Source organism: Coenobita brevimanus, chromosome 49 (genome assembly GCF_032717465.1).
Source record: "Coenobita brevimanus isolate Jiangsu-jjx chromosome 49, ASM3271746v2, whole genome shotgun sequence".
Lineage (NCBI taxonomy): Eukaryota > Metazoa > Arthropoda > Malacostraca > Decapoda > Coenobitidae > Coenobita > Coenobita brevimanus.
The window spans coordinates 1636474-1780652 of NC_137002.1; the positions used below are offsets into that span (position 1 = coordinate 1636474).

At 40.6% G+C, this 144179-nt stretch overlaps 3 protein-coding genes and 1 pseudogene across 3 annotated transcripts; all 4 read left to right on the forward strand.

Moving 5' to 3' along the window:
- The first annotated feature begins 23888 nt into the window (after positions 1–23888).
- Positions 23889–67064, forward strand: bur (GMP synthase burgundy). Its single transcript, XM_080272118.1, has 15 exons — positions 23889–23971; positions 37736–37953; positions 38938–39032; positions 43200–43317; positions 45045–45198; positions 45354–45497; positions 48155–48320; positions 49001–49152; positions 51884–52099; positions 52871–53050; positions 56623–56748; positions 57250–57365; positions 59077–59191; positions 60271–60459; positions 66233–67064. The coding sequence occupies exons 1-15, from the start codon at positions 23936–23938 to the stop codon at positions 66332–66334; spliced, it is 2127 nt and encodes a 708-aa protein (XP_080128244.1). The 5' UTR covers positions 23889–23935; the 3' UTR covers positions 66335–67064.
- A 27313-nt stretch (positions 67065–94377) lies between these two features.
- On the forward strand, positions 94378–98294 carry LOC145399449 (uncharacterized). Its single transcript, XM_080272063.1, has 3 exons — positions 94378–94459; positions 97360–97501; positions 98146–98294. Exons 2-3 carry the CDS (start codon positions 97360–97362, stop codon positions 98292–98294), a joined length of 291 nt encoding a protein of 96 aa, XP_080128189.1. The 5' UTR covers positions 94378–94459.
- A 15136-nt stretch (positions 98295–113430) lies between these two features.
- On the forward strand, positions 113431–113547 carry LOC145399589 (5S ribosomal RNA; annotated as a pseudogene).
- Positions 113548–115129: 1582 nt separating this feature from the next.
- LOC145399515 (uncharacterized) lies at positions 115130–133654 on the forward strand. Its single transcript, XM_080272119.1, has 9 exons — positions 115130–115218; positions 120952–121081; positions 121393–121556; positions 122005–122162; positions 126652–126791; positions 128069–128260; positions 130386–130487; positions 132804–133016; positions 133547–133654. Exons 1-9 carry the CDS (start codon positions 115130–115132, stop codon positions 133652–133654), a joined length of 1296 nt encoding a protein of 431 aa, XP_080128245.1.
- The last annotated feature ends 10525 nt before the right edge of the window (positions 133655–144179 follow it).

The window sequence follows — 144179 nt, forward strand, 5'->3', positions numbered from 1 at the left end:
TATCGTAACACATTTTCCATGGCGATTTATTAGCACATTACACCTTAATATTCCCTTGTACGTTGATTTTAGTTTTAATATTGACACTATATATAAATAGCATACAGTGCTTGGGGATGTGGAGGTGTAATCTTCAAAATAAATCGCCAAGGAAAGAGTGCTACGAAAGCGCCAAATCCACTTAGAATATAGCTCTAAGTCAGGAGTAGCCTTGCATTGTTTGTCATTAGAAGGAATGAATCTGTTAAATAATCTGACATCGTTGTGACCTATGCCAAGGTGGTGGCTATTATTATTATTATAATTTTTATTATAATTATTATTATTTTTATTACTACTACTACCACTACTAGTTTTACTACTACTACTACTACTACCACCCATCCCCGCCCCGGAGGGGCTCGGGGACGGGTATTGTGTTCATTAGGTTTGTCCGTTTGTCTGTGTGTCTGTTTGTCTGTTAACAACTTTACGCGAAAACTACTGGTGCGATTTTAACTAAAATTACAGGGATGATGGGCTATAACCTTCTGATCACTTGCTTAAATTTTGAGCCAAGGCCCAGGCTGGAGACCCAACAAATGTAAAGAAAAGAAAATCGTTTTTTTGCCATAACTCATTTCAAATTCGTCATATCGACATGGAACCAAAATCTAAAGGTTCATCTTTCAAATCTGCGTCATATAACATGCCTCATTACATCAGGGGGGTCACCCCCAGTTTGCAGTAAGGTAGTCGGTGTCAGGTGGGTTGGGCCTAAAATTTCAGATGGGCGTAAACTCTTCAGTTTTCGCCCGTTTTACTCCAAATTTGATATGTGACATCTTTGACTAGTTATCCTGTTCGTGTTTATACGACGTCACTAAAATGACTGCCGGGGACGGGTTTGCTGTGCCTTGGCACCGCTTCTTATTATTGTTTGGCAGTTTATTTGTCATTAACATTATGGAACAGTTATTAGATGGACTTGTACCATGTGTGGAATAAATGATTGAGGATCATCAGAGGAACAAGTGGCCAGATCTGAGGTGAAAAGGGTCAGAGGCCAAAGTTGTGAAAACACCAAAGGGAGTGATGGTGCTGCCTTGGTCGAGGTATGCATGCACTCAGTACTTTTGTTTTACCTAATGAAAAACAACTTTCCTTCCTTTTTAAATTTAACTTTTTTTTTAATTTTCATTGCTTTTTAGTATATGGAAATGCCTCTCTTTAATTCGCTGATAAAGTCTGATTTTCTTTAATAATCATCTATGCAGTGGTTCTGATAAATTGTGGACATTTATTTTTATTGAAGCACAAAATAAGGAAGCTTTAGTCTCTTGATCATAATTTATATTGTTAGGATTTTATTTATTCTTTAAGCGTGGAAGAATTATGTTACCTTGTTCGTTAATTTTGCACCAAAGATGAAGGTGTCATGTTTAACTTTCCTGTAATGACGTTGGAGAGGGACGCCTTCAAAGGGTGGCGCTGATATAGCCAGACGGTGGAGCTGCCCGGTCATACAAACTTCCCTCAGTCCCCTCTCTCCATTCCTCTGCAGGGGGGATGGTGGACTGCTGAAGTAGGGCAAATTTAGCCTGCATTCGACGTTCAAATGAGCCCGGGTTCCTACTGTTACTACTATTGATTAAGGATATGAGTTACTTTATTTGAAGGAACTGTCAAAGTTTTATCGTGCTACTAATATTGTTTTTCCAGTTCTGCGAGAATTCCAATACGTTATTTCTCTTTCCTTATACTGATAATGGTTGTACAGTTCAGATAAATTATGAACGTAGGTTATTGCATTTAAAATTAACAAGTTCTTAATTCTTCTAATATTTATACATTACGATTCTCTCAGTAGGTCAGGATTTTAACAGCGTCATTCTGCACTGCACCAAAGATCAAAATTTAAGGTTTATTCTCTTAAAATACGAAATAACAGTCTTTTAATGCTCTTGCAACTAGCTTTGTTTTTTTATTATTATTATTATGAACTTTGAAATAGCTTTTAAAGATTATGAACTTTGTAATAACAACCTTTCTTTGTATTAACTTTGAAATAGCAGCTTTTAAAAATTATGAACGTTGAAATAACATTTTTTTTTTAAATAATGAACTTTGATATAGCAACTTTTTAATTATAAACATTACTTTTTATAAATAAACTTCGAAATGGCAACATTTTATAGTTATGTTTACATTCTGATAAAGAGACATTTTTTGTTTATCACAATTTCACTTATAGTCTGCATCACCTCCCAGGGTTTCGGATACAGTGAGCTCGTAGCACCTCATCCTTAGCTATTTATTTTTTTCATATTTCACCTTTATGTACTCGTGTATTTTATATCCTTTTGATATTGAATTCAGTTACAAACAAGAGGATAATCAGTTGCAACAAAGTAAATCGTTGAGGAAGAGTTGTTAAGGAATAATGAGAGTACGATCCATTATGTCGACGTTTCATCCACCTTTTTTTCTTATTTATGCTGTGATGCTGACAAATACATCATTTAAATATGCACAGAATATCTTAGTTTTATTCTGCTTAACCCTTATGTATATTATAATAAGATCGGCATCATTACTATGCACTAGGATATTAACCCGGTCATGGTCGCGTGTTTAGTATTTCATTCGAGCTTAACACCATGGGATTGTATTGTGGTGAGTCATTGGCGTCTGAAAGTGTTGATGCTTGTGTAATTAACCGTCTCATACCAGCAAACCCTAGACGATTCATTGCAGCTGAGGCACAGGAGTCATTAAACTGCTTAGGTGAAACATGCAAAAATAAATCGCCAAGGGAGAGCTGTTACGAAATCAGGCGACGAGAATATGGGTTATATTTTGTGGCATAGGAGGCCTCGTAGCTTTTCCTGTTTTTCATATTACCCTTGTATTTTACTGGAATCGTTTTAATACCCATACTGTTTGCGCATCAAGAGTACATGTTAGAGGTGCAGTGTGCAAGATAAATCGCAAAATAAGAGGTGTAACGTATCTGAGCTAACGAGGATGCCACATCGCATCATCCTGTAAAAGTCAATGAATATGATAGCGGGGCTTTTTCGTGAACTGTTAGCGTGATGCCGAGGTAAGCGAGATGTGTGCTGGGTCTACAATTTAGTCTCTCTCTCTCTCTCTCTCTCTCTCTCTCTCTCTCTCTCTCTCATTAGCCACTCAAAGCCCCAGAATGTAACTATTCTCTCTCCTCTTTTCGATTCATTTCTTTAATTTTCACTCATATTCTCCATTGTCTGTACAACATCATTTTCTATTTTATTCTCTTCCCAGACGATTTTATTCATCTTATTGTGAAGGGGTTGAGGAAGACTAGATCTAACCCCTCCCCCCGTTCGAAAAATTTATCCCTATCTATTTATCTGTGTCCATACCTATTTATTTATCTATCTATCTATATCTATCTTAAGCCTGCAGTCCACCGGGTTCACGTTTCAGATGAACCTGGAGACAGGGCAAAACACCACGTTATTATACCTCTAGTCAGTTCCCTTTAACTTGCCCCTAAAACTGTCATCTCTCCCTCTTGAATGCTGAGCTGACAAGAGATTAACACTAGAATATGTTGCTAATCACGAAGAAGTGCCATGGAGGAGATGTAGTGCGTTGATATTGTCTTATTCTGCCACTGAGCTGCGGGAAGTTAGCTGCAAAAGGACGGGGGGGAGGGGGGGAATATATAAGCTTAATAAAATCGTCTGATGGCTTAGGGAATAAGAGCTGAAGTACGAAAAAAGAAGGTGCACAGGTGGTGACGAGACTGCCCTTCCCCACAGTAGTTTTATCCTAATTGCTGAAGCCTGTGATGATGCAAACGTCAGACCTCTACCCTGTCGGCGAGTACCTTATGTGATGTGGGATGCAGGCTGATCACATATAACGATTACACGTGTTCCAAGTGCTGACCAGGAGCCTACACGGTATTGTTTTGGACTCTGGGTAAAGCAGCTGCGGCGTCCACCCAGAGCCGAACCTCCTTACAAATCCCTGTACCTCGCCGCGGGAAAGGGCCCTGCACCAACCCTGGTCAGGCGACGTCTACCGCAAGGGAGCGTCGGATCCCTACACTTACTGTACAGTATCTGTAGTACATACCCATAGAAGCTGTTGCTTACCTGTGGTCGACGGGTCTGCTCGACAAGACAGTCCGGGGTTAAGCAACAACAACACGTGTTCCAGGAATGACCATAAAATATTAAGGACATGCCTACTCTTTCGCCTACAGTTTTGATAACTGGATCGTTAGTGCTACAATTACATCATAATCAGGGAGAAGCCAACACCGAACAGTCATTACAGGGAACGATACCCTTATCAAGCCAGCGCATTACGGCCAGTTAGACACGTGTGCAGTAAGACCGATTAGACACGTGTGCAGTAGGACCAATTAGACACGTGTGTAGTAAAACCAATTATACCTTCAGGACCAGCTCCTTCACTCAGCCACCCACACTGCCATGCTACTCTGACATTACCACACTACTTCCAGTGTTGTTAGGTAGCCGCAAACACCATTAACAGACATAATAAACAAATCTACAGCCTGTTATGTAAGCCAACTGCAACCCTGACAAGGCTGCATTAAACCCACTGTTCTACCATGATGTTGCAACTACATATGCCACGTCATGTTGCAGTTGCATTTGTCACATCATACCTAGTTGCAGCAAATATACACTGCCGCACAGTACACCCTAATGACAATCAAATCTGCCACCGAAGTTGTCTGTCGGCAGAAACAGCTGCTGCACAGTAATGCGTGTATAACAAACAAGGCCACCACCAGTGTTTTTTAATGGCTGCCACCTTTGCTGTTGAGTATAAATCCTAATTAATATAGGACTACCAGTTTTCTCCAGAGAGAGAGAGGGTGAGATGGAGTATGTGTCTAGGCTGCAGTATAATAATAGTTATCACCGGTGCACTTGAATGACTAATTGACTTACACAGTGATGCATAAAAATACACTACCCTAGAACTACAGGAACACAGTGATCTCTAGTAGCTGGAAACAGTGTCATCCTGTAATAAACAAATGCATCTTCAGCGATCAAAAATTGTTGCTGCTGCTTAGTGCAGTATAAATATATATCACGAATGTTCTCCAGGAGCTGCAATAACAGCATCATAGTATAGTAACAAACAAATCAAGCATCAATATTCTCCAGAGACCACAATGGCTGCTACACAGTATGAAAACAAGATTCTCTACAGCACAACCACTCGTCTCTTTTAACTGCAGCTGTTGTTATGTCGACAAAACCACTTTTTTTTTTTTTTTTCCATGTAGCTGCAGCTATTAATATAATACTATACAGGTACACAACAAGAATTCTCCGGTTTAGTAACTGCAACAACCACATAATGTAGTAACAAAACAAACCTACCACTAACGTTGAGCAGCAACTGCAACAACTGCTGCATTATAGGCTACAGAAACAAACTTACCACTAATGTCGTGCAATAGCTGCAACAACTGTTGCACAATAAATTAACTTACCACCAGCGTTATGTAGTAACTGCAACCACTGCCCCACAATACAGTAACAAACAAACCTATCGCCAATTTTGTCTATTACCTGCAACACCTGTTGCATAATACAGTAACAAACCAAACCTACCACCAATGTTGACCAGCAACAGCTACTACACAGTATAATGACAAAGAATCCTACCACCAGTGATGTGCAGGACCTGAAACAAATGCTGAACAGAACAATAACAATTAAACCTGCCACAAATATTGAGCAAAAGCTGCTGCAGCTGCAACACAGAATAATAATAATAAAAGAATGCCAGTAACGTTGTGCCGTACCTACAATAACTCTTGCCTAATACAGTAACAAAACAAACTGGCAATGATGAGCAGTAGCTGCAACAGTTGCTGCACAACACAGTAGCAAAACAAACCAATCATCAATGCTGTTTAGAAGCTGCAACAACTGCTGCACACTGCAGTAACAAAACAACCACCAGTGTTGGGCAGAAATATACAAATTTACCACAACTGCTGTCCAGTGGTTGCGGTTGCTGCTCCACAGTGACTTGAAGTTAATCCACCCCTACTGCCAATGTTTTCCAGTATTTGCAACCTCTTCTATACAGTACAGTAACACGAAAATCAACCACCAATTTGTGAAGTGGTTGCAACCACAGTTTTACAGTATATGAAAAAATCTATCAGCAGTGATCTGTCCCTGTGGTCGAGGGGTGTTGAGATCGTGGGTTATTGCAGGACTATGCTTTGCACAGTTCTTCATTTTTGTTTAAATTCCGTTTAATTCTTGTGTTTCATGTTATTTTCCGTATTGCATTGTATGATTCAGACTTTTCAATTTTAAAATGCACGCAGAGTAAAGCCATTCTTATGTTTCATTCTATCTTCCGGTCAGTCAACTGATCAGTTGCTTCTTTTTCATTTATTATAAGCACACTGACTGCATAAGATATGGCCATACAACTCTGTAACGACTGATAAATGGTAGTAATGGCTTGTTTTCATTAGCCTATTGTATCTGCTTACCTTTGCTGGTGCCTTCACGTTGCCCGGCTTTATGAACGTCCCTTTACACTATTCCCCGAAAGGAGGATTGTGGGCTGAAGGAAAGGGGCAGCTTCAGCCTGTAGTCCACTGAGTTCACGCCCAAATCACTCCGAGACAACATCAGCAACTTATTTTGCATATTACACCTTAAAAAGTTGTCGTTTATGAATTTCGTAAAGAAGAAAGTACAATATGCTTGCTTACTCCGTTTATACGTCTTGAAACGGTGGACGAAACGTTTGAAAAAATTCTGCAGTAACTTATATAATTATGTCTGTTTCCATGCTGTTTTTATCTTTTCAAAATTAGTAAGGAATTTTATACAGCGTTTAGAAGTATCCGTAGAAATGAACACAACAGCAACACTCATTATAAAACCAAGATATGTTACTGATCCATGTTGCTTAATGGCTGTTCGTGATTCTGGGCTAATTATAGTTGGGGCAAGAGTTGTACAGGTATTAATGGTGTATCATATGGGTGAATGCATTGGGTACACTTACATGTGGGTGAACTACTACCCAATAATTTATACTTGATTATGATGTAACTGCGATGTGTGTGTGTGTGCGTGTGCGCGCAGCACTATCACCCCCCACATCCCAGACAGCTGTGCATCTATGCCTGTACTCTTTTCACCTAACTTAGCCTAAAATTGCCATCTCTATCCTGAATTCTGAGTTGTAATAGTAGATGGGCACTAGATTATTATGGTGGTTATGAAGAAGTCCTATGGACAGGATATAGAGCCGTAGTAGTGTCTTATTCTGCCACTGAGCTACCTGAAATAAGCTGCAAAAGATCGAAAATCTCTCCAAGTTATGGTAAAAAGAGTATAGGCGGAGATTTGCGTCCTTTCGTAGCTCATTCCCCGTAGTTCAGCACTGCATTCTTTCAGTAGCACTTCATGACTAGGACCATATTCTAGTGTTAATCATGTGTTACAGTTTAGCAGTTAAGATGGAGTAGCCGATTATATAGCTAGTTAAAGTGAATAGCGTATTGAAACAGGTCACTAACACCCACCACCTCCCACGCTAGAACCAGCACACCTGCGAACCTCAGCAATTGAATTTTCCTTATTAACCCACTCATCGTCGGGCAGCTCTAGTAGTCTGTCCTAACTCCAGATAAAGCCATACTGTATCGTTTAATCTTCACACTTACATCATCTGTTTAATTCAACGATTGTTATTAACCGTCCCATGTTCGGGAAAACTCAGGTATTCTAATCCCATATGATTTTTTTTTTTTCTTAAGCTGAGATAGAGCCGTAGGATCCTAAGAGTTAGTTTGCACACATTTTCCTTTCGTTACTACTACTACTATTATTATTATTGTTGTTATCATAATTATTATCAATTTTATTCTAAGAAGTATATCAGTAAGGGACAGATTCTGGACTGCACTGTCTTTTATTTTGCCTTCATGACTATATTAACTTATAATTTTACTCTCGCCGAGAACTCTTTTCCTAAGATTTTTGTTTTAATAGTTTGTTCTTGGTATTTTTACATGACGTTGTTAATCCTATGTCCAAACCTTGTCGCTTACAGTTTTAATTAAATGGCAATATAGTAAGGTTAATACATTCTGAAGATATTGGACGACGATTACGACGACGGCGATGATGATTAAGAAGAAGTTGATGATGATGGCCCAGAAAGAGCAAAAGCTGGTTATGTGAGCCATGTATCTCCCCGAACAATAATCCCAAAGCAATGAAGATTGGTAGAAAACAGCTGTGCATGTAACCTCGACACCCACTTGAAAACCGTGCCACACCTGTGAACCGAGTCTCAGTGGGGAGGACGCACCTGTATCATGTTCACTCCTGCATCACCTCACACTCACATACCATCATTTCATTCGCCATCAACTCTGCTGTCATGACGTCCATTACTTTGTTATTGCAATCTTTACACGATTTTATTCAGGAGTGCGAGAGAAGAGAAACCTGTACTTTATATATACTGTATATTCTGTACCACCCTAGGATACATAGACCACTACCCCAGGATACAGAGCCACTGTGCCACCGTTACCTCCCCAGGGTGTTATATTAAGCAGTCATTTCACCTGCCAGCCCACAAAGAATGGATGGACACCTGAGTCAATTGGTGCCAGGTGGTCGTACTTGGATTTGAACCATAACATTATAACTAGAATAAAATACAAAATATATCATGCAGTAGAAGCAAAAGTTAACAGTACTAATAATGAAAAAGTGAAATGGAGTAAGTGTAAAGGTTATTAAAGTTGTAATAGGTAAAGAAGTAAAATATACATATACTGTATATTACCACCTTGTTCGGCATATGGCTTCCTCGGCCCTTGCTGATCTTATACGTATTCCGACATAGGATATTCCGGCCTGCTATGCATTATCATCATCAAACCACCACACATTACAGCAGTAACAGCATCAGCAGTAGCATCGTCTTCACCACCACCATCATACGTATTATTGTATACTAAATGTATACTGTATTACATTTTCTTGGCGCATTTACATTACCGAAATTGTAACCTTTCGTAGCCGGAGTTGATTCCGTAACCTAATCAACGTAGCGATTTAATATTATCTAACTGGAGCATTTATAATCTTACAGATCGATGTCTAATTAGCCCAACTTCCCAGTTTAAGCTTCTAACTTAATATGTATATTCTGGTTGGTCGACTTATTTTCCTAACGCTTAATACAATTAAGGAGTTCATCTCTCTCTCTCTCTCTCTCTCTCTCTCTCTCTCTCTCTCTCTCTCTCTCTCTCTCTCTCTCTCTCTCATTACCCGTCTATTCCCTAATTATGTCCAAATCTTCAATACAAAAATTAAATGGTACCAAACATGTCCTCACACTCTTTTCCTTATTCCAGGTGGCATATAGGAGGCCTCGTAGCACCTCTTCCTTGGCGACTTATTTTGCGTGTACTCATCATTCTCTTGTATGCAATTTATTTCGTTTCAGTATCGGCTTCGTTGCATCAATAACAGTCAAAAGGATACTGAGATGTGAAGTGATGAATAAATCGCTAATCATGCGGTGCTACGGAATTCCCAAAGCACTTAAAATGCGACCCTCATTTCTTGCTCCCCCACCACCCTCTTTTATTATTATTATTATTATTATTATTATTATTATTATTACTACTACTACTACTACAGGATTGGTACGGTTATAATGTACCCCTATGGTGAAATATATCAAAGTGTCAATGTTGTTTGTGGTATGCTGTGGTGTAACACTGTATTAGGAGTACAGATATCTAAAGAACCTCTGGTGGTAGGTGGTGGCGACCATCATCCACTCACTTGATGTAATGACGCCCACTTCACCTTTTTCATTCTTTTTCTGTATCTGCCTTCCTCTCTTCCTATTTCTCCCATCTTTCCTGTAACTTTTTATTACTCTTCCTTTTCAGGTGGCTTTACATTTAGTGACAAGCCTAATGGTTTCCTGTAAGCCCGGAAGCCATTTACAACGCTGGGTGGTAACCATATAACCAGCACATACGTGTTCCCTACGTGTCAGCAAGTGGGTTGGTGGAGGGTTAGTGACCCTCCCCGTAAAACCACTAACCCAAAGACAAACGGCCTCCCCATAAGGGATTATAGCGTCTGGCTACAGGTGGACAGACCTCTGTGGAGTACAGTTGATTTTCATGGTGTTTATAAGCTCACGGTATCAAGCTGTACTGTAGATGGAAGTTACTATTTTAAATGAGTACAGTATTTGTTATATCATCTCTTTAGACACGGACGAGAGGTGGACGGGTTGTGTGAAAGAAGATTTGAGAGAACTAACGGAGGAGGAGGCCTGGGATCGAACTGTATGGCAAAGATTGATCAGACAAATCGACTCCATATATAGAAAAAGGAAAAAAATGGAAGGTAAAGAAGAAGAGAAAGTTGACATGTTACTGTACAACCTTTGAAAACGCAAATGCTTAGGTCCAAAGGCTTTATGGAAGAATGGAATATTTTTGAAAGTAGAACAATGGTTATAATTGTGAGAAACTTTATAAAAAAGCCTACAGTACCACGAGCAGTAAATGCAATGAAATAGCTTGGATCTGTACAGTATTACGTCCTCTTTTTGTTTATGCTTGTATGTCCAGAAATAAACTTTGTCTTCAAATATGTGTCAGTTGTGTGAGGACAGATGATAGCAACACTCTCCTATTACCTGAAACGATATTTTGGAAAGTGGAAGTTATGGGAAATCGGACGTTCTGGTTTGGAAGGTTCTGCTGTAGGCTACAATCCCAGAGTTTACAATAAGATTATTCCATCGTTACCCAAATGGTTTCGTTTTCTATATTAGTAAGGTAAGAGAAAAGACTCAAATACCAGACTAATATAATCATAGTCATCTCCCTGACAAAACACAACAGGAACCCATCTAAATAATATCCAGTTAAATGGCTACACCACTTGCATATTGACGACCCAAGTTTTCGTCCTCAAACTATACTTTTTTTTTTTTTCCTCTCTGTCTCTAACCTGACCTAAAATTGCCCTCCCTCCATCGTGATTGACGAGTTCTAGCACTAGTCACCACAGTGTAGAGTCTCTACACTGTGGTAGTCACTAAGAAGCGTAATAAAGAGTATGTATAGCCGCAGCAGGGTGCGACGGGATACCGACTTTGCGGTCACTTACCAAACTGACACCGAAGCGGCACATTGTAAGGGAAAAATGTTATAATTTTTATCACCATATAGGTTCATACACACCAAATTATCTGAAATCCGGTCAAAAATTTGTTTAATTTAGCTGTTAACTCACGTACGTCATTTAAACCTAACTGTAATCCCGTAAAATGCAAAGAACATGAAAGCAGAAGACTTGCTATGAAAGCAGTACTGTTAATCGTTTCACGTGAGTCTTCCACACGTGGTCTCGTGATCCCTTGAAGAGAGAGAGATGAGGGAGGACTGAATCTGGCTCAGTTCAGCTGTGGAATCACATAAGTTAAGTCGAAATCTCTCTCTCTCTCTCTCTCTCTCTCTCTCTCTCCTAGGCCTAATTCCTCCCCTTCCCTCCCCCCTCCCCTCTCCTTCATTCTCACTCTTTTTCCTTTGATCTTTCTCCCCTTTCTGTTCCCCTCACTTTCTCTCATTAACAGTTCTCTCTCTCTCTCTCTCTCTCTCTCTCTCTCTCTCTCTCTCTCTCCCTTCGTGTTTTCCATATTCCTTTCCTCTTCCTTTTTCATTGCCTCCCAAATACTTTTCAGTTTACAGTAGTTGTACTCCATTTTTTCGCTAATTCACTTCAAACTTGGTGCAATTTTCCTTGGGTAGGCTAAATGCCTCTCTCTCTCTCTCTCTCTCTCTCTCTCTCGGCCGTAATGGGGTCTAAGGTCAAAATATACATACACACATTATGGGATCCTGTTTTCTTGTACATTCATGGACCGTGATGGCATATAATACTGTATTATAGCTGGGTGGAGACCATCTTGCATTTCCCTGTCATCAATAACTAAGTCTGCATTCACACCAGAGACCTATGTTGGTTCTTCTCACTTTTCTAGTAATTTTGTGAACAAGATATTCATATGATGGTGTGGTATGGGAAGCTTTGTCACACCTCCTCCTTGGCGATTTAACCTGCCAGTATAACTTTACCTTATCTCGTATTTCATATAGTTTTAATATCGGCGTGGTTTACATCAATATCGTATAGAACAATGATGTGTAATGAACAGAATAAGTCGCGAAGAAAGAGGTGCTACGAAATCTCCTCAGGCTTGTATTCTCGGCCAAGGAAGCACACCTCCTTACCGTTTTATTTTTTGGTACGCTGATTAATATCGTTCTGTACGTCATTTGTGCAGAGTATGGTAATATGAGAAGGTTTAAGTAACAGAAAAGAACGGCAACGTGTAATAAGCAACATACATCGCTTAGGAGGAGGTTCTAGAGAGTTTCCTTAACTGAACAAAATACGGGCCTTGGAATACAACCCTGAAACAACAAACTGCAGAACGCAAAATGTGAGATGTTCTTAATAAAGAAGGCAGAAGATTGGCAAGGCAGGTAAAACAAGTCAGGCTAGAACTATTCCATACATCCAAAGGGCAACATCCACCGCAACAACAACTTTGGAAAAACCGGTCTGAGAGAGCGGTGATGATGCGTGGAGTAGTTGTGGTTGAAATTAACCACAACGTCCCCAAGAAACGTTGGCATTTCAACTCGTACCGTGGTGGTCTCATTTAAAGCGTAGAGTTTTAACGGCAGTATTAGGTTAACAGAGTGTACAGTTGAAAAATAAAAGATCCAGTGAAAAAAACAAAGTCATCCGTTATTCATTTACGAAGATCATGTACAAATCCTTGACGATAACATTGATGTTATCACATAAAAAACGCTACTGTTGAAATTGAAAACTGTGATTTTATGATATCATAACACTAATTTGTTGAGAATGTACAGTACAAAATTAACATGAACTAAATGCGCTTCTCGCTTCTCGAATGTACTTTGAAGAGACATCAGAAAAGTCAACGTCTGTTTCACCCTTTCACCTACTTCTTACAAAACTCTTTTTGTCAATGGAAGCCTCACAGATAATGTCTAATTGTTGTGAACACAATATAGATCTTGGCAAGTTTTTTTTATAATTGTAGTTATGAATTTAAATTATTAAATATGTGAGTGAAATCAAGAACACGGGAAGGAGAAACAGACATAGCGTGTCCAGGATTTGTTGTGGCATCGGCTCGGAATGGTTCCAGACCACCTGTCCCAAAGAACCTTTATGTGGAGAGCGTGGGATTTCTGATACTACAAGATCCCACTCTTTCTGGTAAGCATCTGGAATGCAGGGTATTGCCGTGGGGGAAGAAAACGAAAGAGGAAGCAAGAAAACTTAGTGGAGGATGCATTGTAAGGGCGTTGCTTCTCCCCGGGTTGTTGAGTTTCGTGGCCTAGGTTTGGCGGGATACGTGTTGGCTAGTTATTATGCTTCAAACATAATTATAACGCAAATAAAATGTAAAAAGGAAGTATTACTTTGTAGGGGGATGGTGTGGAATGGGGTGGACGGGGTGAAACGAGTGTACTCGAAAAGTTTGTATCGCGACACGCTGGACCAAAACGATAGCGAATTGGATTTTTTTTTTCCTTGCATTTTTATCCATCCTGCATTTAGCCTTCATGGGATGTATAATAAAATCTATCACAAGTCACATGTTTTTGAGAGTTAACTTAGAATGCCATAATGAGTGGCAGATTCATGAACACATGATCATTCGTTGCCAAGGTTGTTTCTCCAGGAAGGATTGGGAAAAATGAGTTTAAACTGTATTTGGAGTAAAAGTAGTAGAGTTCCCATTTGTAGATATTGAGAATGGTTTAATGCAGTTATTCAGAACAACATTGTCCATAAGGGTAGGTTAGGTTTGCTGGAATATGAGAGAGGGTTTGTAAGTTAGATTCGGCTTTGCTGTTTTCTAGACAAAATTTGTTGATATTTAACTCATCCCAACCTAACAAACTCCAGATGATGTTATTCTGGATATTTTTATTATTAGTTTTAGTTAATGACTGTGCATTAATTGGTATGATTAATTCATATGACATCCTTGTGCTGTGGAAATGTATAAATAATATGATACCAAGGTCAGAACTGACAAATGTTGCCTTCATGGTCAAGTTAGGTTCCAATGTACTTGGTTTGCATGTGAAGCTGATAGTTGTATGAACTTGAAAGTTACCGGTATGCATTTCTGCAGCTTTTAAAGCCTATTATTGTATTTCAAACTTGACATTACATTTTTTAAAGAAGGAGTGCAGTATTGTGTCAGATGAGTGAAGAGTCTGTTAGATTCCACCCAGTATTTTAACATTTTTGTTCAACACTATACATAGCTTAATATACCAGTTGACTTTTTCTTTTTCCAGCTGGTTTCGTTTATTTTTCTACTTCTTGATAAGGCGTTTGCATCCAGTTTAATGTTACAGTATTTGCTTTACATAATTAATTTCCTGTTTTATTCTTTTTATCTGTGTTGTGACATCATTATCATAAAAACCAGTTCAGTAACCTGCTAGAAATTAATGTAACCTAGCGTGGGATGAAGTGTGCCCTGGCCAGGTCAAATTATGCTTTGGCTAGATTTGAAGCAGCTTAAGGTCAGGTGAGGTGTAATATCAGCTGTTGCATGCATGGGCAGGAAGGATGCAAACAGGAGTTGGATAAAAATAGGAAAATTGTAATGAAAAAACATTTCATATTGAGAAAAGAAGAAAATTACGGCATATGATTGGGAATGGGGAAAAGTCAGTTGATCAGGTACTGGTATTTTTGTAAGTGGAAATTGTATAAACAGAGGAAAATTGTACTTTAATAAGGAAGCCACGTTATTGAGAATGGACAGGAAAAATATAGCAAACACTTGAGAAGGGAGGGACTCCTTATATGATTTTTGCCACTTAGTGTTAGTTTACCACAGATTTTTCCACAGTCATGTTTTTCCAGCAGATGAGATAGTAGTGGCCATAAGTTTGCAAATCTGGGCTCTGGGTCTGGATTCATTAACATGCCCTAGATAAGGATTCTTATGATTGGCGTGAAGAGCTGCTATTAGGTGACCAAGGCCAATGGATGGAAGCATGTTGGAGCCTTTATGAAGGATATAATACGAAAGTTACAAACAGGTATGGGAACTGTCTATGGTGGAATTTTCTGACCATTTTTAAGCCTTTGTGGCCTGAGGTTAACATTACTGTGCCATCACAGACCTTTGTAGCCATCACTGTATTGGTTTAATCCTAGTCAAGTGGAAGCAACCAATCACCAAATACAGTACTTGGAGGGATGGCTGACTTGTTTTTGTATGAGGCAAAGAAACAAGCTATTTACTTAATGAAAGTAACGTGGGTTCCTTGAGTCTTATCTAGTTTATTGAATACATCTAGCATTGTTAAGTAAAGACAAAGGGGAGCTGCAAGGCTTGGTGGATGAGTTTGGGAGAGTGTATGGGAAACAAAATCTAAAGGTAAATGTAGGGAAAAGTAAAGTTATGGTCTTCAAGAGAAATGAAGCCACTGAAAATACAGTGAGGCTGGATGAGGAGGAAATGGAAAATGTGTGTTTAAGTACTTGGGTAGTGTGATGAGCAGGGATGGAAGTTCAGAGGGTGAAGTGCTTGAAAGGGTATAAGAAGGAAGAAAGGTTGCTGGTTCTTTGAAAGCAGTGATAAGGAACAGGGAAGTGAAGATGGAAGTAAAATTGTTGCTGCATGACAGTATTGTGATAACCCAAAATTATGGAAGTGAAGCTTGGACCATGTTGGAAGGACACAAATGAAGAGGGCATTGAAAATGAGTTATATGAGAGGAGCATGTGGAGTTATGTGGAGAGACAGACTGACGAATGAGGAAGTGAAGGAGCGTTGTGGTGTGGATGTAATGGAAAGCATTAGGAGAAACACATTGAGGTGGTTTGACCGCATAGAGAGGATGGAGAACGAGAGACTGATGAGGAGAGAGTATGTGAGTGAGGTGGAGGGGGGGAGAGGGAGGGGGAGGCCAGGGATGAGGTGAAGGGATGGAGTGGAGAGGTAGATGAGAGAGGGGGTGTGAACTGGGAGCAGGGCAGAGAAATGGCATTTGATAGGGCGACATGGAGGCGATTTGTTTGTGGCCACCCCTCCCGAGATTGAAGTGTCTGGCAATAGATAGACATCAAGTAATACTTTATCAGTTATAAGTTTGGCATTTAAATTAGAGGACCGGTATCTAAAATGTGCCAAAAAATAATAAAGCGGAAGATGGTGAGAGGAGCTGTGATTGATGCACTATTCCTCTTGTTGACGTGCCTGAGACCAGTGTTTCTCTTACCTTAATTGTCTCAATTTACCAGCCATATCCCATCACACAGGGTAAATATTTCCTCACAAAGGTTTGAGTAAAATGTAAATGTATGAAATGCTGTATATTCATGAAGGAATTATGTGGTTATACCTCATAAGAAATTATAGGTAGCCTATTTCATATGTGCTCCAATTTTTTTGTATACAGATGTATACATTTGTCAGTTTTAATGATAGTGGATGGAGATGAAAGATAGTTTTGCTGAGGTACCATAGAATCTCAAAAGATGTTCATCATTGTTTTCACATAGGCATAGAGTACCTTAAAACACAAATTCACAGGCATAGAGTACTTTAAAACACAAATTCACAGGCATAGAGTACTTTAAAACACAAATTCACAGGCATAGAGTACCTTAAAACACAAATTCACAGTACAGAAAGTGGTCTTTGAGGAAAGCGACCAACCCCTCTATATCGTCTGCAGACTTCACAGTATCCGGATACCTCCATAAAACCTTAACCCTGGAATAGTAGCGTTGTCAGCATCACGTGCCTACTAGCGATGTCCGGAATCCCGGACAAACTTTGGGGGTAGAAATATACATATCGGAATGGTACAATGTATTTTTTAAAAAATTCACTTAAATTAGATGCTAATCTTAACTCTAGGAACTAGGAACTAAATGTATTTAACTAAAACAACATTATAAAAAAAAAAATAAAAAAAAAATGTGTAAAAATGACAGACAGTGCTACATCCTTGTAATGTTTTCACCACTGCCAGCCACAGTGTTGCCTGATGGTGATGACTTGTGCCACACATGAAGTCCAGACATCCCCCGATGTGCTCCAGCCTCCCTAGACAAAATTCGACATTTTACAGTATATGTTTCGTAGGTACACTCAGAAGGTCCTATTTTAATAGCGTTGTACGGAATACCAGACAATTGGCTACAGCAGATGAGAAAAAAAAACGGGAACAACACGAACACACCTCACACACACAGAACAGAGTACAAACTGAAATGTCATGGCAGCTGAGCGCCGTAGGCCTTGGAGCATCTCCTCCACAACGCAAAGTAGGCCTAAATTCGGAATCCCGGACAACGCTACTGAACTAGGTTAAAGGATATTATTGACCAAATATTGCAATGTTTTATGCAGGTATATTATTTATAAAGCATTTTTTAATAAATTTTACTCTCTTTAGGGTTACAGTCTCTGGCGATGAACCTCGTACAATAATTTGACATGTTAGGACCTTAGATGTGTTCCTGAAAGTTGCTATGTTAAGTGAAAATTGACTTAAGTGAAGATTTTCAGCAAGAAAAATTATTGCCTAACATGTATGCTGGTACAGGCAGTCTGTATAAAAAATCATATTGAAGACTGCATATGTTTCAAAATGTATCCTGTGGTGTGATGAAGTCTGTGTGAATTACATATAGAAAATCAAAAGTTATTTAAAGAAATAGCAATACGGTATTCATTCACTTGATGTAGTGCTCCTTTCAGGTGTCTCCCCTTTTCTCTCGTCCATCCTTCTTTCCTTCCATCCTCTTCTGTCTTTCTTTCCTTCATTCTTTCCTTGTTCTTCAGCCTGTGGGTGACTTTACATTCCCTCTTCTGTCTTTCTTTCCTTCATTCTTTCCTCTTCGTTCTGCCTGTGGGTGACTCTACACTGAGTGACAAGCCAGATGGTTTCCTGGACACCAGGAAACCATTTACTATGCTGGGTGGTAACCATATAACCAAATTTTGGCACCTGGTGGTTTAGTGGGTAATTATGGCACTCCAGTTGGATTGAGCCAGTGAAGGTTTATATCCACGGGGTGGTTGGGGTTTATTGCTCACATAATGCCACTCAGGGATGAATGAGGCTGGTCACTCTCATCTTAAATGTCAGGATCAACTTGCCTAGCCCTGGGCACCTACACTTCGTGTGGGACAACATAGGAGTGGATGATGGATGGTAATGTGAGGTACAGTACTGTTTATCAATCCTGACACAACTACATACCTGTACTGATTAATAATGAAGTGGTGTGTTACTTGAGAAGTGTTTTTGTTAAGAAACAGATTTATACTGAAAGCATGTTAAATGAAGGAGTGTTTTGAATGTACCCGGTAATTTCTTTCCACAAGTGCCCCCATTCAGAGAATCGGTGCTCCTTACACACTCCGACCTTGATGCAGTTCAGAGTCAGGCAGAAGTGAATTGTGGTTTAGTGCCGTAATAGCCAGGTATTGTATTCAACAAACACTAGGTTTATGTTGTAATATTAGTCAGTTGACAAGAACAAAACTGTACTTTGCCTAACTTCATCCATATGTAGTAACATACTAAACGACTCGTAATACTTTTTATCAAAATTTTCACATGTTTCTTAATTATATTGAACTTGTGTACAAAAATATATAAATTTAGACTGACATGACAGAGAAATTGTATAGCTTCTTGTAATACTAGTACCAGTAGGAAGGCTTTGGCAAAATTACTGTACCATATAGGCTACATATCACATTCAGTAGCTTTAGCGAGAGCAGATATGGATATTTAGGTAATTCATTGAATTAGTATTGGTAAACTTTTTGGTGCTGGAATAAAATGCTCAGTATCAGAGGGAAATTACTGTGCTGCACTCTGACTTAGAGAGAAATCTGTTGTGCCCCTGGTGCTTAAAGAAGCAAGTTTATTGTTTTCCAGCTGACTGTTTTATTACTTCATATAAAATTTTGTGAAGTGTTTGTCTATCATTTTATAGGTCAAGAAGTGCCGTACTTTAGCTAATCACGTTTTGATATTAAAGAAAAAATTTATCCGTGACCAGTTTTAAGGTTAAGTGATGAAAGAGGGTGTACTGAAACATATGTATTTCAGCACTGTATGTATGTTATATATGAGGCATCCCGTGGAGGAAAGGTTTATCAGCCAAGATGGTGAAATTGAGTTTTTTTGTGTGTGTGTGTGTGACCGACTCTGGGCATAGGCTTCACAGCCTGCTTTCAAGGCCCGGTAGTCCTCCTACATCCCGCACACCTCCACATGTCACCACTTCGGCGCTAACACCCACCGTCCATACTGAATACATGCTAGGGCTGTCTCATACGGGACTGGTGTATTGGTATTAGCGGGGTTATTTTTACGACATGTCAGCGGGTCTTTTGGTAGAACAGTAAAGTCTGCTTTTTATGAATTCAAATCCATAAACTGTTCCCTGCTCCAGCGGGATTTGAACCTGGGTCCGTTAGGACTACAAGCCAACTCCACCAATTGAGCCACCGCCTCCCCCAAACTGCGAGCACCAATGTGCTGCCCTGGCTGCCAGACAAATGCATATAGGCTAAGCCCTGGAAGTACAGTCAAAGCTCCTGTGTTCAAACCCCCAGCACTTGACCTTACTGCATGTAAACCAATGGACTGTGGTGGAGAATATTATTGTTATGGGAGTATGATCCCCCTCAGCACAGCAAAACAGCACACAGATTCGACCAAGCCTCTGGCCTCGGTTAATCAGTGTGCAACAACCTCTGGTCCTTCACCGCCTTCTCAGCTGAGATTTCTTGAGGAGTACACATTGTTTACTGGTATCATTCCTTTGGTTTACATTAACTCTATTTTTTATCCTGCTATCATGGGGGAATCTGATACATCCTCCTCCTGTAAGGGCCCTCATGTGCAAGAAAACCCACTCTTGATTCATCTAAATAGAAGAGAAGTGTAATGAAAGGGAAGAGAAATAGGGTTCAAGAGTATGTTAGTGTAATCATGGCCTTTGAGTATGGCATCTCGCCTTTTAAATTAAATTCATTGCTTTAATTCAGTATAATAACAGCTGTATCATGTGATGCATCAGCAATTTCAGTTTGGGGGGGGAAGAAATACTGATATTTACTATGAATGCTGGGTATGTTGGGCTGACAACCACTATTACTGACTATTGTCTGTATTCTCATGTCCAGACATTTATATTTGATTGGGTAATGGCTTCACAACGTAGGATAGGCAACGAGGGTCATAAATTAAACATGATGTATTTTATGTAAACCATTAATTATTAGAAAGTGTATGAAGTTGCTGATTTTTTTGGTGGGTATTTAAATGAAGGTGACGTAGGTATTGCAGAGCTAACATCAAAACCTTTAAATACGTTTATCTCAAATCTGTGCTTTAGTTGATTCCTCATTGCTACGTAGGATTCTACAGTCTATCTATTGCCAGATGCCTTAATCACAGAAGGATTCTGCATATGGGTATTTCACTATACATGTATATACTGTATATATATTTTTTCGTTTTTGTAGGCTCCAATATGCTTCCATGTGTCCGCCTTGGTCACCTAATGGTGGGTCTCCATGCTGCTCGATCTCTGGCAGCTTCCCTATTTAGTCCCTTAACCCTGAGGTCACATTCTGTGGCCTTATCCCAGGTCCTTTTTTGGTCTACCTCTCACTGCCCTACCCCCAGCATTAACAGTTCTCACTTTCTGCACCCAGTTATCATCCCTCATCCCCTCCACATACCCAAACAATCTCAATCTACCTCTCCTCATCACAACAATACACTCCAATCCCATCCTACCTCTCAACTCTTCCATCGTAAACCAAGCCCCCTCCCCCCCAGGTCGTGCACTCAAGGACGCATTGCACATCCACCTAATCATTGCCATTTCTGTTCATTTGAGCCTGCAAATATCATATTCTCATAAGTAAGATCAGCAGCACCTGTATCTAGTCACTAGAGTGCACCCAATAACATCAAATGCCGTGAGTCAAATTGCACTAGGAAGCAGTATTCTGGGGTTCTGGCAAGGAGTGAAATCTGCAATATTGTACTATCTCATAGCTCAGGTAGTGGATGGCTGAGTTAGACTTAAACTCAGTGTTCGCTTGAAGCATCCGTAGAGGAAAGCCAGATGTCACCAGACACAAATTGAGCTAATAGTATTCCTCCATGGGGAATGTAAATGTGTTCTTGAAGTTGTGTTGTTAGGTGAATATAATGCTTCACCAAGATGGATTTTCTGAGATACCTGTATTGCAAAAGTTCAGTCTTAAAATGTACTTATTGTGATCAGGTGTATCAATATAAGCTGAATGTTATAAGGCCATAAGCAGTTTAAAGAAATGTGATATATTGAATTGTGTCAACTCTGACACTTCGATGCACATCCAAACTTCATACAGTAAATTGGGGGAAAAAAAAAAAAATGAATGTCGTGAAAATTATGCATATTAACAGCTTTATAATTGAAGAAGTATGTTAAATGATGGCATGTGTTCCACCCAAGGTTTAGTTGCAAAAGCAAGCTTATTTTGGTATTACATGTGGGTGCTTTGGTGCAGCAAGGTGAGGGAGTGAGGATAGCTGGTGAGATGTATGAGTGCACTAATTAATTTAAGTAGGAGGTAAGGGTAAGGCTGTGAGAGGTGACGGAGAGGGAAAGTATGATTGGGAAGAGTTTGATGATTTTGGGGAGGAGGGATGTTATAAGAGCGGTAAGGGAGGGGGTTGAGAATGCAGGGGAGAAGGGAGGGGAGGGTCTGAGATTGCAATGTAGAGAGATGGGAAGGGCTGAGTTAGGAAGGAGAGAAGAGATGTGAAAATACAGGAGACGAGGGAAAGGGAGGTTGAGAGTGCATGATGTGGAGGGGAGGGGAGAGGATTAAGAGGACATTTGAAGGGGAGAGGGAGGAAGAATGCAGGGAAAATAAGTCAGGGTTTAGGTTGAATACTGCAGAGACGAGAAGATGGACAGACTAGGTGGAGGATAGATTCTTGGGAATGCTGAGAAAGGAGGGAAGAGAAGAGAAAGTAGTGGGGGGGGGGAGAGGGGAGAAGATTGAGAGGACAGGGGAATGGGGGGAGAGGAGGAAGAATGCAATGGAAATGACATATGGTGTGAGGCTGAATACTAAGGAGAAGAGAAGTTGGAGGGGAGAGAAGGGAGGGTAGGAGGACAAGAGGGGAGAGGAGAGTGAAGGTAAGGGGGAGAAGGTGGACAGTCTAGGGATGAGACAGGGGTTTGGGGGGAAATGCTGATGAAGGAGGAGAGTAGAGGTAGATGATATGAGGATACAGGGTAGGAAGGTTGAGTAGGGGAGAGAAGGTAGACAATATAAGGGAAAGGAAGGGTGAGATGTGAGACTACAGGAGGAGAGGGGAAAGGCATGTTATGGCTGTTGGGGAGGGAAATAGGCAATTTAAGGGAGTGGAGATTGTTTAGAATGTAAAGGGAGGGTTATTGGGATTACAGGGAAAATGAAGGTTAGAGGGAAAGGCTAATAATGTAAAGGGAGAGTGAGAAGGGATAAAATAGAAGAGAAAAGAGTAAAATAAAAGGGAGTGTAAAGGATTTAGAGAATAAGGAAAAGGGAAAGATTCAAAGGAGGGAGGAGGAGAGGATGGTAATTGGCTAGAATAAGAGACAAGATGAAAGTGATATTGTTTCACTTTAGATCCTCCATCATAACTTGTCAAGAGTTTTTAATAATTTTTCAGCTCATAGGACAGCACTACTACAGCTCTACATATTTTTCATAACACTCTTTCATGATTTGTGCCATATTCTACTGTAGTGATAATTTCTAGCTGCATGTCAGGGTTGAAGATGGAGAGCAGAGCATAGTTTTGTTTTTAAGGGCTCCAAATTAGGTACAATATCACACCAGTCAGGGGGAGAGAGGTAAAAATGTGAAGGGCACAGAAGGGTAATAAGTAGACAGGGAGAGGGAATGCTAGGCATAGTCTGAATGAAACCCAGGGAAGAAAGGAAGAGAGCAGGAGGGAATATGGTGCCAAAAGGAGAGAGTGAAGGAATGACAAGAGAATGGCATGATACTGATGAGTGAGGTAATATGAGAGAGATGGGGGGTAAGGGAGTGGAGGGGGGGAGTGGGGAATAGAACACAAAGGGAGAGATGGTAAGGAGGTGAGAGGGAAGAAGGGGGCAGGGGGGCAAGAGGGGAAGATGAGGGAGGGAAGGGGTAAGAGGGAGAGAGGGAGGAAGGCAGTGGGAAAAAGAGGGAAGAAGAGAGTGAGGGGAATGGAATGAGGAAGGTAAGGATGCAGTGTGTAGGAGGGGAGGTGTGGCAGGGAAATGGGAAAAGATGGGATGGAGGGAGGGGGAAGGAATTCAGAGGGAGAGAAGCAGTGTGGTGGAGGGGAAGTGTGACAGGGAGAGAGGATAAGGGAGGGAGAGGGAAGGGAATAAGTGGGAGGGAGGGAAGAGTGTAGGAGGGTGGAAGGGAAGGAGGCAGTGTGGAAGAGAAAGGGGGAGGGGGAGGTGAGAGGAAAAAGGGGGGACAAGAGAGGAAAGAGGGAGGGATGCAATGTGGTGGAGGGGAGGTGTGGCAGGGAGAGGGGTAGTTGGAGGGAGGGAGGGGAGAAAGAAGTCTATAATTAGCTAAAGTGTGGTGTTGGGTAGATCACGGAGGCTGGGGGTTGTCCCACTTCTCTCTCTTTCTCTCTCTCTCTCTCTCACTTGCCCACCCACTTGAAGCACCACATACAATTAGGCATGAACCTGTTCCAGCTGTGCAGTCTGTGTTCATGTGGATAAAGCTGAGAAGAGGAAATGTTGACTTAGTAGGTTTCTGTGCTTCTTTTAGTGTGTTCATCCAGTTTGTTGTACTGTGTTGTGGAAACTTGCTTGACATTCTGACGTTCTCTGGGTGGGAACTGATCTTGCGGCATAATTGTGAAGGGTTACATAATGGAAGCAGTGAAATTGTTGGTGTTAAGCCCATTTGAAGTGTTGGGACATATTTTTGAGACATATAGTGAAGAATAGACTCCTAATTCATGAATTGGGTGTGTGTACCAGTAAATGCATTGTAGTGCTCTATTAGTAATGCCATTTGCCGTCATTGTTATTAATTTGTGTTCATAAGGTGAATTCTTGAATCCTGCACTGTGAAACAGAGAATACTGTGGAATGCAGACATATATATATACTGTATAGAGAGAGAGAGAAAAGAAAAAAATTCCATTTTAAATTGATGAATGTGGTACAGCCTGCTGTTCATGTGATGCATCATAAGTTCTGTAACATATTCAGTGACATGTTGTGGTGGTACTAATGAGAGAACATTATACAATGTGACTTGAGGCTATATGTAAATTGTTGTGGACACCAATTGATCTACTGTATATCCTTATGATGAATAATGAGACAGTGAGAGATGCCTTTCATAACTCAGTGATATGATCTTCAGAACCCACAGAACTATTCAGCATATCTTGTAAGAGTTTCTTAATTGTTAGACTATAGAGTGGATCGATATTCCTGGCCGGAGTTGTACAGCCACGAGCAAAAGTCCAGTCTGGCCCTGACAGTGATGTTACATGAACTGTTTTTATGTGATAACAATATGAACCACATATGCAGAAAATATGATGAAATGGAAGGTTACTCTGTTGTTTGGAGAGGAGTGAGACATAGAACATAATGCTGGCAGCAGAAGAATGTTGACGAACTTTGGCACATGAATGTACATCAGAGAAGTGAGGCTGAATGTATTTCAGTGAATTTATTGTGAGAGGGATGGACTCAGTGCAGCTTTGTTCACGTAGCCCAACCAATACACCAGTGTATGTGTGTTCTTGGTACATCTGTGAATGAAGAACTCTTGATCAAATCTTAAAGTTGAGACTGGGAAGGGGACAGCAAGCCTATATGTTTTGATGGATATACGGTTCATTGATTTGATGAGCCAGACATGTTCTCTTGTTGTTGCTTGCTTTAAGAATTAACATTGAAAATTTTGGGTTGCCCTCCTCTTTCAAAAATTTAATTACTGTATGTTTGTTTAAATTAACAGGCGAGTGGAACAACTTGACTGTTAATTTACTTCACCCATAGGTAATGATGCTCTTCCTTCTAGACATATCGTATCACCATCTAAAGGCAGAAAAATGCACTAAAACTCACAGCTGAGAAATATTAACTACAGAGTGAAAAGTGCAAGAGATGAAATATTAGGTGATCTTTTGTCCATGTTTGTCCTTGTTGAAAATTATTTGGCAGTTATTGAGTGTACGTTACAGTTTTTTGTTATCAGATGTTTGTGCTTAGAGAAAATAGTGCTCTGAACAAAGCAAAGAACAAATACTTTAACATGAATAACTGAGAACTAATAAGCCAGATTTTATTTTTGTAATTGTTGAAGTTTCTGGTAAACTGGAGTAATAGTAACAAAGTGAAAAAATGCCAAGGCTGGTTAGCTGGAAATGGCTTATATAGTGGTGAAACTAAGTGTTTGGTGTTTTTTAAGTGCTATCCTTAACATTTGAGTGATTTCAGGTGTTTAAATACTTACCTGCAACTTATTCCTGCATTGCTGAAAAGTGGTAGAACAGTGCCTTTCATTTTTCATACTGTTACTGCCCCCCCCTGCCCCCCCCCTCCCCCAAAAGAAAGGAAAGTATTGCCATCAAGAAACTGTAGTTGTCAGTTCTTAGGTGAAGTGGTTGAAAATTATCCATTGAAAAATACTGTACCTGTCCAGCACTCTTAAGTTCGGCCATCTTGCCAGTGTAATTAAATCGGTAGAAGATGGCAGTACAAGTTTGATATGCTGAAAGGTTATTGTGCTTATACTGTAGTGTTCATAAACTTGAATTATCAGCTTCATTTACAGGCATCTTGCAAGCACTAAAAATTATGTGATCTAAAGAGATGGTTCGGTGTGTTAATTTAAACCAGTCAGTGAAACACGTTGCATAGAAATCTTTACTCAGACTGTCCACTTTTGCTTTAAAACTGAGCCATGTCCCAAACTCAAATGCTGAGCTGTGATTACGGTAGTTGATGTAAGTTGACTCTTACACTAAAGGACAAATACTGTACAGTACAGATGAAGAAAGGAACTGCAGCATTTCTGTGCTTGCAGTAACATTAGCCAGTCAGCTACAAGGAAGGTGGTGTGTCGTCACAAGGAAGCTTTAAATGAACTGTAGTAACTGGTACCTCACATGTCAGACTCATCTTTAAATACTGACACACCTTGCAAGAACAAGGAAAGGTGACACCTTCCACCAAACCACCTGTTGACGCCAGCTCTTGTAGTGGGTGTGGATGTGATGGTACCCCATAGGCAGGCGATCGTAGTGGCATGGGCAAGAGAAGGCTGCAGAGGTGCTTCAAGACACTCTGTGTAGGTACCTCGGTTTGTGTCACACCTCTAGTTGTCGTAGGCCTGCGTGTCTGTCACCATTATCTCCTCTTTTATTTATCATTTTCACTAATTTGTACCGTACTAGTATTTTCAGATTATAGTTGTTGGATTTTACACCTTTTTCACTATAATTTTGTAGTACTTAGGGCTTCTTCACACTTAGTCCAGAGCCATACATATTTTGACAGATTGTCTGATTGTGTAGGTTCTGGTTCATGTAGGTTCAGGTTCAGGTTGGAATCAGAATCCCCCATTTCATTGTCAGTTTTTTGGCACTCTGTTTCTCAGTACTGAAAACAGTGCAGGGCATAGCGAGAACCCGTACCCCCAGAACTTGGCCAAGTGAAGTGGTATATTCATATTCCAACGTTTACCCCATCCTGCATGATCAGACCATTTACAGCACAATGCTGTATGTGTTTCCGACCTCAGTGTGATGCAGCTTTTATATTTTCTACATGTTTACAATATAGCATCACCCAACCACTGCTTCTTGTAATTATAACCACATGTCTAATTGCCATTGTTAGGCATCAGTAATTGTCTGATCAGAGGAATCACAGTAGGCATTCCATGCTTTGCTTTACTTTTTTCTGTAACCTTATTAGTTTTTGAGACATTTAATTAGCAGTGAGGATTAGGTATTGCAAATTGGGTTACAGTCAGAACTCATTTAGAATTGGTGATATATGCAAGCATAATGGTTTATACAAAGAAAAAGAAATCTTTGAAGCATTAATTTGAATTCTGATAAACTTTAAGTGAAGTATAAGGATTAAACAGGAACTTAATGAAGCAATTTAAAGTGAAACAACTGAGTGGTGACTACAGTACCAAGAAATGTTTTGTAATGCAGAAGTGACTTAGGATATGATGGTGAGGAATCACAGGTGGATTGTTTATACCGTACCCTGTGCATTGTGTTCTTTCAGTTCCTTGTGGTTTCTTGTGTAGTGAAACATATTGTATAGTTGAATGAGCTCAGACTTATATTTTTTCCAGTGCCTTCATAACTTGACCCTGGTGTATAACTGTTATCAGATAGGTATAAGTATTGTCTAGTCCTTTGCAGTTTAGTAGCTTTGCATTCAGTGTTGGAGAGTTATCAGTTAGTGATATTAGTTCATTAGGAGACTGAAGATAGATGGGCATACAGTTAACAAGTTATGAGAATTATAATATATATAGTTAGCCATTTATAAGAACTTAATTTGAAGGAAGAGTTCACAATACTGCCAATAGTTCCATACCGTACAGCCAGTGTTTTTTAGGGTGGAGTATAGTGACCCCAGGTTCGATATACAGTATATTAAATCTGGCTTGGTGGATACCTGAAAGAGTTGTACATGCTCACAGTGTTACTAGTTTTGTGTGGACTAATACTGTATACATTGATGCTGTACAGTAATGATAAATACAAAGTATTTTTAATTAGTAGCAATAGAACAGAAAAAAAGAATTACACTTTATTTACCTTACATTCAGTAAGTTAACTATCGGTTCAGTATACTGTACATGTATTTAAAGTTTTTTGATAGATCCTTACAGAGCACCACAGTCGAAGTTCAGATTAATGTGTTCAATATATTGAGGGTTTCCTGAATGGAGATTAAGAACAGTGAAATCTGATTGGGATTGTCTTTCAGTAATGTTGGTGTCAAGTTCAGTGCTGTATATACAGTAATAAGTTGATGGCTGGCTATAGTTTGTTTAGACTTCTTATGGGATTACAGTAGACCTTTGATTTAACATACCTAAATAGACCAGATATTGGATATAATGGACACATGAAGCCACCAGACTTCCATCGACCATAACAAACAGTGTCCATTAAATGGGGTGCAGGACGTGTTTCATGGAGTGCGATGAGAGGGATGTAAAAAAAAATGCAAAAAGATGAAGTTATGGGTGAAGTTAGTGTAAAATGGATATACTGTAGTTTTCATTTTTAGTACTGTACTAGAATATGCTATTGTACTCATTTGTTTTCAAACATGTGCATGAGATCCCACCTCAGGGGGAGACCATCAAATACAGTATAACGGATTTTCAGCTAATCATATCAGGCTTCCCCCAAATAATCCGTTACAGAGAGGGTCTACTGTACTTTTTAGTGATACTGCTGGGAACTGCTATTATTGTTATTTTTATTACTGATATTATTATTATTATTATTATCTCCAGATACTCTTTTAGTACTGTTCATTCTTTTCAGTACAGGAGTTAATGTAGGATACTGGATTGAGATATAACATGACGGTTATTATTTTCAGATGTAGGATGATGATTATCTCAGATTGCCCAGTACTGTACTGGACTTCTGTTCTTGTTATCTAGTTATCATTGGTAATGTTCTAGCCATAGTCATGACAACATTTATGAATATAGACATGTTGTGATCTCATCCAATTATTATGCAATACATGTACTGTACTGTAAGATATTCCTCTGATGTGAGGTTTCTGTTGAATAGTTGTTTATATTGCTCTTCCCTTGTCTGTCTGTTCAAGGAGACTCCTCTGTTAAATACTGTACTGAAATGCCTGTACATTACAAACTCTCAGATCCAAAATGCTTGGTTCCAAAGCCTCTATGGAGAATGGAACCTTTTAGAAAGTGGAATCATAATGGTAACTACCATATAAGAAAATCATGTAAAAAATAGCCTACAGTATCATGCACAGTAAATGCAGTGAAGTACCTTGTATTAGTTATATATCATCCGCTGTTATACTTGTTACCAAATAAACTTTGTCTTCAGATATGCAGTTATTGTGTGAGGGCAGATGATATCAACATATATTACAGGAAAAAGTATTAGAAAGTGGAGGTTTTTGTATTTTGGATGTTTGGATTTGGGAAGTTGTACTGTACCAATATTCTGATAAGTATGAGCTGTACAGTATGATTATCCATTTCATTAAAATACAGGTGGGCCTTGTGACATGGCAGTGATGTTCTAAAATGCTACATTTTTTTTTTTCCCCATATGCATTTGGTGTTGCACATTTGAAGCAATACCAGGTCTGTCTTCTAGGCTTCGGCGTAAATCTTAAGGACAGTGTATTTGCAGTTTACTGAGAAATGAAGAGCAAAAACGCAAAAGGACAAGATATGATGAGGGCTCGCTGTACAGGGGAATAACCTTGCTGACAGCAGTGTCGGTAAAAAAGAAAACGTAGAATAATAATGAATAAGTAAACAAATAAAAAAAAATGAGTAGAAAAAAATATATAGACTTATTATGCACACTTTTAACCTGTACTCCAGACAGTTCTATAAAACTTTAAGAAAGATCTCTCATAGTGAAAAGCTAGTGCAGGCTCTACCTTCCCCCTTCTGTTTGAAAAGTCCCTCCAAAGCCTCGTAGAGTTGTCTGAATGTAGGGACAGTAAAATTCAAAATGCATCATGGGATTCAAGGGGTTGATTTATTGTGCTCCATCCAAATGATTTTCTTTAATATAGAAAGCCCAAGAAGTAAAGGGGTCAGTAAGAGCTGTGTCTAACCACTCTGCGCTAGAGCCTTTCCCAAGCTGAGTAAGATTGTGTGCAGATAGCAGGAATGAAGCTTAAGAGATGTCATTGTAATGAACAAGTTAAGAGACTGATGCAGTATTATTGTTTATACTGGTAGTAGTGCAGTTTAGTTTGGACTGAAGTATACCAGTATATCTCTTGGACTACTTTACTATCGTCACAGTAGTTGGTTTGATTTTGCAGACTAAAACCAAGGGTATATTACCCCCACAGCATGAATACTAAACTGTGTTTGCATGAGATATGATGAGCCTAGGTATGGGGTAGGGATGAGCTTCTTTGGTTAGTAATCAGTGACCCTCCAGTCTGAGTCCAGTTGACCTTTGACTGAACTGGACAGGGTTATGAAGCTTAGTCAGGTAAGAAAAAATACACAGTAGCTTACTTTGGCTTCTTGTGGGTTTGGGGCTTCCCAGAAAGTTGAAAATATTGGTACTGATAATTTTAGTGGAATTGGCATTAATTACATTTACAACAGATAATTATCATGTGAAAATGGTTTTGACTTAGTATCAAGTACTTGGTGAACAGTGCTGTGATCAGTTCAGCTAGATGTATGGGAAATTATCAGTTTCTCAAACAGTGTGAAAAGATGGATGATCATCAGATTTGTTCTTTCTTTAATTTTTGGAATTTATGGCAAAATGGAAGGATAACATTGTTCAGCATGTATGGTATAATGTTAAAGCTATAGTCACACAACATTTTTGTAGTATGTACGTGATTTGTGCTAATACTACGAAAGTTACTTACATTTTCAACTTTGTTGTAGCCCAGAACACACGAGCAGCCAGTTGTTTTCATGAAGCATTCAGTGTTTACTGTGTAATTTTGCTTTTGGGAGTTGAATTTATGGCATACTGCACAGAACACAGTGTGTTAAGCTAAAAGGAATGAATGACTTGGCTACATATTATCTGTGTTCCTTTTGTTGCATTTGGCTGACAGTAATTCAGTCTCTCGAGTTTGGTGACTCTTCCCCCCCTCCTCCCTTTTTTTTAAGTGGTAGGTGGGGGGGCGCTCACCATCCACTCAATTGATGTAGTGCTGCTCTTGGGTGCCTGCCCTTTCCTCTCTTCCGTCATTCCTTCCTCTTCTGTCTTTCTTTCCTTCATTCTTTCCGCATCCTTCTGTCTGTGGGTGTCTCTACACTGAGTGACAAGCTAAATGGTTTCCTGTACACCAGGAAACCATGTGCCATGCTGGGTGGTAACCATATAACCAACTTATGGCACCTGGTGGTTTAGTGGGTAATTAAGGCACTTCAATATGATTGGGCTGGTGCAGGTTTACATCCAAGGTGTGGTTGGGGTTTGTTGCCCACATAATGCCATGAGGCTGGTCACTCTCATCTTATGTCAGGACCAACTCGCCCAGCCCTGGGCACCTGTGTTTCTCATGGGGCAACACTGGTTTAGATGTTTTTTTTTTTCCCCCCCAGACAGTTTTGTGCACCTTAGAGGATACTTGGATAGGCAGGGGATATGTAGAGTATATTTATAGCCTTCAGTAGGTCCTTGAGTATGAGAAGTCTTCCAGTTGTCTGGAAGAAGCAAGGATAAAATGCAAATGTACTGTCCATTATCTTGGTGAAAAAGTTAATTGATGGAAAGGTACAGAGTTTGTCAAGAACTTGTTTAGCAGATGTGGACCCTGCTGTTTCTGTACACCTGTACTGATACTCAAGTTTCTTAAATAGTTTGTCTTCATGTGCTTTTGCTTTGTAAGATATCAGAACTGGGTTGAGCCCCTTCAGCTTGAGGACATCATTTTTAGTTTATGATATCTTCAGTCAGTATGGTAATTAGGGGAGAGCTTTCAAACTGGAGGGGTTAGCTGTAGCCATCATTAACTCCTTTACCATAACAGATTGTAAGAGACTTGAATAAAGGCATGTGCAGAGAGGAGATTAATATCAGAAAATATATTGGATTGAATGAGTCAGCCCCTCAGGGTATCCAGTACAACTACTGTTTGACAGAATTGTAACTGTGTGTGTGTGTGTGTGTGAAAGTGAAAGAAAGAGAGAGAGAGAGACAGTGTAGGCTCTCACAGTCCATTTGCCTAAGCTTTGTAGTATGCCTGCATGCCACACGCTTTCATGTCACCCTTCAGCACTAATACCCGATGTCCATAGTGAATACATGTTAGGACTGTCTCATCAGGACTGGTAAATTGGTATTGGTGGGGAAGAGACAGTTTTTTAAATAATGAAACTAAATTAAATACGTCCTCCTTTCATCGCCAGCCTGGGATCAAACTTGTTATTTCTGACAACAGTAATTTTATTTTTGCCATCTCCTGACAAATTTATCCAGCTTGAATCAGGGTTGACTGAATTGCAGGGTTAGATTATAGCCTCAGTAAGCCCCTACAGATATTTATAAGAGGACTGTCCTAAATTGAACCTAGAAGAGTCTGGCAGCAACAAGAAAAATTAAAAAATATAACTTGCCTTCAGTTGGTTGGGTATTGCATATTTTAGAAACCTCTAACTCAAGACTGCAGAGTGATCTCTTTTGTCAAATTCTGTTTTGCACTTTGTGAGATCAGTAACTAGTAAGTGTTTTATTGTAATGGTGCAATTTTTTTTTTTTTTTTTTTTTTTTTTTTTTTTTAGCCCATTTGCCACATGATGTATTTTGTATTCTTGACACTGCCAGATGATTTTGTTCAGCTTATGGAAGACTTTTTCAAATGAAATAAGCTGTATATGGGTACTTATCTTTCCCTTATAAGGAGAAATCTTACCTGAGTTGAATAAAATGATCTGAAAGTAAGAAGAGGTTAACTAACAAATGCATCTGTGTTTTGAAGAGATCATGGAATAATACTTACTGGTATGAGTACATAGGTATGTGTGTTTGGGCACATTTATTAACACTGATTAGTGAAGGAAAAATTACAGTATGTCAAAGCATATTTGCTGCTGCTGTTGAGAATCAACAGCATTTAGCCCATTGATCACCAGGATTTCTTTGGACAGAACTGTAGAATGCCTTAATGTTGACCTTAATAATGTTCCTAAGTGTACCAGTAACAGAGAAAAGGTTAATTGTTCTGGTTTTCAGAGTATTGAAATGCTAAGATAAATTCAGTTGAATGAAATCATCTGGGGTTCTCAGGAATATTTTACTGAATACAATACATGTGCTGCAGCAAAATGTTAAGTTATTTGTGCCATACTGTATTCATTCATAACTGGAGCCCTTGCCAAGCTGCAGACCTCACATAGGGCACGGTGAATGTCTGCACAGTCCACACTGTAAGCCTTATACGAGGTACAGTTTTCATTGGTTATAAAACAGTGGCTCAGGGGAGGTAAATAGTTATGTAACAATGACTCAGGGGAGGTAAAGGTTATAAAACAATGACTAAGGGGAGGCAAACTACCTTACAAAGAATCAGCCCAGCAGGGATAATGAAATGTATGAAACACTGAAACTCTTAAATATAACAAGATTGAAATGACTGCATCTGTCAGCTTGTTGAAAGTGTGTCTACTCCTTCACCTCATTAGAATTAAGCTTCACAGACTTGGAAAAACATGCAATTTTAGATCTGCGTTTTGTTTGTGTGTGTGTGTCCAGCCTTGTTTTTCTGGCAGTGACTTTCCTTGGTACACAGTCTCTGGCAACAGCTGTTTTGTTCCTTAAGCCTGACGAGGTCAGTTTGTAGGACCTCATCTCGGATCTTCTTTTGCTCTGCCTTTTAAGTACCCTGCTTTCTACTTTGACACTTGTAGATCTTTTGACCAAACTGCTGTTCTCCATAAATGTGCAGTAATTGGATTGGTCTTTGTACAGGTTTTTCAAGGGGATCTTAGGCAGCAAATGGGACAATTTATGTTACTACCTCCTCAAAGAAGCCTTACTTTCTTATATGATTGCGAGTGAATATGAGTGTACATCCTCTTATTATAAAGTCATGGATTATTTTTCTGAATGTTGTCCATATAATGATAAGCCAGCTCAGTGGACAGTGATGCAGTCTGATTGATTGGTAATAAATCCGTCAGGGTTGATAAGTGTACTATAGACTTTGGTATAGTATAATAGTTATTTTGGTTATATGATGTTATTTGATATGTTTTTGTAACCATCGTAGTGTAATACTGTATTATGTATTATGTTATCCTGGTGAATTAAGTTACAATACAGTAAGTCAGTTATGGATTATGGTAGTTTAGTACTATTGATGAATCATAATTTTGTGCACTGTGGTTAATGCTGTGGAAAGTATTAAATTCTCTGCAATATGTGTGTGTATGTGTGTGTGTCATTTTTCCATACCACTCTGATTATTCAGCTTCAGAGGGGCATTTTGATTTATCTATCTATTGCCAGACGCCTCAATCCCGTTCGGGGTGGCCACAAACAGATCGCCTCTTTGTCGCCCTGTCCCCCGCCATTTCACTGCCCCGCTCCCAACTCACACCCCGCTCTCTCATATACCTCTCCACCCCATCCCTCCATCTCATCCTCGGCCTCCCCTCCCTCTTCCCCCCTCCACCTCACTCACATACACTCTCTTCATCAGTCTTTCACCCTCCATCCTCTCCACATGGCCAAACCACCTCAGTGTATTCCTCCTAACATTTCCTATCACATCCACATCCACACCACAACGCTTCTTTATATTCTCATTTGTCAGCCTGTCTCTCCATGTGACTCCACAGGCTCCTCTTAAATAACTCATTTCCACTGCTCTCACTCTTGACTTATGTCCTTCCAACAACGTCCAAGCTTCACTTCCATACGTTAGAGTTGGTATCACAATACTGTCATGTAGTAACTTTTTCACTTCCATGCTCACTTCCCTGCTTCTTATCACTACTTTCAAGGAACCAGCAACCTTTCTTCCCTGCTGTACCCTTTCAAGCACTTCACCCTCCAAACCTCCATCCTTACTCATCACACTACCCAAGTACTTAAACATACTCACATTTTCCAATTCCTCACCATCCAACCTCGCTGTACATTCACTGACTTCACCTCTCTCAAAGACCATCACTTTACTCTTCCCTACATTCACCTTTAGATTCCGTTTCTTACACACTCTCCCAAACTCATCCACCAAGCCTTGCAGCTCTTCTTTGTCTTCACTCAACAACACAGTATCATCTGCAAACAACAGTACAGGGAGTTTCCAAACACTACCCTCTTTCACCAGGGCCACTCCAACATCCACTACCCTACCTTGTACCTCTTTTATTACCCCATTCATGTACAGATTGAACAACCATGGAGACATGACACATCCCTGTTTCAACCCAACCTTCAAAGTGAAAAATTCACTCAGTTCACCATCCACACGCACTGCAGCCTTAGCACCATCGTACATACTCTTCACAGCATTCAACAACTTCCCATCTGCTCCATATATTCTTAATACTTTCCACAATCCATGTTTATCCTCCCTGTCATATGCTTTCTCCAAATCCATGAAAGCCACATACAACTTCTTTCCCTTCTCTAGAAACTTTTCCACTAAAGATCTAAGAATGAATATCTGATCTACACAACCTCTTCCCTTCCTAAAGCCTCCCTGTTCTTCTCCAACTAATTCCTCTGTTCTTTCTCTGACTCTGTCAATAAGTATGCTACCGTACACTTTTCCTGTTATACTAAGAAGACAGATGCCCCTATGATTACCACACACTTCTTTTTCCCTTTTTCCTTTGTACAAGGGAATAATTATACCTGACTTCCAATCCTCCGGGACTCTACCTTCTTCCCAGGCCAATCTGCACATTTTCCACATCCATTCTACTACTATCTTTCCCCAATACTTCAGCATTTCACCACACACTCCGTCAATTCCTGGGGCTTTCCCCAATTTAACTTTCTTCATTGCTTCCACAACTTCTATCCTACTGATTTCTTCCTGTCTTCTCACCTCCCTCCTTCTCCCAGCCATTCCCCAGCCACTTATACTCGCATTACTTCCATCCTGTATGTTCAACAATTCCTTAAAGTGTTCTCTCCATCTGCTCACTTTTTCTCCCTTCTCCACTAGTAATCTACCATTTTTATCTTTCACTCCCCTGCTAACTTCACTTCCACCCTGTCTTTCTCTTTTCACCTCTTTCCAGAACATTTTCTTACAGTCCCTCCACTTTACACTCAAGTTCCTTCCAAATTCCTCATCCGCTCTCTTCTTACTCTCTCTTACTAATCATTTCACCTCTCTTTCTTTCTACATATAACTCTCTCTTCCGCCTCTCAACTTCTTCCACACCCCTATTTCTCATCCATTCATTGTATGCTTTCTTCTTTTGTGCCACTGCCTGTCTTACCTCTTCATTCCACCACACTGTTCCTTGCACACCCCTCCGTCTTCTCTTCCTTCCACACACCACATCACATGCTGCTCATATTTCGTCTGTAAATATCCTGCACACACCTTCCACGTCCCCCATCTGTTCCAATTCATATTTGCCCAATCGTTCCTCCACTTCTCTCTTATACTCTGCCTTTTTCTCATCCTCTTGTAACCTTTCCACTCTCCTTACAAATATTCCTTCTTCCCATCCCTCCCTTCTTCTATTTCTCCATCCTAATTGGACCTTGATTCTGGCCACCACCAAGTAGTGGTCAGAAGGTCCACTCCCTCAACCTCTATAAGCTCTTGCATCCATTACACATTTTCGCATCCTTTCATCCACACACACATAATCAATCATTGCCTTCCTTTCATTCAGTTCACCACCCAGCCTTCTCATCACTCGCCATGTATACCTGTGGATCATCTTGTGCCTGAAGAGGGTATTGGCTATCACCAACCCCCTCCCAGCACAAATGTCCACTAACGCACTGCCATTCTCATCTGTCTCTGCAGGCACACCCCACTCACCAACTATTCCATCCACCTTCACATTCCCTACTTTACCATTCATATCACCGATCAAAAACACTCTCTCATTCCTTCCAAACTTTTTCATGCACACTTTCACATTTGTCCAGAACTCTTCTCTCACTCTGCTTGCACGATCTTGCGTTGGCGCATACACGCACACAATCGCCCACATTTGTATTCCAACTTTTGATTTATATGGGTCATGTAATGTCTTTGTTACCTCATTCACTATAATGGAATCTTTTAATCTGATTAAACTAGTGTGATGTTAGCTAGAACAAAATGGCAAAGTCATGAGATTGAAGACATTAGCATAATGGTAATCTTAAATACCGAGCCATTTGGTGCTATGTGTACTAGTAATGTAGCCTACTGAGGATGTGTGTATAGCACAGGCAGTCCTGATAAGTAAGGAGTATGTTCTAATTAAATAGTGTGTGATCTAATTTATTGCAACTTTTTACACGCTGTAAGTTGGGGGACCTTTTTTTAGGGCTGAAAAAATAAGTTCCCAGATTTTTAGTACAGTATGTGTAAAAAGTTGTAATAAATTGGGGAACCGGTATACCAACTAAATAGGTGGCAGTAAAATTTAGATTCTCTTGGCTGTTTTTCTTTAATGAAAAACTTGATAGCTAGCAAGAACATCAGAGTGGTGATTTAAAGCAAGGATTTTCTATACTGTACAGTGCTTTGTAAACAGTTATTGTACTGGTAATATAGTTTGTACAGTACCATGTGTAAGTTATCAATAATGTAATGTTTTGCATGGCCAGTGCCGTGTGTGGTGGTGCGGGTGTGGTCAAGGCAGCAGCAGCGGCGGCAGCGAAGACGGGTGCGCCATGAACGGGTCGGTGGGGGAGCGGGTGGCCATCCTGGACGCGGGGGCACAGTATGGCAAGGTCATTGATCGCCGCGTCAGGGAGCTCAATGTGGAGAGTGACATCCTCCCCCTCGACACACCCGCATACACACTCAAGGAGAAGGGATATAGGTGAGATATCCTCTCCTTTGACACACCGACATACACATTCAAGGACAAGTGATAAAGTTGAGATACTTCCCCTTGACACATCCACACTCACACTCAAGGAGAAAGGATTAGAAGTGAGACATCCCTGAACTTGACACACCCACCTACTTAACGAGAAGGGATATAGGTGAGACATCCACTCCCTTGACACAGTCACATATACACTCAAGGTGATGAGATATAGGTGAAGTGGGATAGGAGGGTAAGTAAGATAGTAGGTTGTGGATGTGTGGGTAGAGGTAGGTGAGGCAAAGGTATACAATTGATTGGTGACATCCTCTCCTTGGACACAGCTGTAGGTGAGCAGGGGTGGAACTAGGGATATGGATGTGACAGGGTAAGGGAATTACCTCCTTGAATGGGTCAGCTGATTGCTGTATTGGGGAGATCAGCATGGAGAGTGATGTCCTCCTTCATGACAACTTGCATAGACACTCAAGGAGAAGAGATATAGGTGAAGTGAAGATGTGGATGGGGTAGGGGTGATGGGTGAGTTGATGTAGGGGTGGGGACAATCGGTGTGACTGGCGTGAGGGACAGTAGGTGATGTGGGAATGTGGGGATAGGTTTGATAAGTGTTGAATTGGGTTTGAGTGTTGAGTCAGGCAAAGTGGGGGTTGTGGAGGGCAAGGAGCAAGAGTAGATGGGTGTGTGAGACAAAACTGGATGGTCAGGTGTTGTGGGGTGGTGGGATAGGTGAAGTGGGGATAGGAGTTTCACCTTTTTATGTTTGTTATAATCTCAGAGCTATCCACAGTTCAGATAAATGGAACCCTAGAAATGACAGCAGTAGTCTAACCATGAGCCTTTGTCTTTACTTTTAAAAATGTTATTTTATTTTGTTTATTTATTTATTTTACATTCCAGGTGCATAGTTGATGATTGATATTTTTAGAATTTTCATTTGACAGTTTACTTCTTGACTGAACTTTCGCAACCTTCCAGGGCGATTATAATTTCTGGAGGCCCCAGCTCGGTGTACGCTGAGGACGCCCCACGCTATGACTCGGATATCTTCAAAATAAATGTACCTGTTTTAGGTGGGTTTTGTAGGCCAGGATGTTGTGTGAATACTGTATATGTTTGGCCCACTTAACTGACTGGGTACTTCTGTTTGGTTCTGGGTTTTGAATGAATATATGTAAAGTATTTTCAGTGTTAAGTGATTACTAGTGTGGCATCTTTTAGTGATGGGCACCGTTTTGAATGATGAGTGAAAGACTTAGAATACAAGATAATTTGTGGGTTCTGAAGGCTTGGATATTGAGTGAATAGATGTGTGGCCCATCGCTTATTAATTGATAGGGTACTCATGATAATGTGATGGTTTTGATGGCATAGTACAAAGGAAAGTCCTTTCATGAATGATCTGTGAATGGATGTATGACACTATTCTGGTTTGGCATTCTTTGCTTAATGATACTGTTTTAAGTTAATTTTAAAGGCTTGGGTGGTGAGTGAATAGATATGTTACCCTTTTGACTGACTACGCTTAGTAGTGTTTGCATTTCAAATATTGAATGATGTTTGACTACTTGTGTGGCCTTGATATATACACATACGGTGTGTATATATATATATATATATATATATATATATATATATATATATATATATATATACAGCCACCGCAAATTAGCTTAGGACCTCTCCCCCCACAAAGTATTAAAAAATGCAGAAATCATAGTACTGTATATCACAATGTGTGTTCATGAAATGCCATTCATTAATATGAAATCATGTTTCCCTTGTTTTTCAGGACCTGTTTGATGCATTTTGGCTTGGAATCACTTAGATCTCTAAAGTAATCTAAGGACATTTCTTTGCACCAAACATTTGTCAGTTCAGTCTTCAGGTTGTCCTGATTGGGTGTCCTCTTCTCTGCCATGATTTTCTTCATCTTTGCCCAGCAGTTTTCTATTGGATTTAGATCTGGACTGTTGCCAGGCCAATCGAGGACCTCAGTCCGATTATCTTGAAGCCATTTTGTCACCTTTCTTGAGTTGTGACATGGAACTGAATCATGCATGAAAAAGTCCCAGCCATGAACAGCAGAAAAGTTTAACAAATGATCTTTATGAACTTGAATGTACCAGCCACCATACATCATCAAGTTCTTAGGAAGAAAGTAGAGGCCTTCCCTTCTAAGCTGTATATCTAACCCTATCCACTCTTATGCTGATGACTCCATCCTTCACCTTTCCATTCAGTTCCCGCAATGTCCATCTCAGCAGTTACTTCAACAAACAAGGGATGAGGCTATGGCACACCTAATGTCTGACTTGGCTCGTATCTCTGACTGGGGTAGAAATAATCTGGTTGTTTTTAATGCATCAAAGACTCGGTTTTTACACCTATCAACCCGACAAAATCTTCCACAGGTATACCCACTAATGTTTAATAATATTCAGCTTAATCCTGCATTATCCTTGAACATGCTTGGGGTTTCATTCACTCGGGACTTATCTTGGAAAGAACATATTACATCTCTTGTAAAATCTTCTTCCAAGAGATTAGGTGTGCTAAGCCGACTCCGTTCCTTCTTTACCCCTGCACAATTGTTGACTCTATACAGGGATTTTATCCACCCCTGTGTGGAGTACAACTCTCATGTGTGGGGAGGTTCCCCACATACAGGTCTTCTCAATAGGGTGGAGTCAAAGGCTTTTCGTCTCATTAACTCTCGTCCTCATACTGACTCCCTTCAACCTCTTTCTCTTCGTCGCGCTGTTGCATCTTTATCACTTTTCAATCGCTACTTCAATGGTCACCGCTCCTCTGAACTGTCTGCTTGCATTCATCCACCTCTACGACGGGCGCATAGCACCCATCTAGCAGCAAACTCTCATCCCTTTTCTGTCCAACTCTCTAGTGCGAGAGTTAACCGTTACTCCCAGTCCTTCATTTATGCAACTGGTCAACTCTGGAACTGTCTCCCTCTGTCTATATTTCCTTCTTCGTATGATCTGCAGTCTTTCAAACGCAATGTGTCCAGGCATCTCGAAATGATCGGATCTTGAATTTGGCTCTATCTTGTATTTTGTTTTTTTCTTGGAGGGAACTGTTATTGCGGGCTCATGGCCTTTGGTTCCTTCTTCTTCACATAAAAAAAAACACACAACTCACCCGACTCGGTGTGACTAAATACCGAATCGGCACTTTTCACTGGAAAATATATATATATATTTTTTGCCACAGTTGTTCATACACACCTAATTATCTTAAATCTACTTCAAAAATTTTACTTAATATAACTTAATAAAAAAATTAGGTTTCAGAGCTAAACTGCATGAATGTTAGCAGATATTTCCCCTTCAGATCGTCAGCACACCTTGGCAGACTTCTGTTTAGCATAAATATTTATTTTGAGTACAAATAAATGTATGTGCATTGTAAATCGATATTTATCCAAAACAAAAGTCCATCAATGTGAGTTGTTAGGGTAGAGGCAAAACTATCTATCTATCTATCTATTGCCAGACGCCACAATCCCGCATGGGGTGGCCATTTGACTCTGAGTTATTTGTTTTACAGGGAGGGGCACTAACCCTCCACCAACCCACTTGACACGTAGGGAGCACGTATGGTTTGGTTATATGGTTACCACCCAGCGTTGTAAATGGTTTCTTGGCTTACAAGAAACCATTTGGCTTGTCACTCAATGTAAAGCCACCTGTAACAGAAAGAAAAGCATTAAGTAGTGACTGGAAAGATGGGAGAAATAGGAAGAGAGGAGGGCAGACACAGAAAAAGAATGATAAAGGCTAAGGAAGAAGTAGGCAGCACTACATCAAGTGAGTGGATGATGGTCGCCACCACCTACCACTAGAGGCAAAACACTTCTGCTAATATGAGGAAATTTTCACTGAATCTTGATTTTCTATTAATAATTAAATTAAGCACAAACTTTGGCTGAATTTCAAATAATTAGGTGTGCAAACCTATATGGTGATAGAGATTAAAATATTTTCCAAGTAAAATTGCTGATTTTGTCCAAGATCGAGATCACATTCGATGATAGTTTGTATCTTGATCAGCTGATTAGTGGCTGGCCAATGTTAGCAGATATTTCCCCTTCAGATCATTAGGACTCCTTGATAGACTTCTGTTTTGCATATTTATTTATTTTGAGTACATAAAATTGTATCTGCATTGTAAATTGATATTTATTACAAAACAAAAGTCTGTCAAGGCGACTTGATAGGCTGGAGGCAAAACACTTATGCTAACTTTAAGAAATTTTCACTCTGAATCCTGGTTTTTGATTGATAATTAAATTAAGCACAAATTTTTGACTGAATTTCAAATAATTAGGTGTGCAAACCTATGTGGTGATAAAGATTAAAATATTTTCCAATTAAAATTACTGATTCGGTCCAAGATTGCGTGTTTGTATCTCAGTCAGCTGATTAGTGGTTGACTGACCTTGTGGTGCTCCTTTCCTTGCTCATTTTCCTCTTTTTCCTCAGCTTTCTGATCTTCTATCATACCCTCCACATTCTCATCAACAACTGTATAAACAACCATTCTTTGGGTTGTAGCTAGCAAAATACAACTATTGTTTGAATTATTATTGTTGTTATTGCATCAGTGTTATTATTTTACATACTGTGTGTTAGTTATGTTGGTATAGGTAGCCTACATTCCAGAATGCTTTAGATTATCGGAACAATTGCCGGACAATATTGGAGAATTTGGACAAAGTATGGTAATAGTCCAAGGAATGGTATATGGGGCTGGACTTTTGCCATTTCCGGACTTTTACCTTTCCCGGATTGGTCTACCCCCCTTTTAGTCTGGCAAATTGAGGGTCGAGTGTATACTGTATATACATATTTGCAGTATACAGTATATTCTGATCCCGTAGTAGGGAGTGGAGTTATGATGATGTTTTAGATTAGTGTTCCTCAGACATGACAGGACAGGCTGAGTTTTAGATTATTCAGACATGACAGGACAGGCTGAGTTTTTGCACTTTTTATGCTTCAAGACAGTGAAATAATAATTATAGTATAAGCACCATATAATTTTAGTAAGGAAAGTTGAATATTTCTTGGGTTAGGATGATGATAGTCAGTGGTGAATTATTTGGTTCATGTAACTCTTTACTTTGTTGATAGCTCTTTTACGTGTTTGTGTTCTCTTTTATGTTTCTGAGTATGATAATGGCCTGAGTCATTGTTGTAATTATTTATTACTTTTACCAGGCATATGCTATGGGATGCAGCTAATTAATAAAGAGTTTGGTGGCACGGTGTTAAGAAAAGCGGCGAGAGAGGATGGCCAGTACACGGTGGAGGTTGATAACTTCTGTCATATATTTAAGTAAGTTATTTTCACAGTAACCCCTTACATCTGGGTGATGACCTTGTTATTTTATTCATGCTGAACCAGACATTAATAAACTTTTGAAAGGTTTTGGGTTGTGAAGGGGTTTATTAGTTATATATAACCTTTATTTTTCAAAAAGTATCTCCCAGAGTGTATGAAATTGTCAAGGGATGGCAGAAATCAAATTGAAGTGACATTCCTGGGCCCAGGGAGTTAATCCTTTGAGATTCCAATGATGCAGCAGTGTGTCATATGAAATTCAATCTCAGAGATTCCAATGATGCAGCAGTGTGTCATACGAAATTCAATCTCTGAGATTCCGATGATGCGTTCATGCATCATATTATAATTACTGCACAATAGCTGGGATAAATAACAATAAACTGTAGGCTATATCATTTGAAAGACAATTTATCGCAGTTTTGCATGGTGCAATATATATATATATATATGTGTGTGTGTGTGTGTATTACTTTATTTTTGGCAAATATTTTTCCATGGCTAAGTATAAAATTTTTTGTATTTGGCTAACTTCAACTCGTCATTTTGGCTTTTTCCTTTTTTCATTCATTTTCCTTTTTTGAACATACTACAATAAAGCACAACTATTCAGCTTTAAAATGACACCGAAATCAGCATCGTATCATGAAACGTAAATTTACAGAGTCCGATTAAAGAAAAATATCGGTACGTGAAAATGCAGTCAACATGAAAGCGTGTGAATCTGAGACAGACATAATTTGGTTCTGGAACCTCATAGGATTAATATGCAGTGTTTTAACCTATTCAGTATGGTGATAACATTTGTATTTTCATGTGGCCATCACTGCGTTATTTAATTGAGCATCTCCATAAACTGTTTGTTCACCCTTCTAGTATTGTGATGATATATCTTCCCACCATCAGGCTATTTAGTTTAGGAGAGCCCCATTGTACTTTTAGGGTTAATGAAGAATATCTAACCCCTCCGGTTCAGAAGGTCTCTCGTAAGTTGAGTGAAATCATCTGACGGTAGGAAGAATGTGACAGATAGCTTTTGTGGGACTAAAGTGGATAATTGCTGTGGAAGGGAACAAAGATATTCAGAGGATTGGATTGGTGAATGAATGTACAGTATGTTCCATTTCACTGGGCAGTATGCTGATATAGTCTTAAATTGTATATCCCTTTTCCTACTTCACGATACTGCAAGCCCCTTTGAAATAATGGAAAATGTCAGGGAAATTATTTTGTGTGAAACTAATGTAGGCATTTTTGCTGATGGCCTTGTATTTATTATTTGCCCTTACCTCCACATTATTTTTTTTTTCCAACCATAATGATCAAGCATGATTCAAAACCACTTTGGAAGAGTTTATAGCTTGTGATGAATTCCCTGTTGTAAGAAAATAAAAGTACTTTAAAATTTGGCCTGTTTAGTATGGATGCACAGATTTTTAGTTGACCAGGGTATGGTAATCTTAGGTATAACTGCAGTATATATATAAAACTGCCTGAAAGCACTGTAAATGCTCTCGACAGTTAGATGAATGAATTTACTGGAAATGTCCTTCGTGTCAGGAGTCCTCCAAGGAGGGAGTAATATGCTGGTGATCTTGATGATGGTGATGATAAGGTGCTGGAGGTGATGGCGATGATGATAAGGTGCTGGAGGTGATGGTGATGATGATAAGGTGCTGGAGGTGATGGTGATGATGATGCATATTTGCCCAATCTTACAGGTACATGGGTGTGAAGCAGGATGTACTGCTAACCCATGGCGACAGTATAGACAAGGTGGCGGATGGGTTCAAGGTTGTTGCCACGTCCGGGAACATCATCGCTGCCATTGCCAATGACAAGTTGCGAATTTATGGCCTTCAGTTTCACCCTGAGGTTAGGTACAGTGCTCATTTGATGTACAATTTTCTCATAGTATTCAGGTTGTGATCTTTTTTTGTGCAGCCATCCTGTACTTATATTGGTTATGATACCAAAACGTATTTAATAAAATGCTCGTATTTTTCTGACAATAGTTTTTCGTCTGACAGGTTGACCTAACAGAACAAGGTATGACAATGATGCGTAACTTCCTGTGTGAGATCAGTGGCTTGTCGGGTACGTACACCCTCCAGAACAGGGAGTTGCAGTGCATCAACTACATCAAGGAACATGTTGGCTCCAATAAAGTGCTGGTTAGTACAGTTATTATCATTTGAACTTAAGCCTCTGTAATAGTGATAACTAACTTCTTTACCAATTAAGGAGCAAGTTGGGCTTAATAAAGTGCTGGTTAGTTCCATTATCTGTATTTTAAATATGAGCCATATGCTAATTATATATCACCCCTGTCAGTGTTGAGTTTAATACTAGGAATTTGTCTGATTTATTAAGCTCTGGTCATTGCAGGTATTATTTGCAACACTCTCTCACTAATGATACTTTACACTGTTCTCAGACTACAGTACCAGACATCATGGGGTGTAAGGTAGTTTAATGTTCTGGTCATTGATGTTATTATAATTTGAAACATGAACCTCTCACTAACTATACTTAATTTTTGTCAGACTACATTAAGGAATATGTTGAGTTTAATAAAGTTATGGCCAGTACAGTTGTTACAGTTTTAAACATATGCCTGGTTGTTTAGTGGGCAATTAAGATGCTCCAATCAGATTGAGCCAGTGCAGGTTTATATCCAAAGGCTGGTTGCCATTAAGGGATGAATGAGTCTGGTCACTGTCATCTCAGATGTCAGGACCAGCTTGCCTAGCCTTGAGCTCCTATGCTTCTCATGGGGCTACACTGGATTAGATGATGATGACGGTGATGATGATAAAACATATGCCTCACACTAATGATACCATATTCTCTTCTGATGTCTGTATGGTCATCCCTCATTTTTTGAGTGTGTTAGGGAAGATACATTCCCACTAAGCAAAAACCCATGAATAAAAATCCATCCAAAGGGCCCCCCACAGCAGTAATTTATCTGTGTGATTGTCTAAAAATCCATTGGGGTGCCTCAGGATAACAGTTATTAGAACTAGCATGTTTAATGTGTATTTCCAGATGATGTAGATACACCATACACTAATGTATTTTGTGATGGTTTACTCATCTGTGAACAACTGAAACTAGCAAATTTGTAACTTCAAAAGACAAGGGATGACTGTACTGTACTTAATCCTTCTGGAAGCATAAGAAGGCTTGGAGTGTTAAGCCTCAACTCCTTGCCGATACTGCCTTCCTAGATCAGCAGCAGTATGAACACCCCTCACTCCCTAGCTGTGGTATGGGGGGTACTGAAACTGTGCACAAATCCCCTTTCAGGTAGCATCTTCAGTACAATGATGTATTTTTGTATTTTGTACCTAATTCTGGCTGTCAGTAGATATAATTAAGATCAGATTTTTTTTTTATGTGCCTTATTTCTTTATTCATTATTTTCCCAGGAAGAGTTATAGATTGCCATTATTAACCTGTTCATTATTAGGGAATTTAGGGTGTGATTCAGAGTGAAGGAAAACATCTTGTGAGATCAAGAATAAGCTTTAGAATATGTCATTGAGTTAGCACATAGTTATGGTAAATATGTGATGCATATTGTTATCTTTGTGGTCACTGAAAAGTTTATGTCAGTGATCCATCCATCCAGCCATCATCCAGTCTTATGTTGTCCCATGAGAAGCGGAGGAGCCTGGGGTTAGGCTAGTTGGCCCTGACATTAAAGATGAGAGTGACCAGCCTCACTTATCCCTGAGTGGCATTACATGAGCAATAAACCCCAACCACCCTTTGGATATAATATATATATATATATACAGTATATGTCAGTGATATTTCTTTATATTTATATACATTTTGTTATGACTGAAATTTTAAATAACTAAATTCAAACCAGTGCTGCATGAGTTGCAAGCGGGTGCCAGATCCCTACAGTGTATATGTACAGTACTGTGCTTGTGCTTGTAGGATATGCTCATAGAAACATTTGTTTACCTATAGTCAGCGATTCTGCTCTGCCAGACAGACCGGGAATGACTAACAGCAGCAGCAAGATAATGAGTGACTGTAGATAATCATACTGTGCATTGTCAGGGAAATATGATGTGCTGTACATTGTTCAGAATTGAGAGCTTGGTCACAACTTCTTATTCTTTGTTTAAAGAATCTTGCCATTACGGTCCTCACTTGATGCAGTGCTTCGTAGAGGTGATGCTGCATTGAGTTACAAGCAGTTTTTTCATATGACACAAGAAACTATTTGCTGTGTTAATTAGTTGGTACCAAATAACAAAATAGATGGTTGGTCATCATATGAGTTGAGGTGCTTCAACTGGATGTAGCCCATAAATGTTTACATCTGAGGCAGTGATTTAGGTTTATTGCTCACTTAATGCCACCCATGGCTGAGCAACTGATCTCTTGTCTTAAATGTTTGAGTGAGTGGCCGAGCCCCAAACCTGCATACTCCTGATGGATCAGTAAAGGCTGCCACATAAGTTTAAGCTCCCTGGGGTCTGACATTGACAGTTTGGACATAGAGTACTAGCAAGACCTGTACATGATAGTAACAGATGAAATAATATACTCTGTGTTTATATACTATATATACTGTATATATATATATATATATATATATATATCCATCCATCCATCCATCGTCCACTTCTACGTGGCCCCATGAGGAGCGTAGAAGCCCAGGGCTAGGCAATTTGGTCCTGACATTTAAGATGAAAGTGAACATTTAAGATAAAAGTTAAGATAGATAGATAGATAGATAATATATATATATACACACATACAGTATATGCATGCATATGTAATCTTTTTGCCATGCTGTTTATAGATGCTTGTGAGTGGAGGTGTGGACTCAACTGTGTGTGCAGCTCTATTACACAAGGCACTGCCCGAGGAGCAGGTCATTGCCGTCCACATAGACAATGGTTTCATGCGCAAAAATGAGTCTCTACAAGTGGAACAGTCACTGAGGAAGCTTGGACTCAAGCTAAGAGGTCAGTATTAAAGTTTCAGGTTAGGTTAAGATTGATATTAGGTAAGATGTAAGGTGAAGTTTCAGATAGTTATGTTTCACTTTAGGTAGGAGTTTAAGGATGGGTTTGTATTTGAGGCTATTTTGTTTCATGCACGAGATCAAGTCCCTGCAAGTGCAACAGTGGAAACTCAGGACTCAGGTGTATAAGTCAATGTTTAGACAAGATTAGGTCTGTTTTTTAGGCTGGTGATGACAATAATGAAATACTGATGATCACCGAAAAATATGTCGACATGTGAAAATGATGTCATTGAGAGGGTGCAACAGTTTCAGCCTGACTTCGATCTCTGAAGAGGGTTCACATCAGGCCAAAACTGCTGTATCTTCTTGGCAGACATCATTTCCATGTGTGGGTATAGTTCTTCCTTTAGATGATGGAGTGGAACATCTTCTAGAGATTGTATCAGCATAACTGGGTAGCATTGATTATGCAAAGGTACTCCATAACTATCCCCCAAAAGGAGGAGGATGGACTGCAGAAGAGCAGCTTCAGCCTGCAACCCACCACTTTCACATCCAGATGAACCTGGGCCCACAACAACCATAAGAGGAAGGAAACATTGACTTGAGCTAGAGAGAGGAACATATTTAAGAGGATTACAGTAATGAGATTCTGTTGATGGTCTTTTTACCTTTCAGTGATCAATGCACGGCACCAGTTTTACGATGGGGTGACTTACATCCCCTTGGACAGCAGTGACCCTATGAGTCGAAAACGCGTCACCAGTCTCCTATGCCACACCCTCAACCCAGAGGAGAAGCGGAAAATTATAGGTGACACGTTTATCAAGGTTGGTGTCTTTGCACGCTGAAGGTAAAGTAGTTTTGTCATGTGTATTCCCCTCTTGATAGACCAAGGAATTGTGGCCATTCATCATCCAGAGTCAAGGATGTATGCAGGTAATGTGCTTCTTTAAGTGAAATGTAAGAAAGACATGATTCTGGCTTATAATTAAGGGGATCAAAGCATATGCACGTGTGCACATTATGCTTATGCATCATATTCTAGATGATTTAAGATGAAAGTGCTGTATGGAAAGTTTACTATGTGGTTATTCAGTGAAAACGGTGGAAGTAAAATATATTGTGTTTAAAATTTCTAGATTGATTATTTGTGTGGATGATAGAATGAGGTGTGTAATGGATGCAAGAGCATATAGAGATTGGGGGAGTGGACTCTCTGACAACTACTTGGTGGTGGTGAAAGTCATGGTTCAAATAAAGTGGTGGAATAGAAGGAAGGAAGTGGTTCATACAAGGAGGGTAGAAAGGTTGCAAGAGGATGGAAAAAACACAGAATATGAGAGAGAAGTGGAGGAGCGATTGGGTAAATATGATTTGGAGAAGATGGGGGACATGGAAGGTGTGTGCAAGATATTCACAGAAAAAATCTGTGCAGCAAGTGAGGTGGTGTGCGGGGTGAAGAGAAGACGAAAGGGGGTACAAAGAATAGCGTGGGTGGAATGAAGAGGTGAGACAGGCTGTGGCACAAAAGAAGAAAACTTATAGTGAGTGGATTAGAAACAGGGATTTGGAGGAAGTTGAGAGATGGAAGAGAGAGGTGAAAAGATTAATAAGAGAGAGTAAGAAGAGAGTGGGTGAGAAATTTGGAAGGAATTTGAGTGTAGTGTTGAGGGAATGGAAGAAAATGTTCTGGAAAGAGGTAATGAGAGTTAGACAAGGTGATAAAGAAGTTAGTTGGGGAGTGAAAGATAAAAATGGTAGATTGCTAGGGGAGAAGGGAGAAAAGGTGAGCAGATGGAGAGAACACCTTAAGGAATTGTTGAACATGAAAGTAATGCGAGTATAAGTGGTTGGGAGATGAAGAGATGTGAGAGGAAGAAATTAAATGGATGGATATTGTGGAAGCAATGAAGAATGTCAAAATGGGGAAAGACCCAGGAATTGGTGGAGTGTGCGGTAAAATGCTGAAGCATCGGGGAGAGTATTATAATAGAATGGGTGTGGAAGATGTGCAGATTGGCCTGGGAGGAAGCTAAAGTCCCAGAGAATTGGCAGTCAGGTATAATTATTCTCCTGTACAAAGGAAAAAGGGAAAAAAGTATGTGGTAATCATAGAGGCATTCGTCTTCTTAGTGTAATAGGAAAAGTATATGGTAGGATACTTATTGACAGAGTTAGGGAAATAACAGAGGAGTTGGTTGGAGAAGAACAGGGAGGTTCCATGAAGGGAAGAGGTTGTCTAGATAAGGTATTCATTCTTAGGTCTTTTGTGGAAAAGTTTCTAGAGAAGGGAAAGAAGTTGTTTGCAGCTTTCATGGATTTGGAGAAAGCATATGACAGGGTGCATAGACAAGGATTGTGGAAAGTATTGAGAATTTATGAAGTCAGTGGGAAGTTGCATGCCGTGAAGACTATGTATGAGGGTGCAAAGGCTGCTATGAGTGTGGTCAGTGAACCAAGTGAATTTTTCTTTTTTGAAGGTTGGATTAAAACAGGGATGTGTCATGGCTCCATGGTTGTTCAATCTGTATATGGATGGGGTCATAATAGAGATATAAGGTAGGGCAGTGGATGTTGAAGCTGCCCTATTGAGAGAGGGCAGTGTTTGGAAACTCCCTGTATTGTTGTTTGCAGATGATTCTGTGTTATTAAATTTCATCCTGGCAGCACCAGCACTGTCTTAACTTTTCATCATCTGTTCCATTTTAATCAGATATCATATTCTGTCATAAAGTAAGGTAATCACACATTTTCTTATGCATTTTGCTACCAAGTTGTCTCATATTGTTCATAGATGAGGTCCCAATACATTTACAGAACTGTCCTGCCTCTTGCTGATATCTTTGTAATCATTTAGTCACATGATCTACTTTTCATGAGAGTATTGGTAACAGAAGGTGGGAGGAGGCATGGTACGCTTAGAAGGTGGATAGATAGATAAACGAGTGTGTGAGAAAGATGGTATAGGAGGTGTATGAATGGGAATGTCTTATTCAGTATGGCAAACTTCGGGTAGTATCCCATTCTGTCAGTTTTTTTTTTCTGGGTCTCTAGATCATACCTCATCCCACTTTGGGGTGTGAAAGGAGGTCTGGATGATGGTGAGGATGAATGATAACTCTTAATTGCCATTAATATATCTTAGATAATATAGTTTTTTGACATTATTTTTACTGCATCTAGAAGATTTTCTCAATATAGGAAAATCTTGTCTTTCTGAAGAGTTAATAAAGTTTTCATTAAAACTTCCCAATGCAAGGAATCTTTCAGAAACTGAATAAAATTATTTGCCGCTAAAATTTTGCCTTTGAGCTGAAGGAGCCATTGAAACAACCCTCAAAGCACATCTTATCACCAGTCCACCCCATCCCACCTTCCATCCTCAGCCCCATGACACATTAGCCTAGCACACATTCCTGCTCTAGTCAGTCCCTATCCACTCCCACCTCCATCTCACCCCTACAACACCCTACCACACTTCACCCCCTTTTGCAGACCTACCCAACCCTGTCAAAGAAAATGTCGTAAGAGCTCATACCATCCCTCACCGTCCAACAGGTAGCTAATGAGGTAATCGCAGAAATGAACCTTCGACCAGACGAGGTGATGCTGGGCCAGGGTACGCTGCGGCCGGACCTAATAGAGTCAGCATCAGCACTGGTGTCAGGCGGTGCACAGAGCATCAAGACACATCACAATGACACAGACCTCGTTAGGCTTCTGCGTGCCCAAGGCAGAGTTGTCGAGCCCCTCAAAGATTTCCACAAAGATGAGGTATGCATGGGGTATGCAGGGTGGTACATCAGCTTAATTATTGGCTGACTGGCCTGTGTGTGTGTGTGTGTGTGTGTGTGTGTGTGTGTGTGTTTTAAGTAACTATATATAACTTGTTATAGACTAGGAGTCATTTAACTTTTTATTACCAGGTACAGGTATAGTAAACTCTGAATTATCCATCATCGCAGTATCCGGCCCAATGCAATACCTAGCGCTGCAGGCGCTAGGTATTGCATTGGGCCGGAAATATATATTTTTTTGAATCAGGGTGACCTAATGATGGTTTTAGGCAGGTCAAATTTCATACTGGGTCATTTGAAGTCTCTGGTAGAGTGTTTGCCTTTTTGGGCTGGGCAATGCCGGGTACCCCTGCAGCCCAATTTTTGGCATGAAGACTCACTTGACCTCCAGTTTGGAAATAGGCTTTGTAAAGTTGACCTCTGAAGTCATTTGAGGTCACTGGTCAGAGGTCAGTTGAGGTCACCAGTACCTCATAGTTTTTCATTTATTTTTCATTTAAATATCAGATGCATTATGGTAGAAGGAAGCTGCAGCTACTGAAGTTATGTTCTGCTTTTGAGTGTAGTACTGTATTTTAAAATTTTTTGATGTTGTTGCAGACCCCAACTTTGATGGTTGTGCAATAAAGGATTGGATGATGGATGGATGGCAGTCTAAAGTAACCTCATCCAAATATCTTTACTTTTTCTTGTTCCCTTTCATTATCATGCTTGTTGGTGACTCAGCAGAACTTCTTACTTCCCCCAGGTGCGGCAGATTGGGCGTGACCTGGGCCTCCTGGAGGAGTTTGTTCAGCGCCACCCTTTCCCTGGCCCTGGTCTGGCCATCAGGGTTTTGTGTGCCGAAGACCCACACATGGAGCGGGACTTCTCAGAGACACAGGTTGTCCTCAAGGTTGTTGTGGATTATGCCGCCAGTGTACAGAAGGTGAGTGGTATTCAGACTGATGTAAGGGATAGGTTCTATAAAGGTTCTTACACAAAAAAAAATTATCTCTGGCTGTTTTATCTGTGCACTGAGAACCTCACATGGAGTGGGAATCCTCAGAAATGTAGGTTGTCCTTGTGATTGTTGTTAATTGTGCTTCCATTGTACAGAAAGTGAGTTGTGTTTAGTTTGGGACAAGTATTACTTTGTATCTGTTAACAGATAGCTTCAGCATGGAAGTGATGGTCTCAAACGATTGCCTGTCACCCTATCCTCCATCAGACTTCCCTCTGCAACTCACACAGCCCTCAACATCTATACATCTCTGTCCCATCCCTTCATGCCATACCCACTTTTAAAATAAAAATAGGATGTGTGGAAAATTCCGTGGTTGTGATTTGGTGGGTTTGAATTTGGTATTGGTTAATGCTCTTTGTCAGCTTTCCTGATTGGGACAGTTTTAAACCAGAAAGTATAGAAGTTTTATACTTTATTGTCTATCTATCTGTCTATCTATCTATCTATCTATCTATCTATATATATATAATATATCCATATCCATCCATCCATCATCCAGTCCTACTTCGCCCCATGAGGAGTGTAGGAGCCCGGGACTAGGCAAGATGGTCGTGACATTTAAGATGAGTGACCAACCTCACTCATCCCTGAATGGCATCACATGAGCAATAAACCCCAGCCATCCCTTGGATATAAACCTTCACTGGCTCAATCCAATTGGAGTGCCTTAATTGCCCACTAAACCAACAGGTGCCATAGCTTGGTTATATGGTTACCACCCAGCATAGTAAATGGTTTCTTGTTGTACAGGAAACCATTTGGCTTGTCACTCAGTGTACAGTCACCCACAGGCAGAAGGAAGAAGAAAGAATGAAGGAACAAAAGACAGAAGAGGGAATGTAAAGTCACCGTAGGCAGAAGGAAGAGGAAAGAATGAAGGAAAGAAAGACAGAAGAGGATGGAAGGAAAGAAGGACGGAGGAGAGGAAAGGGCAAACACCTGAGAGCAGCACTACATCAAGTGATTGGATGGTGAGTGCCCCCACCTACCACATATATATATATATATATATATACTATCATATAGGCCTCTCCCAGTCATTTTCACTTATCCCAGTCTTGTCCTATTTCTTCCCGGTGTGGAATCCTAAGATCTATAGTGAACTTTCTGTCTTCATTGCTTGCTCCATGTTTGATGTCTGCCACCCTGTGTTTCTTGATATCGTCAAACCATCTAGTTGTTGGTCTTGCTCTTGGTTGTTTTGAATCGGTTATTACACTGTCTGATGCTTTCCTTGTCTATCTGTTGTCGTGTCCTCTACAGTTATGGCTCATCCAGTGCCATTTGTTCTTTATTACTGATTTTATTGCATCTCCTTCTCCAATCTGGTGTCTAATCCAGGCTAATTCTTTCCTATCTCTTCGTGATTTGTAGCATCGTTTCCCATACCTCTCAGGACACTTCACAACTTTCGTTCCAGTGGTTCAGTCATTGTCCATGTCTCTGAGCCCAAAGTCATTTCAGGGAGAATGCAGTGAAACTTTTACTTCAAACACAATGAAAATGCCCTTTAATATGCAGTTTGTCTACCAAACATGCTCCTACTCAGCCATATACTGTGCATCTGCTCATTTCACATTCAAATGATGGGTTAGTCTGTACGAGTTGCCCTGGGTATACAAATTCATCAACTAATTCTAAACCTTCGTTTTGGATTCTTATTTCCTCAGTGTATATATACAGTTTGTACAATAACTTTGATAGTGGCATTTTTAATTTTTGTTACAAGGTAGAGTATTTTGCATGTAAATAAAGGCATTTGGGAATGGGTAGGTGTTAGAAAAGGATACCAGCCACTTTTTCAAGGATTATAAAGCAGTTCTAAGTATAGTCACACATTAAGTCCAAAGAAAGCATACATTTGTTCAGTGTTGGGCGTACGTATCTCTTGGAATGTATGTACTGTCGTGGTCATAAATAATCACCTATCCTTCAGTACCCCGTGCCTCAGGCTGTCTGCTTTATGCGTGGCAAGCCACAGTGGAGTAAGAGGGGCTGAGAGGGAGGGGCCAGAGAGAGAAGGGAAGGTGGGTGGGGGGACGAGTGATGGTGCGAGGGTGGAGTGAGGAAGGGGAGGTAGAGGAGGGAGAATGAAATACGAAGTGCTGGTCACATACTTTGTCTATTTTCTTTCATTCAGGGCATGATATGAAAGAGTTAATGTTCAGTAGATAAGGCTGCATTACACCGTGTATAGCGACATTAGGTAATAAGCTTTAGACAGGTGGTGATATCAAGGGCTGGCTCGTGAGTGAAATATACTGACATGACAGATCAAACATTAGTATGGAGCCAGATATTTGTGTTTATCTGTGTATTTTGACTTTGGACGCAGAATGGAATTTGGATGGCTTTGACTTCTGTAATGTTTATATAAGAAACATCCTCTACCATTACATGTAATTAAATTTTTGAACTAAATATCATATGCAACCTTTGACACAGCTGTTTCCACAGTAAATATGATCATCCTCTCACTATATACTCCCTATATACAGTCACTATCTGTCAGCTATTTTATGGCCTCTCTATATGAAGAGGATATTTAAAATAATTTTGCTTAAAAAGTAGGTAAATTTGATGTCTGTGCACATGGGTGGAGATAATAACGGTATCTCTCATAATCTGTTAGAAGGAAAATGAAACAAAATCCTACCCAAACTCCCAGAATATATCTGTCAGTGTTTACCGACATTGGTCAAGCCAACGCAACCAGGAAAGTCTTAGTAGGTAGTCCAGTGGCCTTCTGCCTGAATAACCTCCTGCAGTCTTCGCTGCACCAGGGAAACATTGTTGTTGATGTTTTACTGGTTTCGTCTGAACAACTCCCACTCATCCTTGGTGTGCTGGAGGAGCCGGAACTGTGTCTTCTCGTTCTCTGACTCCCATGCGTTGACAATCTGGACCCACACAGTCTCAATGGCTCTGCACTAATGTTTGACCTGTCACATCAGTATATTTCTCTCATGAGCCAGTCCTTGATATCACCACCTATCTAAAGTTTGTTATCTTATGCCACTATACAAGGTGCAATGCAGCATAATCTACTGAATAGTAACTCCTGTATATCATGCCCTGAATGAAAGATAATAGACAAAAAATGTGACCGCCACTTTGCATATCGTTCTCCCTCTCCTCCCTCACTCCACCTGCACACCATCACTCGTCCCCCCACCCACCTTCCCTTCTCTCTTTCTGGCCCCTCCCTCTCAGTCCCTCTTACTCCAGTGTGACTTGCTGAGTATAAAGGAGCCAGCCTAAGGCACGGGGTACTGGAGGATAGGTGATTATTTACGACCACAACTGTACAATGCAGCCAAATTCACTCAAAGTGCTGAAGTGTTTCTGGTCATGATGAAGTGTCTTTTGTGTTATCTGATATTATTGATAATTTTGTTAATTATTTTTAATGAAAGTCAATGAAAATTAGGGTTGGGATGATGATGATGATGATACAGAAGAATAATGGTGCCTGTTGTGATACTGTTGAACAGAAACATGCGTTGTTGAACCGGATAGAAAACTGCACCTCAGAGGAAGAGAGGCAAGAGCTACACAGAATTTCCCTCAGCCAGACCCTTTACTCCACACTACTGCCTCTCAAGTCTGTTGGGGTCCAGGTGAGGGTGGAGGCCTGTATTTTCATTGGTTTATCCATGCAGTCTGATGATGTGTTTTTCTTCATTTTTATTCTGCCACTCAGAGTATCTTATTTAGCGTAGGAAAGACATTTACTCTAGAGTGGTCAGTTACAGCCTTACTTCTTCACATTGCAAGTTCTCCCATAAGCTGAATAAAATTGTCTGGATAGAAAGAATAGAATAAATAATAAATACATGAGATTGAAAGGATTGAGGAGGTTTGTGTACAAACTCCTCTGCCTTACACATATATTTTTGTATATGACACTAGCATGATAATTTATTTTATGTGGGAACTACATTCATATCACAAAGAAATAACATACAAGAGAAAAATACCGTGGAATATGTAAGATGAAATTTTTTTCTATTGAGTTTTGACTTACAGTATTTGTTTATTTTTTATCATACTGTTTCAGATAATATGTTGAAGAAAATCAGAATAATCTTAGATCCATATCTTCCCGTTCATTTCATCAGGGTGACTGCCGGACATACAGCTATGTGGCGGGCCTGTCCTGCGACTCTGATCCAGTGTGGGAGGACTTACTCATTCTCGCCAGACTTATACCCAAGATCTGCCACAATATTAACAGGTCAGATCATTGTGTGTTACCTTCATAATATCCTCTCTCTCTCGCGTTTCTTGATCCTACCCCTCGATCATTAGGTGGAAATAAGAGTTAGGATGATGATTATAATATGAGAGGTCGTGCAACGAAAGGTGTTCTCATACTAACTCATAAAATGCCAGAAAATGGGTTCGATGTTCAACATTATTCTCGCAGATTTAGCTTTTTTTTTATTTTATTTTATTTTATTTTATTTTTTTTTATTTTTTTTTTTTTAAGGTAAGGTTTTTGTAGTTTATGATTCTTATAACATTTTGGCCATACAGTAATCCCTCCAATAACTGATGTAATAGAGCCAAAGGCATGTCCAGAAATTGGGTTTGTCCAGGATTTGGGAAAATACCTCCTGGACAGGTACTTATGGACCCTAAACCAGCCTAACTCAGAAAACCACCTACATAACTCCCTACCAGACATGCATAGCACCTGTTTAAGACTCTATTCACACAAATAAGGGACAGAAAGCATGAAATATCTGAAAAGGAACCAGAGAATGAGGAATTAGAAGTGAGTATGGAAAATATTGAACAGTGTGCTGGGTACTTACAACACGTCTGTGGCCGTTACGAAGATTAACCCCCCCTCTTCTAAGGCTCTGGCAGTGTTGAAAATGCTCTTGAAGTGCGTACAGTCATCCAGTGTTGTGCTGCACTTAATCCTTTGCACTGTGAATTATAACTGTTTAACACTGCACATTCTGTTCTTACTTGCGCCAAGCCAGTTGCAACACACCAGTTGGCGCTCTGCACTTAGTGCTTTGCATTCTGAATGCTAATTTCTTAACACTGTAAATTCCCATATGGTCCAATGGCGAGGTATTGCAGTTTATTCACTGTTTATTCACAAAAACTAGCATGTGGGCAGCCATTGCGATGAGCATCGAGTCTGGATGGTAGTTAGGCAGTAACTGGGAAGGGGAGGAAGCAGGGGGCCACCCTACTACACGCAAAAACACAGCGGCGCCAAGTTCAGAGTACGGTTGAAAAAAATATCAGATTTTTTTTTGTGGGGGGGTGAGGGGTGAAGGGCCGGGGCCCAAAATGTCTGGAAATTGGGGTGTCTGGGAAATGGGCATGCGGTTATAACAGGGATTGCTGTATCTATGAAAATATTTCACCCTCATCTTAAATGTCAGGACCAACTTGCCTAGCACCGAGCTTCTACGCTCCTCATGGGGCAACGGTGGATTAGATGATGATGATTTAAAGTTTTTTTTTTATTTTGCTGACCTTTCAACCTGTTTTCTGACTAAACTTGATTGCTTAACCCATTCGGTGCCAGAACCTTTGTTGGCTTTTATGCCTAGATTGCCAAGAGTCTGGGCGGCAAAGTTTCCTAGAATGCCGGCCATTTTCAACTTTTTTTTTTCCATGAAAAGCCCTGATATATTTTTGTATTTTTGGCAAATTTGCTGATACTGCTAGTGACTCCTAAGTCTAGATCATGTATATACATATATAATAAATAATAAGGGACCAAGTACTGAACCCTGGGGTACACCGCTAGTTACTAATCCCCAATCCGACTTAGTTCCATTTATTAATACTCTCTGCTTTCGTCCTTTCAGCCAGGATTCTGTCCATTTTAAGATATCGCTGTCAATACCATGTGTCAGGGTGTGTTTTATATTTGGAAGTGCTATAATTATGATGATGATGATGATTTGTTTTCACAGGGTGTGTTTTATATTTGGAGGTGCTGTGAAGGACCTAGTTCAAGACATAACCCAGACCAGCCTTACCCCAGGGGTCCTTGCTACTCTCAGGCAAGCAGATTTCCTTGCCAACCAGGTCAGTTGATTCCCAGTCAAGGACCAGATGAATAAAGAGAGACAATTCATTATGTTTACCCTGAATTCAGCCAACCTTTGTAACTGTTTTGTTTCAATCCCCACTACAAATAAAAAAAGATAAAAAAATCAACCCACACAGAATGCCACAATAACATCCCTCATCAACCCAATACTGCACTTTACAAATACTTATATAAACATATTGCCAACTACAGCTGTCCTAACCCTCCAGCCAAATAGCTTCATGTATCTCTGCTAGACATTTACCCTTCAGAAAATGACTTTTCCAGTGAGACAGGAGTGAACTATGCCAAGTTACAATGTGATCATCACCCTTTGCTGCTACAGTAATTCACAAGCTTTCCAATTTGTCCACACTTTAATGCATCCTGCACACAGCACTTCATGCACCTCACTCACATCACAGACTAGATGCACACAGTTTCCTGTTTCATATCCTGATGAGTCTTAGAGTTACAGCAACAGCAACAACTGTACAGTTGGGGAGAAGAGTTCACCAAGTATTTCAGCTCTTTTGGTTATCACATTTTGCTGGTAGATCTGCTTATTGATGATTTTCTTTGATATAACAGTAGGGAAATAGCCAGAGATAAAGACACATGGAAAACTGTCGTAAGAAGTGAAAAACGCCCCACACATGCTAAGCTAGTTAGTGGTCTTTAAGCTAAACAGAACGTAGCTTATGTTCTGTCAGAAGAAAAATGATGGACATACCTCGAGAATGAAGTAGATGCAGTGGAACAGTAGATCAACGTTTGTCCTTCGTTGTAAGACCAACTTTTGTACTTGGTTGCACATGTATTGCTGTTGTTTATTCATGCACTTGCTGAATTTTGCAGTGCCAAAGAGGGACTCCTTCATGTGGTGGCACCATTATATATGGACAGCACTACTACCCAGTAATATGGTCTCTCATTTCCATCCCAGTCCTGTGAAAGGGGGAGTGTGGACTGTCAGAGAAGGGCAACTTAACATGTAGTCCATTGGATTCCGTATCAAATGAACTTGGGACTGTGACTACTACTAATGCTGTTCTTGCCACTGAACTTCCAACAGGTGTTGGCGGAGTCTGGGTACACTGAGAAGTTGGCACAGATGCCAGTGGTGCTGGTGCCCATACACTTTGACCGTGACCCTGTGACGAGACTGCCCTCCTGCCAGCGCTCCCTGGTCCTGCGCCCATTCATTACGCACGACTTCATGACTGGCATCCCTGCACTCCCGGGCAAGCACATCCCTGTGGAGGTCAGTGTTTCTTTGGATGGCTTTAACTTTTCAGTCTTATTGTTTTTATATATATATATATATATATATATATATATACAGTAAGGTCCCGGGTTACGTCAGAGTTCCGTTCCTGAGACATGACGTAAGCCGATTTTGAACGTAACTCGAGTTTTATACAGTACGTCGTATGATTATGCTTACCGCAATGCATCTTACAGATTTTTCAACCATACATTGCATACTATACATGTAATAATCTTATAACAGGTATGTATAAGAAACATAGTCTTTTGAACTGATGATATTTATTGAATAAAATATAAGTTGTACTAGCTAAGAGTCTTCGTCACAGTACCGCACTCGCTGCGGTAACAGCACTCTCATCGTCATGGCAGCAGAGTTACGCCACCACTGCCTCACCCACAACTGAGTCTGGCTGCCGCTCCTCACTCTCCCGTCCTTACACACGTGCACACTGCCAACACACATTTTATTCCTATATTCAAGCACTTTTCATACTTCATCATACAATAAAGTTTACTGTAAATTACTGCCGTAAAATATGAAATAACATCATTACCAGCACGATAATGTAAGCATTTCTAACATCAAGTTTGATGGCTTTTTTTTTTTTTCTCACTCGGACAGCAAAATTATTTCAGTGATAAAATGACCGATTACTGTATGGTACTGTAATAAAAGATGCATACTATGTGTCACTACATACCTTCTGACATCAACTTGACTCGTTACTGGGGTTGCGATGTGGAAGGCACTGCATCAGGGGAGTCAGGGACCGGAGCAGGGGAGTCCAGGGCTGAAGCAGGGGAGTCCGGGGCTGAAGCAGGGGAGTCAGGGGCTGAAGATAGGGAGTCAGGGGTTGACGATGAGGATGAGGTAGCAACTGGTGGTGAAGTTGTGGCTCGGTGTTCAGTTCGCTTGAAAACTGGAGAATTGAAGACTGCTTGGCGGCATATTTCTTTTCGTCATAGATTTGACGATAACAGGACACTGCATCCTCAATTCCCCTGTACACTTTGGCAAACCTCTCTGCATTTGGGTCCTGATCTTCAAATGCAGCCATTGCTTTTTCTAGGAAGTCGAAAGCATTTGCCATTTCCTTAATCTTAAACTGTCTTAGCGGTTCTGCCTCATCACTTTTTTCATCATTTTCCATTTGCTTTCCTAGGTATAGCAAGTCTTCATTACTCAGCTCTTGATCATGTGAATCAACAAGTTCATGTACATCACTCTCGTCTATGTCCAGATTTAAATCGTTTCCAATTTTCACACAGTTGCGCTTGACTTCGTTTATACTGTCTTCATCAAATCCTTTAAAGTCATTTACGAGGTTAGGGCACACTTTTTTCCACACTCCGTGCATATTTGTCTCAGTCACTTCAGCCCAACATTCTCCAATATTTTTAACTGCCTTATAGATGTTGAAATCTTTCCAGAATTCTTTGAGTGTTACTTTACCATTTTCTGTTGCTCGTATTGCCTGTCTGAATGTTTTTCTCAGGTAGTAAGCCTTGAAAGCTCTTATTACACCTTGGTCCATGGGTTGTAGGATTGATGTTGTGTTTGGTGGCATAAACACAACTTTTACATTAGGGTGCAACTCTGTCAGGCTCGAAGGATGACCAGGAGCATTATCAATAATGAGAAGAGCTTTGAATGGCAGATTCTTCATAGCACAATACCGTTCAACCTCTGGCACGAAACACTTTGAAAACCAGTCAATGAAAATTGCACTAGTCACCCAAGCCTTTAAATTACTTTTCCAATGAACTGGTAGGCTAGCTTTAAGGATCCCCTTAAGAGCTCTTGGATTTTCGGAGTGGTACACGAGTAGCGGTTTGAGCTTGAAATCGCCTGCACAGTTTCCCCCCAAAAGTAGCGTTAGGCGCTCTTTGGATGCTTTGTGACCTGGCATGGTTTTTTCTTCTTTAGCAATATAGGTTCTGTTAGGCATTCGTTTCCAGTTTAGTCCCGTTTCATCAACATTAAATATAAGTTCTGGAATGTAGCCTTCCTTCTCAATCAACTCCTCCAACTCTTTAACGAATGTTTTTGCTGCATCGTCATCTGCACTGGCTGCTTCTCCGAAAATTCTTTTTGCTGGTTAGGTTTGCTCGAGCCCTGAAACGAGTAAACCAACCTTTTGATGCCACAAATGTCTCGTTGGTCTCACTTTCCTCACTTTTTCTTTCTTAAGGTCTTGGTAGAGTGTGCGTGCTTTTTCACAGATTAACTGTTCACTCAGAGGCATGCACCGTTGATTATTGTCCTCAATCCACAGCATTAGCATCCGTTCCATCTCAATCAACAGTCCCGATCTTTGCTTGGTAATCACAGTTGATTGCATGGGAGTTGCACCTTAACGTGAGTCAAGATACGTTCCTTGTCTTTGAGGATGGTAGCTACGGTAGTACGGCTCATCCCAAGCGCACGCCCGATTGCTGATGCCTTTTCTCCTTTCTCATTACGCTTAATAATATCGACTTTTTCACGTAATGTGATGGTCTTGCGTTTCTTGGAGTCGTTATGGTCACCAGGAAGCTGTCTCTTAGGCATCTTGGAATCAGGATGGCGAAAAACACAAGAAAATGACGGTATCACTGTATCAGGCGGTGGTAGCAGTGAGACTGAGAGCGATTGTTGGTAGTCAAGAGTGAGGCGGGAAAACGCCAGAGACATCTCGCGGTACTTAGCAACACTTCAAAACCCACTCTTTACGTATTTTTTCTTTATTTTCTTATATTTTAAAATTTCCACTCACGGACCGACTGTCGTAACCTTGAATTGACGTAAGTCGATACTGACGTAACCCGGGACCTTACTGTATATATATATAGTGCCCTCGCACAGTGAATGAGTTTCTGGGCGCCAGACGAACTCATTCACTGTGAACAGCATATCTTATGGGAAATATAACACACAAACCATGCAGACAATACTCTGATACAACGTACTCACTCCTAGGGCTGTGGAGTTGGTACGCGAAACACCCGATTCTGACTCCTTGATTTCTTATGTGTCCGACTCCAACTCTGACCCGTTAGACTTTCTATACACTGTACTGTAATAAATTTGCCATGACAACTTACACAAGATGCCATTCCATCACAACTACGTGAATTGTCTGGCTGCTATTAAAATCCATGTCTTTAAAGGTTTGACTTTAATGGTTGCAGCTGCATTATGACAAAATGATAGTTTCTGCCTTAGAATTCCCACCTCGCAGCGTACAGGCACTGGCAGACACTTCATGTCACTTTATACCTTAACCATTTCTTTCCAAATACTTTTGTATTAAAGAAACTCACCTCTAGATTCTTGAATCAGGAAATTATCCAGACACGTTCACTCAGTGGGAAATCTGCTGATCGTGGTGTCTACATTCTGTTCTTGTCATTCTGTCAACAGATGGCAGCACCTATGTTTATGTTAATCGTAAATGAAGAACAGGAGAACAACACACAAGTTCTAAATAAAATGTGGAAAATAAGAGAAAAGAAAAGAACTGCAGCTGCAACAAGGAGCTATTGATAGAAAGAGTGTTGTTCCACATTACATCTACATCGTGCTTAAAAATTTATTTACTGGTGGTTGGAGTCAGAGTCGGGACTTCTTTACCTACTCCAGCTCCGACACCAGCATCACCATAATTGCTTCCGACTCCAACTCCATAGCCCTGCTTTCTCTGTTAAAAAGGGGGCAATATAGCCATCCCCAGTCTGGACTGAAGTCATATTTAGCAGACTTTTCCCGAAAAATAAGAGTGACACAATGGTTGCTCCAGACTGAGGCCAGGCAGTCCGAACCACATGTGGCCTTATTGGACTTCTCCTGATATACAAGAATTTAGTACGGTTGGCTCCTCAAGTCCAATAAAAGCAAGTTGTGGTATATTGAAGTCCGTTATATTGAGGTTTTACTCCACTACCATCATCGTCATCATCATCATCCAGAACTCCTTTCCCACCCTAGGGCAGGATGAGGAGTAGCAGCATCCAGACAGCCAAAGATTGCCCCGTTCAATGGGCCATGCATCCATTCACTTATCATTCAAGCCCACGGAATCCTGGCTCCACCTGATAGGCCTAAAGGTTTCTCCACATACTGTAGCTTCGTATAAACCTATCTGAGTCAATCTCAATGCTGTCACATTAAAAAAGAGTGCCAAATCCATGGTAATGAGCTTCTCCACATAAAATTCATCCAGCCAGCCCAACTTCTTGCCAGTCTCTTCGCCTCACCAACTTCCATACCTCTTTTCCTTACACACTCGTCCACTATAGTTCTCCACCTTCTTCTTGGCCTACAACACCCAAGCTGCAGTTTTTTATCAAGGCCTTCATAGCACCAGCTACTTTCCATCCTTGTGTCACTGTACTTACCACTTCTTTTGCACATTTTTCTCTCTTTTCTGTCACTGTGCCTAGGTATTTGAACTCTTCTCACCAATTCCAGTCTCTCCATTCCCTGTAACATCACGCAGGGAATCGCCTTCTCTCTCCTTAACCATCACTCTACTCTTTCCTACAATTACTCTCAAGGCACGATGCTCATAGACTCATACAAAACTCTTGTCTGGTATTTGCAAGTAGTACTGCATCATCAGCATACATCAGATTTGAGATATTTCATCCATCAAACTTTCATGACTAATGCCATCTCTCTCTCCATTACTCGTCTTTTTACTTTGCTTATCACCGCATCCATATATACAATGAACAACCATGGGGACATCACACAGCCTGGTTGCATGCCCATATTGATCATGAACCATTCACTAAGATGCCCATTTGCCTTTAGACATGCCTTACTACCATCACTACCAAAAGAGTGAAATGTGGCTACAACATGATATCTAGCCATGCAGCCATCTCACATAATTGCAGGTAAACAAAGTCATGGTAAAAATTGCCATCTAATGTCATGTTAAATATCTTTGGTATTTCTGTTCTCAACAGTTTACAACAACTTTTTAGAAGTAATTAGCTGGTTTTATCACTTATCAAGCTTCCATCCTGCAGAATCTCAGCTGTATCATGGCCAGCCTTAGAATGAATGTTCTTAAACTCATTTAGTATGATAATGTACACACGATCAAAAAAGTATCGGTGCACATTTGGCCTGAAACAGTTTGACACCACGGATGACGGACTCTGGAAATGTTTGATTATTGTCCCCCATGTTGTCAGACATCCTTACATAAGTATGTCATAGATATGTTCCATATGACAATTTATGGTTGATATTGTTACTGAAGGCATATTCAGATAATAATTATTTTCCAGTGACTACATAAGCTATACTGATCATTTCAGATATCATCGTACCCTTCCTGCGCGATACTTTTTTGATCGTGTGTACCATAATTGTATTCTTGCCATCAGATGGTGTTATTCAGGTTAAGGAAGATGTCTTTTAATAAAGGGGGTTAGTGGTAGCTATATCTAAACCATCCAGTTTGAGATAGCAAGATTTAATAAAAAGAAAACATCATTAAAATAGAGAGGTGAACATAGTCTGACATCATCAGGTAGTAGCTGACCGAGAGTGCTTAAATTCTGATATTTTAAAATTAGGAATTGACTGCTGTGCCACCGTGGGGCGTAGCCAGGATTTTCTGAGCTTGCATGGGGTGTGAATGAGCGTCTCACCCATAACACCCGCTATGCTGTTGATTGTTTTCCCACATCTGTATTTTCTGTTTTCCTACCTTGCACATCATTAGGTGGGAAAAGGGTCAGGAAATAATGATGTGATAATTTATTTTCAGCTGGTGAACAAGATGGTGGCTGAGATGCTAGCTGTGCCGGGCATCAGCAGAGTGATGTACGACCTCACCTCCAAGCCACCAGGCACAACGGAGTGGGAGTGACCAGACTAGAGCCAGTCTGAGGTGGGGGGGCCTCACGTAATCAACAGTGGTGGCACAAGGTCACTGGCTACTGCTGTATCCCCCATCCCTATTGATTCTAAGAGGAGAGTGTGGAAATGCCAGCTGATCCACCACCTCTGATTCAGAGGCTCGTAGGCATGTATACTTGTCAGTCAAGTAGGCTCTGTAGCACCTCTTTCCTATCAGTTTATTTCTGTATTTGATATGCTGATATGCCTTTGTATGTTGATTATGCAATCTGTGTTGATATTAAAAAGTTATAATATATGGGGAATTAATAAGCTTTAATATGCAGAAATAAATTGATAAAGGAAGAGGTGCTAGAAAGTTTCTTAAACTTGAAAATATAGAGCATAGTGTTGATGGCTGCTGATCAGCCCCCCATCCTTGTTGGTTCAAATAACTTTATTCTTAGTGGCATGGAAGGCTTTAGAACAGCTCTTCCTTAGTGATATATTATGCACAGTGCACCTCAGTGTCCTCTTGTTTGTTACTGGTGCAAACTGCATTGCTGTGAAAGTGATAGAGAGAATGTTAAGGTGTACTGTGCACAATATATTGCTAAGGATGAGATGCAACAAAGTCTCCCCTGTCACTTAAAATACAGCCTTAAACAAATCAGTATGCAGAATTGCCAGCTTATCTGCCACTATTGATTGTAAGAAAATCAGAGTCTCCAAATGCCAGTTAATCCACCACTTTTGATTTTAAGGGGGACAGAGGCAGGTCTTCTTGGTAGTTAAGGGGACATACTAGCACCATTGTCTTACCAGTATATTTCTACATGTATCAACTCTGAACAGTCTTTGATATTTTTCCAGGCTTTGTTGGTATTAAAAATATACACATACCAATAACTAAATGCTGAGGCATTATGCTGAAGATGTATCGAAAATTATGAAGTACTTGAAAACCTCCTAAGCTATGGTAATACAACCCAAAGAGGACAAAGATCTTGTATTCTCAACAGATTAAGAATCTCTTTAACACTTCTTTCTTACAAGTTTACTTTTACCTATTGTTCATTCAAATTCTTTTACGTTATTTATGCAGTATGATGTGAAAAAGAGATATGAAAAACATAAAGGGGAATAATCAGGTGCAACATGTAAAAGACACCAATAACATGCTCATTTCAGGGCCACTTTTGTATCTTCAGGCATGTTTATTTAACTGTGGAGATATCAAACTGGAGGGGATAAATTTAACTCCCATTTACATCTCATCAACCAGATATTTCCCTTTAGCTGATTGGAATTGTTTGAAGATAACAAGAATAATTTGAATAGTTCAGGTAAATCATTAAAGTGAAGGAGCTAAGGAGAAGTGATAGAGATGCCTGGTGTTCAAGTAGTTCAACTGCCCCTTTCACAGTGACAGCCGTTTTTCAGTTTGATTCCCAAGAGGTGACAAGACTTTTTGATCATGTAATGCCACCAAAAAAAAAGTAGGCTGGTCAATTAGTTTTATATGCACAGGACTACACCACGAAGATGATAAAAGAAGATTGGTTGTTACTCATTTTACAGGGAAGACTCCTGTTCTGAGGAGAATACAGTGTTAATGTTAACTTTTACACCACCTCTGATTTTGGAAGAGATGGAATTAATCCCCACAGTCTCGTGACATCTTCAGTTTATTCTTGTTACCTCCAAGCAGGAATTAACCCCTCCAATCTGATGACATGTTCAGTTTATTCTTTCTGCCTTGAGGCAGAATTTGACCCCTCCAATCTGATGACCTCTTCAGTTTATTCTTGCTACCTCCAGGCAGGAATTCTATCTATCGCCAGACACCTCAGTCCCATAAGGAATGGCCACACACAAATCGCCTCTGTGTCGCCCTGTCCCCTGACTTACCACAGCCCTTCCCCAAGCACACACTGCCCTCTCTCATATATCTCTCCACTCCATCCCTCCATCGCATCCTCGGCCTCTCCCTCCTTCTCATCCTTGGCCTCTCCCTCCCTCCACCTCACTCACGTACACTCTCCACATTAGAGTCTTGCTCTCCATCCTCTCCACATGGCCAAACCACCTCAGTGTATATCTCCTAATGCTTCTATCACATCCGCATCCACACCACGACGTTCCTTCACTTCCTCATTTGTCAGTCTCTCTCTCCATGTAACTTCACCTGCTCCTCTCAAGTAACTCATTTCCACTGCTCTCACTCTTGACATGGGTCCCTCCAACAGTGTCTAAGCTTGACTTCCATACGTTTGAGTTGGTATCATATTACTATCATGCAATGACTTTTATACTTCCATGCTCGCTTCCCTATTTCTTGTCACTGCTTTCAAAGAACCAGTAACCTTCCTTCCTTGTTGCACTCTTTCAAGCACTTCATGCTCTAAACTTCCATCCTTATACATCATACTACCCAGATACTTTAATTCACTCACATTTTCCATTTCTCATCATCCAACTCCACAGTTCATTCAGTGACTTCATTACCCTCAAAGACCATAACTTTATTCTTCCCTACATTCACCTTTTGATTCCATTTCTTACACACTCTCCCAAACTCATTCACTAAGCCTAGCAGCTTCCCTTCTCTTCACTTAACAATACAGTATCATCTGCAAACAACAGTACATGAAGTTTCCCAATACAGCCCTCTCTCATTAGGGCCACTCCAACATCCACTGCCCTACCTTGTACCGCTTTTGTAACCCCATCCATATAAAGATTGAACAACCGTGGAGGCATGGCACATCCCTGTTTCAATCCAACATTCGGATAGAGAAATTCACTCAGTTCACTGTCCATATGTGCTGCAGCCTTAGCACCATCGTACATACGCTTCACAGCATTCAACAACTTCCTATCTACTTCATATATTCTTAATACTTTCCACAATCCTAAATGCACTGCAGTAAAAATTATCAGAATAAATTTCATAAATATCATCCATCCATCCATCATCCAATCCTGCATTGCCCCATGAGGAGTGAAGGAGCCCTGGGCTAGGCAGTTGGTCCTGACATTTAAGATGAGTGACCAGCCTCACTCATCCCTGAGTGGCATTACATGAGCAATCAACCCCAACCACCCGTTGGATATAAACCTTCACCGGCTCTCCAATTGGAGCGCAATAAATACCCGCTAAACCACCAGGCGCCAATATTTGGTTATATGGTTACCACCCAGCGTAGTAAATGGTTTCCTGGTGTACAGGAAACCATTTGGCTTGTCACTCAGTGTAGAGTCACCCATAGGCAGAAGGAAGAGGAGAAAATGAAGGAAAGAAAGACAGAAGAGGGAGTGTAAAGTCACCTGGAGGCAGAAGGACAAGGAAGGAAAGACAGAAGAGGATGGAAGGAAAGAAGGCTGGAGGAGAGGAAAGGGCAGACACATGAGAGAATTTTAACTCTTATGTTCCTATGAGTCACTCTCAGGTGAATAAAATTACTTGGTGTTACCTGCAAGAATGGTATTGAACCATCCCAATCATGAGAGGTCAACATATAGTTGATTGCATAGATATCAAAGATGTGAATATTAACATGCTACAGGAAGAAGTATATAGGCAGGGATGCTACATAAGGAAATACAGGATACAGACAAGGATGAAGTGTTAGAGAGGTTCTTAGGTGACCAAAAATTTTTATCCCCACCACCACATTGTACTGGTATGTTAACACTGGGACATGGGAATGCTGCTACTTATACTATACTCTTTTCACTTTAACTTGGGCGAAAATTATCATCTCCATCATGAATTCCGAAGTAAAACAATAGAGTGACACAAAAATATGGTTAGTCATGAAAAAATGAAATAGAAAGGAGGTACAACCATAGTATTGTCTTTTCCTGCCACTGAGCTACATGAAATAAACTGACCAAAGATGAAAGTCTGTGGCAAGTTAATCTGAAAGAACTATACTGAGCTCACATGTTGCCAGCAGCCTTGTACAGTACCTCATACAACTCCAGAGGAAGGGAGATTGTGTAGTCAGGAAATCAACTGTCTTTCCAGTTTTGTCAGAAGATTATGTAAAACTAGCAAGGCCGAACAAGGTCGTAATTAACCACCTGCAAGTTTTGGGCTATAAGGAAGTTCAAATGATCGACATTGTTAATTTTCATAGTATTAGCATGTCATTTTTAAAGTAGGTAGATATCCTGTGCAAATAGCATTGACATAATATCAAGTATTTTCTGAATAGTGTTATACTTTGATTTAGTTGTAAAGAAGGAAGATACTAAGCAAGTTCTCAACCATCGTGAAAAAATGGACTGTCTTCATTTCTGTACTTTCCTTATTTACAGCTAATTGAAGCATAATATTGTTCAGGAAATATTTAATGATAATGTCAAGGATATTTTCTTATGAAATTTTTCTTTTGTAAATGTGATTAATCCTGATAACTGTGCTATAAAAATTCATGATTTATCCTGATACTACAAAAATTATCACTATCAAGATTTGCATCTTCCTTGTAGCTCAAAACTCACAAGTGGCCAATTAGATTTATGTGTACCTGGGATGGTATGCCTTTTCTGCAATGTGTTCACCAAACCTTTGCCGGATGCTCATTTTCTTGACCGTACCTGGGGCTTTCCTTCCTCCCTTGATTCATGTCCCCAGAGAAAATTTAGAGCCAGCTGGCTCTGGATCTCCCACCCTGAGTGAATGTGAGAAATTGGGTTATGATGGTGATGAGAATGGTGGTGATGTAAATGAGTTCCGGGTAGTATGGTTCATTTTTATTCTTAGATTTCAAGTTGATGATTGGTTGTGAGGCTTCAGTGAGTTGTCTTTTCCCACGTCTCTCCCATTTTGCACTGTCAGAAACATATAGGGTGGTGTAAATGTAGGTAGACACTCCCACTGCAAGTTTCTAGCCACTGGTGGGAAGGAATTAGCTGGTTTTGGCATTTATTCAGCTTCCAGTACATAGAAAACATCAGCATTATGATGGCCAACCTCAGAATGGGGATTCCTTAAAAAAAGGAAAGTGATGTCATTGATTTTACTTACACACTATACCTACTTTAGCACCACCCTGCGATTGTGTCCATACCTATTTCCCCCCTCTGAATTTATATAATGCAGGAAAACAAAAATATTTTTTTATATATGAGCTTAGGGAATGTGCTTAGACTGTTTTTATGTCAACTCAGAAATGGCCAACTTTGTACTGTACAGGTACTAATAATCACTGTGAATTGTAGGGGTGAACCACTTCTTTGTTGTACAGTAACAATCCCTTCACTTGGATGATGTAATTTGTATGTTATTTTTGTTGCAACTACATTACTTTGTTTAGCTTAAAGAGAGCTCCTAACTAGTAAAGGATTAATGAAGCCTGTATCTAACCCCTCTAGTTTGAAAGGTCTCTCCTTAAGTGAGTAAAATCATATGGAGGTGGCAAGAATAAACCAGTAAATTATGTCATCAGATGTAGGGAGGTAAGTATTGGCATTTATATATATATATATATATATATATATATATATATATATATATATATATGGGTGGAAAGCTAGAAGCAGTGACAGATCTCCTGTATTAAGATTCTGGAAAGATGATGTAGTGCTGCACTCTTCATTGTTGATGTGGATTTTTTTATCCTAGGTTTAAAAAAAAAAAAAAAAAAAAAAGTTCCCATTAACCCTCTAAGGATGACCTGTTCAAAATGCCTAATTGTGATCAAGTTGATTTTACATTTTTTTTTTTTTTTTTAAGAAATGAAAACTAGCAATCAAGGAGGTTTAACTATTGTGGGATTGTCAAGTGATCAGGTTTAAGATAATCCCCCAAACCTAGAACGTACCACCTGTATTAACCCAGTCAGTCTTTGATCCCATCTTACTACAGTACCCTCGCGTCCAGTACTGTATTTATGTCAGACAGTACTACCGTAGTGGACTAAATCTGTACTGGACAAACAACAGACCTTATGGGAAAAATGAATAATGTCAGACAAGCCTTGAAAAGGTCCCCCTAAAATTCACCTTACCTACATTTTGACACAACTAAGATTTTACCAACCTTTAAGGTGAGTGGTGATGGGCTTGGGGGGGGGAGGGGTTTCCAAGACTGTAGGACGTCCTACTGACCCCATGGAGGAGGGCCTTCAGGATCCTGAGGAGGCCTCTCAGCCTCAAACCTCCCTCATAAATCCCTCATAGTCACACACTGACACATCGTCTTCGTCATCAGGGGATAGTGCAATTACTGCAGTTTGACTGGCACACGTCATGAGGAAAATGTACTGGACAGGTGCGGCATTATTAAGGAAACGTTCCTCGGTGTTGGCCATCTTCCCACGCGTGCGCGAGTAATAGTACTGGACGCAGCACGTCAGTGCTAGAGAAGAACTCCTCGGATTTGGCCCACTTTGCACGGCCGATCTGTACTAGCCCAAGAAATCCATACTACAGTAATAAAATATTTTATTTTTTGCCGACTGTACTGGAAAAACGTGTACTGGACGCGAGGGTACTGTACAATAATTGTATGGAATGAGTTAAGTTTCAGTAATTTACAAGCCATTGTGATGTAACTTTTACTTTCATTTCAGCATCACTAAGAAGAGTTCAGGATTCATATAAGGTGTGTAATGACTCACTGACACCATGCCAGAGAAAAGAAAGCATAAACATTTTTTGAGTGCAGGAATGTGGTGTGCACCTATATCATGAAAATTTCATTGCTTAAGTGTTTATGGAGTGTTTTCTAACTCCCAGCAGCTGAATAAAATTGTCTGGCATTTGACTATCTCTCCTCCATGTTTACATATTGAGCAAGCCACCATATAACCTCAGAATATTGTAATACACAAGACTTTCACAGGTAAGATGGCAAGTGGAGGATTATCTAGGCAGAGGGGTTTTATCCTCTATCCCTCTGCCATAACCAGGATTAGTATGTGTCAGTGCACTTCCTTCATCCACCTGAAATGGAGTGGTAGTGATGGCATGAGATAGTAACAGCATATGACTTAAGTACTGTTGTTGTGAAATTGTGGGAAGATGCAAGTTAGAGTTGGAACTGTTGCCACCAACTTTGTGAAAAATTTATGCTGTATCCATATTGCCTGCTGTGTCAGGAGGAATCATTCTTAAAGGGTTAATCCCGAGATGAATGTAACTACTGTATTCTTTCTTGCTTGGTTAGCATGCAGGCCCTGTTATCCCTGATTGAAAGGTTAGCATAGTAGCTGCTTTCCAGATTTTCCCATGTCATTTACTGTTTTGTGTAAAGCTTTGTGTTCTAACTTCTATCTTACCTTGCCAAATGTATCTCGTGATTTCTTCTTTACCTTGCCTTGTGTATCTCATACTTCTTCCATACCTTGCCTAACTTATAATCTGACTTCCTTCTTACCTTGGCTGAAGTACAGTTGAAAGAGAACTGATTAAATCATGGTGTCTTTTCCTCCTTTCTGCCAGCCTTTTCACTGATTGTCAAGTGGTTGCCTCGGGACATTGCCTCAAGAGATATACAATCAAGCACATTCTCAGGTCTGGATGTCATGGTTTACCCTTCCCACCCATCAGCCCACAACCAGACCCATGGCGGTCCTGACTTTGCTCAGTTACCCACCCTTTTGCTTGCAGGAGTTATGGCCATATTCTCATTGGTTAAGTAGGCTCCCTTGTACATCATTCTTAGCAGTTTGTTTTGCATATTTCACCTTTGCTGTTCCCTTGTATGTTATTTGTGACTGATAATGATATACATTGCATAGATAACATACAAGAGATTAACTTTCCCTGCGCAAAAATACTGATAAGTTGAAGTGCTGGAATGCCTCCTAAGCCGACGAGAATATAGGGCCTAATGGTCATCGATGTTTGTTCTGGTGAACTGAACAGATGAAGTGTAGTTTTGATAATTTTTTGCATCTCCATGGAGAACTGATATGTCGCACAGAGGCTTTTTACACAAGAGAACCTTTGATAAATGCGAAGGTCACAGTTAGGGCTTCAATCAGCACAGCTTAGCCTCTGTCTCTATTGTGCTGCTGAGCGTCTTTTGTTTACCCTGCTACCAGTTACTCGCAGTTCTTGTGTAGGCGCGCACATGAGCAAGGAGCACACGGACATCAGTTGCTGTCTGTGCATGGACGTGCAGTGCTAAAATAAAGTGCATTGAAGTGTGCGTTTACATTTGCCTGTGATGCTGGTAACTCAACTAGGCTGTGATGTTTTGGCCAGGTGCCATCAAGCAAAAACAGACTAAAGTTTCAAAATGGATGGCAGGAAAGAACCAAAAATGAAAGAACTGAAAGTGTAGCAAAGGAAATGGTGTTATGCCATTGAGACTCTGACAGTGACTTAAAGCCAGTAGGGAATCCAGTCAGTATTGCTAGAAGTGATGAAGCATGAGCAGTGCTGAAGGAAATATAATCAAATAGAAATAACACTTAAACTGAAATTGTTGGTGTGTTAAAGATTTGTGAACAAGTTGTGGTCTGCAAGAGTAGTGAAAAAATGTATGGTTGCTCGGTGCAAGCTAATAAGAAATGGTGATGTGTTTAATAATGTTTTGCAGAGTTACTAGGAGTCTGTTGTTGGTGTATTATTGCAAGGTGTTGAGGTGCAGTTAAGGCACAAGGACCTTTGTACAGTATATATGACCACTGCACCTCATGGGTGTTTACTGATGGCTCCTGCCATTTTTGAATAAAAGTATTTTATCTCTGAATGTGAGTGATTTTTTTTTTTTGGTTGCTTCCTTTTTTCTAATATGTTATCCACAGTATGTATTATGTGAAGAGCTTTCTGATGTGAGAGTATTTTTCCATTTTGAAGCTGTGCTTGGCAAGTTTTTTTTGGAGGTATAATCTATTTTGTACTGATTTATTTATTTTTGAAGTATGTTTTATTTTTTAAAATCTGCAGTACTATATTACTTCAGGTAAGAGGGTCCAGATTTTAAAGTAGAAATTTTCTAAAATTATAAACTTGTGAATTATGAATGTAGAAATGATTGTTGTGTGTTGTACTTTGGACCTAGTGCATATTACTCAAGATTAACCAGTTGAAGTTTTATATGGTTCCCAGTAAATATTGACATTATGAATAAGTGGGATTTTCACTTAATGTGATCTATGATGCTCAAGGAATTGTTAGGCTATAAGTATTTATGTTTAGGTTGGGGATGAAAGAGCTTTGAAAAACTGTAGGTTTTCTTGCACAAATAAATGTCACAATTACATAGTGTTGTGGGATGTGTCATATGCACTGATATTTTTATTTAGTCTTTAAAAGTACATGTTTATATACCTTGGCTCAATTTTTGTAACCTTCAACAGTCAGCCAAGATCTTGAGATCATTCTTCAAGTTTTAAATCCTTCATTCCAAGGGTTCTTCAGATTTGAATTAAATTGCTTGGCAGTAACCAGAATCAAGTAACAATGACATCCTGGGACTGAAGGGATTGAAACCATGAATTCAAATACTTGTATTTCCAGTTTATACTTAGTACATGTAGATAGTTTTATTTATTATTTTTTATTTATTTTCATCTTGGGGAGGCTTGATGTAGTGTTACAGTAATTAACCCTTTCACTACAGATGGTGCTGGAGAGACACACCTTCATGTGGTTGTACTGTTACAACTGAGCAATTCCACAGCCCAATTATACAAACCTTCCTCAGTTCCCTTCCTGTCCCCTGAAAGAAGGATGGTTGACTGCAGATGGGTAACTTCACGCCTGCAGTCCAACAGGTTCACCTTCTCATGAGCCTGAGGGTGTAGCTACTATATTGCAGCTTACTGCTATTGCTGCTAGAGATCCCTTCATGGTTGAATAAAATCATCTGGTGGTGGAATGACAACTTCAAATACGTCACCAGATTCAGGAGGTTAAAACCTAACTTAATGCTTTCATTTGTGGAGGTAAAATTGGATACTCCAGAGGGGTGCCTTCACGTGGTGGCATCGATATAACTGGGTGATTGAGCCCTCTGCTTATATGAGTCTATCTCATTCCAAAAGGAGGATGGTGAGCTAGGGGAGGAGGGTAGTTTCTGCCTGCAGCCCACCAGGTTCACATTTAGGTGAACCTGGGGCTACAGTTACTACAGCTACTACTGCCATTACATACTGACTAGCATGAGATTGTGGGCCATATTCTAGATGGCACTTAAGGCTTTGAAGCATCTTTTCCTTAAGGGCACCATACATGGTCAGTCATGATTGTCCAACCATGGTGGTTGTGCATTCATTGGTTTTGGCCATACACTGGTAACAAGATAGTGCTGTCTTCAGTTACTGTTTGGCACACCATGTAAATATGAGTACTGAGGCTGCATGTACACATGTACGGTATAGCAACATTTCATGTTCTGGAGACCATAGAGCCCAAGGAGAAAAAAAGAACGAGTGAGGACGAAAGAGATCAAAATTCACACACCCGACCTTTTTGCCTGACCATGTTTGTGAAATCATTCCCATAAACTGTTGTACATGATTGTAAAGGGTCATGACTGACAAGAAAATGTCACACCATGTTGGAAGCTCTTCAGCCATTTGCGCAAGCCTTCAGTCACATCCATACATAACAGATATGCCTGCACAATCATAACTGTCCATGTTTGGGGCCAGTTAGGGATCGTTTTGCATATTATGTCTTAACATTCTCTCAAATTATTACTGACTTCGTTTATATAACTAAAATACAGGGGAATATTGATGTGTAATGTGCTGAATATATAACTTGAGGAAATATTTTACAAAGTCCACAAAGCCAGTTAGAAATGGCCTTATGTTATTCAACTGTGAAATGGAAAAATACCATCCAATGAAGGGGCAATTATCATCAAAATTGTGATGCAGGTGTCAGTGACTGGTTTAGGGAAGAACGTTATATCTACCATAGCTACTGAATCAGCCCAGATTGAATCCTTTTTCCCTGTTCCATGAAGAGGGTCCAAATCAGACCAAAACTGTTGGATCTATCCATTTTTCAAAATGTGGGTATATTTCTTTCATTTAAGGGCAGTAATTCATGGCACCGTGAAGTTAAGGTACATTTGGGAAGATAATATATATATATATATATATATATGCACTTGAGGATCTGAGCGTTGAGTTTAGAGTTGTGGAAAGGGGAGATGACAACGGTGATGAAAAGTGAAGGGTAGAGTATTGTATTTTGGATATGATGTTTGCAGAGGATGAGATGGAGGGATGGAGTGGAGAGGTGTATGAGAGAGAGGGGTGTGAGTTGGGAGCAGGGCAGTGAAATGGCGGGGGACAGGGCGACATGGAGGCGATTTGTTTGTGGCCATCCCATACCCGATTGACGCGTCTGGCAATATATAGATAGATAGACTGATGTTTGCAGACGATACTGTGTTCTTGCTGCAGTATATTTTTAATGAAAATGAAAAACTTGAAGGCTGAAGAGCGTGCAGAAAGTATCCCTTTCTTGTGAGAGTGGAACAAAAAACCGCCAATCAAAATATTATCCCTAAGGTGTTGGAGGCATTGTACTAAAACAATCGTAATTTTGGTTATGGTAAACAGTTCCAAAGTTGACCAGTTGTTCTCACGAGGGACTGAGAATACTAATTTTTGCTTTATAGGTCTGGACGGAAAAGGGATTAGAGTGTAGAGTATTAAATGGTATTTCACTGAAACCTGGTTGACAATGAACTTTTATTTTTTGTTCAGTAATACAGATAAATTATTGCTGTACAGTATAATATGTGATAACACGGTAGACCACAGTTTGACAAGAGAATGCAGCTACATGGAGACAGCTTATACCATTCAACCAGGGTACTTATTATTTTTTTTTTACTTCAGCAACCACAAGAATTTATTAAGCTTAGGAAACACCAGATTAGTGAAGGGGGTTTATAAGGGCTGTATATACAGTGAGTGCCTAAGCGGCATAAATCGTCAAGTGATAGCAAGAATACAACAGGCTTCAGTATAACGTCCTCAGGCTGAAGGCGGTTTCTAAACGTTATTGTAATGAGATCAGAGCTTTGTATGGAGAGTGTTCATTGCACCCCACCAAAGACATAATTGTTAGACAAGGAGGCTCCCCTGAACATTTTCCGTACTAATTTCTGCATATGGTAAACAAATTTTCTTGGATGTCCGTTTTGAAAATATTCTTGTATTTTATCGTTATGAAATAATCACAAAAGAATAATGTAATATGCAAAACGAACGGCTAAGAAAGCGAGGTGCTAGAAATCCTGTGAATACGGTTCCCAGAACTTCCAGCCTTAACACTTACGCGAGTTGTTTGTGTGTTGATGCAGTTCCTCTTCGTGGCCAAAGCGCTGATGCAAAAAATGAAAACGAGTCTGTTAGTGGCCAAAGCAACCTTACGGCGCGTCTGCATCAAATGGAAACAGTGCTTGTAACGTGTGTCGGCGAAAGTCGAGGGGACTCCAAACCAGCAGAAGAGCGATACGGGCATTGATGGAAATATTCCTGACAGAAGTTAAAGTATAGTGAACCCAAGCGCCATACTTTTAAGATCATTCAAATTGTCCTTTATCTTATCCAGCCTCTACTCCACCCAGGGAAAAGCATGAGGTAAGCAAATACTCGTAGGTGTGTTTTGGTAAAGGTGCTCTGTAGCGGTATGTAAACATCAGGTATTATTGAAATAAATATGGTTTAAATCAAAGTAAGAGTGATACAACAGTGGCAGTGAAAATACTAGGCAGGTGTGGAACAAAAGACTTAAGAGGTACGAAGTAAACAAGTGAGGAATGATGGCCACGAGGAGTAAAGAAGAAAGACGTGAAGACGCCAAAGTTGGAGGTGAACACCCAGTGATGACCGAGCTTGTAAGTGGTGTTTGCCAGTGGTGGTGAAGGATAGCGACCTTGAAATATGTTGTTATATATGTGAGATGTTTATAAGTGTGGGGTTTGCCCAGTGGTAATGAAGGATAGCGACATTGCATCATGTTATTTATTTGAGATGTTTATGAGTGTGGGGTTTGCCAAGTGGTTATGAAGGATAGCGACTTTGCATTATATTGTTATCTATGTGAGATATTTTTTAAGTGTGGGGTTTGCTGAATGGTAATGAAGGATAGCGCCTGTGCATTAAGTTGTAATACAGTGTGTATGTGAGATGTTTATAAGCCTAGGTGTGGGGTTTGCCAAGTAGTTGTGAAAGTTGGCAACTTTTCATTGTTATTTGTGTGAGATGTGGCACCGCACCAAGTGTGAAGATGTGAATCAGAATATGTATATGATTCTAATGAAGAATGATGAAAGCTTCTTTCACTGGTACCGTGGCAAATGCGATGTGGCGGCTGGGAAACTTTTATCACATGTGACAATACTCACAGAATGGCAGGAAAATTAAGCAGTGTCTCGAGTTTCCTGAAAGAACCACACAAAAAAGTAAGGGAGGAATTTAGGAAGGAAACTGGGAGGAAATGTAATGTGCTCAAAAAAACTCTTTGAGGAAATTTGAGGAGTTAGGAGATAAAGAATAGTGGAGGCAGAGCCCGTACAGTAAAGGACATGGCTCAGGATGCGAAATCATATCTAACACATTCGTACAGTGAGGTGGCAAAAGCAGAGGTTGAGAATCTTACTAGTGCTAACAGAGTTCAGAAAAAGGACAGTGGGAAGAAACTGGTCCAGCGAACAACTCGGGAGATCCAGAGGCGATTAGATCGCAATGACAACCTACTGTAATTTCATGAAGGCATTTGAGTACCACACGGGAGGCTGCTGGAAATTTTGAGAAGTTAAACATTGTTGACGATATTCTGGGTTGGGTTAGGGCATTCTTGAGTAAACGAACGTAACGTGTGATTGTTAATGGGGAGGCATCAACGTGGCATGAGGTGATGAGTCGCGTACCACAGGATTCGGTTTTTGGCGTTCTGCTATTTATTATTATAGGTGGCTTTACATTTAGTGACATGCCTAATGGTATCCTGTAAGCCAGGGAACCACTGACAACGCTGGGTGGTAACCATATAACCAACTCATGCGTGTTCCGTATGTGTCAACGAGAGGGCTGGCTGAAGGTTAATGCCCCTCGCAAAACCACAAACTCAAAGAGAAATGGCCACCCCTTACGGGATTATGGCGTCTGGCTGTAGATATAGACTTACCAGTATTATCAGTAATAGTACAAGTGCTCATGGGCCCTTCGGGCCCCTCGCACTTACTCTTGCGGAGGGCTCTCGCGCTGCTATAATATATTTTCGTTATACCTGTGGGTAAAAAATTTTACGGAGATCCTATGCCGGGCGCCTGGAGCAGGGTTCTTTGGTCAAAATGTGATCGCTTATTCAATACAGTAAAAGTTTTTCAATCGTGATGGGACCAAATTTTTTCACATCAGGGATTTTTTTGCGATTTTTGTGCCAATTTTGGTGCGATTTGAATGTGTAGTTTTGGCTGCCCAAAACACACACACACACACACACACACACACACACACACACGCCTACTGCTATAGTATACTAGAATGTATTCTATGCGGACGATATGAGAGTGTTCATGCGAATTGATTAAATCAGTGACTGTGGTCAAATGTAAGAGGATTTGAACGAGGCTCGAAAATGGTTTGAAAAGTGGTTGTTGAAGTTTCATTCCACGAAGTGCAACTTTATGACAATAGGGAGAATGAATGAAAGGGCAGAAGAAATGAAGGAAATTCACTCAGGAAAAAAAAAAAAAAAAGTGGTGATAGACCTACCTACCTACAGCCAGACGCCATAATCCCGTAAGGGGTGGCCATTTGACTTTGAGTTGTTCTACGGGGAGGGGCACTAACCCTCCACCAACCCACTTGTTGACACGTAGGGAGCACGGTGATAGACAGTAACCTAAATTTTGAGGAGCACCAGGTGGCAGAGAAAGTGATGAAAGCTAATAGGCTGGTGGGACTTACATGGAGAACTTTTAGTACTTTAGATGAAACAGTGGTTAAGCCATTATTAGCATATACAGTATTAGTGAGGCCACATCTGGAATACGCAGATCAAATTAGGTACCTATATAATATAAGACATTGAAGTGATTGAAAGTGTCCAGCGAAGGTCCACCAAACTTGTCCCAACATATCTCGAACGAGGAGCAACTTAAGAAGTTAGATTTACCCACCCTGGCCTACAGAACACGCGGATATATAATTGAAGTTTTCAAGACTGTGAGTGGAATCAGTGATATTTATATTTGTGATGATATCTGTGGACCAGGAAAGAACAGTTACGAGGGGGCACGCCAAGAAAATGTGCAAACAACAGGTGCGACTGAAAATGCAAAAATAGGCCTACTCATTTTCTGACAGAGTGGTGGACACTTGGAACAGCCTCCATGAGAGTGTGGTTGACTCGACATCAGTGGTAGAGTTTGAAAAGAAACCGGACCGAGCCTGGGTGAATGAAAAGCAGATTTGATTACAAGGCCACCTTGACCACCACCAAGAAGCCAATCTGAATACTATAGAACCGTTGCCAAAGGCCTAACGACGGGCCTACTGCAAGAAGCCATCTGTGAGTATCGAACATTTCGTTACTATCAAAACATTGGTGACAGCGTTGTACGTCAGTGACATCGGTATCACTGGATCCACAACAGCATACCAGTCATCATAGCACATACAATTTTAGGTGAATGTTACACATGTTGCTGCGGTATGTACTGTACGCCCACGATTTTTACCTGATATTAGATACCAGAAAACTTAGTTTGCACCAAAGTACGCTGTGAAATTAGTACCGTTTGATTCCGTATGCTGTGAATTTAGTACCGATTCAACACGTATGCTATGAAATTAGCACCGATTCTACACGTATGTTGTGAATTACTGTAGTACCGGTTCAACACGCAATGCTGTGAAATCGCACCGTTTCAACACATGCTGTGAAATTAGTACCGTTGTGTGTTGTACCGGTTTTCAATGTCGTATCTCTGAGAGGGGGCGTCGTATCGTTGTGAAGGAGCGGTTAGATCTGTAATGGATTCTGATGGCGTGAGACGGAAAGATCTGGTGGCGGTAGAGTTGTAGCTACCCATCGAAGGCGTGTCGGGGGAGGACAGGGTGTAGGTGGACAATGGAGTATCAAATGAGAGCTGGTTCCTGTGGTGTTTGCTCATTGTAGCCTGTTCGTAGGATGGTGGCGAGGTCAGGGCTGTGTAGGATGGGGGAATATCACCCAAATCAGTAGGTCTTGGGGTAAGATTGGGTGTGCTGATGGTTTGGATGGTGGAGGCGGCTTGACGTCTTTGATCTTTGTTTCGGAACCAGTAAGCCATGATGGCGATGATGATGCAGAAGAAGAGGAACATGCAAATGCAGGTTCCGAGGGGCCCCGCTATACTGCCACCGACACCTGTTGAGAGAGAGAGAGAGAGAGAGAGAGAGAGAGAGAGAGAGAGAGAGAGAGAGAGAGAGAGAGTATTGTTTGTGTTGGTAATTAGTGTTTATTAGTGTTGATTTTTGTCTTCATTTATTTTTGCCTTACGTTTCGAATATCTAGGAGTGTTCGTGTGTTCTTTGAGATGGTTAGGAAAATATTTCTTATCAGAACCGATACACCCTCTGTTTCCTTTACCTTTAATGTGTGTGGTGGGCCTCCTGTTGCCGAGGTCGATGCGTCCTGGGGGAGGTGGACGTGGTGGCGGGGATGGGGTGGTGGTGGGAGGGCAGGCCCCATTGTTTTGACTCACACCTCGCGGACAGTCACACCTGCCATAAATTTAGTGCTAGAATTGGTGTCTCAGAGTATTTGGTCTGACAAAATGTCTATCTATCTATATACCTAGGCTGCTTCCCCCAAGGAAAGGGAGGTAGCCGAGACAGGACGACACTCGGTTTACTCATCCACTCAAACACTAATTCATTCGCATCTTAGCCCCAAGGGGAGAAGGGAAAAAATGTAACTTGAAAATAAATAATCATATTTAACGCGGCAGGAACAGTGACGTTTGACACATCTCATGGACAGCCAAACTTGGGCCATAAATGTACTGTAGATCTGGAGTTGATGTCTTGAAAACATTGTCTTCTAAAACATGCTGTTTACACACACACACACTCACACACACACACACACACACACACACACATATATATATATATATATATATATATATATATATATATATATATATATATATATATATATATATATATATATATATATAGGCGACCTTTGCGAGCTAATTTATGTTGCTGCCTAAAGTTTGCTTTTCGTATGTAAAGACGTACGTATGTTAGTTCGTATATGTATCTCTTTTAAAATAATCGGAGAAAAAACAGGATAAAGGGCACGTTTTCATTTAACTCGCCCGCTGCCGTTACCGCTTTAAAAGCCGAACAGAACGCATGACTGCTGCGATGGGTGTATGAGCATCTGGTGGCGCGTGTACTTATTTTTATTTATTTATTTATTTTTTACATTATAGGAATTTAGAGGCTATAAAATAATTTTAAATGCTTTAGTCGACAATCTGAGAAAGGTGTCGTGCGATACTAGGCCCTGGTACTGAACACGATGGTATCAGATCGACTGGCCTAGGAGTAGTCATGTGACCGTGGCAGTGAGCGTTGGTAAGAAGAAACCGAGGAAAACAAGAAGCGGTGCCAAGGCACAGCAAACCTGTCCCCGGCAGTCATTTTAGTGATGACGTTTAAACACAACAGGATATCAAGTCAAAGATGTCACATCAGATTTGGAGTAAATCGGGTGAAAATTTACAATTTTACGTCCATTTGAAATTTTAGGCCCGACCCACCTGACACTGACCCCACCGTTAACTGGGGGGTGACCCCCCGATGTAATGAGGCATGTACCATTTTTGCAGGTTTCCATATCCAGTTACGTTAGGCTTGTTTCCTTAGTGCCAGGTTGAAGTAGAGTAGAGGAGAGAGAGAGACAGAGAAAAAGAAAGAGAGAGGGAGAGAGAGAGAGGGAGAGATGAGAACTGAATTGAACTGAGATGAGATGGAAGAGTGATGGACGATCCTAGGAAAATCAAACTTAGAGAGAGAGAGAGAGAGAGAGAGAGAGAGAGAGGAGATGGAAGAGTGATGGATGACCCTGGGAAAGTCAAAGAGAGAGAGAGAGAGGACAACCAGTCTGAAGAGGCTAATACATTTTCAAGGACACTATAATAAAACCACTTGATAATATTTCCCATCACCCCAGGTTACCCCCAAAAAGACTATTTCACGCAATTAACAACGTACACAACCCCTTCAACCCGTGGACGTGTTTTTTATGTATTAGTATGTTTGTATGTATGTATGTGTGTATTATTTATTTATTTTGTATTCTCTCGCTACAAACTGTATTTAATTAGAGGCTTTATTAGTGAAGGGTTAATGAAGGCGATATCTGACACCTGAACCTCCTTTAATATCTCCTGAGCTGAATAAAATCGTCTGGAGGTAAGAAGAATACGGAATAAATATCACCTGTTTCAAGAAGTAAAAAAATATTGCAAAAAAATATAAAAGCTTGACAGAAGGTGAAAAATATTTTAAAATCCCAAAATCTTGAGGTAAAATGGAATCCTTTAGTACGATGACGTCTGTGTTGTTTAGTCTTGATTTTATTTACGATTGTATTTCAGATTAGAACCCCCTTGTGCATAGCTTATAATACAGGATCTAACACCGCAGTTAATAATAATAATAATAATAATAATAATAATCATAATAATAATAACAGCAGTAGTAGTTAGTAGTAGTTGTGGTAGTAGTATCAGTGGAAACATATGCACACAACCACTCACTGATTGTTCTTAAATTATTATAAAACATATTTTATATAAAATTTCCTCATATATAAGTACATATATAGCCAATCACAGTAGATAAATCAATAATTAAATATAATAGGCAAATAAATAGCATAATAATAATTAGAACGTTAGTTTTAATATATCAACTATTAATGTCATTTTAATTAGAATAACAAACTTAGTCCAAGTATCCTAATTTTAAATACAACACCATTAATACATACACTAGTATTAAGAGTAATTTTAATATAATTTCAGTACAATAGACCTAATATAAACTCTATAAGTAATAATAATGGTAATAATAATAATAATAGTAATAATAATAATACTTTTCATCATCATCATCATCATCCAACGCTTCATAGATCACCCAGGAATATCAGAAGTCATCATCATAGTAAAGAGATTAAAATGAAAATCAGGGTATTGTTGCATATCGTGGTATGTTTTTGAGGCGTAACGCTATAGTCTTTTTTTGGGGGGAGGGAGGGGGGTTATTATGGTATGTGAATTGTCAGTTATTTGAGCATAAAAGTGTGCATCGATTTTTTTTTTATGAAGGTAATCGCGCGTGTTTTATATAATGCTAAGTTAATTTGCTAATATCCGTAAACGTAATGCTAAGTAACGTATACCTAGCTGTAATCCCTGTGTGTGTGTGTGTGTGTGTGTGTGTGTGTGTGTGTGTGTGTGTGTGTGTGTGTGTGTGTGTGTGTGTGTGTGTGTGTGTGTGTCCTTGTCGAACAATCAACACTAGTTAATACTGACAGGGCAGGTGCAGGTGTGGTCAGTTGCAGGGCAGAGCAGAGCAGAGTAAGGCAGGATTGGATAGGGTGGGAATAGAGTAAGGTAGCAGGGTACGGGACATCAGGGTAGGGGAGAGCAGGGTTGGGTAATGCAGAGAAAGACAAGGTAGGACAGGATAGGGCAGAATGGGGCAGGCTGGATAATACAATGCAAGACAGGGCAGGGCAGAGCAGGGCTTAACAATACAGGGCAGAGTAAAGTAGGGCAGGGCAGGATAATGCAGGACAGGGCAGGATAGAAAAGGGTGGGGACGGGTAATATTGGATAGTGTATTTTGATCAGTGCAGTTACGACATGTAGGGCAGTACCGCAGAACGACTCCTTTCAGCTTCTCTTTTTCCTGCAGTGTTCATTATATATACCGTATATATATCTGTCTATATCTATATCTATATCTATCTATCTATAGGCTATATATATATATATATATATGGTATATATATGTCACCCGTCAAGCTACGCACATTTTCACACCTCTTCTGCCGAACGTTCTTATGCAAGAGTTTACTAGAATTCTCATTCGTCTCTGTTGACATGGATGACTTTGGAAATTTCTTGCTCATTCTGTCTTTCCCTCCGCCTATGACATCCGGTTTTTAAAATGCATTGTGTCCAGGTATCTCAAAAGGAATGGTCTTGTCTTCTTTGTGCACTTTTCTCTGGGCAGGATATTTTGCAGGCTCTTAGCCTCTAATCTTTCTTCTTGCACAGTATGGACAATATAGAGGAAGGCACGGTAGAGAATAAAAGGTAGGACGTGATGTAGGACAAAGCAGAATATAAGAGAAGAAGGAAAATGGGATGGAAGCGAAATTCATTGGGTTTAGTAGCGGAGGTGGGGCTGGGGTGAGTGTGTGGACAGAAGATAGGTAGGACTGGGGGCATGGGTAGGGGTGTGTGGGGGTGTTGGGGTGGTGGTGCCATAGGAGGGTGCTGGCCCCAAGGTGCATGGACAAGTCTCGCTCAGGCTACTGTGGCTGTGGCGCCTTGTCCTGGTGGCCGCCTCATAGCTGGGGGGCTGCAGGGAAGCATATGTGGGTGGCACGTCACCCTGAATACTGGGGTCTCTATCAGTACTAGACCTCCCTTGTGGGCTGGACTGGTTTTGTGGGCCTTGTGTTCCTCCACGTGACACCTGTGTGTCTAGTGGGTGAGGCAGGTCCCGTATGCTGTGGATACTGTGGCGGCGGTGGCGGTGTCGAGGGCTGAGAAGCCTGTGGGGGGCGGGAATCCCCCTCGGAGAGGCTGCGGACTGACTAATTTTGTGCAGGTTGAAGATGCAGCAGCAGAGGCAGATGACCACACCTGCCATCGCCACCAGTGTGCCTAACAGCAAACACACTTCACGCAGCCGCCACCGCCGCACAAACGCCACCTGACCTTGCAGATCCGCCCTCTTGTCTCTGGCTGCACCACTGTCCTCCTCCACACCCTGCTGCACCTGCCCTGACCCATGTCCGCGCCCACACCTGCAACACCACCACAGCCCACATTTCATAATTGTGATGCACCACCACCACCATACAAACGCACACATACATCTCTCCTGTGTTCACTCAGCTTCCCAACATTACTGGTGTGTTCTTGTAATGTCTGGTATGCACATGGTACAGCACTGCCATTGTAGTCATGATGTACTGTATTATCATTGCACTTGCCACGGGTAACTTAATACTAATGCTTTCGTGTAACTTATGTAAGTGAAAGTTTTTCCTTGTATTCAAAATTATCATCGTACTCGAAATGAGATGAAAAAGTATTTATTTTAGTTTCACAAATCTGTCATGAGTGGCCAGTGATTCCTGTCATTGCGTGTCGTACATCAGCCACTCTTCTATACTCGTTTTACTTAATTTTACCTTTTTTTATGATTTCCTATAACTCAGGAAACTATCTACAACGCGGGCTGGTAACCATATAATGAGGTGATGTTAAGCCCGCTTTGGTGCCTCTGTCAACTGGGTGGAGAGACGCAAGTGCGGCGTTCATCCGGGAACCAAGCCTATATACTTTTCCCCACACCTCTGTGTGGCGAGGCGCTGTCCACCGCAAGGAAAATTGGTTCACTGCACGGGACGACCCTGCAGGGGCGATTACTTGCCAGCGATTTGATGGGTCTGCTCGGTCAGACAGACCGGAGTTACTCGACAACAACATTTTGAATATCAAGCTGTAACAAGTGATGAACGCTAGAATTTGATGCAAGTCAGGAAGAAGAGTGTTGTGGAAAGGATGTAGAGCCAGAGTTTTGTTTTATCCCACCTTTGAGCTGCGTGAAATAAACTGCAAAGGGACGAAAATATGGGCTAAGTTAAGGTGAAACGACCATATTTGCCATATATCCGTATAGCATCCTTGGACAACACGATGCCACGGACCAGTGCACCATAGCTAAGGCAAAAGTAAATTGTTATTTTTCATGCTATGGGCCTATGAAGATGGAACCAAAGTTTTGATGCCTCTCTCACTCACTCATTCTGTAAGCTATAGTGTCCCCCTAGGAAGAGAGAGAGAGAGCGAGAATCAGTTCATGTCGAGATCCCTCGATACATTGCGTTAATAGACTGGTGGTCATAGACAGAGGGGAATACAGACCCAGCAGGAAGACAGTTCAACCCCAGTCCCCATCCTGGGGATAACCGCCTTGTGTGCAGTCGCCTCACTTGTGGGGGGGGGGGTACCCACCTCAGTGAGTAGCTTTCACTTGGGGTTACCCTTATCTGTGGGTAGCCCACACCTTGGGTTACCTCCTGGAATTTACCCATACCCGTGGGTAGCCCCCATTTGGGGGTTACCCGCACTGGGTGGTTACCTTCACCTGTGGGTGACCCCCACCACCCACGATGGTATACCCGCCATTTCGGCACAGCTGCTGTTGACCATTAACAGAACTTTTTATTTTCACACCTTATATACTATGCAGGGAGATTCGTTACGCCTGTTGTCTGTTTTCCTGTCTGTTCGTCGTCAAACTTGTTATTCAGAAAAGTGAATTTATACCCCCTTCACCCCCCTGGGACATGCTGACCCGTTTACGAGCTCACTATACTGTATAGTAGTGGACAGGGACACCTTCACACGGTAGCATCGATACTGACGCCCCTCAGTTCCCTCGATCCCTCTCCCCCGAATGGAGGATGGTGAACTGTAGAAGGGTAAGCTCAGCCTGCAATCCACCGGGTGCACCTTATGATGTGCCTGGGACAACAACAACAACACACACACACACACACACACACACACACACACACACACACACACACACACACACACACACACAAATCAAATACATTCCCCCCCAAAAAAAAAAAAAAAAAAAAAAAAAATCAGTGTATGAAGGTTAGCAGTCAGGTTAAAATGGTGTAGAGATAACATGGGTTGAAAATGTTTGGAAGTGAAGGTCACGGGTCGAGACGAAACCTTCCCGTCATAACTGAATATATCTGTACTCTTTTCACCTTAACTTGGCCCAGATTTTCGTCATTTTGCATATATCTGTACTCTTTTCACCTTAACTTGGCCCAGATTTTCGTTCATTTGCATATATCTGTACTCTTTTCACCTTAACTTGGCCCAGATTTTCGTTCATTTGCACATATCTGTACTCTTTTCACCTTAACTTGGCCCAGATTTTCGTCTTTCCACAGTTTATTTCACGTAGCTGAGTAGCAGAAAAAGACAGTGGTGTGACTATACCTCCTATCCGTAGCACTTCTTCGTGACCAGCATCATATTCTTGTGTTAATCTATCGCCACAACTCATTATTCAAGATGGAGAGATGTCAGTTATACATCCTATCCAAAGCACTTCTTGGTGACCAGCATCATAGTCTTGTGTTAATCTATCGCCACAACTCATTATTCAAGATGGAGGGGTGTCAGGTATAGATCCTGTCCAATGCACTTCTTCGTGACCAGCATCATATTCCTATTGCTACAACACGTTACTCGAGCTGGAGAGGTGTCTGTTTTAGGCCAAGTCAGAGTAAAAAGAGTATAGTAGCACCATTAACCCATTATACACCCTATTCATAGCACTTCTTCGTGACCAGCGTCTTATTCCTATTACTACAAGTTGTTATTCAAGATGGAAGGGTGTCAGTTTAAGGCCGAGTTGGGGTAAATAGAGTATAGTGGCACCATCATTAACCCTCTCACGGTGGGGACAGCTCTTAGTATTCTCTTCCAGACGATTTTATTCAGCTGTGATTGAGTCATAGGAGCTCGAGTGTTGACAGATGAAATTTCCTTACCTATCCTCTTGTTTTTGTTTTTTTTTTCCGTCATAATTTGTAAAAGTATTGTTATTTTTTGGATGTATTTTGTGCTCATTCACTCACTCACTCTCTTTCATTCGCTCACTCTCTCAGTCACTCTCTCGCTCACCCACTTTGTCACACTCACTTCCATTCATAGTCACTCATACATTACTCTCTCAGTCACTCTATCACTCACTCACTCTGTCACACTCACTTCCATTCATAGTCACTCACACATTATTCTCTCAGTCACTCTATCACTCAGTCACTCACTGTGTCACTCTCACTTCCATCCAGTCACTCACACATCACTCTCTCACTCACTCACTCACTCACTCTGTCACATTCACTTCCATTCACATTCTCTCACATATTCTGTCACTCACGCATTCATACACTTTGACATTACCGGACCGACAGTCTCTCTCTCTCTCTCTCTCTCTCTCTCTCTCATATGGCACTTCTTCCTGATCTGGCCCATAAGTGTTTAGGTTCTAGGGTTGGTTGGTGTTTTCCATCAAATAATGGGGGTCAGGGACGAGTAACTGGTTCTTCATATTGAATATTGAGTGAATAGCCTAACGTCTACGATCCTGATGGAAGAAAAAAAGCTTTGTATGATGATGATGATGATGATGATGATGATGATAATAATAATAATGATAATAATAATAATAATAATAATAATAATAATAATAATAATAATAACAGCAATAATAATAATAATATTAATAATAATAAAAACTAGAATGGCACTCAGTAGAGCGCATACCTCCGCTAAGGCCCAACATGCAGTTCCTTTTAATTCAATCCTCTAGATCCGGAATTTTATATGGATCCACGTCAAACTGCACACATTCGTAGATACCAACATCCTAAATATGCCTGATTTTTTTCATAGAAATCCATGCAATATTTACTGAAAATTTTACGAAAATGTCGAAAAACGCCCTATCTCGCAATTTAAAGTGAAAAAAAAAAAAAAAAAATCCAGGATCCGCACCTTAATCTGGATCCGCACCAAAATTTAATAGTCTCTTCTGGGCCAAGGCCCATTCGTCTACCAAGTTTCGTGGAAGTCCGTCCAGTAATTTTTGTGTAATCATGCTCACAAACCAACCAACCAACAAACGGACAGGGGTGAAAACATAACCACCTTGGCGGAGGTAATTATAATAAGCAAAAACACTACAATATCAACAACACTGTATCATTATCCTCACCTTCCCTCGTAACAGATTAACGTGCTGTCAAATGCCGAACACTGCACGTCCACTCTGCACGGCTCTCCCTTCTTCCTAATCGCCTCGCACGCCCCTCCCTTAGCACGCACGTAACTTTCCTTGCATGTGCATTGTTGATCGAGACAGTATTCCGCGGGCGTGCAGTCATCTTGTGTCTGTTAAGGGAAAATGCACGTAATTTAATCCCTTTTACTCTAACTTGGCCTAAAACTACCATCTCTCCATGTTGAATGCTGAGATGGAAGAATATTATGTTAGTCGTGAAGAAGTGCAATGGAAAGCATGTACAGCGATATAATTGGCCTATTCTGTCAGTGAGCTGCGTGAAATAAGCTGCAAAAGGACAAATTCCAGGTCCGCTTAGAGTGACAGGAGTATAGTAAAGGATGTAGGGTGATGTAAACACATATAAGACAGGATTTCTTACATCTGATAGTGGTAGTAGTAGTAGTAGTAGTGGTAGCTCCTGCTGCTCATTCTCAGCTGTATAATATCTCCTGGTATTCACTGATAGAGATTACTCTGAGTTGTCCCGACCATGAAAGTGCTAATGGTTTGTATAACAGAGTTGTCCGGACCGTGAAAAGGATAGTACTCCATCCCCTCCCTCTGACAAACTATGGAAAAAATACAAGTACTCTCTCTAATTTTGCTATTCCTGTGAGAAGCAAAGAGCAGCCTCCTTGGGTATGAAGCACTGACAGTTAACATTAATGTGATTTACAGCTACTTAAAGTGTTCTCAGTAGAATAATAATTAGAAAAGCTTTTACTTAAATGATTACTTATTTAAAAAGCATCTTATTCATAGTAGATTTTGAATTAAGGGAGGACATTACTGCAGGGATGATGTGGTAATGGTTACGTTGACAGTAAAAAGAGTTAATTGACACAGCGTCGAAACCGAACTGTCGAACCCTACCATAATCGTGTCAAAGTTTCCGGTTCGGATGTATATTGTAAGACACTTTATTACTACTACTACTACTACTATTATTATTATTATTATTAGTATTAGTAGTAGTAGTAGTAGTAGTAGTAGTAGTGGCAGGCAGTAAAGTTAATGTACAAATCACTCACCCAGCAGGGAACGTACAGTGGAGCGACTGGCGCTGTCACCCTTTCTGTCACGATCACCACCATTAGCACCAATACCTTCATCTTTGAGAGAGAGAGAGAGAGAGAGAGAGAGAGAGAGAGAGAGAGAGAGAGAGAGAGCAGTGGAGTTAGGTATGAGCAGAATACAAGTCAATGAAATATGACTTGGTAATTGCAGAGTATCGTAGGCTATGGTAGGAAAAAAGCACGATGAAACAGTGTGTTGTAAAGTATTGTAGGCTGTATGGTGAGGAAGAGCTTGATGAAGTAATGTGTGTTATTGCGATATCGTAGGCTATGGTAAATGATGGTAGGAAGAGTTACGATGGAATTATAAGTATGGCAGACTGTTATAGACTGGTAGAAAAAAGCACAGTTTGATCAGGATAAGAAAGGTTAGCGTACCGTGGGATATGGTATGTAAAAGAATGAAGTGGTTAGTTATATGTAAAGCAGGTATAGTTTTGGTCAGGTAGGTGTATGGTAGTTCATGGTATTGTAAGGCTATGGTAGTGAAACAAGCTTAGAATATGGTTACGAAAATAGTCAATGCTGATGTATAGTAAGTCGTCCGTGCTAGGGAAATAAGCTTGGTATTTGATTTAGCATGTGGAAAAGGGTTATGACTGTTAGATTTGTACAAAAGTCAGAAAAGATGGGCTATATTAAGACAGTAAGCAAAACATACATAGAAAAAAAATGTGGGTAGGACAGAGAGACAAGGAAGAAAGATGTATATGGTTATGGGCAAAGAAAGGGAGGGAAGGAGGGAGGAAGGGAAGGTAGTTAGGTAAGAATGTCAAAGTAGAGATCGATGCAGCTTGACTTTTCACAGCGTCGGGCATACCAAGCTTCCTCTCACTTTGTAGACTCTTACTTCATGTGGCTAATATGATCTTCAACACAGTACTCAAGTCATAACAGATCGCTTATTATACTGTTTTCAAGTCTCATTGTCCTCTCTGTCACATCGTATTTCCACGTAATTTTTGGGGTTAATATTGTTTCTGAACTTATTATCACATGCACTAAGGAAACTTAAGATTATTCTGTAGATAAAGGAGAGATTTCAGGCTTTTTCAAGATGGTGTAACTTGTCTGGAATGTTTGTACAAATTCCTTTAAAGTAACATTATTCTTTGTGTGTCCGTCTCTGGTAGGTTATTGCATTAATAACGATTACCACAGAATCTTTACAAGGCACAGACATCATGGCGCTCATCTTGATTAATACTGATACATTGATTATTCAGGAGAGGTATTATGATCCGCGTGTGCAGAGCGTACACAACCAACTTCCCACCTTGCAAGTGTGAGGGTGTGTGTGCATGGGCGTTGGGTGGAAAGCCTAGTGTTTGCGTTTGTCAATTTGCTTCCAGTTTTTCACATAGTCCTATCTCATAATCATCTTTCAGAATTCACCCTTTGAACGTTTTAATTATTTTAAGATACGCTTGCCTCATCAATGTTGATATGGAGAATGGTCCTGTTTGTACAAATTGATTATATTTACGTAGGAGGTGATATACGGCAGTGAATTCCCGTGAGAAAATTATACCTAATTAATGAAATTTTTGCAAATTGTTAATCTTACATAACGTTGTGTAACATGGTTAGATTAAGTGTATGAGTTATGTTTTCTGCTTGTTTATGAAAGACGGTTTTTTAAACAGATTCATATGCATTCAGAACAGTAGTATGATATCAAAAAATATGTTTCTTGCAGTTGGATATTTCGCTGTTGATCTATAGATTAACAAAATTAAGTTAAAACGTTTGTCAAGAAAGACAATTAACCACCAAGATGAATAACAGGAAACCAGAACAAGTGGAAACGGAAGGGGAGATGCTTGTTGTCACCAGTCTCCATGGCAACGGCTAATATGGCGGGCAAACAATACGGGCGTAATCAATGTCTGTTCAAATTAATATAGATATACAGCTGTTCTGAGGGTGAGGAGGCTGCTGGTGACTGGAAAGGTGATTATGCTACTGGGTTGATTTCCTGGCTGTCAGTTTTACTTAATATTAATGGTGCTTTGAGTACTAAGGTCACCATACATAATTTTGCCTAATTAGAGGAGAACACCTAGATCCTGAGATTCGCAAACGATATTATTATTATTATTATTATTATTATTATTACTACTACTACTACTACTACTACTGCTATTACTACTACTACTACTACTGCTACTGTTACTACTACTACTACTACCACTACCACTACTGCTACTACTACTGCTACTACTACTACTGCTACTGCTACTGCTACTACTACTACTACTACTATGCTTTTAGTAAAATAATTTAAACGGAGTTCTTTTGAAGGTGAGGAGGTTTCTGTACGAGGCATAGTTTAACTTGGCCTAAAAATGCCATCTGTCCAACTTGAAAACTAATTTGTAACGCTGGATTAAGTCGAGAATATGATGCCAGTCACGAAGAATGGCCATGGAAAGGATGTAGAGCCGTAGCATTGTCTTTTATGGCATTGAGCTACGTGAAATAAACTACAAAAGGACAAAAATCGGGCCAAGTTAAGGTGAAAGGAGTGTAGCAAGTTGAAAGGTGTGTGTGTGTGTGTGTGTGTGTGTGTGTGTGTGTGTGTGTGTGTGTGTGTGTTTAATACCTTAAGTACGAGGACGTGTTTGCTATACATCTTTTATTTTAACTTGGCTCAGGTGTTCGTCCTTTTGCCGCTTGTTTCGCATAGCTCAGTGACAGAAGAGGACACTGCTACTGCATCGTTTATTTAGCACTTCTTCGTGACTAGCAGGGTAATCTGCTGTTAAAATATTGTAACAACACAGCATTTAAGATGGAGAGACGGCAACTTTAGGCCGTTACAATTAAAAACAACATTAACAACAAAACTAATTCATTCGTTCTTCAACCAGAGGAAATTACCCAGAGTGGAACCATCGATACTCCTTTTATTTGAACTTGGCCCAGATTTTTGTCCTATTGTAGCTTGTTGTACGTGGCTGTATGACAGAATAATGCTTTGGCTCTTCATCTTTTCCATAGCACTTCTTCGTGACTAGGATCGGGTTCTGGGGTTAAGCGCTTGTTACATCTCAGCATTTAAGATGGGGAGAGGGCAATTTTAGGCCAAGGTAGAGTAAACAGGGTATAGTTTTGAAGGCGTTAATGAAGGCTGTATCTAATCCCTCTAGTTCGTAGTCTCTCTTAAACTGATTAAAATCGTCTGGAGATAGCAAGAATTAATGGATACTCTCTCTCTCTCTCTCTCTCTCTCTCTCTCTCTCTCTCTCTCTCATTCTGACTGCCTTTATATCTATCTATCTGTCAATATTTATCCATCTATCTGTCTCTGTGTGTATATATCTGTCTATCTGTGTATGTATGTGTCTAACCTATCTATCTTTTATCTGTCATTCTGTCGCCTTTATATCTTTCTGTCAGTATCTATCTGTTTCTGTCTGCATGTATCTATTCACATCTATATATCTATCTATCAGTATCCATCTATTTATCTATATCTATCTATCATTCTGTCTACCTGTCTATATCTATCTTTCCATCTATCTATCTTTATCTATCTGTCTTTCCTTCAGCTTAGATACGTTGAGATATGGACTGATACAGCCATCATTAACCTCTTTAGTACGAGAAGCATTTTTCCCCATCAGTCCTCTGATATATTTTGCATAATATTCTTGCTGCCTTCAGACGATTTTATTCCCTTGGAGAGAAAGAGAGAGAGAGAGAGAGAGAGAGAGAGAGAGAGAGAGAGAGAGAGAGAGAGAGAGAGAGAGAGAATCGAAAGGTGTACCGATATTTTTTTTATCTGACAGAACTGGGTCACCTGCACAATCTAAGTACTATGTTGCTGTAGCATGAAATTATAATGAGCCCTAGTTTGAGGTAGAAGTACGTTTCCTTGGTTGTTAGTCAAATGAGCATTCTAGTCCGTGTACAGTGTTGGTATTTACACTTACGATAGGTATATGTATTTACACTGACTCCTATTACCCACTCTGGCTCCTGTGACTCACGTTTAGCTGAATAAAATCATCTGGGGTTAGCTGGAATAGAATACTGGAGTTGTCACGACCTTGAAGGTGTTAACGATGTCTGTACTAACTCTCTCAGGCTGCAGCTTTTGACAGTTTTCAGTCGGTGTAAAGAAACATTGACTACAACCGCACCAAGCTGGCAAGGGCAAGCCAAATTGGAGCAAAAAACACACACAGTACTGGATAATGTTACTCCCTCTGTGACTCCCCAACGTTTATAAATGTCATAACGAAACAGAAGCATTACCTCATGGATAAAGTGCTGCTAGAGGTGCAATGACTGAAATACCCATACGTTCTTGAGGTGTGAAATTGAGCATTTTTTAGGTTAATCCTGATACTCCAAGAATCTTATTTCGGCGATTTGCTTTTTCCAGGGGAAGGAAAGGACTACTTTGCTTAGTTTGGTTCATGAAGGTCCTCACAATTGTAATACTGCAAGAAAAACCGGATGATGAAAGTCAGCCGTCAGATGAGTTTAGACGACCGCCAAGGCACATTTGCTTGTACTTTATTTTGCAAACTGTCTGGCAGCATGACAGTCCTGCAGTAGCGGTACTAGCCAAGGGTGGAATGGCTTGACTGTTGATCGGATATGTAGCCTTAAGTCAAGTTGTATCACCTTTGTTTCGTTTTCATTTTATAAACGTTTTAAGTAACTGGTGAAATGGACAAGCCGACGTTGTTTAGCGTACTGACTCCACGATTTTTGTCTTTTCTTTTTCGGCAGGTGTATGATGTGTCGTAACTCCCAAACATCTTCTGAGTTCCGGTAACTTCTTTTTATTCTTTATAACTACTTTCTTCCACTCATTAATTTCACCGGTCTACCACCAGATGGCAGGCGAGGCGGGGAAGCGAGGAAAGTCCAAAGCAAGCGCCCCCGGTCAGAAAAAGCCCGCCAAAAACCCGGAAAAGAAGGCTGATAAACAGTCCAAGAAGAAATCAAAGAAAAAGGCCTCCAAGGATTCTGCCGGAGGTTAGTATTTTTATGTAACATTTTTTCTTTATTTACTGTATTATCTGTCAGTGTCAATTAGTTTATCTTTGAAGGCCAATATCTTATAGAATGAAATATGGGTAGAGCTTAAATAGATTATACGGTCATTTTCATATTTGATTTTTACCGCCAGTAATATAAATCATTTTCAATTCCTCCACTTCCATGACGTATTTTGTCCTCTCTCTCTCTCTCTCTCTCTCTCATCTCCAGACGACTTTCTCAGCGACCTGGGGGAGACATAGCCTTCCTTAACCCTCCCACAACCAGCGATTTTTTTTTTAACGTGCATAAAACCATCTTCCGGACTTACAAAAATGAAAAATGCGCATCGGGCTGAAAAGGTTAACCAAATCTGTAAAAAATTTTCTAACGTAAATCGGGCCTTATTTTTCCGGTATACAGTATTTTTTCGTATTTTTACCAAGAGTCCAAGAGTTTGAATTTCTTATCTGTTTTAAATTTTCATGATGCTGATAATTGGTTTTGGTTTTAGAAGAGAGGAGTTTTTTTTTTTTTTCGTAGGCACTAATTTTCATGCCATTTATCTCGTGTGTGTGTGTGTGTGTGTGTGTGTGTGTGTGTGTAACTGTACGTGTATATATATTAATGTGCGTGTACAGGTCGTGTGCACGTGGACATCCTGGGAGAGACAGCGATGCAGAACGCGTTGTACATCTGCCACAGTGTACAGGAGCTGCTGTTCTGGCGGGGATATCAGTGGGCACCAGGAGGCAAGAAGCAGAAGAAGGGCAAGAAGGGAAAGAAGTAGGAGGAAGAGGAGGAGGAGGAAGAAGAAGAAGAAGGAGGAGGAGGAGGAGGAAAGAAGACCAATGGGTAGAAGATGAAGAAGCAAGAGAGCAAAACAATAAGAGGAAGGAGGAAGAGAAAAAAGAAAAGATAGCAACAGGAAGTAGTGATAGAAGAAGAAGAAGGGGATGAGAAGGAAGGAAGAAAGGAAGGTTACAAGATTAAGAAAAAAAATAGAAGGGCAAGAGCTATACCCTACAAGATGAAGATACATCCACCTAACCATCATCTAGTCCCATTTCTCCCAATCATGAGCGTAGGATCCCCGTACTAGGCAATTTAGTCTAGATATTTAAGGCAAGTGTGACTAGTTATTCAACCCTGAGTTGCGCTGTAAATATTAAACCCTCAAACCACATTTAGAATTGAACCCTGATGGGCCACGTCCGATTGGATTGCCTAAACCCAGTGGACCACCAGGCTTCCAATTGACCACTTGCGAATTTTGGGCTGCAAGGAAGTTTAAAATATCGACATTGTTAGTATGTTATTATTTTTTTTTTCACGCAATTTTTTTTCTAGTACAAGTGCGATTTATGCTGATACTACTAAAATTACCATTGTCAATATTATCAACTTGTAGCCCAACTTAGCAAATGGCTTCTTGAACAACAGGAAATAATTTGGCGTATCAGTCATTGTATTTGTGGGTAGTACTACATCGCGTGAGTGGATGGTGGGCTTCCTCGCCTACCACACAGAGTCACCCTAGTGTATCCGTACCAAGGTTGGGAAATGAAGGCAGAAAACTTAAACCTGTAATGCTTCCAGTCTGTGTTTAATGATAAGGTGTTGGGGAGTTTACAGGATTCCATTTTTGAGTCCATCCATCCATCCATCCATCCATTGCCCGTCAGGAGCGTAGGATCCCGGGGCTAGGCTATAGGTTCAGACATTTAAGACATGTGTGATCAGATGCTTCTTCCTTAGCTGCGATATGTAAGCAATAACCCCAACCACTCCTCTTCTGATTAAAAGGTGGTTGAAGCGCCTTGACTCACTAGACATCCAGGCGTCCAGTAGTTGGTTAATGGCGTGTGACTCAGTGCAGTTTTCCGATGCAGGCACTACATCGAGTGAGTGGATAATGAGCGCTAATTTTGGACATACGTAGTCCACCCCAACATACATACAGAACTGGTATAATTCTCTCTCTCTCTCTCTCTCTCTCTCTCTCTCTCTACCCTACCGCCATGCAGGGGGAGGGTGCCGTGTCCTGCGCCATTAGACTACCTTCCCTCCATCTCCCACCAACCTCATTCATGTACCTCTCCGTCCCTCCGCCTCGTCCTAGGCCTCCCTCTTCCCCTCCACTTCAGTTATATACACTTTGCTGCTCATTATCACGCTTTCCATTCGTGCCACGCAGCCGTAGCTCTGACTAAAATTTGAAATGCTATAATTATTAAAAAAAAACTTTGAAAATCCACAACTGTCTTCATCCTCCTCGTAAATAATTAACCCTTCACTACGATTTATTTTATTTCCTACTACCCGTCACTACGATTTATAAATTTTCTTAACCCTTCACTACGATTTATAAGTTTTCCTAACCTTTCACTACGATTTTTTATTTCTAGCCCCTCTACGATTTGTGTAATTTTATTCCTAACCCGTCACTACGATTCATAAATTTTCTTAACCCTTCACTACGATTTATTTAATTTGATTCCTAGTCCTTCACTACGATTTTTATATTATTTCTAGCCCTTCACTACAATATTTTTTTTTTATTTTATTCTTAACACTTCGCTCCGATTTTTTATTTTATTTGCCATCTCCAGACGGTTTTTATTTTAAGCTGAATAAAATCCTCTGGTGGCAGCAAGCACAGCACTAGGGCACATGAACTTGAAGGGGTTATTATATAAAGGGTGGCCATTCTTACACCTTTTAAATCTAGGAAAATCTAGGTTAGGTTGGGTTTGTGTCCTTAGTGTTAGATCAGGCCAGTTTGTTAGACAGTTAGGTTAGGTTGGATAGGCTAAGTTAAGAGAGAGAGAGAGAGAGAGAGAGAGAGAGAGAGAGAGAGAGAGAGAGAGAGAGAGAGAGAGTGGCGGTGAAATGATCATCCTGGGAAAAACAAGCAGCGAGTAGTGTAAAAAGAACCAGAAGAATAAATCTGCTCCCGTGAACTCATAATGTGATTGTATTTTTATCTATCTCTCTATATATCAGTCTATCTGTCTATGTGCCCATCGTTCTATCTACCCTTACAGATAACCCCGGGACTTCACCCACTATATTTAGGGGGTGATTCTTCATCTGATTTTGAATTTAAATTGCTAAATCAACACGAGTCCATTTTTCAACCATTACGGAGCTACGTTTGCTAATGACCCTATGGGGAAAATGTTCTTCTTCTTAATTCACCCATAAGGTCCGCAGTAACTGCATTTTATTAATGCCGAAATAGAGCCACCTGAAGTTAGTGCGCCAAGTCCCTGGGTCAATTGAGTGGCCAGATAGATAAATAGGTAGATGAATGAGCAGGTAGATAAAATACAAAGACACTATGGGTTTACGGTTCTGCTCGTTGTCATGGCAGGAAAAGCCTCGTGGGTTGAAGCGTCCACTTAGGAAACGGAAACGAGCGCCACTTTAATACCCTCAGGCTCCCATGACTCACTCTTAGCTGCATAAACTAGTAAAGGAGTTCATGGTGACTAGCAGCACCCTCAGGCCCCTATGACAACTGAATAAACTATAAAAGAGTTAATGGTGACTTAGTAGCTCCCTCAGGCCCTATGACCTAGCCGAATACACAGGAAAGGAGTTAATGGTGAATATGACAGCCGAATAAACTAATAAAGGAGTTAATGGTACTAGTGGCTCCCTCAGGCTCCTATGACTCACCTGAATAAACTAATAAAGGTATTAATGATGACAGTATTAGAATCCCGAGGCTCCTATGACTCACTCGGCTGAATAAAATCGTCTAGGGTTAGCTGGCCTATAATACAAGAGTTGTCCCGATCGTGAGAAGGTTAATGGTGACGGTATTTACACTTCCATGCTCATAAGCTCGACTATATGCAGCTTCGACATAGTCTGCATCAGTAACTTACAAGAGGACACTGAGGTGTGGCGTGTGAAGAAATCTCCGAAGCCACTAGAATACGGAGGGTAATAACTGATCGCATTGTCAAGATGCGAGCGAGTCTGAAGGTGGTGGAAAGCGTGGTAAGCCAAGAAGAGGGTGGATAGATATGGTAAATAAGTGAGAGAGAGAGAGAGAGAGAGAGAGAGAGAGAGAGAGAGAGAGAGGTATGAAGGATGACGACTGACGAGGCAAGGGAACTGACAGGAGATCGAGCTGGATGGATGACTTTCGTGCGGAGGAGTGTAGGGCCATGGTGTGGCTCACCTCTTTTTAACATGACAGTAGTTGGATTGCCTTTGATAGGGCAATACGGAGCTACGAACTGTACCTATCAAGTGGAGCCAGGAATCCGGAGGCTTGAATGGTGAACGAATTTGTGTGTGGCCTAATTTATTGGGCGTGCTGTTGATCAGTTCTTCCATTATCGTATTCATTCCTTTTTGTGGTTTTCTGTACCCTCCTTCACCGCACCTGCAGGTGAAAAGAAGGCGGGATGATTATTATGATGATCATGATCATGATCGTCATCATAAAGTGGTGCCTATACTCAGTTTTTTTTTTTTTTTTTTTTTTTTTTTTATAATCGAGGCGAAGATGCGCTTGACAGGTTGGTGATGATTGGCTGAATGCAACACTTCTTCATCTCTACTCGTTAGCATTATTAATTGACAACATCCATCTGAGGGGGAAATTTGGGTTAGTGAATGTTATTCGAACATGATGCATCACCAGCCTGTCAAGTTCATCTTTGCCTCAATAGAAAACAAAAAAACAGTATAGATAAAAGAACTGTACTAAGAACACCTTAAATCTTATCAGTCACGTGAGATAAGCGATCTTCTGATATGACGGCCCCAGGAATGCACGAGGAAGTAAAGGGAAGTATCGACAACTCTTATCAGAGGGACAAAATAAAAGCTGCATACTGAAGCTGTGTTTCATGTGAAAATAATGCGTCATCATATTAAACCCTTAAGTATTTGTGTGTATGTAAGTTCTTCTTTTTGACCAATTTATGGCATTATCAAATAAAGGGATCTAACAAAACAGAAACAAACAGCTGACTGAATACGCTACGTATAGTACATCAAATAATGGAATACAGTAACCCCATCGCTCAGTACTTCTGTTGCAACAAGCCTCCTCTGCGTTGCCACTGCCGTTGAGTTTGTACAGTACTATTAGCTCCAAAAGTTCCGTTCCTCCTCCTGCCCTTCTGTAGTTCATAACAATAGAATTAATAAAACTAACTATGATAAAACGAACTGTTTAACAAACCAGATTGTAGTGACTACATGCATCTGTACACAAGGTAGGCTACTAGAATGTTACGAGTTACTGAACGGCTGGATTAGGAACGGAAATTTTAGTGGCAATTTATCGTATAAAGAGTAGGCTATCCTGTGAAATATGTGTGAGTGTTTATGAGATTACTAGCTAATTTTCAGTTAAAAAAAAAAAAAAAAAAGCTGCCAACATGGGTTCAATTGTCAACGTTTCGGAGTTACAATTGCTATAATTTGTTCACTTTAACTAGGTGTAAAGTTGCCATTGCTGTACCAAGAGATAGGGTCATAGTATTGTCTTATTCTGCCATTGAGATACAGGAAATAGGCTGCAAATGAACGAACACCGAAATAGGCTGCAAATGAACGGACACCACCTAGTTAAAACGAATTAACTGTAATGACTTTGCTGGTGAGAGTGATCCTCTTAATTAACTCTTTTCCAAAACGGTCGAGAACTGGACCCATATTGATATAGCATTCTTGGTAAAAATTAGACATATAACCTGAAATTTCTCGCATCTCTTGGGACGCCATGTATGTGTGTATGAATGTATGTATGTATATGCAATTAAATCACTTAATAGCATGTGATTCATAGATCTGCTGATATCCACAAGGAAAAGGAAACACGAAATATCCCGAGCGCTTTCGTGTATTCACGTCTTATCCCCTGAAGATGTGAATACACGAATGCGCTTGGGATATTTCGTGTTTCCTTTTCATAGTGGATATCAGCATATGCATGTATATTTGTATGTATGTATGTATGGATATATATATATGTATTATGTATACGTAAAAAACTCCGAATCCTTTAACAACAGCAACAACGAAATTTTGCAAACGCTGCCAAAGGGGCTTCAGTAGCAGACGCCCTGAGTTGGGTTCTGATTGATGTTCTCTGAGATGTTTTGTTCCGTGCTCCTGCGACGGCTTTGTTAGTGAAACGTGGGCAGAAGTGTGTGTAGAACTTTCCAGTTTATAAGTCACTGTGAATGTGTGTGTGTGTGTGTGTGTGTGTGTGTGTGTGTGAGAGAGAGAGAGAGAGAGAGAGAGAGAGAGAGCAGTTCACTGAAGACATTCTGGTCGCTTTTGCACCTGCTGTATGATTACAGGAATCTGTGAGTGTTCAATCTAGTGTATTGTGTCTGGTGAGTATGGTGTCTGGTGAATATGGTGTCAAGTGAATGTGGTGTATGTGATGAGAATAGTGTCTGATGAGTATGTTGTTAGTATAGCGTCTGGTGTATATGGTGTCTGGTTAATATGGTGTCCAGTATGTGGTGTTTAGTGACCACGGTGTCTGCGGTGTGTACAGTGTGTTGTGAGTGTGGTGTTTGGTGAATATGGTATCTGGTCAGTTTGGTTTACGTGATAAGTATTGTGTCAGATGAGTATGGTGTCTGGGATGGGGTGTTTAAGTGTTTTGGTGCATGTGGCGAACATGGTTTCTGCGGTGAGCGTGATATTTGTGTATGGTGTCTGTGGTGACATGTAAGTATATGGTGTCTGGTGACGGTATAGTCTCATCAGTTTGGTGTCTATGTGTGTGGTATGCCTTGTGGTGAGTGTGGTGTCTGATTTGTGTTGTATGCCGTGTGGTGAATATGGTGTCTAATGTGTTGGGTTATGTCGTGTGGTGAGTAGGCCTATGGTGTTTAGTGTGCACTATATAGCGAGTATACTTGAGTGGTGTCTGGCGATGTATAGTGTATTGAATGGTGATAGTGACAGTATTGCCACTGGCATGGTGACTGTAGTGTGATTAGTGGCAAGCTGTGTGTATGGTAACTAGTGAGGAAATGGTATGGTGATTGTGATGAATACAGTGACCGCGACGGTGTTGACTAAAGGAAGTTGTCATTAATTTTAAGCTTATCAGTATTTGCATGACTATTGAATGATAGGGCGGTTCGCAGGATATAATAAAAGTGGTGACTGATGCTGGTATGGTGAGTACAGTGAGCATGGTGAGTATGGTGCCCCGCGTGGCAATGTTTACAGTCAGCTGTAGCATCGACCTGTGACGTTACAGCTGAGCCTTGGGTTTGTTTTCGTTCCCCGCCATCACCGTCTCTGTCAAGCCTACTGATTGGCTCCCGCATTCCAAACATACGACGAAGAATTAACCACACAGACCTTATAACCACTCTCTTAGCCTGCCAACCACACTCATATATTACTGAATATATCCCTGTAGTCATAAAATACACAAAATCCAATAAATAGCTGAAAATTGAGATAGTAAACAAAAGTGCATGGAGCAAGCTGACCAATGAGAGGCCCGGACTCAGCGCCTCGAGTGTTGTTAAAGTAGCAACTCTTATACCTTCCATCCTGGCGCACATATCACCAATATTTTCCCAATTTTGGGAAAAGCTGTCCTACAAAATGAAAATGATGAACCACAACAGCATGAACAGATTAGAGGTGAGTGTCAGAGAGCCTATGTAGAGGGAATACCTCGAGTGAGGATGAAATAGGAAGGTAAATATATTGTGTGTAGGGAGTCGTCTGCCATCAATGAGAACAGCTGATCGCCCTCTAACACAAAGAACTCACTCTAACCTTCCCATTTCACACCGCATTTCTTCCTCTCAGGCCTGTAGTAATGAATGTACGGCTTGTGTATCCTTCAGTATGCTCCCTATCCCTCCCATTCCTGTAATTAATTTAGTAGTTAATGGGTGTATTGATATATATGACCAGGGTAACCACGGGGTAGTCAAGCTGATAAGGCATGTAGGATTGTCTTTGTTTACCATATCCTAGCCCGGGCACAGAAGTAGTGGAGAGACGAAGGACAGTGTACAATACCTCACCGTATTCACTGTCATAGAGCACAATGGCCAAGGTGAATAGACATGAGCTTTTGCATGAGAGGCTAGTGTCATGAACAAAGCCATGAGTGGGTATGATTGAGTAGTTGATTTCAGTTACCTGTGCCCCCATGAATTTAGGGCATTGTTTGAACCTGTGTTGTTATTGTAGTCTTGTAGCTGTTTTCTAAGGTCAGTGCAACTATATATCATGTAATTGCTTTTGTCGTGTGTTGTAATGATTGGAATTTAAAGGAAAAGTTTATATTTTTAAGCAGCCCAGATCCTTAGGCAGCATATATTAACCCTGTACAGAAACTAATAGCTTTTTTTATAAATTGTCCAGATTATTATTATTTTTTTATTGGTTGAAAATGCTGTTAAATTATCCTTCTTTCTTTCTTTTGCCAGATGCCTTAATCCTGTACGGGGTGGCCATTTGACTCTGAGTTATTTGTTTTACAGGGAGGGACACTAACCCTCCACCAACCCACTTGACACGTAGGGAGCACGAATGGTTTGGTTATATGGTTATCACCCAGCATTGTAAATGGTTTCTTGGCTTACAGGAAACCATTTGGCTTGTCACTCAATGTACAGCCACCTGTAACAGAAAGAAAAGCAATAAGTAGTGACAGGAAAGATGGGAGAAATAGGAAGATAGGAGGGCAGGCACAAAAAAATGATAAAGGCTAAGGAAGAAGTAGGCAGCACTACATCAAGTGAGTGGATGATGGTTGCCACCACCTACCACTTTCAGTAATCATATTGACGTCTTTGTAATCACTTTTTTCGGGAAATATAGAACGTCTTTTATTCTGCACAGTTACGTAACAATTAGAATGAATATTGTTTTGCCTGGAAGAATGATTTAACTGAAAGATTGCATTGAAAGAAGCTAGTATTTGCTGGTTTCTTTCCATCCCATGTATAGTGTGAGATGTTGAGATCCTTTTATTATTGTTATTATTTTAATATTATTTTTATTCTATCTGTATTATAGCCAGACGCCATAGGCTAATCCCGTAAGGGGTGGCCATTTGACTTTGAGTTGTTTTGCGGGGTGGGGCATTAACTCTCTGCCAACCCACTTGCTGACACTTAGGGAACATGTATGGGTTGGTTACATGGTTACCATCCAACCTTGTAAATGGTTTCCTGGCTTACAGGAAACCATTAGGCTTGTCACTCAATGAAAGGCCACCTGAAAAGTAAAAAAGAGTAATAACAAAATGACAATGAGAAGTTACATGTTTCCTGAAAAAGAAAGTGATGTAACAAAGAAGTTATAATTTAAGCAGGTGAGCAGATAAAGTTGAATGAGAAAGAATGATGTGTACAGTATGAGTTCATGCATGAAGATTTGCACCAGGAATTGGTTATTGGTGACTGATGAATGATAGGGAGGAAGTAGTCATTATGCAGGTATTAAATTGACAGTGTAGCCTACAGTACCGTATATAGCTGCAGTGTGTCATGTTTAACTCTGATAGTGAAAGTGGCTTTGATTATTAGGTATGCAGTGTATTATGATGTGTGTGGAAGAGAAGGATATACAGTATTTGGAATTAGAAATGGAAAAATTCTGATAAACGGAAGTGAAATAAGGAGTAGATGACAAGACTTTTGACGAACAGAACATGAATAATGAGCATAATGATTGTGAAATATGATTATGTTGGATGTTGCTTGAAGAATGTGGTGCAGTGAAAATGTTAAAGAATGTGGAGGCAGCAGGTGTGGATGAGGTATACAGTATGGTATGTAGAAATTATAAAATTAGTAGAAGAATGCAGTGAGCTTTTTGTTGGAAATGTATCAAAAAGCCTGGATTATAACTCTTTACTCTAACCTGTCCTAAAATTGCCATCTCTCCATCTTGAATGCAGAATTATAATCATAGGTTAACACTAGAGTACGATGCTAGTCACAGAGAGGTGCTGTAGAAAGAACGTAGAGTCATAGTCGTCTGTTTCTGTCACTGAGCTTCGTGAAGTGAGCTGCAAAATGTTGAAAATCTGTACCGGTACCAGGTTAAGGTGAAAGAAGCATAGTAGAGTTTGTGCCATTGGCTTGTAAGGATGACCATGCCTTTGTGTTAAGGTGACAGAAGTGTATATAAAAATTATTATGGATTATCATTTACTCTGGTAGGTGGAGGCGCTCACCATCCACTCACTCGATGTAGTGCTGCACTCGGGTGTCTGCCCTTTCCTTTCCTCCAGCCTTCTTTCCTTCCATCCTCTTCTGTCATTCTTTCCTTCGTTCTTTCCTCATCCTTCTGCCTACGGGTGACCTTACACTCCCTCTTCTGTCTTTCTTTTCTTCATTCTTTCCTCTTCCTTCTGCCTGTGGGTGACAAGCCAAATGGTTTCCTGTTCACCAGGAAACCAATTTACTACGCTGGGTGACAACCAGATAACCAAATTTTGGCGCCTGGTGGTTTATTGGGTAATTACGGTGCTCCAATCGGATTGAGCTGGTGAAGGTTTATATTCAAGGAGAGGTTGGGGTTTATTGCTCATGTAATGCCACTCAGGGATGAGAGGTTGGTCACTTTCATCTTAAATGTCAGGATCAACTTGCCTAGCCCCGGGCTCCTACACTTCTCATGGGGCAACGTAGGATTGGATGATGGATGGATGGATTATCATTTACTATGGTGGGTGTTAACGCTGTAACTTAAAGATGTCTGGTGATTTAGTGGGTTGAAGTGCTCCAAGTGGATGGGGCCTGTTGGGGTTTCCATCTGAGGGGAGGTTTGGGTTTATTGCTTACTTAATACTGCCCAGGGGCAAGTGAAGTTGGTCACCCATTCCTTAAATGTCGGGACTGAGTATCCTAGTTGCGGGCCTTTATGGTCCTGTTTTTGTGGGCAAATTAGGATTAGGATTTAGTGGTAGGTGGTGGTGACCCTCATGCACTCACTTGATGTAGTGCTGCCTGCTTCATCCTGCACCTTTATCATTCTTTTTCAGTGTCTGCCCTCCTCTATTCTTATATCTTCCATTCTTTCCTGTCATTTTTGATTGTTCATCTTTCCTTTTCAGGTGGATTTACATTGAGTGACAAGCCTAATATTTCTTGTAAGCTAGATTGATAGATAGAAATTAGTATTGAATTGGTGGGTAGATGTCTTCAGAGTGTTTCTTTGGGCAGGTAATTGAAAGGTTAGTGATATGGTACAAAAGGTAGTACAGATGTCATGAGTGATGAACAGGGTGCTGTTTGCTAGTGATAGTGATAGAGGAAGAAGTTGCTGGAGATTACTGTTAAAATTTCACGCACCGTTTCAAAATGTACAGACTGAAAAGTTAAGATATACAATACAGTAATCCCCCGATTATCCAGACGCTTCATATCTGAATGTTAGGCCTTGCTCTATTATTTCTGTATCTGTATATCTTTGTCCATATCCGAACATAAAAGTTCCAGCATCGGTGGCTGGGTGGCTTACAAATTAAAAAAATAAGTTGGTTGGCCGTCCAGCCTCTCTGGCCACGTGCGGGTAGTAGACTGAACCCACCACTTGAACAAAAATGGCTGTCTGGCTCCCAACCAAACGGTCCAAGTCCCCTGGCCCCCCCTATCACTCGGAATTTTCTTCCAGTGTGCGAGGAATAGAGGCCTATAACCCATGTGCTGAGCAAATTGGCTGTCTGGCTTCCTATTGAATGGTCAAAGTCCCTCGGTCATCCTTGCTACTCACCCCCTGTCCTTCCTCCATCCCCTTTCACACTCAGTGCTGCCAGGTGTGTCTCCCTCCCTGTCTCCCAGCCCTCCCCTACCCCTGCTTAGTGCACTGCCTCTCCCATCATCCCTGCATTGCCACTGGTGAGTTTTTTAGTGTTTGGCAATTTAATAGAAAACTATTGGTCATGTCAAAATTCCGAAACCGCCACGAGAAAGCTCGTGAAATTCTGCGTCTAGATATATGCTTGGTTCTTGCACGGTGCAAGCAAAATTTTGTGCTAGGATGTTGGGAAGTTATTTGAAGCAATTTTATATTGTCATTTCGTTTCTGTACTTTTACTCATCAGTTTTATGTATTTTTATTAGTTTACTTTATAGTATAAACACCGGTGAAGATGGTGGTATATAATTTATACAAATATAACCAATTTTGGGGGGCAAATTTAGCTATGGAAATGTTTTTCTTTGTACCAAGGAAGCTACCATAGCTGGGCTCTACACTCCCTTGGTGTCTCAGAAACTTATGAAAGACCTTCAGTTCCTGATAGGGTTAAAATTCTTTTTGGAACAGTTGTCTTCATTGTTTTGTTTTTTTTGCAGATTTTTGTTGTTTATGCCTTGTTTTCTCAGAGTGTAGCATTACATTGGATATTCCCATGTGTGTTTTGATGTCTAAGTACAACTGAAAAACCGGAGAACACTGCAACAAGTAGGAAGGGTACTGTGCATTATTGGTAGGGTATTTGTGGATTTTTGTGGCGACCATCATCCACTCACTTGATATAGAGCTGCCTACTTCTTCCTTAGCTTTTATCATTCTTTTTCTGTGTCTGCCCTCCTCTCTCCATATTTCTCCCATCTGTCCTGTCACTTCTTATTGCTTTTCTTTCCTTTACAGGTGGCTTTACATTGAGTGACAAGCCAAATGGTTTCCTGTTAGCCAAGAAACCATTTACTACGCTGGGTGGTAACCACATAACCAAACCATACGTGCTCCCTACGTGTCAAGAAGTGGGTTGGTGGAGGATTAGTGTCCCTCCCCATAAAGCAAATAACTCAAAGTCAAATGGCCACCCCTTACAGGACTGTGGCGTCTGGCAATAGATAGATAGATAGATTGTTGTTCATGCATTGTTTTCTTAGTGTTTACCATTAGCTACATTGGATATTCCCATGTGTGTTTTGATGCCTAAATATAGCTGAAAGACTGAAGAACACTGCCAGAATTTGGGAGGGTACTGTACATATTGGTTGGGTATAGGTAGGGTATGGGTACAGTTGAGGATGTTGCTCTGTATCTGGATTTTGCCCTCATCCGAAAATGCCTTTGGCTTTATTGTATCAGCTCAGTCAGTAGAGAGCTGGTCTGCGGCTCTACCAGACCCAGGCTCAAATCCCTGCTGGGGCAGGGAACAGTTTAAGGATTTGATTTGAATAAAGACAGACTTTGCTGATCTGCCAGAAGACCCGCCAACATGTCGTAAAAATACCCCCGCTAATACCAATGCACCAGTCTTGTATGAGACAGCCCTAGCATGTATTCATTATGAACGGCGGGTGTTAGCGCCGAAGTGGTGACATGTAGAGGTGTATGGTATGTGGGACTACTGGGGCTTGGGACCTGGCTGTGAAGCATATGCCCAGAGTCGGACAAAAAAAATAAAATAAAATAATAAAATAATTGAGGGATTACTGTAGTACGTTTTGTACACGTGATTTTACACGTGATCAAAGAGTATCTCCAAGATGGGACATGGTGGCATCTTAAATGGTCATACAGGTTGTGGTGTCATAAGACTATTCAGGCCCGTAATTTTCAACAGAATTTTTGGGGGGCTAGACCAAGTATATATGTCTCTGTACTCATCATCATCATCATCATCTGGACCTCCTTTCCCACCCAAGGGCAGGGTGATGAGTAACAATGTCCAGACAGCCCAAATCTGCCCAATCCAATGGGCCACACTTCCATTCACTCATCATTTAAATCCCCGGAATCCTGACTCCATCGGATACGCCAAAAGCATTCACCACACTTTGTAGCTTCACATACACGTATCCGATTGAGTCAGTCTGGACGCTGCCATGTTAAAAAAGGGTGCCAAATCCCAGATCATGCACTTCTTACAACATTCATCCAGCCAGCTCGATCTCTTGTCAGTTCCGTAGCCTCACCGACTTCCAAACCTCTCTTCCTCACATACTCATCCACCATATCTCTCCACCTTTTCCTTGGCCTACCTCGCCTCCTCCCTCCTTCAGATTCGCTCAGATATACCTTTTTCACCACTCTATTGTTATCCATTCTCCCCACATGACCATACCATCTCAGTACACTTTCTTCGATTCTGTGTCCACCGACTTCCTCACTCCATGTCTTTCACAAATCACATTATTTCCCATCCTGTCCTCCCTCTGTACTCCACATACATTCCTCAGCAGGCCCATCTCAACTGCTCTTACTCTTGACTTTTTATTTTCGTGCCACAATGTAGTCTCACATCCATTTGTTAAAGTTGGCACTAACGCTCCCTCATGTAAGCCTCATGCAGCTGCAGCACTCAAGCATCTGTTTCTTATCAAGGCCTTCATTGCACCGGCAACTTTTCTTCCTTGTATCACTCTACTTTCAACTTCTTTTGCACATTTTCCTCTCTTTTCTATCACTGTACCCAGGTATTTGAACTCTCTCACCAATTCCAGTCTCTCTCCTTTCACTGTAACATGACCCTGGGAGTCACCTTTTGTCTCAGTAACCATCACTTTACTCTTTTTTTACATTTACTCTCAAGGCACGACACTCACAGACATCAGCAAAACTCTGGACTAGGCTACCAAGTTCTTGTCCAGTACTGGTACTTGCAAGAAGTACTGCATCATCAGCATACAACAAATTTGAGATATTCCATCCATCACCATTCATTACCAATGCCATAATTCTCTCCATTACTTGTGTTTTTACTTCTCTACCCCATCCATATATATGTTGAACAACCATGGGGATGTCACACAACCTTGTTTGATGCCCACACCAATCATGAACCATTCACTTAGATGCCCTTTAAGTTACACATGCTTCGCTACCATCATAAAAACTCTTGACAGCACCTAGCAGCTTACCATCTACACCGTACATGCGCCAAACTTTCCACAATCCCTCTCTGTCCACTTTGTTGTATGCTTTTTCCAGATCCATGAATGCCATATGCTTTACACCTTATGGTCCTTCTCACAAGCCTTGTTTGCTATCTATCTCACTGCAAATGTTTGATCCATGCATCCTCTGCCACTCCTAAAGCCACCCTGTTCATCACTTACTAGGACTTCTGATGTCTCTCTTACCTTTATAATAATTCTTCCACATACCTTCCCTACCACACTCAATAAACTTATGCCACGATAATTCTCGCAATTACTTCGCTCGCCCTTATTTTTGTACAGGGGTACAATCACAGCCTTTTTCCATTATGCAGGCACAGTTTCACTCATCCATGCCTTCTTACATATCTCCAACAAGCACTGTACTACAAACTTAAAATTAAATCAAAGCGCTTAAGCTTGCAGACCATCTGATATTTTTCAGTTTGATTCTACCTAAGAGTTGATGTTTATCGAGGCATGTACGTTCAGTGATGGATTTGGGGTTTAAGTAAAAGGCTTCACTTTCTGCCAGTCTGAACTTTCAACTTAAACAGTGACTGAGTTTAATAATTTGGCCATTTTACACTTTTGTTGTCTATGCTGCACCCTTACCAAGATTGTTTTTACATGCCCTGCGGTAGGATTCAAGTTGAAATATACTACTCTGCCTTTATTCTTTTGGAAATGACAAAATAATCAAAATCTAAATACAGTACTGTACTATTATGATGTAATTTGATCAATCTGGATCAAATTTAGAAATACAGTATTCGATCAAACACGTAGAATTATTTGAATTTTCAACGAAACTACGCCAGGTTTTTATTTTCAATTTCAGCCTTATAAGCCTTCAGTCCTAGTTGAAGTTTTGACAAGTTAATATACAGAAAACATTAGGGGGGCTATAGCCCCCTAACCCCCCCAGAAATTACAGCCCTTATATTGATCTATTTCAGTGTGTGTCTCTTTAATCGCAATATTTCCCACTGGACTGCTTTTACTTTAAATGGCCTAAAATTGTCATGCAAGTAGAGCAGAGTTATAAAAACAGATTAATATTAGAATACCACGTTGAGTACACCGCTTCCCGTCCGATCAGCGAAGTTAAGCAACGTTGGGTCTGGTTAGTACTTGGATTGGTGACCGCCTGGGAACACCAGATGCTGTTGGCTTTCTCCCTACTTGTCAAGTGGGGTTGGTGGAGGATTAGTGCCCCTCCCTGTAAAACAATTAACTCTGAGCCCTTGGCCACCCCGTTTGGGATACATGGCGTCTGGCAATGAATGAATGAATGAATGTTAGTCACAAACAAGTGCTAGGGAAAGGATGGACAGCGGTATGGTAGTTTTTTCTTTTTTCGTCCCAATGACCTGCGTGAAATAAGCTGCAGAAGGGCAAAAATCTCAGGTAGGTTACAGTAAATTGAGTACCGTACAGTATAATAAGGTAGAAAATTGATATACCACATTGCATTGCAATAACAGTGAGGCCAATAGGCATTGTGGAGTGTCCATTGTCCATGGCCCATGGTGTTGTCACATGTATGAGGAATGCCATGGAGTGACACCGAATGTACCAATAATCGAAACCAAAATGATGGAGGATAGAATAATGAATTCTGAACACATGGCACTCTCAGTGCTCATCCATTGGGTACGGTACCTCATATTCTTTGTATGACAGTTCTTCATGGAGGAAGTTCAAAGGCACTGTGGGTGAGAGAAATCCATCGTCTAACTTCCATTTTCTCAGTTTATTGATTCTAGCACACTCAGCATTTCTGTATGGCTAGCCTCATGTAAGATCATATTTTAAGTGACTGGAGATTTTGTAGCACCTCTTCCTAAATTATGTATTTCACTCATTGCACCTCATTGTCCTCATGTTATATGTTATGGATGCAAATTATATAGACAGATGGTAGGTGATAGTGATGGTCATCCACTCGCTTGATGTAGTGCAGCCTACTTCTTTCCTATTTCTCAGTCTATCTCTGTGTTTGCCTCCTCATTTCTTACTTCTTTCTTTCCTTCCTGTCACTGTTTATTGCTCGTCTTTCCACTTCATGTGGCTCTGCACTGAGTGAAAGAATCCTTTAACCCAGGAAACCATTTAAACACTGGATGGTAACCATCTAAGTATATTACAGGGTTAAGTGAAGCCTGATGTGGTGCCCAGTAACTGGGTGGATAGATGCAAATGCAGTGTTCTTCCAGGAACCAAAGCTCCACGCTTTTCCCCATGTCTTGCTGTGGCTAGGTGCTGTCAGCCACAGGGGAACTTAGTTTCACTGTAGAGGCAGTTTCTTGCCTGTCATTGATGGATCTGCCCAGCCAGACAGGCTGGGGTTGATCAGCAGGAGCAACAACCACTATGTAGACATTAAACTTGTACAAATATCAGAAGACAGTGTTGAATATGCAGTATTGTGCAGTACAAAATAAATTGTGTGTACTGTGGAAGTGGTGCTATGATGCCACCTGTGTAACCTGGAATACAACTATACTGGCTTTACTCTAACTTGGTCTGAAATTGCCATCTTCCCATCTTGTATGGTGCATTGTAGCAGTAGGTTAACACTGCAAGATAGCACTAGTCACAAAAAAGTGCCAAGAAAAGGAAGTAAGCCATATCAGTGTCATTTTCTGCCACTGACATGGTTGAAATAAACTGCAAAGGGACAAAAATCTGGACCAATTTAGAGTAAACACAGTATAATTGACATGCAGTAGACAATGTTGGTGTTAATAGGATGTGTTCTTATTTTTTCCAGTTGACTAAAGTGTTTTCGGATGATGAGGCCTTGATCAACAAAAAAGTCCCTCGTGAGCTTCTGTTACAGTGAGTACAGCACCTGTATATTCATTAAGTTTTAAATGGTCTAATGTGTGCACGCTTCAGCCTTGAACAACTAAAGGTAGTCCTCCGTGCTTTCATATCTTTAGCAGCCTCTCTATTCAGTCCCTTTACCCTGAGGTCACAGTCTATAGTCTTTTAATTTTGTTAACCCCTTGACGCTGGTGACATTTATTTATATTATGGTAGGTGCGGTGCACACCATCCACTCACTCGATGTAGTGCTGCTCTCGGGAACTGCCTTTTCCTCTCTTCCATCCTTCATTCCCTCCTCCTTCTGCCTTTCTTTTCTTCATTCTTTCCTCTTCCTTCAGTCTGTGGGTGACTCGACACTGAGTGACAAACCAAATGGTTTCCTGCATACCAGGAAACCATTTACTACTTTGGGTGTTAACCATATAACCAGATTATGGTGCCTGGTGGTTTTGTGGACAATTAAGGAGCTCCAGTTGGATTGAGCCGGTGCAGGTTTATATCCAGTGGGTGATTTATTTTACTGGTTTATTTTATTTACTCATGGAAGTATGCTGTAGTTATCATTATTTACTCTGTATGTGGCATATTACAAATGTACAGTATTTCAGCTTCTTTACCACCTGTGAGATTGAATGAGCAGACAAGGTCAGGTTTGGTCTGGGGTGCAGGAGTTACAGAAGGTCAGGAACGCTGTTTTAGAGACAGTTCAGAACAGTCAGTGCTCAGTAATATAAAGTGCTCATGGCTTTGTACTTTTAAATAGCGTCTAATGCTATAGTGTAATGGTACGGTATCTCTGGGTGACAGGGGTGGCACAGCAATATTGTGCACTTGCCATCATCCTACAGTACCTCAGTAAAATATGGAATATCTTTATGTGTATTGTTCATTATCATCATCATCATCATCATCATCATCATGGCCTTTTTTTCCTTATAAGGACAGGATGAAGTAGGATCCAGAAGCAAGGAAGGAGAATTCATGAAACCGGGAGCATTGTGTGCAGCATGCCCAGTGAGATGGTCCTGCCATTCATACATCAAGCAGGCCCAGGGAATCCTGACTTCACTTCACAGCCTACACATCTGCATATTTTTTTCTCTCTCTCTCTCTCTCTCTCTCTCTCTCTCTCTCTTTTTTTTTTTTTTTTTTTTTTTTTTTTTTATATAGATGTGCTTCATATCCACATTCTAGATATAGTCAGTCCATGAACTGTCAAGCTAAGTAAGAGTTGTCAGTCCATTATAATGTGTTCCTGCCTACATAGAGTAACTCAACCAACAACTCAGTCCCATTAAGTTCTGTGGGCTGATCAGTTTCCCTACCTTGCTCTTCACAGACCTATTTGCCATATTCATCCACCTTTGTTTATATATACCCGGTACTGTATATATCTGGATCCATTCAAGCTCTTAAGAATGTATTCAAATGGATATTACTGTACACTACTTTATTCTCTGTCTTTTTATTTTAAATTTCTTCAGTTTGATGATCTCTAATTATTTTTGCTGTATTAAGTTTCACTTCCTGAGTCTGATGTATTTTATAATTTTATTCTTGTTACCACTCAGCAGCCGTATTAAGATCAGGACACCATAGTGGTGGAAGGGTTAATGATGGATGTGTATTACCCCTTGAGTTCAAAAGGTCTCTGCTGAGTTAATAAACCACATAAATGAAACTAGGAAAGATATTTTTTCTCTGATCTACAAGCCAAAATCCATTCTTATCTCAGTTTCCAATTCACCCCCCACCCCCACCATCACTGGAGCCTTTGGGCATGTTCATAGAGGGTTTGAGTTGCCTAGAAACAGTCCATACTTCCTCCTACATGTTGTTTTTGTTGCAGTACCAGGCACATCTGAATGTGAACTTGGCAAACTGCAGGCTGAAATCACCTTCTGCTGGCTACCGTCCTCCTTGCAGATGATAGGGAAGGAGTTGGAGGACATTTGTATGTCAGTGCCATCATGTTTCTCACCCACACCCCTTGCTTAGTGAACGTAACATACAATTTTTAATTGACAGTATTTTGTTCATGGATCCCTGGAGCATCGTTATCCATCCATCCATTATCCAATCCTACGCTGCCCCATGAGGAGCATAGGAGCCCAGGGCTAGGCAGTTGGTCCTGACATTTAAGACGAGAGTGACCAGCCTCACTCATCCCTGAGTGGCAATACAGGAGCAATCAACGCCAACCATCCCTTGGGTTTAAACCTGCGCAGGGTCAATCCGACAGGAGCGCAATAATTACCCACTAAACCACCAGGCGCCAAAAGTTGGTTATATGGTTACCACCCAGCATAGTAAATGGTTTCTTGGTGTACAGGAAACCTGGCTTGTCACTCAGTGTAGAGTCACCCACAGGCAGAGGGAAGAGGAAAGAATGAAGGAAATAAAGATGGAAGAGGGAGTGTAAAGTCACCCTTAGGCAGAAAAAAAGGAAAGACTGAAGGAAAGAAAGACAGAAGAGGATGGAAGGAAAGAAGGATGGAGGAGAGGAAAGAGCAGACACCCGAGAACAGCACTACATCGAGTGAGTGGATGGTGAATGTCCCCACCTACCACAAAGCATCGTTATATTAGTGTTATTTATTTATTTACTGATTTTTTGTAAACTTTCATCCCTGTCCCCACCCTCTTCAACCCCCACCCCTTTATTTAATCCTGGATGTGTTCTTGTCACCAGTAGCGCCTCCTAATAGCCTGACTACTGCCTAAAGTCACCAAAATAGCAGCCCTTCCTTTATTTGAAATGTGGGACATCAGAAGGTTGATATAGGGACACTACCAGTCTTGCATTATAAGTCTCTCACACTACAACAGATTAATGAAAATATATATAGGTTGTATAGGGAGAGTTCAGTGCAGAAGTTCATCTAAATTCACCGACTACCCCGCCATATCTGCTTCTAACATAGGGCTTGTCCCTCACTTTATATCCTGATGCATCTTATAAAAAAGAATTAGGTGATGTTTCGTTGTGTTTCGTTTCGTTTTTAAAGGGTCCAACAGGCTTGCATGCGTCGGCCTTGGTCAACTAATGGTGGCTCTCCATGCTGCATGATCTCTTGCAGCCTCCCTGTTCAGTCCCTTAACCCTGAGGTCACACTTAATGACCTCGTTCCATGTCTTTCTCGGTGATGCATCATATAAAATAGAACAGTGTGTGGACAGAGAAGCATACCAAACTTCTCTAAGCTTGGAAGTATTAGCCAGCAGAGTTCAGTATGAAATAGAAGGGGCAAACTTTTATTGTTAACAGTACATACAAATAAACAACACAATGCCTACCTCTTGTGTTGATTACCATATGACCACCCCATTTAAAATATTTCCCTAGAAATACTTGTACAGTACTCCCTTTTACATATCGGAAATTTTGTGCGGATGTAAGGTTTATCATCCCTTCACAGTACGATTTTTTTTTTTTTTTTTTTTTCTGGTAGTATCAAACGCTGTGGTAGATGACATTCCACACAGATCAAGTTTGCGGAAAAAATTGCTTTGTTATACTGCGTAGTCGTCCCTGTTGGTAGCTAGGCTGCCTCGAGGGTTTTCGTGTTTGATGTAAAATAATGTGTTAAAAATTTATTTCAGTATTTGTATTGTCATGTTGATTTTTCCCCCCCTCCTCCCACATTAATGCAAACCCCTTTTTTACAGTTTGCTTTCATACAGTATTTGGATACTGTGTCAGTGTACCTCTCCAAATTATGGTTTCTGTATATGTATCTATATATCTGTATGTGTGTGTGTGATTTATATATATATATATATATATATATATATATATACATACTGTATATAACAGTAATCCCTCCAATATCCGACGTAATAGAGCCAAAGGCATATCCGAATATTGGGCCCCAGCCTCCTGGACTTGTACTTATGGACCCTAACTCAGAAAAACACCTATACAACTCCCTGTGGACATGCATTGCATCTATTTAAGACCCAAATCACACCAATAAGAGACATAAAAGACTGAAATAAATGCAAAGGAACCATAAAATGAGGTTTTAGAGGTGAGTTTATACAATATTAAACATTCTGGGTACTGACAAGTCCCTGGTTCCTGGACTGGTTTGAACTGCCAGTTTGCAGTCCACAGTTAATCCTCTGCACTCTAAATTCTAATTTCTTAACACTGCACAGCACTGTAAATTCCTGTGTGTTCTAGTGGTGAGGTATTGCAGTTTATTCACTGTTTATTCACAAAAAACAAGCACCTGTGGCTTGCACTGCTATGAGCATCTGCTCTCGATCGGAGATTGGCTGTGACTGTTGATGATGGCGGGGTAACAGAGTTGCCAGATCGCAACGGCCACATTACCAATCTCCTCAACTTTCATTACCAAATTTAACTTTTCATTACCAAATTCGTAAAGCTAGCATTTATTCTTCACTAATTATATATACAAGTGGAAATACATGTAATCACTCTCCTTATAATTAACACCATGTTGATTATTTTCACGCTATGTAGGGTAGCAGATTAATCAGAGAGAGCAAACAATCCACCATCTCCATCCTGTGTATCCTCATACATGTGAAAAATCCATTTGGTAATGCATTATTCTGATTCATTACCAAATTAATTTTTCATTACCAAATTGGCCCACACTTGGTAATGAAAAATACCAAATGGCAACCCTGACAGGGGAGGGGAAAGGGAGAGGAAGGAAGGGGTGAAGGGACCATGGTGTAACAGCTGTTCGGCGCCACGTGGCAATTTCAAATTACAAGAAGGGAAAAAGTCAGATTTTTTTCGAATTTTTTGCAGTTTGGCCCATTTTGGGAATATTGGATCCCAGGATGATTATGTCCGGTTAGTGGGGATGTTCGGATATTGGGCGTTCGGATATTAGAGGGATTACTTATATATATATATATATATATATATATATATATATATATATATATATTTATATAATTTTTTTTGAGTAGAGGAAGGGAAGAAAAAATTCATACACCAGATTACAGATGTCCCCCATTCATTAAAACAAGGGGAGATGAAAATAGGTGTGATACATAATTTGCATGTAATACTGTGTAAACAATTGAATGTAGAGGTTTATGAGAGTATGCTGGCTTGCTTTCTGTGAGAATGAAAGCATTGAAAAGGTTCAGCAAAAGGTGGTGGTCAGGAACAAGTTCCTGAGAGCTGTTGAAACAGGAACTCCAACTCTACCTGTCACCAGTTTGCCATCCGCCTCAGGAGTAATTTTTCATGTTTTGCTGTTATCGAAATAAATATATATAAATTTTTAAAGGACTCAGAGAGCTAAGGGGGGGGCCCAGGCCCAGCCCCCCCCCCAGGCACGCCCCTGTATGTTACTATCAGGTTACCCTCCCTTCAACTCACATTGCTCTCGTTCATATACCTCTCCACCCTGTCCTTGCTCTCCCCCTCCACCTCACCGACGTAAACTTTCCAAGTCAGTTGTTTTGCCATGTAAACATGAACATTTTGCAGTGTGTTCATAACTGGATGTTTTATAACCTTCATCATTTTACTCCACTAACTCATGTTCTTTTGCCACTCTAATTTGACCCTTAATTTTGCAATGTTGTTGTATCCATATATGGTATCACTGTCAGCATACTCATACAAGTTATGTACTTTTGCCACACCAGAGCAAGTCCTAACTTTAGCTCACTTTTTGTGCCTAGGTGCCATAATGTTGTGCTGATGTACTGTACATGTCTGACTGACATGGATCTTAACTTTTGCAGGGTGTTTTCATACCTGGATGTAGTGTCACTATGTCGGTGTGCTCAGGTGTCTCACTACTGGCACGTTCTAGCACTAGATGGGTCCAATTGGCAACGCATCGACCTCTTCAATTTTCAGACAGATATTGAGGTGAGGAAAGACACATCTTGGTGGAAGGAAATTTAACCCTTTTCTGCTTGGAGGACACATTGTTAGTAGTCATTTTATACTTATCCTTTGACTGTAATATTTTTTCTGAGCTAAACAGTCATCTGGTGTTAGACTGGATGGACTGCTGTACCTATTTAAATCAGTGTCAGTAAAAGGTTTAATTCAAGACTGTTTTTATTCACTCTAAGTGCCAAAATTGCTTTCGGTAGAATTCCCCTCGTTGCATCCTGAGGTAGGAGTAAAAAATCAGAATGGTTGTGATGCTGCTGATGTTTTGCTTTGCTTCTCAGGGCAGGGTGGTTGAGAATATAGGGCGTCGATGTGGAGGATTCTTGAAACAGTTGTCACTTCGGGGTTGCCAAAGTGTCAACGATGCTGCCCTCGTCACATTCGCTGACATGTGCAACAACATAGAGGAGCTCAACCTTAACAACTGCAATAACATCACAGACAAGTAGGTATCATAGCTGCCTGTTTTGTGCATTTACATCTGAACACCATTGACCATGCAAGAATATAGGTAATTTCACATAATGGCAACTCTCCATGTACAGTATTGTGATCTTGATCCATTTCCTTACTGTAGTGTAAGTGCTGTATAGTAAATCATCTCTCTATGTTGGTGTTCCAGTTTATCACAGATATTTCCTCACCATCTGTCTGGTAAATTAGAGGAAACTGGCAAATCAGATTGTTAGGTGCTAGTGAAACATTAGTAGGCAATTTTCTTTTAACTCACTGGGGATTGAACAGAAAAAAAAAGAAAAAAAGGCAACATGTATTGAAGGCTTTTTGTACATAATTGAAGAACTCTGTCAGCTACTCAAGGATTTGAACCAGCGTTTTCCCTTTTAAAAATCACCCCATGATGATGATGAAACTCTACTGTCTTGCTACCCCAGAACCTGCACAGCGCTGAGCAGACATTGCCCTCGGTTGGTTCGCCTAGATCTGGACTCTTGCTCCCAGATCGGAGACATTTCCCTCAAGGCGCTGAGTGACGGCTGCCCCAACTTGGAGTGGATCAATGTGTCCTGGTGCAACAACATTACACAGAATGGTGGGTGGATTAAAGGTGCCGGAGAAATCAGGGATGAAGAAGAAGAAGAAGCACAAGAATAACTCTTTCATTCCAGTGGTATAGTTGCACCCTTATGAACTGATGAGTTATGCATTTTTTGAGATCTCTATCTATCTATTGTCAGGTGCCTTAATCCCAAAAGGGGTGGCCACAAACAATTTACCTCCATGTTGTCCTGTCCACAGCCATTTACCTGCCCTCCTTCAGGCATACATTGCCCTTTCTCATGCATCTCTTCATTTCATCCCTCCATCTCAATCTAGGTCTCACCCTCCTCCTCTTCCCTGCTGCCTCACTTACATACACTTTCCAAGTTAGTCTCTTATTCTCCATCCTCTCTACTTGGCCAAACCATCTCAGAGTATTTTTCTTAACACTTTCATTCATATCCATATCAGTGCATGTTTTTTTAGAAACATTTCTTGGCATTTCAAAGTTACATGTACAGTATGCATCATGTATTAACCCACCATGTGCCAGCTATTTTTAACCCTATAGGTTACCCCAATGCTGGCCGTTTTTCGACCTCTCTCTCTCTCTCTCTCTCTCTCTCTCTCTCTCTCTTTTTTTTTTTTTTTTTTTTTTTTTTTGCTAAAATTATAGATTTTGATGTGGAAACAACGAGTTTCACCATTAAAATGCTCACCGAGGCTCAGAAATGGGTTTTATTGAGTCCGCATACTCGTATACAGGTATATCCGCTCTCTCACACTCACCATGTAGGTGAGAGAAAGCCATTTTCTGTGGCAGGCATAATCAGGTATTTATGCTGGGAAGGTATAGCAATGTTCAGTGCACTTTTCTGATTACTTATTACTTCAGCGTCTGTCACAGTTTGCATGTCTTTCTCACTGTGAATGCATTATCTTACACTTACTTGAAGATAGGTACAACTTGACTTCATTACGTACAGTCCTGGCTCTTACAAGACGGTATTTACAACTTGACCACTATATAGTCCTTACACTTACAAGGAAATATTTACAACTTACACATACATGAAAATACAGTAATCCCTCCACTATCCAATGTAATAGAGTCAAAGGCATGTCCGGAAAGTGGGCCTCTGACTGCTGGACTGGTACTTAATGACCCTAACCCAGCCTAACTTTGAAAGCCACCTAAATAACTCTCTACTGGACATGCATAGCATTTATTTAAACCTATTTAAGACCCTATTCACACCAGTAATGAACATAAAGCATGAAATAAATGAAAAGGAACCAGAGAATGAAGAAATAGAAGTGAGTATGGAAAATACTTAGGCCTAGCAGTGTACAGGGTACTGAACTTACAGCTCATCTATGGCCACCTCCTCTAACTCTCTAAGGCTCTGGTAGTTGTGAAAATGCTCTTGAAGCACGTACAGTAATCTAGTGTTGTGCTACACTTAATTCTTTGCACTGTGAGTTATAATTGTTTAACACTGCACATTCTTCTTAACCCTTTCAGGTTTCTGGCCTGGGCAGTGTTTGTCTGTGTCAGAGTCAGCCACTCACACTAACGTACATCTTTGCAGCCCGATGTTTAACTTTGATCGCTCTGTGTAAATACACTTCTCATGATAGAATGTTGGTTTTGGTGTCATTTTAAAGCTGAACAGTTGTACTTTATCGTAGTATGTTCAAAAAAGGAGAACAAAGAAAATAAAATGTCACAATCATGAGTTGAAGTTAGGCGAAAAGCAAAAATGTTATACCTTGCTGTAGAAAAATATTCGGCAAAAAATAATGAGTAAAGATATGTAAATTTGGTTTAAACCATGCAAAAATACAATAAATTACCTTTACAATGATATATAGATTATGGTAATACTTGGATTTCATTGTGCGGTAAAGTGAAAGGAAAGAGATGAACAATTTTATTTTAGTCTCTGCCGCATATTCACTTCGCGGTTTATTCTTTGATCGGTCAGTGTAAAAACACTTTTTATGATAGGATGCTGGTTGTGGTGTTATTTTGAAGCTGAATAGTTGTACTTTATCGTAGTATGTTCGTAAAATGAAAACAAAGAAAATAAAAAGTCAAAGTGACGAGATGAAGTTAGGCAAAAACCAAATATTTTATACCTTGCTGTAGAAAAATATTCACCAAGAATAAAGTTTATAAAGAAACAAAACCATGAGTCAGATCAGCTGTGCAGTACCGCCACACATAGAGCAACCATTCCGTGACATCATGCCCAAACCTCTTTGTTATGATGCGTAAATGCGATTTATGGTGAATATTTTACAAAAGGTTATTAAAATGACGATTAAAAGCGTCATCCGAATCTCTGAGGTTGGATTTGAAATGACGATCGAAATAGTCATCCGAATCTCAAAGGGTTAATTGAACCACGCCAGTGTCAACCGCCAGTTTCAACCACCACTTTGCACTCCACACTCACTCCACACTTAATCTTTTGCACTCTAAATTCTAATTTCTTAACATGCACAACACTGTAAATTCCCATGTGGTCTAGTGGCGAGGTATTGCGGTTTATTCACTGTTTATTCATAAAAAAATGAGCACGTTCGGCATCAGTTACGATGGACCTCTTCCCTGAACGAAGGTTAGGCAGTAACTGGGGACAGAGTTGCCAGATCTGAACTTGGTCACATTACCAATCTCCTCAACTTTCATTACCAAATTTAACTTTTCATTACCAAATTCTTAAAGGAAGCATTTATTCTTTACTAATTATATATACAAGTGGAAATACATGTAATCACTCTCCTTATAACTAACAGCATGTTGATCATTTTCACGCTATGTAGGCTAGCAGATTAATCAGAGAGAGCAAACAATCCACCAACTCCATCTCGTGTACCCTCATACATGTGAAAAATCCATTTGGTAATGCTTTATTCTGATTCATTACCAAATGAATTTTTCATTACCAAATTGTTCCACATTTGGTAATGAAAAATACCAAATGGCAACCCTGACAGGGGAGGGGGAAGGAAGGAAGGGGTGAAGGGGCCATGGTGTAACAGCTGTTTGGCGCTGTGCGGCAATTTCAAATTACGGGTGGGAAAGAATTCAGATTTTTTTTTTTTTTGGGGGGTTCTGAAGGTCCAGGCCCACAATGTTCGGTAAGTGGGGAGTCCGGAAAGTGGGCATCCGGAAAGTACAGGGATTACTTTACAAAATGCCTTCACTATGTACAGCACTGGGTGTGGCACACAGGCAGAATGAGGCAGAGCGAGCATGAGGAGGGGAGTGAGTGAGTGTATGGCCTTGACAGCCTGGGGGATGGTAGAGGAACAATTACCATACATGCCTGCGAATTTTTACCTGCGAATCTTGAAAAATGCGGTCACAGTGAATTTTTTTACTTTAAACTGATTTAAAACAGCACTGGCACTGGCCGCGGAATTATGTCAGGCCGTTTTAAAACAGCACTGGCACAATGCAGGTTAAGACTTAAAGGCATTGGTATAAATTACTAATTTAATTAAAGCAGTTGGATTGGTACTGTGACTTATCAAAATTAAATTCAACACCCACCATCCCAAATGTGGGCATCTTTAGTGCATTAGCAGCCTTGGTAGAAGGTGATATGAGATACTTAGGAACCATAACGAGGTAAAAATGTGTGTAAATTTCACCGTAGCCATTGCTTTGTTGGTGTTATAGTCACTGCTTCAGTCTTTGAATATTTGAAGGTCATGAGTAAGAAATATTTAAAGGGCAGGCACTGACTGTGTTTTATTCTGGGTAATGTAGGATTAATTTCTTCAGCTTATAAAGGATCTTTCATAGTGAAGGGGTTAGAAACAGTCTGCAGTATTTTTGCTTCATTTTGATGTCTTTTTTGTTACGTTCTTACTAACCCCAAATGTCTCTGCTCGGCTAAGGTGGAGACCTCATTTAGGGAAGGACTAAACTTAAGTAAGTTTGTGTGCTTGCTGTCCTGTAGGAAGCTCATTTTCATCTGACGGAATTGGACCACTCCCACGTCTCATATTATTTTATGGTTTCATGACCTTCAGTGAACTCCAATTATGAGGTAGGAATGAGATATCATGCTTTCTAGTCAGATTTAAACTTGCCCATCAGCTAAGCTGTAAAGGGGATGGGGATCTTTGTCAGGTGAGAACAAACTTGCTGTACCATCTCTTTTCCTAACTCAATCTTCCCTGTATTTCAGTGGTTAATTATAAGATAGGAATGAGTCTGCGTGGATACTAGTCACATTTACCCTCCAATCTGACTACACGTGACCATCAGCTAAGCCGAAAAAGGGGTTAGGGACCTCTGAGAACATGCATGCTATAAAACCTGATTCTTCAATGCACCCTTCCATATTTCTCAGTCATTTATGATCTAGGAAAGAGTTTCCTTGGTTGCTAGTCAAATTTACATTTCATTCTGACTACATTTGACCATTAAATGAGGTGGAACTAATCTTTTGTCATCGTGAGAAGAAACTTGCAGTACCACCCGTATCTGCGACTCATGCTGCCCTGTGTTTCCTCGGTAGGTGTGGATGCGCTGGCCCATGGTTGCACTAAATTGAAGTGGTTTGTTGGGAAGGGACTCAAGGCTATGACAGACACTGCCCTCATCTCATTGGTGCAACACTGCAAGGACCTGGAACACATCAACCTTCATGGATGCTCGGTTTGTGCATCGTGAATCCTGTAACTTTGGATGACAGTAGTTCATCCATTTTATCTCAGCTGAGATTTCCTTTTTTCTTCATCTTAATTCCCACAGCTCAGCAGAATTAGACTACTGTGGGTTTAAATAATTTCCATAGCACTGTTTTTGTGACTAAAGTCACGCAGAGTTCTGATGTTAACTTGTAGTACAGCATTCAAGATAAAAAGATTGCAGTTTAAGGTCAGGTTAAATTGGACAGAGTATAGTTAAATGCAATGAATGGCTTAGAATCCTGAGATGTTATCAATGTGTAAACTGTGGACCTTTGTATGAAGAATTGTGTTTCTTTATTTAAAAAAAAAAAGCCATGTCAGAAATTCTTTTCCAGTGCTACCGAAATATGAATTGGGAAGAAGTGTCTGTAGAGAGAACTGTGCATGTGAAACTAAGAGTGTTGTAGTATTGGACATGCATATTGTGTGTTGTGTCTGTGTATACCATCAGTATAAATCATTGTGTACATATGCAGGCATAAGGGCATATATCCATTTAAGATTTAATTTCTTATGCCCTATGCACAAAGGGTGGTTGCATTAGGTGAGAACTGCCCCAGCATCCACCCTGTGCAAGATCAACAAAATCTATCTATCTATATCTATATACCTAGGCTGCTTCCCCCAAGGAAAGGGAGGTAGCTGAGACAGGACGACACACACCCCATTTACTCGTCCATTCAAACACATTCATTCACATCTTAGCCTCAAAGGGGAGAATGTACTGATCCTCATCGCACCACACCGCACAAGGGTCAATTGTGCAATGCAGTCAGTGACATCCGCAGCAGGGCCCGACAGCAGAGCTGGTTTACCCCTGCCACGTCATAACAGACCCATCCCCTTACCCGCACCTGACCTGAAAGCTGATCAGACCAAATGTGGGAGAATATCCCCTCAGGGTTGCATCATCACTTATTCATTCACAATTTCTCTCCATTTATTTCTTTCACGCACAGCCACTCTTCCTTTCTCAACAGACATCCCTCTCGCATCCAGCGCTCTCTTCACACTGTCCATCCATCCTATTCGTGGTCTTCCTCTCGGTCTTACACCTCTCACATCAAATCTAGTTATCTTTTTCACCAATCGGTCATTATTCGTTCTCTCCATATACCCAAACCATCGCAACACTCTCTGCTCAACTCTACCAGCCATCTTTGTCAAAAAGTGAGATGTATGACGAGGACCTAAAGCAGCATTTTAACATGGACTGTCTGTAATATAACCCTTTCTCCACAGGCCATCACAGACAGAGGGGTGGTTGCGCTAGGTGAGAACTGCCCCAACATCCGTTACCTGTGCCTGATTAACTGTGTGCACCTCACTGACACATCCCTTGTCGTCCTCTCACAACACTGCACACGCTTGGAGACCCTAGAGGTGGCTGCGTGTTCTCTCTTCACAGACAATGGGTTCCAAGCGCTTGCCAGGGTGAGTTGTAGTCAGATTTGTTTGTGGTGTTTCGTTGAGGTTGCAGATGAGTTTCAGTTGCTTGCCAAGGTAAATATTAAATGGATGTTTTGTAGTGCAGGCACTTTTCTTTATGTCAGAGTTTTGTGATGAACAGTATTGTACCTAAACTTTTTTCTTTTCCTTTTTGATATGGTTGGTATTATTAGTGGTAGGTGGGGGCACTCACCATCCATTCACTTGATGTAGTGCGCTCTCAGGTGACTGCCTTTCCTCTCTTCTTTCCTTCTTTCCTCCATTCCACTTCTGCCTTTTTTTTCTTTCGTCTTTCCTCTTCCTTGTGTCTACACTGATTGACAAGCCAAATGGTTTCCGGTACAACAGGAAACCATTTACTGTGCTGGGTGGTAACCATATAATCAAATTATGGCGCCTGGTGGTTTAGTGGGTAATTAAGGCGCTTCAGTCACATTGAGCCTGTGGAGGTTTCTATCCAAGGGGTGGTTGGGGTTTATTGCTCACGTAATGCCACTCAGGGATGAGTGAGGTTGGCCACTTTTTTCTTAAATGTCAGAACCAACTTGCCTAGCCTCAGGCTCCTATGCTTCTCCTAGGGCAACACAAGATTAGATGATGAATGAAGGCAGCTTAGCCTTATAGGCAGTGTTGGAACTTCTTCAGGAGTTTCCTGTTTTTCTGAGTTTACTGTGGATTAGTAGCATAGTAAGAATGGCAGAAATGGTGGATACTTAAAGCAAGGCCTTATTAGGCTGTATTTACTTCATTGATGTGTTTAAAGTACTTGCCAGGGGAAGACTGTTAAACATTTTTATAATATTCCCTGTTATTCCTGTCAGCTGATATGATATGATGATGATGTGGCCTCAGGGTCATCTGGATGTAAACCTGGTGGACTGCAAGCTAAAGTTATCTGACTTCTGCAATCCATCCTCCTATTGGAGGATAGGGAAGAAACTGTTGGACAATTATATAAGCAGGCAGCAGAGCCACTCAGTCATATTGGTGCCACTGCAAGAAGTTATATTGGTATTAGGAGGGGTGTTTTATGACATAAATTTAGACTTGTAGAAGGTAAGTAGTTTGTTTTAATGAAATTCAGTTAAATTGTGGTAGGTGGGGGCGCTCACCATCCACTCACTTGATGTAGTGCTGCTCTCGGGTGTCTGCCCTTTCCTCTCCTCTCTCCATTCCTTCCTTCCTCTTCTGTCTTTCTTTACTCCATTCTCTCCTTGTCCTTCTGCCTACGGGTGACTTTACACTCCCTCTTTTGTCTTTCTTTCTTTCATTCTTTCCTCTTCCATCTCCCTATGGGTGACTCTACACTGAGTGACAAGCCTAATGGTTTCCTGTACACCAGGAAACCATTTACTACGCTGGGTGGTAACCATATAACCAAATTATGGCACCTGGTAGTTTAGTGGGTAATTACCGCACTCCAATCGGATTGAGTTATATCCAAGGGGTGGTTGGGGTTATTGGTCATGTAATGCCACTCAGGGATGAGAGAGGCTGGTCACTCTCATCTTAAATGTCAGAACCAAATTGCCTAGCTCCGGGCTTCTACGCTTCTCATGGGGCAACATAAAGTTGGATGGTGGATGGATGGATGGTAATTAAACTGTTCCCTGCTCTAGTCAGCAATTGAACTCATGTCCTTTTGGATAGTAAACTACTTCTTTAACCACTTGACTCTTGCCATGAGCTATGTATACACAGTGAAGGTGGTAGGTGGTGGTGAGCATCATCCACTCACTTGATGTAGTGTTGCCTACTTCTTCTTTCATTATTATCATTCTTTTTCTGTGTTTGCCCTCCTCTCTTCCTATTTCTCCCATCTTTCTTGTCCCATGTTATTACTCTTCTTTCCATTTCAGATGGCTTTACATCAAGTGTCAAGCCTAATGGTTTCCTGTAAGCCAGGAAACCATTTACAATGCTGGGTGGTAACCATATAATCAACCTTACGTATCCCTACATGTCAACAAGTGGGTTGGCAGAGGGTTAGCGCCCCTCCCCATAAAGAACTAACTCAAATGACCACCAGTTCCGGGATTATGGTGTCTAGCTATATAGATAGATAGAGATACAGAGTAAGTGTATGCATGTATGGTGTGTTCTCCCACAGACATGCCATATGCTGGAGAAAATCGACCTAGAAGACTGCGTGCTTATCACAGACACTACGCTAAGTCATCTGGCTGCAGGTTGTCCACGGTTAGAGAAGCTGGTGAGTATACTCTCATAGCTTTGGAGGCATTACTCTTGTGGCTTTGGAGGCTTTACTCTCATGGGCTTTGGAGGCTTTACTCTTGTGTTCTTTGAAGGTTTTCTTTCACCTCAGTCTAGGACTTTGGACTCCCAGCTACTTAATATCACTCTGATGATAATTTAACTTGTTTCCAGCTAACCCGTTAACTGCTCTATATAGCCTGGGCTGTTCCGAGTGCGACTGCTCAATACAGCCCTGGCTGCGCTGGTGAATTTCGAATATAGTGCCATGGTGACCAAGGCCGACCCATGCAAGCATGTTTGAACCTTCAAAAGCGAAACCGAAACTGAAAAAGAAAACGAAAACCATACATTCCAATAGGGAATCAGACACTTCGATGTTCATCCATGGCTTTACCAAGGTAAGTATTCAGCTAATATTTCGTTACTATATACCTTGGCATTTGTTCTCTCAATTCCTAAGAAAAAATTTGGGCTTTGAGAAATTTCATTTTTATCCATATGTCTGCGCACCACGGACATCTCCAAAAAACTGCCATGCGCAGTTAATGGGTTAATTGTCTTCATCTCCTTGCTGTTGAATAACAGTAGGTTCTTGGCAGAGCAAACACTATGGAGTACTAGGCCAGGGGATGAGCTGGGTGATCACTGGTGAGTGTTGTGGGAAATACTATGAGTTTGTGCACCTTATTTTAGCCCAGACTTTCATCCTTCTGGATCTTGGCACCACCTCATAAGCTTAACACTGTGGACTGTTTATTTTTCTTTATAGATGAATTTCACAGTAATTAACCAGATAGTTGGCTACTAGATAAAGTCATCCCTGATGACTGTCAAGATAGGGGTTCAAACCCTTATCATGTGCTTCTCCATACACAATTCATCCAGCCAACTATCTCTTGTAAGGTTAACTTTGTTAGCTTCCATATCTTTTGAAAAGATAATGATTTATATAATGTGCCTCATGTGGCCAATTGTCTTGTGACTCCAACATGAAGTTCATTTTCTCCCCCATCCTGCAAAAATATATCCCATCTATATCATTCCTTAAACTGCCGTTTTCTGGCTACTTCTTCTACCCACTTACAAAGACATATTCTCCATGTATTATTTCACAGACTCTCATTCTCATGTTGCAGCGTGGTAAATTCACTTCAGCCTTACTTTTGGTCAACTGTCTTGTGAACTTAACACAAACTTCACCTTTATCCCTTGCTTCCTAAGAGTATCCCATGTTTTAAATAAGATACTCAAGTGAAAGCAGACAAACACCAGTAGCTGTGCCATTAACTGTTTCATTGTTGTTGATATATTTAGGTATTATTTTTAGGCTAACCAGACAATTTTATTCACATAGACAAGAGATGTTCCAACTGTCAAAAGGTTATGTACTACTTCAGCTGACCCTTTCATAACTATGAACACAGGTAGGTACAGTATTTCTGTTCAGGACAGCACTGGACAGTTTTGTTTACCTGGGTAAATTTCTGGTAGTGAATGGGGGAATGTTGTTTAAGCAAACTCTCATGGTAGGGATTACTAGTATTTTCTTCTGTGTAACACCAGGCACTTGTACTAAGGTGAGAGTGATTCCATGGGTGGATCCAGGGATTTTGTTTGGGCAACACGCCTGGTTTATCATACTGAAGACTAGTTAGTATACAGTGCAGTACCTTAGATATATAGATCCATCTCTTACTGGTCTTCTTGTTTATTTTTTCCATACATATGTCATACAATCCATCCTTGGTTGACTCCAAACCCTAATTACTGTGGACAACACCTTGGAAGTGTTCGTAGATCTGCCTGTGGAGTCACTGGAACCTGAGTTTTGATAACCCTCTCATGGTTGAGATTGCTCTAATATTGTTTTCCAGCAAGTGCCAATTTTATTTAGCAGAGAATAAAACACAGGAGCTGAAGGGTGTTAGTATGTAGGGGAAAAAAAACTCTTTGCTTCTGCATTTACTGTATGCAGTCTCTGTCTTCTTTTCTAAGTCCTTCATATCCCATTGGCTATAATTTTCCTCTATCATCATCAGCATCCTGGCATTTCTTCACACCTAAGGATGGGATGAAGTTAACACAGTATCATCAGGTGTTAGCTTCAGAGTTTTTACAACCCTGAAAGTGTTAGTGTTGACAGGACTAAGACTCGACTAAATAAAAGCTGGAATGAGGTGTCTCGATCATGAGAGCAGCTTTTCCTCTCACAGTCTTGTAAATCTACTTGAACTTTACTTCTTCCTCAAAGTCTCCGTTGACCTTTACCTCGCCCATTGAGCCTGTTCAGCAAAAATTGCTTTGCCCTCAGAGTCTATCCCATTGTGAGCTGATCACAGACGAGGGCATCCGTCATCTTGGGGCCTCTGCCTGCTCAACAGAACACCTGTCTGTTCTGGAGCTGGATAACTGTCCCCTCATCACTGATGCATCACTAGACCATCTCCTCTCATGCCACAACCTTCAGAGAATCGAGCTGTATGATTGCCAGCTCATCACACGTGCTGGCATCAAGAGGCTTAAGGTACATTGGGTTGTAGAAAGTAGTCATAGGGGGGTTACGAGGAGGGGAAGACAGACACAAAGCATGGATGGTGAAACAGAAGATCATTGTGGTTTGCAGTGGCATGATATAGGTTAGGAGGAGGGTAGGACAGATATAAGTTGCAAACAATGAAACAGATGATAATGGTGGTAGACAGTGGCCTGGTATAGGTTAGGAGAAAGGTAGGATGGATACAAGGCACAGGTAGTGAAATAAGATGGTGGCTGTAGACGGTGACATGGTAAATGTTAGGAGAGTCAAGGCGCAGATGGTGAAGCAGAAGGGAGTGGCAGTAGACTCTACAGGTGGTGAAATATGATAGTGGTACAGTAGCAGACAGCGGTATGTTGTAGTTAGGAGAATCATGGCCCAGGTAGTGAAACAAAGGCAGTGGTAGAAGATGACTTCATAGTGAAAGTTTGATTATATAACTTATTATATATGCATTACTTTTCCTCTGTTTAGGATTTGGTCTTAAGTGTTAATGTGACTTACTTTTTCCTCCCCAGAGCCACCTGCCAAACATCATGGTGCAAGCATACTTTGCCCCCCAGACCCCCCAGCCGACGGAAGGAAGACCTAGCCAGCGCTACTGTCGTTGTTGTGTCATTCTCTGAGGCTACACTCACCCCTCACACCTCACACCACCAAACACACTCCTCATACACATGCACACACACCTCACAGACGTTCATCACCTTATATACTTGCATACTTATCCCCCACTCCTCTCTTTTTCATACACACAATGCCTCATATACATGCTCATGCCTCACACATGTATACTCATTCATCATCTTATATTCATGCATGTGCACATAACACATATTCATTCATCATCTCAAATACAGAGTGCTTTACAGACACACACATCACCTCATGCATACCATATTTGCCTTTCACATATACTATGTAGCCCCCAGTCATGCAAGATCTGCCATGGACCTCACACACATTTCATTTCAGTCAGCCTCATATATCACACTCAGTATCTCAGTATCATCTTGGCCACACAGCATCTTAACTATTCAGCATCCTCTCAGCATTCATACCCAGCTTTTCAAATGACCTCTGCACCTATTGTGAGCCTCATGTCTTTGTTAGAGCTGATGCAGTGATGGTACCACTAATCCAGCAATTAATTTTGCACACCTCCGGTTCAGGGACATATATTTTGTTTTAGTCTTGCTGCTTCCAGATAATATTCACTTGGGAGAGATTTGACAAACAAGAGGGGTTTGATATAGCGTCCATGAGCTGTTTCACCTCCCGAGTTGTCTCCTAAGCTGAATAAAACCATGTAGTAGCGCAAAAATACTCTACAAATGATGTCCCTGTGCTGTAGGTGGTTGACTTATGTGCTCACTTCTGACTGTAGATCATATACAAAGCCAGTCAAACCAGCACACCTTCTTGACCCCTATACAAGCCCATTGATCCTGCCTGCCCAAAGTTCAAGCATCGCATACACCAGCACCTAATTCAGGCTACCTACAAATCACCATGGCTGCTGTATGTCTGCTGTGATGATCATGAACCATCCACAAGTTCTCTTCTTCGAGATTTGAGTTATGGCGGCTCTTCAGGTTTGGTCCGGCATTTGCTTTGTAAGGTGGGTCTGATATGTTTAACTACTTCTCAGTTTAGAGCAGGGATACCCATTCAATAGCCAGTGGCCTCAGTAGACCCCATCAGTCTAATAAGTATGCTGTACTCAGTTTTTACATATTTGGTGTTGGTGTCCTGATTATAGTAATATTTGATTATCTGCATCTTGCCCTTGTTTATTTAGTCAGTAAAACAAGGATCATGACTCTGTTACATTGAATAACCAGACTAGCAGTATAACAGGTCTTTTCTGTTTTACATGTATACATTAGAAGAGTGAGGCCCACCAGGTCTTTCTGAATATTAAGTTTATCCTTTCAGCAGAAATAGTTGAGCACCTCAGGCTTCAGTGGAAGTGAAAGTAATAATGTCTCAGTAGATTTGATTGAAGATGCTGTATTGTTAATCAGGATTTTATTTAATCATTTGGCATTCATTAAGAGTGGACCAAATGTGTGACTGCATCACTAAGCTAGATTGATGATGAGATTTTAAATTTCATGTTGAAGGTCTTAGAGCAGTATTTTTTTCTCCTGAGGGTGGTCTCAGTATCCTACATAACACTGATGTAACGTATGGGTACCGTACTGAGGAAGTGTTAATTATTGTTACTAATGTTATTATTATTATTATTTTTTAAAATTTATTTGTTTTCAAAAATTGTGTTACCCTAATTTTGATGATTGTTTTCTTAAGCATAAAGAGCAAAATTGTTTGCGGGCTCTGAATTTCTGACAGTCATTTAGGGAGCAGTTGTGAGTGTTAGAGTATGGTCAGCCTGCATGCCACACTACATTGCTGTCAGTGTTGAGGTAGAACAAATTTTACAAGTGACTGAAACTGGAGGCTCTCCTCCACTGTATTCTCGTGAGTTTTGACCTCAGGAATGTAGAGTGACCTGATTTATTTATGGTTGCTGATACTGAACAGTTGTAACCAGCTTAGGAAAGGCCTCATATTGAAGGGGATTATTAATGGTATGTCTGTCCCTCTCAGTTAGAAAAGTCTGAGTTGTTAAAATTGTCAAGAGATGGCAAGAATAAAATAAAAAAAGCTTGGGATCGAAGTGTGGCTGGTTAGAGTCGTTACTGCTGTGTATGTGGATGCTCACACTCAGGTGAGATAGAGTGGAGATTTGAGTGAAGAGTTTTCTGTGAATGTTGGCATGCGCCAGGGGTCAGTCTTGAGCCCCTTACCGTTTATCATGGTGCTTGAAGCCCTCTCACGTGACTTCAGAAATGGACTCTCATGGGAGATGTTGGATGCCGATGACTTGGTGTCGATTGCAGAGAATGAAAGGGAGGCGGAGGAAAGATTTAGGAAATGGAGAGATGATAAGGGACACAAGGGCTAGTGAGTAAATGTAGATAAAACAAAAGTGATGGCATCTAGGGCTGGTGGTAGTACTGTCAGAGAGGAGGGAGAGTGGCCATATGCAGTTTTCCACAAGGGCATGGGAAGTAATTTCATGTTGCGCAGTATTTGTGATAAATGGGTGCAAAAAAAATATAGTGGTATTAGAAGTAGACTGCGAGATAATGCTGTTCCTGTGTGCGGTGTGTCAGGGAGGGCATGTTGAGATTGTCAGGCGTGAAAGGATTGACCATGCTGGTGAGTCTTTTGAGTGTGTGGAAGAGTTTGGATGATGGATGGATGGATAGAAGAGTTTTGTTACTTGGGAGACATGTTATGTGCTGGAGGTGGGGCTGGAGCTAGCTCTGTGGCTAGAGAGAGAGGATTGGTTTGAAGAAGTTCAGGGAGCTGTTGCCTCTCCTGACATTGAGAGGACTTTCCCTCCTTGCTAAAGGATCTTTGTATGTGATATGTGTTAGGAGTGTAATGCTGTATGGTAGTGAGACCTGGGCAGTAAAGGAGGAAGATATTTGTCGACTCAAGCGTACAGAAATGACAGTGATTAGGTGGATGAGTGGTGTGCCCTTGAGTGCAAGGTCTGTGGGAGCTAGGTTTATGATGGAAGAGTTGAGAGGAAGGATGGAACTGGAGTGTATTGGTGTTGTGATGAGAAGGGGTAAATTGAGATGGATTGGGCATATGGAGGGGATGGGGGGATAACAATTGGGTGCAGAAAGTGATAATGTGAATGTTGGGGGTAGGGTTGCCAGAGACAGACCAAAAAAAGACCTGGGATAAGGTCATTGAGTGTGACCTCAAGGATAAAGGACTGAATAGGGAGGTTGCCAGAGATCGAGCAGCATGGAGGGCCACCATTAGGTGACCAAGGCCTACACATGCAAGCATGTCGGAGCCTTTTTAAATGAAACGAAATGAAACCCTAGATTTTGTGGATGGACTGTTGAATCCAGTAATGCCATAATTTGTTACCAGATTAATTTACAAGGTCTGTTTGGAAAGTATCCAATCTTAAGCTCTAAAAAAATAAATAGCTAACCTGTTGTGGTAAGACACTAGTCCCCCTCAAAGTAGGCCCCTCCTGGCTGACACACACAGCCCAGTACTCTTTCCTCTGCCTGAAACATTTTTCAAAGTCAGTTTTTGGTATCTCTGCGGGTGCTTTGTTCATTCGTCATGATCTCATCTCTCGGATGAATATTGCTCAAGGCATGTTGGAGTTTGCAAGTTGCAATCCAGACTTTCTGAAGACTGTTATCACTGGAGATGAGACTTGGGTGTGTGGGTATGACCCAGAAGCCGAAGTTCAGTACAGTGGTCCCAGTGGAAGCATGCAGGGACACCCAGGCTAAAAAAAAAGTGCGACAGGTCCACAACAAGGTGAAATGCATGTTGACAGTTTTTTTCAACTACCGTGATGTGCGTCATGAATACGCGCCAGAAGGTCAGACTCTCAACAAACATTATTATGTTGAAGTTATCCGTCGTCTTCGTAACGCAGTTCGGCGGAAGGGGCCAGACCTTTGGAGAGCGGCAAGTTGGAAGCTGCACCAGACAATGCCCTTGCCCAGTCTTCTCAACCAATTCAGGAATTTTTGGCCGAGAACAACATCCCGCAGGTCCGGCAGGCTCCCTACTCACCAGACGTGGCTTTGTGCGACTTTTGGTTATTCCCCAAGCTCAGAACTCTGCTGAAGGGTTCCTGATTTGAGACGAGAGAAGAGATCAAGATGAATGCGATGAAGCACCTGCAGGAGATACCAAAAACCAACTATGAAAAATGTTTCAGACAGTGGAAAGAACACTAGGCTATGTGTTTCAAGTCAGAAGGGGCCTACTTTGAGGGGGATTAGTGTCCTAGCTAAACAGGTTAGCTATTTATTTTTTCTAGAGCCTAACGCCGGATGCTTTCTGAACAGACCTCGTATTCAGCTTTGGAGATACCATTATAGAGAAGCAGTTAGACATAGAGAATATCAGATCCATGCAGTTTGAAAAGCCTCCTTCCACCTGAATGAAGTTGCCAAGAGATGGCAAGAATGAACTTAAAAGTAATTTCCCTGGGTTGTGTTGTTAATGTATGATCATAAGTATCTCCTCTCAATATATCGGTATTGGGTTCCAGGACGATGTTTGCTGACGCACATCCCTCACTTGCCCCATTAACCATATTTTACCTCCTTCAGCCCAAGGATGTCATACTTTCCTTGTATTTATTTTTATTATAGCCAGATTTTGTCATCATCATCATCATCATCATCATCATCATCATCATCATCATCCAGACCCCCCTTTCCCACCCTAGGGCAGGGTGAGGAGTAGCAGCGTCCAGACAGCCCAAGTTTGCCCAATCCAATGGGCCACGCTTCCATTCACTCATCATTCAAGCCCCTGGAACTAAGCAAAAGAGAGCCATATGCAAATTCTATTCATTTTGAGATGCCTGGACACATTGCATTTAAAAGAAAGGTTATAGACAAAGGTTGGAGAAGTAGGAAGCCTCAATGCAGCGAGTTTTCATTGCAGTACTAAATTTTTCTCAAGGTTATCTGGGTATTGATTACATTACAGCAATATCATAATTTTCAGAGCTTATATGAGTGTGTATAAAATTTGTATCCAAAGTTTGTGATGTAAAGATTATTGTTACTAAGACATGTAGAACTAAAGTTAACCCCTTGAGTGTGATGATGTATATTTTATTTTGCTCCTGCTATCTTCAGAAAGATGCTGGAGAGGGACACTTATGTGATGGCACAGACATAACCAGGAGGCTTCACTGCCAAGTTATACAACTCCCCTCAACTTCCTATCCCATGAAAGGAGGAATGTGGATTGTGGGAGAAGGGTAACTTTAGCCTACAATCCAATGGCTTCACACTTCAGATGAACTTGGGACTACAACTGCTACTACTGTTACTACTTCTATCTTCAGAAAATTATGTTCACCTTAGGATTGAACTGAAGGGGTTAGATATACAGTAGTCTCCATTAACACCTTCACTGCCAGCTGTCTCTGCTTAGCTAAATAAAATTCTTCGGTGGAACAACAATTGATAAAATAGTGGAACAATAATTGATAAAATAGGTACTCAGAGGGAAGTGGTTAAAGTTGTATGCCATCTTTTAATGCTGTGGATGTGGATGCCATTTTCTAGATTTAGTCCTGTTAACTTTGTTATTTTTTACATATGACATTTTCCAGTTTTCCTCACTCTCAATTGGTGATTTTTTTTAGATGGGGAGAGACTTTAGGGGTTAGATATTGCCTTTGTTAACCCATTGGCGAATATGAGGTCCCATAATAAGTTTGCCTGGATACAACAAGACTTAGAATGTCATGAGATTGAGGTGATGTATGTGTAGAGTGTCAGGCTGTCTGAGTTCTTGGTGATTATGGTCATGGTGGTGTTGCAGATTGGTGGTATAGGGAGGTTCTGTAAGCGAGAAGAGTCTGTTGTCTGTTTCACTTCCTTGTGCTGTCTGATATTTCATAACTGAGGGACATTTGGTATGTTTCTGTGCTCATAGATATTTCACCACATCTGCTTATCACTTTCCCCCATTGGCTGATATTCATAAGGTTGGAGAGGTTTGGTATGTTTTTTTGCCCATTGATTATGTTCTTTTATATGATGCATAAAAGAGGAAAGTGACAGACATGGCATAACTTTGAAGTAGACACAGTGCAATGATGGAAGTTTTGATGCTGACTGTGTCTTTATTTGCAAGATATTTTATTTACTACTTGATATTGCTTCTTGTGTGAAGATATGAAAGTCTGCAAAATAATGAAGTTGGAAGGATGACCATAGCTCTGTGTTGTGCCTCTGGAGAGCTCTGGTAAGAACCACTGTTTTTTAATTTGACCAGCGAAAAAAAAATGTTCATTTTATATTTGATGAGAAAAAAAAAAAGTGCTCATTGTGAATTTGGTCAAAGAAAATAAATTCTTATAATAAATTTGACCAGAGAAAAGATATGTTTATTTTAAATTTGTAGTAAAGCAGTGCTTGTTTTATATTTGACCAGAGAGCAGAAACACTCACTTTAACTTTGACCTTAAAAAATAAACACTTGTTTCAAATCTGACCTGAGAAAAGAAACATTTGTTTTGATTTTGACTAAGGAAAAGAAATGCTCATTTTAATTTTAACGTGGGTAGAGTAAGGCATAATTAGAGTTTTATTGGCTGAGCTTCTCTGAGATACTGATGTTCCAGTGCTTTCATTATAGTGCAGTTCAGTGTATTTTTGGTTGTCTGAGAAGACTTGTTTCCAATTACTTGAAACCTGATGATGTCCTGTACTGATAATTCTTGCAGCTACCAGATGATTTTTATTCAGTTTAGTAATGGCATGTGATGTAGAAGAGGTTTGTAGAGGGTCTGTCTTACTCTTCCACTTCAGTGCATCTGTCCCAAGTTGAATAAATCATCAGATGCCAAGAATGAAAAGAAAAGCAAATCCCCGACCTCAGTGGGTTAATGCTGTTGAAAAAATATACAGATTATCTCTTATGCTGTATGGGAACCACACAGAGATAGGCACAGTTTATTTCTAGATCCTTTTAACAATTTTTGATCAAACCACATAATTTATTGATGATGATGAAAAGTTTAGACTGCCATGTGTTTCATAGCTGATGGCACAGACCCTTGAGGAAAACTTATGCATGTACTGTACAGTACTTTTTATTTCTTTGTTATTATTATTGTTTATATTGACGTGAAATTAATTAAAATGGTTTCATATGTAATTGAGAAAAACATTGATGCATTTTGTCTTGAAGTTTGTGTTCTAATGCCACTTTGCCATAGCAGTGTTTAAATGGTTGACTTGTGTTGGTAATGGTTAGTGAAGAGAAAGCCAATATCCTGCTTGGTGGCGCCACTGGCAGTTGTACAAACATCCCTCGGTTCCCTTCATGTCTCCCAAAAGGAGGATAGTGGGCTGTAGGAGCCGGAGGACAGTTTCAGCTGTTGGTCCAGAGTTCACATTTCAAGTGAACCTAGGGCTACAACCACTATTACTACAGTAGGTACACACAGTACACGAGTTTATGGGCAGCAGAGGAGGTCGCTTACTAGGAATTCGCCTACTGTGAATACATATGGGCGACACCCCCCTTCATCGGTAACCCATGAGACTCCTTTCAGACCTAAGTATTGTGCTGTACAGGGAAACTCTCAAAGACATATTACTTAAGATAAAGTAAACTAACAAGATTATGGCTTTACTAAATCAACAAGGATATGGCTTAACTAAACCAACAAGAATATGGCTGCTCACTTTAACCCAAGAGGACAACAGGCTTGATGGACGTAAGAAGGGGATCCGAGGCAGGATGAGGCACCTAGCTTGCACCTCCTGCACCACCCGACACACCACCTTCCTCACTACTCTTGTCACCAGCACTTTGGACACTTTCACTAGCTAATGCGCTCACTTCGTTCATAAACCCTTAAGTCTATTTCTGACACCTCAGTGACACCTCAGACATCGCATCATCCTCTTGATGCATTGGGCATCACGTCACGATTGCACAGCATCGACGTCACAAGGTGGGCAGAGCGTAGGCAACCATTGGCGCATCTTGGGGTAGCAATGTCGCGTGCTCAGGGTAACCCCGGATTTGGGCCACTCTTCGCTGCCGTCTCACCCATTACAAGTTCAATTCGCATACTATTTAAAAATTCACTAAAATTCGATAAAAAATAGGTCCCCGCGTACAATGCGATTCACACACTGTGAGCTCACGTACTGTGCATACCTACTGTAAGTTCTCAGTTATCCAATCTAATTCAGCCAAGCCCTACACTGAGTAAAGCGAAACACCAGATACAGTATTGTGTTACTGTCTGTTTCAACCCTTTATCCCAAAAACTTTCCCTTGAGTAAAGGATGAAAATTAGGCATGTAATACGATGAAGTAGTGATATAGGACGGTAATACAGTGCCAATTTGCTACTGCTAATGAGCCGATTGATACATTTTTTTATCAGATATAGCATAGAACCGCCAGTTACGTCCTGTTTCAGTGCCAGGTGTTGCATAATTTTGCCGGATACTGCTTCATTAGAGCTGACCCAGCAGCGCTGGATATTGCAGCAACGGATGATTGAGCATTTACTACAACCTCATTTCTGACAGTTGACACATTGATTGGAATAAGTCGTGATATTTGGGAATACATCCTTGACGAATAATGAAGACTTCATTATAATTTTACCTCGTTGATTGACACCCATGAATATAACATCGTACAGTACAGTACAGTATTGTACTCATACAGTTATTAATAGAAGACCTGAAGTATAGTACTGAGTGGCTCATAAATAAAGCTCCACTAGAAACTCACACGGTGGTGTGTCACATTTTGTAGGGATGGCTCACTACGTGTGGGTGGGTGTCGGTTATCCATGCCTTTTGAAATGTACCAGGACTGGGTTGATGAGCCAGTACATCAATAAAGGAGAAATTTTGTGGTGGAACGAAAAAGGACGTCATAATATGGACCACCTTATATTTCAGCTTGTAAAGCACAGGGATGATAAATATGAAAGAATTATGCCCATATATGGGAATGGTGTTTTTTAATAAGATGTAGCAGTTTTGGCTGGATTTGGACCCTTTTCAAATATTAATAGCAATGGAACATTTGTGAATGTATTGTACTGCGCATACTCATCTTCTCCATTAGTGCCTGAAGAGAATTTTCAGGTTGGGCTGAGACTTTCCTCCCCTCCCCTCCTCCCTAATAAAGTCCTTGTTTATGGGTATGACTTCTATTTGAACAGTCTGTGGTAGTACAAAATCAGGATACAAAAATAAACACGTTATTGCTGTTGACTGTATGTGCTGTGGTTCCCAGCTGATTTTTCTTGAGCCTGATTATATTTCTAATGAGTAAACACAGGGGGGTTTGTATTTTGGGTGTATAATGCAAGGATAATATTTTTTCTGTAATGTGATGATAGTATTGTGGTGTATAATGCAGGGATGGTATTTTTGTGTGTAATTTGAGGATAAGATATTGGTGTTTAGTGCGTGATTAATGTATAAGGTGAATATTGTGTGATAATGAAATAAGAATAATCAAAATTAGAGATAAGATTAATTGTAGCATTAGGTAAGGCAGGGATTAATATAAAATTTGTACTGTTGTTGTTGACAGATTTGGAATACTATTTATCATTAGTGGACATTATCAAATGATTAATTATATCTCCATTAGAATATAATCCAACTGCATTTGGGAGTTTATCTGATTGTTTTTATAGTGGGGGCATATGGATAAATCAGCTGGGAATTTACCTGGCACCTCTTCAAGAGGTGGTGCCTGGTAGTCTAGTGGTTTAAATGCACCAGTACGAGTGATGGTTGTATGTAGGTTCATTCCCTAAGAAGTGACTGGAGATATTTTGATTGTATAATGCCATCAGGGGGAATAGGCTGGTCACCTACTTTCAGTCCATTCTCTCTGGTGGCATCATTTTGATATCAACCTTGCTTCATCTATCTAGCTGTCTATTGCCAGACACCATAATCCCTCAAGGGGTGGCCATTTGACTTTGAGTTATTTGTTTTACGGGGAGTGGCACTAACCTTCCACCAACCCACTTGCTGACATGTAGGTAGCACATACGGTTTGGTTATATGGTTACCACGCAGCATTGTAAATGGTTTCTTGGCATACAGGAAACCATTTGGCTTGTCACTCAGTGTAAAGCCACCTGTAAAGGAACAACAAGCAATAGGTGACTTAAGACCGAGTAACAAGCTAAATGGTTTCCTTTACACCAGGAAACAATTTGCCATGCTGGGTGGCAACCATAAAACCAAATTACGGTGCCTTGTGGTTTAGTGGGTAATTAAGGCTTTCCAGTTGGATTGAGCCTGTACAGGTGTATATCCAAGAGGTGGTTGGGGTTTATTGCTCAGGTAATGCCACTGAGGGATGAGTGAGGTTTGTCACTCTCATCTTGAATGTCAGGACCAGCTTTCCTAGCCCGGGGCTTCTACGCTTCACATGGGGCAACGAAGGATTAGATGGTGGTGATATAGTAGCCACCTCCCCACTACAGTATATTATTGAGGCTAGAAGAAGCTTTTTTGAACATTAGGGTTTTGATATAGTCTTTACAGCACTGCCTCACAAGGT

Bases quoted from the DNA above. Each gene is read 5' to 3' on its own strand.
- LOC145399449 (XM_080272063.1), top strand. From the start codon at position 97,360: ATGGCAGGCGAGGCGGGGAAGCGAGGAAAGTCCAAAGCAAGCGCCCCC. The intron at 97,502-98,145 runs GTTAGTATTTTT...GTGCGTGTACAG, and splicing joins CTCCAAGGATTCTGCCGGAG to GTCGTGTGCACGTGGACATC.
- bur (XM_080272118.1), top strand. From the start codon at position 23,936: ATGTGGATAAAGCTGAGAAGAGGAAATGTTGACTTA. The intron at 45,199-45,353 runs GTTAGGTACAGT...TTCGTCTGACAG, and splicing joins GCCTTCAGTTTCACCCTGAG to GTTGACCTAACAGAACAAGG. The intron at 57,366-59,076 runs GTCAGATCATTG...TTGTTTTCACAG, and splicing joins ATCTGCCACAATATTAACAG to GGTGTGTTTTATATTTGGAG.
- LOC145399515 (XM_080272119.1), top strand. From the start codon at position 115,130: ATGTGTTCTTATTTTTTCCAGTTGACTAAAGTGTTTTCGGATGATGAG. The intron at 121,557-122,004 runs GTAGGTATCATA...TTGCTACCCCAG, and splicing joins TGCAATAACATCACAGACAA to AACCTGCACAGCGCTGAGCA. The intron at 126,792-128,068 runs GTTTGTGCATCG...CTTTCTCCACAG, and splicing joins TCAACCTTCATGGATGCTCG to GCCATCACAGACAGAGGGGT.